The following is a 122,842-nucleotide window of genomic DNA, read 5'->3' as shown; positions in this document are numbered from 1 at the left end:
TTAAGGAAGTGTTTTTCTTCAATTGCTTTTCCTTGTGTTTTTAATTAATTTGGCTTTTGCAAGTACATATTTTTGTGGTTTAATTTTATTATTAAGATTAAGTACTCCATCATTAGGATATTTTAAACTTCCATTTCTTGTAGTATTAATACGATATTAAGATGTTTGTTATGTTATTATAATTTCCATTTCTACGATAAATAATAGTATTAAAATAGTAATAATTTGATAGTAAAATACGCGTGAGACACTAAAATATTCGGACAGTTGCAAACCGGGATGCACTATAACAAACTTATCTTATATGGAAAAATGTTATGCATTTAAATACACAAATTAGTATTCTTAATTGATAAAAATAAAAAATAAAAAAGTATCTTTAGATATTTTTTTAGTGATGCTGATAGTCTGGGATGCTTTGTGAACAAAATTATATAGTTGTAAGTTAAAATCTATTTATAATGTAACTCAACCTGAGAATCTCTTTTTTCATTTTTTAAATAAAAAAATCACAGAAACCATGAATGTTCTCTTTATTTGATTAATACAATGTCAAAGGTATAAAACTTCTGGGAAACTCAATTAGCTTTCAAGTTTTCATAAACTTGTAATAGGCAGCATGACTTTTGTAGAACTAATCAACTGTCCCATTCAATTAATTAAACTTTAATATAATTCATATGTTCCAACAAAAATTAGGTAGAAGTTGAACTTATTTATTCTTGGTTGATATTACATTTTTATACAAATGAACTAAAATACAAACCGAGGAAAAAGGTGGTCAATCATAATTAAAAAATGGGAAAAGCTATGTGGCCACATTATGGCTGGCCATAATAGGGCATTATGGTCATTATAGGCAAGAAATATATTTAATGTTTATGTACTTTTACTAAATTACCCTTTACCAATGATAGAATTCTTCAATGTACTTTTACAAAATGGAGATATAAAGTTAGTTTTAATTAAAGTTTTAATTTTATCATAATTTATTTATTTTAGATACTTTCATACCAACATTTAAAATAAAAAAATAACTTAAAATTAACTATTTATATATTACTGATATTCCCATCTCCCGACACTTCATTCCCTGCCACTATGCAACTTACCGTCTCCATCCCTCCAGCCATTACTCTTAATTGACGGCTACCACCACCATTATTAATCAAATCTCTTTTTTTCTTGAAATTAGATTTTTTATTTCTTGTCTTCAATTTTAAGTTGGCCACTTTTTGCTTTTTAGGAGAAAGGGAGGGGAGTTGAGAGTCACCGGAAATAAGGAGGAGAGCGAAGAGGAGGTAGGAGCCAGATCTGATCAATTTTCCGGCGAAGTCGGGAGAAGCAAACCGGAACTCTTGGTTGAACATAGATGTATTATTTCTGTTAAGACACGTTCACTAGAAGTAAATGCACAATAAAATACAAAAATGAAGTATTGGTGTTTCATAGATAATAAAAATTGCAGTAAAACTAAAGGGTATGATCGTTCAAAACATTTGATGACTTTTAGGTGACACAATTAATACTGAATCGGTTCGATTTTTTTTATAAATAAATCAGTTTATGGCCAGTCACATTATGACCATTTAACCTAATTGTTAAAAAAATATTCTCTCTTTTAATTTCTCTTCTCATTCCATTGGACACAGCATGTGTCAGTCAGAGCTACTGAATATTTACTCAATGATGAGTGGGCACATATCTTAGCCCCCTTGATGTGATTAGAGTCACCAATCAAAATTACATCACATTCACCAAAAAAATGAAATTTCAACTTATATTGAAATCGTACAAAATTAAGCTAATCAGCATTTTACAATGATGCACAATCGTGTTTGCAATTGCACGCAAATACATATGTGATCAAATCCATTGGAAATGCAATATCATTTACTTTTGAATCTACTCTTGCACTTAGCTTTACAATCTAAATATCTATTATCAATTTTAGTCATACATTTATATGTCTATTCATATCATTCCAATTTTATCGAATATTTCACATTCACTTCAACAAAGGCACCCAACACAACTACAAAACACATTTTATTATTTATCCAATAAAATATATTTAAAAAATTTCACTAGATTATATTTATATACTACCTGATACGAGAAGCAAGAGAAGTAGAAATAATTTGGCCATTTTACTTAATTCGATCTTTCTTCGTAAATTATATTGACCACCTCTAATATATAGTGCCTCAATCAATTACGGTATGCAAGAGTCGAAAAATATGCAACATTAATATGACAGTCAATTAGGGCTGGGTAAATATATACCGAAAAAACGGTATATCGATCGTATCGTACCGAAAAATATCGAAAAATATCGAATTTCTGGTATACCAAAATTTTCGGTACGATACAATACCGTATTGTAAGTTTTCGATACGATAACGATATGATATACCGCAGTATACCGTTTTATATCGAATATACGATATATATCGATATTATCGGTATACCGAAATATATCGAAAATTAATATATATTGAATTATTGATACATATTGTTTATACTGATTATAATAGTAATATAATTAATTTTTTTAAGGTTAAAAGTTAAAAATATATAAATAGATATCCATTTAATTTCGATATATCGTGAAGTATTGAATTATTGTAGATTTGTAGTTGACCCATTTCCGCATTATAAGTTGTAACCATTGACATTCTATTTAGAGAATGCCATAAATTTTGCCTTTTTCTAAAATTTTGTTTGCATTACCTAACTCTATGCATTTATCAAACATCGTCCCATCCTACAAATTGACCTTTTTTTATACCGAATAAAATATACTCCCTCCGTCCCATGTTACTTGTATTGTTCCATTTCGGCTCGTCACAATCTACTTACACTATTTCTAGTTGAAGTTAGAATTAATGTATTTAATTAATATGTTAGATTAAGTTAAGCGCTCCTTTATTAAGTGATATCTCGTTATACTTCAAATTCTAATTTAATTACACTAAAAATTCAATCCAAAATTTACGACCTAAAATTAAACGTGCAAGTAACATGGGATGGAGGAGTATTAATACTTTATAAATTATTGAGTATGCACAAATGACATGTGTTACCTCTAGACATCGTCGATGGTCATTTTTTATTGGATAAAAAACTCAAACCACAAAAGGTGGTAAATATTAAAAGAACAAAATTCAATCTAAAAAAACAAACAACAAGATCATTAACACAACGATATCTAAACAAAGTGGATATCTAGCCAAGAGTTAGACAAATGAGAAGCAAGCTACAAAACCAAGACCAACACCCCTTCCCCAAACATAAAAAAGCAACAAAAATGCCCTTATACTCCTTCGGAATATTTATGAATGATGTTATATTCTAGTATTAGGTAATTGATATGATATTTCATTTTTTATATATATTTGAACTTACTTTTTTCAATTTCTTTTCTCATTTCTACTAGAATTTTGAAAAAAAAAATCTGAGTAAAATGCAGAAAAAAAAATCCTAAATATAAAATTCAACATAATTAGAAGATTTATACGTCCACACGAGAAAATATTCAGTACTCCTTCCACACCACCATGGCACCATGAGGTGATGTATCCAACCAATTATTTATTGACAAATAGGAATTTAAAAGAGTAGACATGCAATTATTTAGGAAACACTCATTATACTACTTTTATGAAAAATTGCAATCTAAATATGGATTACCAATATATTTTCAGCTCCTATATATATTTCATATTTATATATGCGCATACTATAATAATAATATCCCATATCAACCGCAATAAAAATACAATCTTACAACATTTTGTTAGTACTATTATTTTATGTGTATGATTTTCTTTCTTTTTTATAACGAAAAATATGTGTATGTATATAACTAAAAATTTTACAACATAAATTAAAAAACGTATGACTATAATGTAATTTTTCTATCTTTTTTAGTGCATATAAACGGTTATATGTTCACTCAAATAGATCAATATGAAAATAAATTTAAATTACAGTCATGCTGTATATAATATATATATATATATAGGGAGATGATCAAAGTATAATTAATATTAAGTGTATAACTAGAGAACAAATCTTAGCCACACATTATCTTAATCTAATGACCAAAATAAGTAAATATTTTTAGTTAATAAAAACTGCATAGGGGTATTTTAGGAAATCAACGTTGTCCTCATATTTTCACATACACACACCATTCAAGCTCACACACAAACACACTATCTCCTTCTCTCACGAAAGAGATGGCGGAGCAGCTTGCACCTCCTCTCCAGCGACATCCTCCTCCGGCCTGCCTCACACGGCTGCCTCCCCACTATAGCCCCTCTCCTCCGCTTCCCCCCGCCGATCGCCCGCCTCGGAGCCGGAACCGCTCGACTCGCCGCCGATGCAGCGGAATTCCCCACCTCATCGTCATCGCCAAACCCTTGCTGAGCTACTACAACAACTAGCAAATTCTCAATATTCTCCTGCATCCTCATCAGAGCCGCCACTGTGTTCCGGAATATTCCATCCCCCGGCACCGCCACCACCTCCTCCTCCCTCTCCCACTGCGGGGACGCTGACTCGATGGTGCTCTCGCACTCCTTCACAAGCTTCGAGATCAAGTCCGTCGTGAAGAACGGCTGCTGCAGCACTTTCTGGATGAACGGTAGCCGCAGAACTCCGCCGGTTCTCTTGTCGTACTTCTTCAGGATCTTCGCCAGCCCTGCTCAATTTTTTTAAAAAATTGAAATTGTGATGAAGAATTGGGGATTTGGATTGAATGTATTTATATTTATAAACTTGTGTAGTTGATGTTGATGTAGTTCGTTAACAGAACCATTTCGCCGTGAAAATTGACGATGTCTTTCATGATTTTAGCCATTTGCTCTTTGAACTCCGTCTCTGATGCTTCACTGCCGTTAGGTCCCCATTTCTCCATCACTTTCTTTATTCTCTGAGGCAATTCTTGTTTTCATATTCATTAATTAGTAATTTCTACTACTATTTTATTGGATAAATAGTATTCAAAATTTGATTTAAAAAATCAGATAGAGTGATGGTCAATGCAGTTTCATGTTTAAATACATCCACAAGCAAAATTTGAAAAATAAAATATATTAATTGAGGAATATAAAATTTGAAAAAGAAACATCACTCTAACCTGAGAACACATCACTCTAAGCATGTTTTTACTTCACTGATGTGAACAAAATAGATCACTATAAGAAAATATCACAGACACTTCACTATAACCTTGGAACACATCACTTTAAGCATGTTAGAGTGATGTATTCCATGGTTAAAGTGATGTTTCTGTGATATTTTCGTATAGTGATGTATTTTGTTAACATCAGTGAAGTAAGTACATGCTTAGAGTGATGTGTCTCCATGCTAGAGTGAAGTCTCTGTGTTATTTTCGTATAGTGATGTATTTGTTAACATCAGTGAAGTAAGACATGCTTAGAGTGATGTGTTCCAATGCTAGAGTGAACTCTCTGTGTTATTTTTGTATAGTGATGTATTTTGTTAACATCAGTGAAGTAAGTACATGCTTAGAGTGATGTGTTCCAATGCTCGAGTGAAGTCTCCGTGTTATTTTCGTATAGTGATGTATTTTGTTAACATCAGTGAAGTAAGTACATGCTTAGAGTGATGTGTTCCAATGCTAGAGTGAATTCTCTGTGTTATTTTCTTATAGTGATGTATTTTGTTAACATTAGTGAAGTAAGTAAATGCCTAGAGTGATGTGTTCCAATGCTAGACTGAATTCTCTGTGTTATTTTCGTATAGTGATGTATTTTGTTAACATCAGTGAAGTAAGTAAATGCCTAGAGTGAAGTCTCTGTGATATTTTCTTATAGTAATGTATTTTGTTAACATTAGTAAAGTAATTATATGCTTAGAGTGATGTGTATTTAGAAATATGAAATCCGCATGAATTACTACTAGAACTGGAGAAATATATATATAACCCAATTGTTCCAATCAAAATACATCTATACTCACACAGTTAACACTAGACAGTCAGGACAAGGGTCAACATATTATGAAGATTTGACCAGACATGTAGAAATAATAAAATCCAAATTGATAATTCAAATTAGAGGAGAGAAGGAAATTACAATTACAAAATTTAAATAATCAGTAATAAACACTAAACACACAAACAAAAGTCGTCTCCCTCCACTGTGCGACGACTTTCCCAGTTTTTCTCTCTGGATCGCACCTTACAACACAGTCTCCATTTCATTTTAATCGAAAGGAAAATTATAGAGAAGTTGAATGGCGACTATTGGTTGATCGGGCTGTTCTAAATGGTTAAAATTACGGGAACAAAGTCGAAGGAAAGGCCAATTGGAGCTGCATCTCGAATTCCAAGCTGACGTTCAGCCCGAAGAGAGCGACGGCAGACGGCTATGGCGAAGGCGACGGCGAGTTGAATCGCGGTTTAATTTCGCAGAAGAGGGAAGAGGAAAAGAGGAGAAGATGCGAACGCGGTTTCTTTCAAATTAATTGAATTTGCAATGACGTAACCTAATTTTGGCTGTCAATGACCATTATACCTCCGCCTTGTTATTGTGAAGTAAATTTGTGATAGAGAGAAATAATTTCTCCTTTAAATTAGAAAATTACATGTATTAATACTAGCCATTAATTTTCTTGATCTTGTGGCTGTGATTTGTTCTCTAGTTATGTAGTTAATGAGCACTTGCTCTATATCACTACTATATATATATATATATATATATATATATATATATATATATATATATATATATATATATATATATGGGTGTGATAAACTACAAACCCTCTATAATACAGACTATACAAACTTTAATCCTACTCACTTAATACAATTAATCAACGGTTAATATAAGAGATTTTTCTAATGTCAACATTTCCTACAAATATGTACACTCCGTTGACATCGAACAATCAGAATTTGTACACTTTATTGACATAATTTGTACACCTTGTTGACATCAGCCCCCGTTGACAGAATTTGTACACTCCGTTGACATCAGCCCCCCGTTGACAGAATTTGTATACTCCGTTGACATCAGCCCCTGTTGACATCAGCCCCCGTTGACAGAATTTGTACACTCCGCTGACATCAGTTTGTATTATAGAGAGTTTGTATTTGATCACACCTCTATATATATATATATATATATCATATTTATTTATATACATAATCCATAAGAAAAAAAAGATAAAAGAATACCCGCAAGTGTTAGTAAGATTTTATTTTTTTATCAACGGTACATTTTAGTTATTATCACAATCAAGGAAGGCCCACTTCAAATGAGACTTAATGGACTTCGAAAAATTAAATACTACTAGTATAAAACTGTATCCTGGTTGGCCCAATTGTTTAGTATAATGCGGGCCCAATACATTATGGCCCAATGGGTGACGTAGAATTATGCTAACTTGTTATAGTTGAGTCATTTTTCTATTTTAAAAAGTTTCCTCATAGTTGAGTCATTTTCATATATAGTTACTTTTTTCTCTTTTTTACTTTACTCTCTTACTTTATTCTTTTTAACTTTATTCACTTTCTATTTTATTCTCTCTACTTTTTATCTCTCTTACTTTTTTTTATCTATTTATTTAACATACTCAACATCTATTTCTTAAATTTCGTGTCGAAAAGTTTTGCCTCAACTATGAGGGAACGGAGGGAGTATGTTTGAAGGTTTGCTCTTTTCTTAAACATCTAAAAACTCGAGGAAAGTGAATTTTAGTGATGGCATCTGCCATATATATACATGTTTTATATATTGATGTATTTAAAAAATAATACCTCAAATCATAATACTAAAAAGGGTACTGATATTTCATTAAAATTAAGATAGTTATGTAAGGTTTAAAATTATTCCATATTTTCATAATGCAATAAGAACTAAGAATCAATGTTATATGCTTTAGATTTTTTTAATCAAATGGCACCATTCATGTTATTTGGCAATTGATTAATATATTTTTTTAATTATTTTAATGTGAATGGGTATAATTGTCTATTAAAATTAAGGAGTTATCGTACATCTTAAAATTGTGTAATAAATGTGAATGAATATACTAATATTGTGTGTAAGATAGAATTATATTGTGTTTTTCCGCACGATTTTTGCATGTATTATATTGATTTAATTTAATTGAATATTGCATGATTTTATTTCTATCAAATGATCATTTCATTTTGGTCTTTATAAATAAAAGGACTTCCTAAAACGTCAAGATTGGAAGTACATACTACTAATTTGGAGTCGGAACTATGACCTTTACAAAGTTGGCGGTCAATCAAGTTCTTACACGACCAACTCGGCAGCCCGTTGGAACCATCCTTAGAATCAAGAATTGCTTCGAGTCCAAAACCAAGACAACAAACCACTAGCTTCGCAACACTGCCAACTCATCGGTCCGCTATAATTGTTCCGAGAGAACAAAACCCGCTCAGCGGACCACAGACTTCACCTTATACCAATCCAACAGTCCACTAGAATCGCTTGAAAAGTGGGATTTTTTGAATCCCGATCTCTTTCCAATTGTAGAAGGCCATCTAAGGTTCGTGTTGGGAGATACTGCCATTCCGCACAAGTCATAACTCATATTTTGAGTCACCAGTACATCTATATACCATCACGGAGCTATGTCATCGATCAAACAAAGCAAGACAACTATGTTTTCCATTGTTTTTTATACATAATTTATTTGCATATGTAGATTAGAATTCTAGGATTTGGAGAGTAGTTGATTTTAATATTTTATTTATTATTATTATCAATTAATTAGTTTTTCAATCTTAATTATTATGTACATCTATCACTACGAAAAAAAGTGCATAAATAATTCACAATAGCTAGGCCTAGTATCAGCGCACAAATTAGTAATGTTTGGTAATGACAAAAATTTAAATCTATAATCAATATTAGAATTGCTAGCATCAGCTAGCCCACAAATTAATCAATGTTTGTTAATGACAAAAAAATATACCAAATCAATGTTATAATGGAAAGAAACGTTCAAATAATCGAAAATAAAAGTAAATCAATAAGCTAATAACAAGCATCACATGATATATACCTACCAAATTATTAGATAATCACCAAAATAATAATTAAAATTAACATATCTAGCAACACTTATGTTGTCGAAAAAACATGAAAAAGATATCCAAATAATTTGCCTCTAACTATTGCCTTAACCCGAAAATTGTGGGTTGACCGTCGGCTGTTGTTGGTGCTGCTGGGCAAGGCCCAAAACCGTGCCCTAGCACGCACCGCACGCTGCAGGCGGCTGGTCAGGCATTGCTCGGCTGACCCAATTGCACGTGCTTATCAAAGGTGTGCACGTTATGACCATATGAAATTAAACAAACATAAACGCCAAATTTTTTATCTATCCTAACTGAAATGGTTTCTAGTCGAGTATAGGCAACTTTCCAATGCCAAATTTTGGAACTGCGCCATAATCAGACATCAATTTTAAATGCCAAATTTATGTTTATCCCTAATCAATAGCTAATAGATGTAGTCATGAAGACATGTAGTTTATAGATAATGATATCAGTGCAGTACAAAATTTATGAGTTAACTTGTATAGCTAACTAAATATTGATGATTAAAACTAATAATTTATGAGTTAACTTGTATAGGTAACTAAATATTGATGATTAAAACTAATAATTCTAAACTGATAAAACTACAACTTGATTAACTTGCCACCTGAATAGGGCTTAGTGAGGATCCCATAGGCTTGCCAGTAGATTGGACTCATATGTAAATATTGTCTATTCTCCTGTTTTTATAATATAAATAAGTATTAAAAAAGTTAACTTACTACTTTATATTTAATATATATATATATATATATATATATATATATATATATATATATATATATATATATATATATATATATATATATATATGTGTGTGTTAGATTCTATAAATATGAAAATAGATATATGAATTATGAGTAGTTAATTTAAATTCTGAAACATACTTTCAACTTTCTTGAAATATGTTTATGTTTTATTTTATTTATGCAAATCTTAAATTACCATTTCATATTTAATTGTTTTTGAGTTTAAGTATATATATTAAAATTACCATAATTGAAAACATATTTTACATTTTGTAATTAAAACTAGTTTTTATTATTATGTTTTGAATTGATCTATGCAATTTTATTGCTAGTAGTCTGATTAGCCCACTAGGCTAGCCCAAAACTCGAACATTTATATTAAGATTGACATTTATAACAAAAATTAGAATTTGAAAACATCATATGCATATTTTTTTAATAATCAACCGAAATTCAAAAAAATTCAAAACTATGGAATATGATTTTTAAATTGTGATTTCTTATTATAAAATTAACCATGATTGATTACTATGCAATAACAAAAAAAATATTATAATTAATTAATATATTAAAATAGTAAGTTATTAATGACACACAAAAGACTATAGAACGTACATATGTTCCATCCCCTATAAATACATCATTCACAAATAATCAAATTACACCATCTCATCAATTCCAATTTCAAAAAATATAAATCTCTTCTTAAGTTTGTAGTCCGCCCTACCTCATGGACTTCGACTTCTCCTTTATTCTGTTCCTTACTTCCACTTTCGTGTTCGTGTTCGTATTCGTATTCACATTCGCGCTTTTCAAAACAACTAAATATTCTAATAAGAATCTTCCGCCGGGCCCCCGCAAGTTGCCTTTTATAGGCAACTTGCATCTCCTCTCCGGCTCGGCCCCGCCCCACCACGTCCTAGCTAACCTAGCCACCAAACACGGACCCTTAATGCACCTAAAACTCGGCGAAATCTCCGCCCTAGTAGTCTCCACACCTGAAACCGCCGAACACTTCCTAAAAGCAAACGACGCCGTCTTCTCCTCCCGGCCGTCCCTCCTCGCCCCGGAGATCAACTGCTACGGAAACACCGACATCGCCTTCGCCCCATACGGCGACTACTGGCGACAGCTGCGCAAGATCTGCTCGCTGCAGCTCTTCACCGCGAAGCGCGTGGGGTCGTTCCGGCCGATCCGAAAGGAGGAAGTGTCGAATCTCTGCAAATCGGTGGCTATGCGCGCCGGAGAAGCGATCAATTTGACGGAAAAGATCGCCGCCGCGAATTTGAACATCATGGTTAAGGCTGCGTTTGGGAAGAAGAGCGATGGGGAAGTTTTTGAATTGAATTCGATCATCAAAGAGGCTCAGGAGTTTGTGACTTGCTTCAATGTTGTTGATGTTTATCCGTCGTGGAGATTGCTGAGGGTTTTCAGCGGGATGAGGAGGAAGATTGAGAGGCATCATGAGCTATTGGATAAGATATTGGAGAGCATTATTGAAGAGAGGAGAAATGCCAGGGGAAATGATGAAGGTGATGGTGATGGTGATGGTGATGGTGATGGTGATGGTAATCTGCTTGATGTTCTTCTTAGGTTACAAGGCGATGGATCGCTCCAAATTCCGTTGACAACTGACAATATCAAGTCTGTTTTAATGGTATGTTGTTTCCATCATTTAAGAATCTGGTAAGAACCTTCATTTAGTTTAGATATATTAGGGATTTACATATATTAGTCTTCTACGGGGGTGTTCGGTTGGCAAGATTAAATCTCATGATTAAATATATATTATGTTTGGTTCATAAGATTGAAGCCTTCAACTTAATCCTAGACGGATAGTCTCATGATAATTAGTCATAGCATCCCCCCTCCAACTAAAATAATCCCACAACTTAATCCTAGATGGATAGTCTCATGATATTAGTCATGGACAACCGAACGCCACCTACTATTATTATTTTGTTTAGATATTATAGGGATTTAGCATATCTTTTTTGTATCCACACATATTTATAATATGTGTGGAGTCTTCCATAATATTCATTCAACCAATTAATGAAATCAGTATTTCGCCCAACTTAGCTTGAATCACCAAACTCTAATTATCTATCGCTGCCGACGAGAACCTCTCTCGCGCCCAGCACCCCCTCTGTCGGACGTCTTCGCCGACCCAAACCTCTTGGGTGCTCGACGACCATGGCTTCGGTTTCTTGATTGTGTGGAATTCCAACGTTAAGGAGGACTATCCTTAACAACTGGTGCTTTCATCGTGAGCTCACCCTCCACAACACCGATCGAACCATAGCTACGTCGCTGCCCGACGGGAAACCACCGCCCACAACAACTAGCCACATCGATCGAGCCATATCTACGTGGCTGCCCGACGGGAATCCACCCGCGCACAGCAACTAGCCACACCGTTGCCCGACGGAATCATTCTGCACACCCTCCGCAACACCACCATCACCACCGCATCTCACCATCCATATTCTGTAATAATAAAAAAAGAAGATACCATCTTCACTAAAAATAAAGTACTACCGATCACTGTCGTGCTTCACTGCTACCATTCAACGTCATTATGTCACGCAACTACACCAGAGTTGGACGGAGGGTTCAAATCAGCGACCCGCCGCGCAACTTTCCGGGGACGAGCGAGATTTCCTCCGCCGGACTGGAGAAGATCATGGCCCGGTTCGACAAATTAGAGTTCAGGCTGGATTCGACGGATAGGCGGGTCGACAATCTGGAGGAGCCGCGCATCCCTGAGCCAAAACCACCCTACGTCTCACACCACTTGGATCCACCTGATCGTCGCCCACGACCGAGATACCAGCCCATCGGGTACCGCGATCGCTCGCAAGACGCTTGGCCCCGACACCGCGGTGGCTACGTCGAGAGGGGTGGCCACCTATCTGATCGTGGAGATCATCAGAACCAATTAGGGTTTGATCGCCACCCGAGAGCCACAACGCAGCGGCACCGCCCGATGTGCCAGGACCCACCGGCGCAACAGCAGGACCGCGGCTACCTGACCTTTGACCGGCCCCGACGCTCGGAGACGTGCTGGGACCGACCTCACCCTCAGGAGAAGGTGAGAGCGCTGCGAGTCCAGCCCACCTCCACCGGCCGCGCTACTCCACCGAACAGCCACCGCAGGACCTGTACAGTCAGCCCACGCGTGTGACCAATCAAACTCCGGACCAGCCTCCGCACTCACCTAACTGTTGGGATTCGCCGGAAGTGCTGCACGCGCAGCCTATGTACCAGCCACCACCGTGCGACCGATCGTTGGGTCACCGCACAACGACGTTAACTGTTGTTGCTCCCAGTCTCAAGGTTCGTTCGCCTTGCCCGGCCCAACTAGCTGCCGTAAGTGATTTCAACGAGAAATTGCGTATTTATAAATTGGAGCAAGCTGCCCTCCTCCCCCGGTTGAATTGCATATTTGAGGAGAATATTGATGATGAAAATCTAGTTGAAGACGTTCCCAACAATGCCGCTAACAATGGGGGCGCTAATCTTGATGTTCCAAACGAAGAGACCATGGAAGAGATCGTCAAGACTGACAATACGACGCTGCAAGGGCTCGTTGGGGTATATGATGAGAAGATTGGTGATGAGGAGGAGACATTGCTAGAAGATAAAGAGGAGGATGGTTCTATTGGTGAAGTGGAGAAGATAATTGCATCGTTCAATTTTGCTCAAATGTCATCAAAGGATGTTGCGAATTGTTAGTTTAAGAGAGGAAGTGCTTGCACTGGTGTAAGGATAACTGCCTATTTCTATGTGGATTTCTTTGATGGCGATGTTCCAAGTATTGTTCATCGTTCAACATCACTCTACGTCGATACACGATTCATCCCTCCGTGCAATGACATGCCATGGTTGAGCATTCTTGGAGGTGATAAAGGGAGACATTCAGATGTTCGGTATGCATTTGATCCAAGAGGAGAAGCCTCGCCAAAGTTGTTGCTTTCAACTGTCATCGTTGCTTCGTAGTTCCCACCTTGAGGACAAGATGGATTTTAACCGTGGGGGATTTGATACGAACCTTCCTTTAGTTTAGATATATTAGGGATTTGCATATATTAGTCTTCTACTATTATTATTTTGTTTAGATATTATAGGGATTTAGCATATCTTTTTTGTATCTTCCATAATATTCATTCAACCAATTAATGAAATCAGTATTTCGACCAACTTGGCTTGAATCACCAAACTCTAATTATCTATCGCTGCCGACGAGAACCTCTCTCGCGCCCAGAACCCCCTCTGCCGGACGTCTTCGCCGACCCAAACCTCTTGGGCACTCGACGACCACGGCTTCGGTTTCTTAATTGTGTGGAATTCCAACGTTAAGGAGGACTATCCTTAACAGAATCATACCTATGCAATAAACGAAATTGATGTAGCTTAGATTGTGCATAAGAACATGGTATTATAGTGTGTGAATAGGTTTATTTATGACATGAGATTTAGCTTTACGACCTAGCTTTCACTTTTTTTAAAGGCCATGTTACGCATAGTTCAAAAAAAACTACGAAGTTTGGTCGAATTATGATCAACCTCGTAAATTTTAAAATATGGTTGACTTTTTTCTAGCAAATAATGTTTTTTATTAATGGATAGACCACATTGTTTAGCTCGTCATCAGAAACATCCATGTATAAATTCTCGACTGCTAGTGTGACACTATCATAAATTTTAGTCACAAATTCAAATTTGATGGAGTAGTTTTTTGGCTAAATTTTTTTGAGTTGCGAATGCGTTAAACTTTATGATCTTTCGAGCAATTTGGTTGTACTTTAAAAATGAAATAAACTTTAATGTGCAGTAAATCCTAATTTTCAATAAACCCATTTTTTTTTATATAAATTGACAGGATGGCGCTGGAGTTGAGTCATCAACCACAGCTACAGACTGGGCAATGGCAGAGATGCTCAAGAACCCTAGGGTTCTCAAGAAGGCACAAGACGAGGTGAGAAGCGTCTTCGATGGAAAAAACCAAGTAGACGAAAGCCGCTTTCATGAGCTAAAATACCTCAAACTAGTCATCAAAGAGACTCTCCGGTTGCACCCACCCGGCCCTCTCTTGCTTCCCCGAGAAAGCAGAGAGCACTGCGTGATCGATAGATACCAAATTCCGGCTAAAACATGGGTACTAGTTAATGCTTGGGCGATCGGAAGAGACCCCAACCAATGGGAGGATCCAGAGAGCTTTAAACCGGAGAGGTTTCTTGAAAAACAAATCGATTTCAAGGCGAATAATACGTTCCAATACATTCCTTTTGGTGGTGGAAGGAGGATTTGCCCTGCAATAGGGTTTGGGATTGCGAATATAGAGATTCAAATGGCGATGCTTCTCTACCATTTTGATTGGATTCTGCCTCATGGAATTAAACCAGAAGATTTGGATATGAAGGAGTCATCTGGTTTGTCGGGGAAGAGGAAATGTGATCTTACTTTAATTCCTGTTGTTAAGAGGCCTTTGTTGCAGTAGTTAACAATATTTATTGTTTGATCATATGGTTTATAATAATTTATTATTGTGTATTAAGCAAACCCTACTGGTTTAACACTACAAAATAAACAGTGTTTACCAAGCACCAAAGTGCTCGGAAAATTGGGAAATACCGAGCACATAAATGGTGCTTGCCATTGTTGATAGATTGTCAGGCCGAGCACGTTGACCTTCTCGAAATTGGTCGCAATTAACACACCCGTTTCTGATATTGCCGAGCACCTTCATTTGCGCTCGGTATGTTGCCAAGCACAATTGAAGGTGCTCGCTATTTTCCGAGCACATTTAATTGTGCTTGGTAAATTTTTTGTAGTGTTATAATTTTGCTAATGTGAAACGTTTTTTATTTTTTACTATTAAAAAGTTGTTCATCTAAAAGTAATAAAGAAATCAATTATATGTGGTGGGACAGAGGGAGTATTTCTCTTCGGTCATTCAAAGGTAGTTGAACCATTTACTTCTGTAGAAATTTTTTTAATGCTTTTCTTTATCTTTTTTTCTTGTACTTTATTTTTCTCTTACATTATTCTCACAACTTAATTTTAACTATCAATTTCTTAGATTGCTGGCCCAAAATAAATGCTTGAATTATCCTGGGACACGGAGAGAGTATAAGAAAAATACAACTAAAAAAAAGACGAAATCTTCTTTCAAGGAATGAGGATGGAAATTCGATTAATGTCGATCACGCCGATTAACGTTCAATTTGATGGAATCATGGAGGGCGTTAGGCGTATGTAGCTTTGCCAGCTGGCCGACTGCAAGATTTAGCTACAGATTCAACTTCTCTTTTAACTTAACCCGAATTTACCTTCAAATTCTACTCTTTACGTCATTTGTAAAGAATCAACCAAGTATAAATAATTTCAACTTCTACCTATTTGTAATTACACTCCTATTTCATCATATTTCATTGCGTGCAAGTATAAATAATTTTGGAGAGTTAATTTGTATAGCAGAATTCATATAAGTCTTGATTATTTATTCAAATATAAATCAATCAAAAAATTACTCTATCACACGTGACAAAAGGATAAAAAGTTCAACAGTATTTGATGAACTTTTAAGGCCTAAAAAATCTTCAGTTAAAGCATTTGCACTTTTTTATGCAGCAAGGTAAAGCATAATTAATTGATCACCATTTCATAATTAATAGTTACCTTGAATCCAACTGTATCCTAAAAATGATTGAGATTGGATTTTTTTTATTTTTAATTAAAAATAAAAATAACTCAAGTAATTTATGACAATTCAAGTGAAATGTAACTCAAATAACTTGTGATCGAGAGTAACCACTATTATGATAAATCAATTAACTTATGAATATTTGTCGGTTAATTCCTCAACTTTCACTGAATTCCAACTATTGAACTCTAAAATTCTTCTAATTTTGCAATCACTTAGAGCATTCACAATGGAAGGGGGCGATCTTGAGGCCTTCCGATCGGCCTCGACCGACCCTCCATAGCCCACCCCATATGGTCGGTATATCGGCTTTGGCCGTTCCACAATGGCCGATGATCGGCCACCAAATTGCAGGGATTGGGTCGATCATCGGCCCCAACCCTTTTTTCTATTTTTTATTATATTTTAATTTTTTTTTATTTTTTATTCTATTTTTATCTACTATAGATACCCCAATCTCATTCTTTACATTTCTCACACCAACATCTTATCTTCTCTCATTTTTCTACACTTTCTCCGATATTGTAATACAACGAAGATTTGCGTGTTAATATTTTAACATTTAAATTTATTTAATTTGATGTCATATTAAATATAGAAGTGCAAAAAAAACAAAATAGTGATAATGTGGAAAAGAAATGGAAGTGGGATAGGCCATGTGGAATGGCCCTTCCATTGCAGGGAGATAGGCTTTTGAGTAAAATGCTTATGTGGAATGGAAGGGCCCTTCCTTCTATTGTGAATGCTCTTACAATTCCATTAATATGGATCCATATATATTGAGATTCATCAACCCAAGATTTATACCTTAGATGCTGAATGATCTTGTAAATGAACAAGAAAACACAAAAACCGCAAAAAAGGATAGGGTGGATCTAGCCTTCAAAAATTAGATCCAAAATGATTTGATGGGAGATAAGAAATGAAGAAGTGTGAATTTGATATTAACTAAATCCATTGATGGAGAAAATACTCTATCAATTTTTAACATACTAGATTCAACTAATGGCTCCACTACTCAAAGGAATTCACAAACCCTTGATGCATCACTATACTTAATCATACTTGATTGAATCAATCGATGATCAAACAACCTAGAAAATTGGGAATTGGATAAAAACTCTCACAATAGAGAAAATAATTCACACAAGATTCTAATTCAATATTCAACCCTCTCTAAAATGAGAAAATGTGTTATTTATAGCTTAGGCTCAAATTCCAAGAAAGGCCCACAAAAACTAGCATCTGTGTGAGCCACCCGGCCGGATGGACTAGGTAGCCTCGAAACACCCGTCCGGGTGGAATCCCCCTGGATCGTCGACACCGTAGTTTTGTCACCAGTCCGGGTGGCTTTTGGTGGTCGAAAGTCACCCGTCCGGGTGGAAACTTTTGACCCTGCCATGCTTTAGTTTTGTCATCCGTTCGGGTGGCTTTTGGTGGCTGAAAGTCATACGTCCAGGTGGCACTTTTCTGCACTGCGCAGCTTTCGTAAAATGGTCATAACTCCATCTACCAGACTCTGATTGAGGCGTGTAAGATACTCGCGCGAAGATCTTTTGAAGAAGAAGATATTGGTGGCTTTTTCAAAGCGTTTAGACATCATCTCGATAGGCTAATCACTGGTTGAATCCAGCTATATATGAAATAATTGATGCACGGCTTCCCTGATCATATCATCCTGACATTCCTTTTTCGTAAGATGACAATTACATGGCATATTCCACTGATGAGTGGCATTTTAATGAAATTGGGTGGAATTTATATAAAAATACATGGTATTTAGTTATAACAAACGTATACAAATATTTTTCTCAATGAATTCTGTAATAAGCTTAATATTGCTAAAATTGTTTCATCGACAAATTAATATGGTCTGGATCCTAAATTTACTGTTTGAATCTTTTCTACGCAAATTTAAATTTTGTGAGGACATTTGAATAAAATATCTAATGGAAAATATTTGGAAAATTTGGAATTTATAATCTAGAAAAAGCACTCCTATATGAGTCATTCATATTATATTAAAAAAATACTTCTAATCACATGTTACGATAGATCTTTTAATAATAAAATTGGTACTAATAATCGATCACTCAAACATAATGTAAACAATAAAATAGTACTCTCCTATCTTACTCAAGATATTCACATTTCCTTTTTAGTTTGTCACACTCCAAATGTTCATCTTTTTATATTTGAATATAAATCTCTTTCTTTTCTCTCTTCATTAAAATATTCAACTACTTTTTTTCTCTACTTACTCTATCTAACAAATCTTCATTAATCTCGTGTCATTTAACAATGTGTACATCTTGAGTGAGACATAAGTAGTACTTCTTATAAGATTACTATTGAACTATTTCCAATATATTATACCCCATGTCTTAATAAATATGAAATATTTTTTTTACACGAAATTTTATATAGTGTTATTTTGTAAGTTAATAAAGAGAGAGTAAAGTAAAAGGGAGAAGAAAGTAGATATGAGGTTGTTTCTATTATAAAAAAAATATTTTATTTTTAATGGGATAACTGAAAAAGGAAAATATTTTATTTTTTAATGGGACAAAGGGAAGAAGGAGTAGTACGTAATTGTGATATACTCTACTACAAATAAACAACTTACTGTAATCATTATTGGGGAAAAAAAATCTTTATTCATGTACTAGAATTTCAATTTTCGCAAATAATAAGAAGAAGAAAAAAAGATAAGGACTCCGAAACAGCAATATTCAAAATACAAGGAGCGGAAATGGACTCCGGGAAAGAAATGGGGCTGAAACGAGAATATGAAGAATTATTTCCCACCACTATTTCGGAGATTGAAGCGGCGATTCTCCCGTATCCCTCAATCCTTCCCTCACCGCTGCTCTCCTTTCCCTCTCTTCATCTCTCTCCAAATTTAAGCAATTTCTTCAGATCACATATAAATGGATATTTCGTTTTTATTCGACCTTAATCTCCTCCTCTTTTCAAGTCCCCAGATTGTTGTCCACAACAACCGCTTTAATCGCGAAAACCACAATCCATCACGATTAGAGCAAAAGGAGTTTCTTAAAACGACGTTTAATCCGACGAAATTGATTGTCGAATTATCATTTAGTAAGTTGATTAATTGGCGCAAGTTATTGAAGAGGTATGGGTTTTCACGTTAGATATTGCAATTTGTTAGGGATTGCGGTTTCAAATTGCATGAATAGAGGATCATAATCTGCTCATGTATAACTAACCAGAATAAATCGATTTTTTGGCTCTGTTTTTTGTTTTCAGATTTTTGTCCGTGCAAAGAAAGCTGCAGTATCCCTTGATCCCAAGGCGGAAACATGAATGAGGTTAGTATATACTCCACAATACATCTATTTTGATCATATAATGACTTTAGCTATGTTGAATTTTGAGGATTTGGAAAGAGATGAATGTATTTGATGTTTTTACTGTTTATTGTATACCTGATTTAAATTCATTTTTGGATGAAGCATATCTGCATATTAGATGGCTGGCAAAAACTGCATTTCAGTGTAGATTTGAATGATTTATGGTTGAATTGCAGACGAAACCCTCTGATGAAAAGACAGAGCATGATCCATCTGAGGGTTTGAAGACGAATTCAGAGCCCAAGGCGAAGAGAGGAGGCCATTCTGGCCGTGTTGTGCCCTGTGAATCCCTAACTTTGCCTCCAAGCTGTCACGGTCATGGTCATGGGAACCCAATGGCGGCCCCGGGCCCTGGGAATCAGTCTAGTACAATGGCGTTGTCGCCTAATTCAAAGTCGAGTATGAGCCAGGGATGGAACGCTAGTGCTCGAAGCGATAGTCTGGATGGTTCCTGTGCGCCTCTCAGGCCCCACACCGGTGGCGATGTTCGTTGGGATGCCATCTCTTCGTCATCCTCCAAAGACTCCCCGCTTGGTCTGACCAACTTTCGACTGCTCAAGAGACTTGGGTATGGAGACATTGGGAGTGTTTACCTTGTTGAACTGCGAGGGACGAGTTCCTTCTTTGCCATGAAGGTTATGGATAAAAGCTCTCTAGCTAGTAGAAACAAACTGCTTCGGGCTCAAACGGAGAGGGAGATTCTTGGCCTTCTCGACCACCCCTTTTTACCCACCTTGTATACGTACTTTGAGACGGAGAAGTTCTATTGCTTGGTGATGGAGTTCTGCAGTGGAGGCAACCTTCATTCTCTTAGGCAGAAGCAGCCCGCCAAGCATTTCACAGAGGATGCTGCTAGGTTGTGTTTCAACTTCCTACTTTATATGCTCTCTATCAAAATGTGTATTGGAAAATTAGTGTTTGTGCAGATTTTACGCATCAGAGGTGCTGTTGGCGCTCGAGTATCTGCATATGCTGGGAATCGTTTACAGGGATCTAAAGCCAGAGAATGTGCTTGTGAGAGAAGAGGGCCACATCATGCTATCCGACTTTGACCTCTCGCTCCGCTGCTCTGTCTCTCCCACTCTGGTGAAGTCCTCATCCACTCATGACGCGAGCACCGCAGATGCTGCTGCTAATGGCAGCATCTTGAACGATGAGAACGCTGTGCGTGGCAGTGCTCAGCCCTCGTCCTTCTTCCCGCGCCTCCTGCCTAAGAAGAACCGCAAATCAAAATCAGACTTTGGGCTGGGGAACAACATGAATGGACTCCCTGAGCTGATGGCAGAGCCAACGAACGTACGCTCCATGTCTTTTGTGGGGACGCACGAGTATCTAGCTCCGGAGATCATCCGGGGAGAGGGGCATGGGAGTGCAGTGGATTGGTGGACTTTTGGGATATTCTTGTATGAGCTCCTGCACGGGACAACGCCTTTCAAGGGGGATGGGAACCGCGCGACGCTGTTCAATGTGGTGGGGCAGGCGCTGAAGTTCCCGGATGGTTCGCAGGCGAGTGCAACAGCAAAGGACCTCATAAAGGGGCTGTTGGTGAAGGAACCGCAGAAGAGGATCGCGTACAAGAGGGGCGCCACCGAGATCAAGCAGCATCCTTTCTTCGAAGGGGTGAATTGGGCTCTGGTGAGAAGCGGAGCGCCACCGTATGTTCCGGACCCGGTGGACTTTGGGCAGTTTGCCAGTAAGGATGCAAAGCAATCTACAGACAAAAAGGCTCCGGAGATGGGACAGGACAAGAACAAAACAAGCTCTTCTGATTCTTCATATGTTGAGTTTGAGTACTTCTAAGTCTTATTGTTGTGTTACTCTCACTGAATTGGACAATGTTATTTATCTCAAATTAATTGAAAAATACGATTGTAACAATAGGAGATAGGAAGTAGAGTTTGATAATTGATCAAGCTTACCTTGAATTAGTGAGATGGGTAGGGAAATAGAGGATCTCATCTCCTCGAAATGACTTTCAGTTAATCAGTTTTGTTGCTAGGTTTTTAAGTTTTAACACAACCACTGTCTAAGCTGATGTAATAATAGTATATTCCAGCTTATGCATTTGTTCATCTTAATATTATCTTATTTCTCGGGGTGAAGGATATAGGCTATTCATAATCATATTTCTTAGACCTTTCATTCTATAACCTATTTAGAGGCCCTACAACACTTTTTACCTTAATTAATTCTTACTTGAGAAATAATACTATCTACTATCCACAGCATTGTTTCTATATGTGGAAACTTTCTTACCATCTTTTATTTTCTTCTACTATATCTATTTTTTCTCTAATATTTTACTAATTCATATTAAAATCCATGTCATCTACATATGTAACTATTTATGGACATAAGGAATATGAAAAGTGTTAATTTTGTAACAAACAAAATGACGGCATTATTTTAAATGTTGTGATAAGATACAAATATGTCAAAAATTTATACTTTAACCGTTGAATTATATTTCTATATCATATATACTATTTCAAAGATTTGATATCTCCACTAAAATCAATTAGCAATATTTTAGCTAATAAAAAAAAGCATCTTTATGCCTTCAAAAGAAAGTAATTAACTAGGCATCATCAGTCAGTATATATAATTCCATAGATACGAAAGACATGCATTAGACGATAAAAAACTGAGAATCATACTATCATTTATCAATCTAACACGCATCATCACAACATACGACAACGTTTGATCCAACAAATCCGCCTACTTGGGAAACTTGGAGAAATCGTGCTCGAGCCCGTGATAGGGAAACGAAACCCGGTGGCTCACCGGAACCATATCGGCCACGTGCCCAAAATGATGGGCTTTGCTAATGTGGTCCGTGTTGAGCAGCTTGTCCAGAAACGACCAGTCGCCGGGCTGCTGAATGAACGAAGGCCCGCCCGGCCCGGATGGTGCGAACGAGGAGGGAGCTGTGGCTTGTTCTGGGCTGAATAATTGGGGGAGATGCATTGAGTTGTTGAATGTGAGATTGTGGGTGTGTTGCTGCAAGGTACAACCATTTAATGCGTCCGAATGGAAAGGTACCATCGGCTCTTCGTGCTCGACCTGGTCCGGGTCCGGGTCCGGGTGGAACCCTCGGCCTCGGGTCAGGTTTTTCTTCTTGAAAACCCTACAGATCACCCATCCATCCTCCTGTCCTCCATAATGTACAATTAATTAATTATAACGTGTGCGTGTTGACAAATGAAACAAACAAATACTTATACTCTATTCTTCTCGCAAAATTTGTCAATTTTGACCTGACATGTGTTTTAAAAATTGTAATAGAAAATAGGTTGAAAAAAATTAGTGGAACATGATAAAATTCTAGGTGAAAATGCGTAAATGGAACGTGTGGCTCACTGCCAAAAAAGAGAAATGTGACAAATTCTATAAGATGGACAGAAATGGAATATGGGATGAACTTTCTGGGACAGAGCGAGCATGAACTATTGTACGGATCATCACTTGATTGATTTTAAGATGAAAGTTTTATGAATACGTACTTGGATTTGGTGAGGAGTGTTGTGGTCGTGTAGGCGGTATTCATGCATGATCCAATCGGTCTTGTGGCCGTGAGGGGCCCGGCCCGTGTAGAAGACTAGGGTTTTCCTCATCCCGACCGATCTAGCTGAGCTGGTCATGTGGATTGGCTTGTCTCTGCCGGTGGCCTTCCAGAAACCGGCGGCTGTGGCGCGGTTCGTACGTGTCCCGGTCGGGTACTTTTTGTCCTTGTGGCTGAACAAGTACCAATCGTTTTGTGGACCCGACCCGATCCTACATTTCTCTGCCAATCCATATATTTAAAATCAAGTTAATTTTTTGCACCCATATGCATATATTAACAAGGATATTTCCACTCAAATATCTATCTATTAAATATAAAAATTCATATCTATAATCAAGACTAGCCAACAAATTTTAAAGATTAATTTATAATTTGCTTAATGGAATTCATTGTTGTTGTAATTTTATAAACTCAGAAGTATAGTGCATCGCATATTCACAAGTGTCATAGGATGCTTTTGAGAAATTTTCAGTCAACATTTTCCTCAATAGATTCAAATTCTAAATCACATTAATCTTATGTAGTTTTAAGATATGATTAGTACTATACGAACTCCATGGAAATAAAATAATTGTGAGTTTATGGGATCCAGTGACTTTTTCCACTTTATTTTGCCATGGAAGTCATAAATTGATTTTGCTCCCTGTCTACTTTTATACATTCTAGGATTCATCAAGATCGTTTAGTAACTAATTAATCTGGCAAACTTAATTATTCTTGCTAATGTTCTTATTCTCCCAACGTGATTAATTAAAGCAATAAACATTAGAAATAAGTCCATGTTCAAGTTTAATTATTCTACATTTACATACTTTGACCAGCAAATCAAATCTATCAGAGAAAGCAAGGAAATACTATTCAATATTATCATCTATGATTAAACATGATATATGCAGAGAGTAAATGAATAAGTAAAGAAAGAAATGCTAACCTTTGAGGTCCCATGGCTCGAGTTTGTTGAGATCGACTTCTCGAATAACATCAAAGTCAATAGGTTCAAAGGAAACCTTCTTCTTGAGGTAATAAAACAGTAATTCTTCATCTGTTGGATGGAATCTGAATCCTGGTGGAACTGATAGAGCTCCATTTCCACCTCCCATCATATTCTGATACATCAAATAACATATGTAGCAAAATCAAATCACATGCACATTTATATACATATATAATCGTTATCCACTTCTTGTTGAATGATGAAGATTTTCTCGGTTTTGAATTCAAGATTTACATATTCTTTTCAAAGTTTTCAATCCTTTTATATCTTTTTGTGTGAGTGAAAAGTAGAACTCATACATGTTTCCAACAAAGAGAACCCTAGAAATTTAGGTGCTAAAAAAATCCAAATAAGGAAATTAAACTGACATGTGCTTTTTCAAGGAAACCCTAATGAAAAAGGCACCAAACTTTCATGAGCAAAGTGAAATTTTACATCTCTCTGCAGTTATGCAAGCAAGGAACACAAGTTCATGGTGGAGGGAAGAACATAAACATGAGATGAAACAAAAGAAGATAGTGATAACACCGAGAAGGAGAAGAAGAGAGGAAGCAAACCTTGTTTAGGGTTAGGAAATTGTGTTGAGTTGAGTGTTTGCAAAGAAAAAAAGAAGACAAATAGAAGAGGCAAAGTGAGGAAGCAGGTGGAAAGTTTTGCTCAAATTCTGCGGTTTGAGAGCACACAAATCGATGGTCGTTAAAAAGAGTGACTCAAAGGCCAAGGAAAGATCAACATTATTGAGAAGAAAATATATTCAAAATAAAAAAATCATAAATAGAAGAAATTTAATTAAATACAAGTAAGTACTAGTACTATAGTACTTTTTCCGTCTCATTAGTGTTGGAGCATTTCTTTTCAGTATGAAGATTAAGGAATATATAATTTAATGGGTTAAGTAGAGTGAGAATGAAATAGAGAAAAAATAAAGTAGAAGAGTTGTGATAGAATAAAGTAAGAGAGTATATAAAGTAGGAGAAATAAATTAGGACCACAAATAACTTGTAAGTATCTTTTAAGGACACAAAACTTGAAATGCAATTATTAGTGTTTGAATTTTTTTGAAAATAATCATAATTTAGTTAGGACACTAAAAATAATGATTCTTTATGAAGCATTAATGGTATAACTAGACGCACAAATTAGCGTCCTTAATAGCATTACAAAATGTCCTTAGCAGTTAGTTTGTTGTAGTGAGATAAAATGAGACAACCTAAAAAATTACTATCTGAAGGTAATGAGACTGAGGGAGTACATATATTTAAACATGGTAAAATTATTTGGTTAAACTAGCTAGATAAATAAATTGTAGGAGGTATAAATTATGTGAGTGCATGCAAAGAGGATTTGTGAACGTGTGAATAATGAAATTAGTGTAAATATAAGAGTGGGAAAATGTCGTTGAATGGGAAACCTTATCCCACGTTTAATTGATCAAAATCAGCGTTACTGTCAATTATTTCTTTTTCTCAGTCAAAACTATCATCTTCTGTCTCTTTCATTTTGTTATTACTACTATTTTGTATGAATGCAATATGTCCACATTATTCACTTTGCTTGTGGAGCCACCCGAGTCAAAATAAGAATGAATGAATTAAATTCCTTAATTTTCCATTACTCTCCAAAATCTTATGTGTACGTTGCAACTATAGATATATGTCTGAAAAAAGGGGTATGTGTTTTGTTCCTTTCTGGTCAAGAGAATTGAAATTGTGTTTAGTGTCGCTTATATATATATATATATATATATATATATATATATGGATGTATTCATTTCCTTTTTGTATCTTTTCTCCTATTTCCTTCTTAGTCTCAGCCCCACGATTTTGTCATCCGACGGTTAGATTGGTGTCACGTGTCATTTAATAATGCAGATTTTCAGTTAAATAATGCACACCGACTAATAATGCACCATTATAGTGTAATAATGCAGATTTTCAGTTGAATAATGCACACCGACTAATAATGCACCATTATAGTGTAATAATGCAGAGCATCTAGACCGTTGATGAATGAGATCTAACCGCTTATATATATATATATATATATATATATATATATAGAGGATTGTGAAAAAAAATATATATATATATGTTGAATGGTATAGACAACATATTTAGAGAAGAAAGCAATGGGAGAAGATTATTGTATTTTGATTGAATGATGAAATGGTACTCAACACCCATATATTTATAGGGATGTTGGTGACTTTTGAGATCCTACAATAAATGTATATTCATGGAACTACACTACTATTGGAACAATGCATGCATATCTTCAATGCTTCTTGGAACTCTATTCTTCTTTAATGCTTATTGATACTTCCCCTTTTCTCAACACTCCCCCTCAAATTGAGTGGTGGGATCTCCAAAACTCAATTTGGAAAGCACATCTTCAAAGCTCCTTGAGTTGACTGCTTTAGTTAGGATGTCGGCAAGTTGATCCTCAGAGCGAACAAAAGGGAGTTCGACAATCCCATTCTCAATGTTTTCTTTGATGAAGTGTCTGTCAACCTCCACATGCTTCGTTCGATCATGTTGTACTGGATTTTGTGAGATGCTTATAGCGGCTTTGTTATCACAATGCAACTGGCACTTGCTTGGAGGGAGATTAATCTCTTTCATCAATCTCCTTAACCATAAAATCTCGGTCAACCCACTTTTAATCCCACGAAATTCTGCTTCGGCACTCGAAAGAGCCACCACCTTCTGCTTCTTACTTCTCCATGTTACCAAATTACCTCCAACAAAGGTAAAGTAGCCTGCTGTAGACTTCCTATCGTTTGGGTTCCCTGCCCAGTCAGCATCTGTATAACCATGAATCTCAAGATGCCCATTTTTAGCGAACAACACTCCATGCCCTGGAGTTCCCTTCAAATACCGACAAATCCTAAGTGCTGCCTCCATGTGATCTGTCTGCGGCTTATGCATGAACTGACTTACGACCCCAACTGCATAGGCAATATCTGGCCTAGTGTGCGAGAGATATATGAGTTTTCCGACTAGTCGCTGATATCGACTACGGTCAGCCAACTTGGCTCCTTCTCTGATTTGTAATCCGTGATTAACCGCCAGAGGAGTGTCTGCTGGTTTACATTCCAGTAGGCCAGTCTCTGCTAGGATGTCCAAGATATACTTCCTTTGTCGCAGAAAAATTCCTTTGGTTGACCTTAGCACTTCAATCCCAAGAAAGTACTTGAGATTCCCCAAGTCCTTCATCTCAAATTCCTGAAAAAGATTTTTTCTTTAATTCCTCAATCTCTTCTAGGTCGTCACCTATAATAATCATGTCATCAACATATATGATTAAACATGTGATCTTGTCACCCTGCTTCTTAAAAAATAGCGTATGGTCTGAATTGCTCTGTGTATATCCATAGCTAATCATTGCCCCAGCAAACTTCCCAAACCATACTCTTGGAGATTGCTTCAATCCATACAAGGTCTTCCTCAATCGGCACCCTTCACCTGCTTTAAAATCTGTTGCAAAACCTGGGGGTGCCTCCATGTAAACTTCTTCTTCCTTCTTCAACTCTCCATGTAGGAAGGCATTCGTCACATCAAACTGGTGTAATGGCCAGTCCCTATTAGCAGCAATGGATAACAACACCCGAATTGTGTTCATCTTAGCTACTGGAGAGAAGGTCTCAGAATAGTCAACTCCATATGTCTGAGTATAGCCTTTTGCGACAAGTCGTGCCTTGTACCTTTCTATCGAGCCATCAGGTCTTCTTTTGATAGTGAAGACCCATCGACAACCCACTGGTCGTTTCCCTTCTGGTAGAGCACATTTCTCCCATGTGTGGTTTCGAATCAGTGCATCAATCTCTTTCTTCATTGCTTCCCTCCAATGCTTGAATTTCATAGCTTCTTCCCATGTCTGTGGTATTTCTTCTTCCTCATATAGTGCATTCTCGAAAGCCCGAGCCATCTCTGATAAATGGCCTTTGGCTAGGTTCACAACAGAGTACCGCTTTTTCTTGTCAATCCTCTCTGGCGTATACCTTTTGGGTGGAACTCCTCTGTTTGACCTTGGTGGAAGTATGTACCTCCCAGTGTCAGGGTCAACTCCTTCGACCTCGACTTCCTCAATTTCCCTTTCTTCGGCCTCAATTGAATTTTCTTCTGCACTTACAGTGTTAGCTAAACAATTATCTGTATCCACAGGATTACTTACATTGGATAACCTTAACGGAGAAATATTTGAGGCGATGCCACTTTCTACGATGGACTCTACCACATCAGAGACTTGCTCAGCGGAATTGCTTACTGTTTTCTCTGATAGATCCGCATCAGGATTGCTTGGCGTTGGCAGTGGCATTGAGATCCAACTTAGCGGGTCCGTATCATTGTTATCCCTAACATTACTCTCCCCCTGACCGCTAAGATGGGTAAAGAAGTACTCAGTTTCAAGAAAGTTGCAGTTCATTGTAACAAACATCCGGTTGGACTTTGGATCGAAACACCTATACCCCTTTTGATTTACCCCATATCCTACAAAAACGCATTTGATAGCGCAAGGGGATAGTTTAGTTCTTTCATGTTTAGGAATGTGGACAAAAACGGAGCATCCGAAGACACGAGGTTCAAGAGTCAAGGGCGGAGGAATTTTTGTGAAGGTAGACAAGACTTGTAGAGGAGTTTTGTGTTTGAGAATACTTGTGGGCAATCGGTTTAAGAGATAGGCTGAGGTGGCAATGGCTTCTGGCCAGAAGTGTTTCGGGGCTTTTGACTCTATAAGCATAGAACGAGTCATTTCGAGGAGAGATCGATTTTTCCTTTCAGCCACACCGTTTTGTTCGGGAGTATGAGCACATGTGGTTTGGTGTATAAGACCTTTGTTTTGGAAGAGTTGTTTCATGGTAGAATTAACGAACTCCCCCCCCATTATCTGACCGAAGGACCTGAATGGTTTTGTGAAACTGAGTTTGGATAAGGTTATAGAAATGGGTAAAGTGTGACAAAACTTCAGATTTTTGTTTCATGAAATATATCCAGGTCATGCGAGTGCAATCATCCACAAAAACTAAGAAATATCGAAAACCTTGCCCCCCAATAACTGGTGCGGGCCCCCAAACATCAGAGTGTACTAAGGCAAATGGGGTTTCAACACGAGTATTACTTAATGGGTAAGAGTTCCGATGACTTTTGGATAAAAGACAAGTTTCACAGTACATGTCATGCTTAGGAATAATACTAGGAAATAATAATTTTAAGTAACCGATAGATGGATGACCCAAGCGCCGATGCCAAAGCCAAGCTTTCCGGTCAGCTGATCCGTGAGTTAACATGGCAGTCCCTTTTTGAGCTATCTCATCCACATAGTAAAGCCCATCACGTTCAGTGCCACGTCCAATTATCTCTCCGGTTCGGATATCCTGCAACAGACAAAATTGTGGCTGCATTAGTAACGTACAATTCAATTCCTTTGTGACATGACTAATGGATAATAACTTATGAGACATCGAAGGAATATATAGACAATTTGATAACTGCAAAGTTGGGGAAATGTTAACGGTTCCAGCCCCCTCAACCACCGTAAATTCCCCATTGGCAGTTTGGATATGAGATTTTAGAGGTTTCTGAAGGTTGGTAAGGTCTGAGGCATCATATGTTATGGTATCGGTTGCCCCACAGTCAAAAATCCATTTATCATTTTTCTCATGGCCATTAGATACTGCACACACAACTCCAAGCTTCTCGAGAGGCTGAAATCGATTTTGGCAAGTGGTTTGGGAAATTATGGAATTTTCAGGAGATTTGGGGGCTAATTGTGACTGAGAATTTTGGTGGGGTAAAACCTGCAATTTCCCAAAGATTTGGGGGCTTCCAATAAAAGAGCCCCCTAACCCTAATCTACCTGAATCAGGCGCCGCCTCTCCCCTCATCAATTCTTCACTCCAATCGTGAATTACACTCCCACTTCCGCTGGCAACGAAGTTTGCTGCCCCGGTTGTGTTCGCCGGCTGAGCAGCTTCATTTCTGGTCCTTCCTCCTGGCTGGACAGCACCGGCGGTTTGCACGACCCCCTGCACGGCGTTGCCTCCGTCGCCTCCAACTGCTGCGGCGGCGTGCCCGCCACGGTTCCAGGGTGTTTGCGGTTGCGGCGGCTTGCCGTGCTTCTCTTCCCACCAATCTGGATATCCAACTAGTTCAAAGCATGAATCTTTTGTGTGTCTTTTCCGTTTGCAGTAGGAACACACCAATTTTGACTTGTCTTCTTCATCACTTCGCCGATTTCTATCATTGCCACTGCCGCGACCACCACTGTTGCTGCCGCGACCACCACCGTTGCTGCCGCGACCGCCACCCCGAGAGCCGCCGGTAGGGTTCTGCCACCCTCGGATGGCGAGGCCAGTTCCAATTCCATCCATGGCAGCTGCTCCGCCGGTGTTTGCCTGTTGTAACACTCGGAGTCGTGTCTCCTCCTGCTGAATCAGGTTGTACGCATAGTCGACGGAGGGAAGCGGGTCCATTTTCAGTATCTCCCTCTTAGTTGTTTCATATTTGCTATCAATTGCATAGAGAAACTGACATACTCTCTGATCTTGTATGAATTTGTTATGAATCTCCATATCCTCTGGACATTTCATTGGGTTCGTCTGTTTTTGGTCGATTGAAATCCAGATCTCTCCCAACCGGCTCCATATTTCTTCTAATGAACTGCTTCCTTGTCTCAGTGTGGTTGCTTTGAACTGAAGATCATACACCTGGATTTTATCTCTTCCGCTCCCATATGTGACGGCCAACGCATCCCATATATGCTTTGCCGTCGGATGTTGTGAAACTCGACTGACCAGTCGAGGCTCAATGTTTTGTACTAACCAAGTGATCACACAGTGATCGGCTTGTTCCCATTGTATGAAGGCTGGATCGGTTCGCGGTGGGGAATGAGGCACTCCGGTGACGTGAGATACCATTCCCCGACCGCTTATTGCCGTCTTCATCAATACGGACCAAAGGGCGTAATTTTCTCCATTCAACTTATTCCCACCAATGTGGAGGGGCTGCGTGTCAATTCTGAATGGCATGGCAGCTGTTTCTGGTGGATTTGGTTGGTTCATCGCAAAACTATTGCGCATAAAGTTGGCAAATTGCCGGGCAAATTCATCTGCCATAGATGAATCTGAGGTTTCGGTTACTATATAGTTGTCATTTGACATTTTGGCTTATGGTTATAGGTACAGCGGAAAAAGGAAAAACAAAAAAACGGGAAGGGGCCGAGAAAGGTATCAAGGACGATGATGATACCTTATCTGAGTCCAAACCCGCTCTGATACCATGTTGAATGGTATAGACAACATATTTAGAGAAGAAAGCAATGGGAGAAGATTATTGTATTTTGATTGAATGATGAAATGGTACTCAACACCCATATATTTATAGGGATGTTGGTGACTTTTGAGATCCTACAATAAATGTATATTCATGGAACTACACTACTATTGGAACAATGCATGCATATCTTCAATGCTTCTTGGAACTCTATTCTTCTTTAATGCTTATTGATACTTCCCCTTTTCTCAACAATATATAGGGTTTTGATCTATGCAAAACCATTCTTAATACAAAAATGCAGAACCAAGCATACAAAAGTCATTTTTTGGTCATTGTAAGCTTATTTTTACGTCATTATAGTAAGGATGACATGAAATGATCTTAACATGACCTCAAACCCAAAGTTTATAATATGACCTAAAACTGCTTTACAATGACCCTCCGTGTTTTTGTTTAATTATTGACCATTGGATTGTCAAATCTCATGGTCAGGATTTGGTCTGGATTTTGTATTGAGATCAAGTTTTGTATTGATCATTTTCCTATATATATGTATGTATTAAAAAGTGAAATCTCATGTTAAAAGGGGGGAGAAGTCAGTCTTCACATTGATCGCCGATTAAGTTATTATAATATTTGATTTAATACTTTAATAATAGTAATAATATCTTATATGTTGTATATTTAACAAGTGTGGCATGCGATATTATTTATTAAAAAGATGATGTGGGTTAATACAACAAAAACAGAAACAATTACTATAATTTTGCTTTTGAATCAAAGATATTTTTTAATCACTAAATCTAATCCAGCTTTTAGAATTCAAATCCTATAATTGTGCATTTAAAGTTTAATAATAATCGTATATTATGAGTATCGTTTGGATATGTAGAATTAAAAAGAAAATGAAAATGAGTCATATATGGCACGTGAGGGAAGCATGAAAATAGGAACGCAAACTCCGTGGACTTATATACTACGTTAACTTCAATTATTTATTTCCACTTAAATTACGCCACCCTACCTGCCTCTATCACCTTATACTACTATTTCACCATATCATCTCTTTACCATTCTTTCAACCACAAAAAAAAAACCTATTTCTTATTAGGGTAATAGCCGAAAAAATCATGAACTTTTGGACACTTTCATATATTTCAAAATAGTGAATTATATCACAAATATATGCGAGTTGTGTAATTTTCCTAACCCGACCCTGAGTTTTTCGGGTAAAATTGGGCTCATTTGAAAACACTACATATTTTTAATGTGTAATTATATTAGAGTAGTCATCCTTTGAAATTAAAATGGATTTAGGCAATCAAGAAAATAATAGTAGTGGTGCCGTCGCCTTCACGAACACTTGAAGATAATGAACAATGAATGTAACTAATAAATTGCATCTGAATCAGTGCATTGATTGGGAGATTCCATAATTAAGTTTGACGGGATGAGTGAAACTCCAGGTAATGAGAAACTTCTATTCTTCAACATTCAATATACTAATACCAACTTACACATATTTTCATACCCTCAAATATAATACTAATACACATGCATGGATCATTTCATTTCCCCCTACACCTTTTTTTTTAAATATGTGATTAATGATTTGTATGTGGGCATATATCACTGGCATAACTAGAAATGCAATTAAGGTCCCCATTTTAAATGAGGTTTTAATTGGGGCCTTGGGTTGTCATGTACTACTATCATACTTGATTGAGCTTCGTTTTACTTTTTGGAGTGATTGCTTACGGAGATAGACTTCCCCTACAACATATAGTAATTCCTTAATTAGATTAAGAGTTATGATCATTATGTTTTTTGCGTGATACATACATAATTAAGATGGAGTAATATGACATATATATTCTTTTGGTTAATAAGACCTCAATATAAAGGAAAGAGTTCATAGTTTATGAATTAGATCGTTGAAGTTGAATGAAATTTATTTAATTTCAAATATATCATACATACATTTTATAAACTACAGTAGTAACTTATTAATTTAATCAGTCAATAAATAAATATCCATTTTAGTCGATGGATTTTGAGCATCCCTGTGATTATGAATTTAATGGAGATTGTTCTATAGTGAACCACATAATGTTTAAAGAGTATAACAAAATGACCATAGTCCTCGCAACATTTCAAATGGGACTAGCGTTAGAGGGAATCCGGCAAGTATGAATTTAGAAATATTAATTACATCTGAAAGAGACCAAAGAAGAAAACTGTTATGTACCTCTTTGGCTTCATCGAGAGCACTAGTCGATTCATCCAATAAAACCAAATTTGGCTTCGAAAGCAACAATCGAGCATATGCTAGGCGTTGCTGCTCACCAATGGAGAGTACACTAGACCACTCATATGTACTGTCCAGATTAAATCGCGATAATATATAGCCAAGTCGAACATCTTCAAGAACTTGAATTAGATCATCAGTTGAAGGCATCTCTGCACTAGCATCCATGTTTCGGGCAAGCATCAGGAAAGGCGGCGAACCTGAAAGGATGCATCAGCAATGTTGCACAAGAACAAGTGCAAACATGTGTCTGTGTTATCATAATATCCTGGCTTAACCATAGTTTCCTGATTCATGCAATCCTTCTCTAGTTAAATATTCACACAGCTCTTTTCGTAGATACATACAATACTGGTCAATTTCTGCTACTGTCCACACAAAATTATGAGCATACATTATTTAGATAAGATTTTTAAGTTTTTTTTCTTAGTGCAACAGGAAAATTCTTCTTTTAAAGAGCTAATATGATTGGACCAGTTTTAGGTATAACTAATCTCATTTCATGGGCAGATCCATAATATAGGAAGCTTGAGATATCTGGCCACATGCTTACCTTGAAACAAGAAACTAGATTATTATAAGAAATTTCTCCTATCATGCTTAGCCAACAAGCCCTTAATGTATTCACCTCTGGTATTTCATACAAGCAATTATCATGGAGTGGTGACACAAAAGAAATTTTGTAACAGTTGAATTAGCACTGCCTGAATTGGGTGTTGTGGTTCACTCCAGGTAGGATAAAGCAATTGTTGATGAAGTGTTTCCAAGACCATATATGGCTTCTGAGGAAGGAAAAATACACTGCTTGCATCTCTCTTTTCAAGTATATTGCACTCAGGCTTAATCTTATCCACTATAGCTATATCAGAAGAAGCAACATCTTTACGAAGGCAACGTGAGGAATCCTTCGCATTGCTGTCATAGAATTTTATTGTTCCCTTCCCAAAGCTCCACAGACCAGCAATAGCTCTTAGTAGCGAAGTTTTACCACTTCCACTAGGCCCTGTAATCTGTTAGTGCAGCAATCAGACCATCCTCTAATTTTTACATCTTAAGACCGCAAATAATTACCAGAAGATGTTCTTTGTCGAAGATCTCCAGAGACAGGTCCCTAATAAGAGTAGCTTTACTTGGAGTCAAAAGAGTCAGATTCTCAAGCATTAGTAACTCCCGACCTCTTCCAGGGGGCATGGATGCATTATATACACAAGAATCATTTATATTGCAAAACTCACGAACAACTTCTTCAGTAGAGTCGGCCTCAGTTACAGTCTCACTCTTACTTAAAAGATCATCAAATTCACCTAATATATCAAAAGAATTAGCATAAATTCACAGGCATGAATGCCAACAGAAGTTGACAAGAACACCACAAAAAATGGTTTTCCAATAGGCGGAAGAGGAGATCCTAATTTAGCACTAACAATTTCTAAACCTGTATGGGTTTGATGATTGGAGTTGAATTAATCATGATACTTATATGATGGTAGGTTATTTCAGTTGCTCTTCATATTATAAGTGCCAACAGTTTGTCCCACTTTAAATAATCCAAATGGCAAAAAGAATCTGTACCTAGTCGATCTATGACAGCAGAAAAGGCACTGATAGCCTGAAATTGGTAGATTATAAGTGAAATATCTCCAAGTATGTTATTGAAAGCAGACACAGACTGATTTATGACTCCAAATTCAATTTTTCCAGAAAAATACATTGGTGCAACAACTGCTGCTGGAAGAATCTGGATCAAGTACCGGTAACCACTAGTGAAGAAGTCCAGATTTCTGGAAGATGACAATAATTTCTGTAAATTTAAAAAGGTAAAGATCAAAAAACTTGTAGTATGGTAACCAATTATGACATGCATCAAAGATGGGAAAGAAATCATATCAATGGTGTCTTAACGGTCAGCTAAGCTTGATAGTGCATTATGATACGTATTGATATTTGTGGTTATGGTGTAGTTTCTGCATTCAGCATCCATCCATTTGCTTCTTTACTACTCTCTGAAGAACCAGACAAACTCTAGCACTTTAAACACTAATTTATCTTATGTAGTCAATTTCAATTAAATAAGAATTTAGTTGTGTGCATTGGGAGGAGCTTTAGGAATTAAAATGTACTTTTGAAAGATTTCTGATGCCCTGGATATTGATATGACGGTTGAATTTATAGTTCAACGCAGGGAATGATCCAAGGTGCAATGGTATACTAATATGGCTGCATTTGCATATTCAGGATTATCTGTTTACTTGGTTTTCTATTGAAAACTATGCTACAGTCCAAGTCACCAGATTTTAATCTGTCCCTAACCCTTGAGAAGAAAATAAATAGGAGTGCTACCACAAACAAAGAATCCACATTGCAACAAGTGAGAAGGAAGAATGAAGAAGAAGCTACAGGTGCAATAACCCAAAAGGACACATAATTAATTGAAAACTTTCCATACACTTTGATTTTCAAATGCACTGCTAAATCGTTTCAGCAGTAATTGGATCTCATTTTCCTCGCAGCCATAAAAGGCAATGGACTCTGCATTTTCTCTAACCCGGACAAGTCCGTATATGAAATCTGCTTCTTTCTTTTCTTGCAGGAAGTTCAGAGTGACCAAGTCCTAACGAAAGACAGTTCTTAATGTTACGAAGAAAATTAAAGCACTGAAACTAAAAGGGCATAGGAATTATAAGGATGCAAGGGTAACAAATCAGTTCTGATAACTACTTGTGATTGAAGAGTAAAAATGAGAAAGTTACCCTCCCAAGGAACATACTAATAGCTGTTCCACCAAGCGAGTATGCAAGGAGTACAGCAAAAAGCGGTGGATAAATGCTGTACAAAATATTACTGAAAGATATCAAGTCCACGGTAGCACTGAACAGCGTCAAGGAAAATGCAAGAGCTGTCCCGGTGAAAGCACTTAAATCATCAGCAATCCGCTGGTCAGGATTATCAATTATTGACTGAGATTGTATTTTATAGAACGTTTGATTCTTCATATAGCGATCCATATAAAAACTTGTCATCCAAGACCTCCATCTCAAAGAAAGAGTGTCTTTTGCATAATCTCTCAAAACAAAAACCTGAAACAGTAGCAAATTTAATAGGGATGGCATAAACTAAACATAATTCCAACAGTATGACAGCTATACATAGCGAGGGATAACATCATAACAGAACTGAGGAAGCACTCCTGACTCAAAATACACTCCTTAGAGCTGGCAGCAACACACTGCCTTGCTTGTAGATAAATGGTAAACTCTCTCTGTGTGTGTGTGTGTGTGTGTTCAAATTCAAAGTACAGAAATGGTTCAACAGTTCTCTTAGTGGTGAGAAGTGCATATCATCATTATAGTAGTAGTTTACGTTCACCCAGCTGTTTCTCTATTGCCTTCCACACTACGATCGCACAACCAAATTCAAACAAAAGAATGTATATATGGGAAATTCACCTGCATGCCTTGACAAAAACTCATAATATTGTACTCAATTTGAAATATGTATGTTGACACTTATCTCAGACAAGAAAATGATGCAAACAGAACTCAGCATGTGGAAAAGACCTAAGAATTTCCAATACCTAAAAAAAGAAGAGCAGTGTGCTCACCGGAATTCCACCAGCAAATGCCGCCAGGTAGTACACTAACTGCTTGGTGAGCCGTTCCTGATCCTTGTCTTCCTCAAATCCAAAGTGTCGCTCTCATCACCAAATCAAACAACAACAAGCAGATAAAATAGAAAAAATCATACCGGCGAGGGCGTTAAAGAAGTCGCGACCGAGGAAATTGAAGCCGACGCTTATCGCAGAAGTTCCTAAGGTGAGAGCAAAAACGGTGGCGAGCCACCACCTGGCCGCGGCTCTATCGTCAGAGAACCAATACGGCGCAGCCATTCTCCAGAACCTTCTAGCTAAATTCTGCACATCTGGAGGCTTCCTCTGGAGATTGATTGTTGTAAGAATTCATGGATTTAAGACCAGCCTTGGTTAGCCATGTTAAAGTATGAACATAAATACTAGGAAATGATAGAAGAGTTTCAGATATGAGAAGATACGGATGATTTAATATTTTGCAGAAATTAATCAATTACATTACATATATACTATGCTAAACAAGAACGTGTTTCATGACTATTCTAACAGCTGCCACAATCTTCATTCATAACTATTTTAACTGTTCACGATCTTCATCCATTACTTTTCTAACTGCCAACTCATTTGCTGCATTGCCAGTCTGATCTTCCAACTCCTTCAAGACAGCAAGTCGTCCAACACTTCCCCTCAATTCGAGAGAAGACAGAGGACAAACTCCGAGTTTGTTCCTCAGCTTCGAGAAGAATTGGTAACTGAGAGGCTTTGTAAAAATATCAGCTATTTGATCATAAGTCGGAACATGACGAAGATCCAATTCCTTTCTTTGCACCATATCGCGAACAAAATGAATATCGATCTCTATATGTTTGGTCCTGGCGTGCAATATCGGATTAGAAGCCAATGCTATGGTACTCAAATTGTCAACCCATACAACTGGTACTCCAGAACATTGAACACCTAGCTCAGTGAGAAGGGACTTCACCCACGTCACATCCGAAGCAGTGTGGGTTAGACTTCGATACTCAGCTTCCGTACTAGAACGAGAAACTACAGACTATTTCTTTGAACACCAAGATATCAAATTTGAACCATAGTATACTCCATAACCTGAAATCGATTTTCTATCATCAAGATCACCTGCCCAATCCGAGTCGGAGAAGGCAGTCAGAGTGTTATTAGTTCGCTTGATGTGGAGACCATAATCTAGGGTACCAACAAGATACATAAGAATCATCTTCACTGCCTTCCAATGTGAATCAAGAGGGCATGACATGAATTGACTGACTTTATTAACACAAAAGCTGATCTCTGGTCTAGTTATGGTAGCATATTGTAGTGCTCCCACGGCACTACGATACATCTTTCCATCAACTGTTGGATTTCCTTCGGTCTTGCATAGCTTACAGTTTGAGAGCATAGGAGTGGGACACCCCTTAGCTCCCTGCATCTGGAGTTTCTCAAGAAGTTCCTTCAAATAATTAGTTTGAGAGAGGTGAAGACCATCCACTGTCTTAGTCACTTCAATGCCAAGGAAATGCCTCACTTCCCCTAAGTCCTTGAGCGAGAAATGAGAGCTAAGACTGTTGATAACATGTCAAATGGAGGATGGATCATTCCCTGTAATCAAAATGTCATCAACGTATATAAGCAAATAGATGGCCGCATTCTCCTGGACTCGAAAGAATAAAGAGGTGTCCGCCCGGGATTGAGAAAAGCCGAGAGAAGAAAGAACAATACAGACATTGGAAAACCATGATCGCGAAGCTTGCTTGAGACCGTATAAAGCCTTGTTGAGCTTGCAAACAAGGTTAGGAGCACCTTGATGGAAGCCAGGAGGTTGCTTCATATAAATCTCCTCTTAAAGGTTGCCATGGAGAAAGGCATAGCTGACGTCAAGGTGAGTAATTCCCCGACCTGAGGAGACTGCAATGCTGAGAATGACCCTGACCGTATTTGGCTTCACAACGGGGCTGAAGGTATTGTTGAAGTCAAAGCTAGGCTGTTGGGAAAAGCCTTGAGCAACAAGGCGCGCCTTGTAGTGAGCAATAAATCCATCAAAGTCCTTTTTTTATTTTGAAAACCCAAGTGCAACCAATGAGGTTGCGGCCGGGAGGTAGAATAGTGAGTGTCCAGGTATGATTACGAATGAGTGCTAAAAACTCTTCATACATCGCACGTTTCCAAATGGGAATGAGAAAAGCATCAGAAATGGAACGAGGAACACCTATGGGAGATGGGGAAACCAGATAAACTTTAGGTTTAAAGATACCCGCACGAGAACGAGTGACCATCTGATGTTTTGGAGTGGGAGGAGGTGAAGATGGTTCGGGAGAAGGAGATGATGATGATGATGGTAAAACAGGAGCAGTTTGTGTAGGAAAAGGAGTAGCTGTATCAAGAGAGTGAGCAGCTGAACCAGACGTAAGTGGACCAGATGATAAAGATGGAGATGGTGTATCTGTAGTGGGAGTGGAGATAGGACATGATGGAGCAGGAGAGAGCAGTGGAGGCGGCGATGAAAGTGTAGGAAGCAGAGGTGCAACTGATAAAGGTGTGAGGGCAGGAGGCTGGGGAGATGAAGAGGTATGATGTGAAGGATAAGAATGAGAGAGATGAGGGAATGAGGTTTCATCGAAGATAATATCTCTAGTGATGAGAACCTTACCACTAGGTAGTAGAGCCTTGTAGCCCTTGTGTGCATCACTATAACCCAGAAAAGTAGCTGCCTCAGAGCGGTATTGGAGTTTATGCTTATTGTAGGGACGAATATGAGGATAACAAAGACAGCCGAAGACCCTTAGCTCATGGTAGCTTAGCTTGCAGTTATGAAGCTTTTCAAATGGAGAGATGTTGAGAAGGACTTTGGATGGGATTCTGTTGATGAGAAAAGCTGCAGTCAGAAAGGCATCATCCCAATGCCGTTGTGGAAGACCAGACTGAGCGAGCAATGCCAAACCCATCTCGATAATATGACGGTGCTTTCTTTCGGCTAGCTCGTTTTGCTGTGGATTGTAAGGGCATGATACACGGCGGGTAATCCCAGAAGATTGAAGAAATGAACTGAGACCTTGATATTCTCCTCCCAAATCAGATTGAAGGATCTTTATTTTGTGATTGAACTGATTTTCCTCAGACGCTTTGAAGTTTTGAAAAATGACCCCAACTTCAGCCTTAGATTTCAGCAAATAAAGCCAAGTGAAACGAGTGAAGTGGTCAACAAATGTCACATAATAAGAATATCCATTCTTTGATATAATTGGTGATGGTCCCCACAAGTCACTATGTATAAGATGTAAAGGAATAGTATAAGAGGAAGTGAAAGAGGGGTAAGAGAGTCAATGGCTTTTTGCGATGCAACAAGGATGACACAACACACTTTTTCTCATTGAATCAAAAGGGATGTTACAGTGGGTGAGAGCTTTCTCAGTCATGTCAAAAGCAGAATGACCTAGCATCTTGTGCCATAAATCTATGCTAAAAGTATTAGAACTAGAAGAAGAAAAAGCAACAGGCAGAACATGCTCTAAAGAAGCTGGAGAAGCCGAAGGTGAGCTACTGCAACTTGGAGAACTTGGAGGAATTTGAGGAGACTTTAGAACTGACTGATGAGGTGTGTGGATGAGGAAATGGTAGAGACCACGATCAAGGGTTCTCTTGAGGATGATGGACTTGGTGATTTGATCCTTTACATAACAGAAATCTGGATGAAACTCAAAGAAAACATTGTTATCCTTTGTAAACTGAGACACACTAAGCAAATTCTTTTTTATTTGAGGAACATGTAAGAGATTATTAAGTAGCAGAGTTCTTGAGTGACTAGCATGACAAATCTTAACACCATAACCATCACCAAGTTTCAAACTTGTACTTCCAAAATATTCTGAGCATGAGTTCAAGTTTGAGAGATCACTCGAGACATGATTGGTAGCACCCGAGTCCGGGTACCAAGCTGTGGAGTGAGAGCCTTTATAGTTGCATTCAGAGAGTGTAGGGTAGCTGGAAGGACGAGAGTGAGATGAGGCGACGAAGCTGGGATTTCCACAAGCAAGCGCCATGTGAGCAGATGGATCGAAGTGGAATCCAGTCTGCTGAATATGTGGTTGGTATCCATGTGCTTGTTGAGTTGAATGGGCAGCTCTTTGAGAAGGTTGGGGAGAATAACCTTGTTCAAACCGATGCCAGCAATGATCAGCCGAGTGTCCAGGCTTTTGGCAGACTTGACACACCAACCGATTTCCAGTGCGGCCTCCTCGGCCGCCACGACCGCCTCTATTGCCTCTGCTTCCTTCCCCTCTGGAGGGATTATAGGAGTTCCTGTTGTGTTGGTTTCCATCCCTTCGTGGAGCACCAGAATGCATAAGATGAGTCGGTGGTTGAGAACCATCGAAGCTAGCAGACACGTGAGATTTGGCAGACTCAAGCCTTGACTCAAAACTGTGTAAGAGAGCACTCACATCTTGAATAGTCCATCCATCAGATCTGGAAGTTATGGTCGCCATGACTGGATCGTACTCTGCACAAAGCCCGGCTAAAATGTGTAGGATCTGATCTTCTTCAAGGATGCGACAACCAGCAGATCCAAGTAAACCACAGCATGTTTTAACTTTGTTGAGGTAGTCCCTCATACATAAATTTTCTTTCTTCAATGTCTGTAGTTGCAGCTTGTACTGCATTACTTTGGCTTTTGATTGGCTGGAGAAACTGGTCTCTAAAGCTCTCCAAATATCTCGACTAGTATCGAGACCGACCACGGAGATCATAATGCTTTCAGAAAATGATCCTTGGATCCATGCCGCGAGCAACTGGTCCTGGCGATGCCAAGATAGGTATTCAGGATTTTCCTTCTCGACGCTTGTTTGAGTGGAGGTGACAACTTTGGGAGGAATATCATAATCTCCCGTTAGAAAATGTTCGAGACCATACCCTCTCACAGTAGCAAGGACATGTTGTCTCCAGATAAGAAAGTTGGATTCAGATAGCTTGACTGAAATAAGATGATTATGCGGAAGAATGGGTATAGATGAATTTGAAGAAGAGAGTGAGGATGCATTTATGGCAAATCCAGAGTTCTCAGATTCAGCCATGACTTAGGGAGAAAGAAATAAGAAAAACAAGAAAACAAGGCTAGGATCATAACTTTGCGCTCTGATACCATGAAATAATTCATGGATTTAAGACAAGCCTTGGTTACAGCCATGTTAAAGTATGAACATAAATAATAGGAAATGATAGAAGAGTTTCTGATATGAGAAGATACGGATGATTAAATATTTTACAGAAGATAATCAATTAAATTACATGAATACACATATATATTATGCTAAACAAGAACGTGTTCCATGACTATTCTAACTGCTGCCACAATCTTCATCCATAACTATTTTTAATTGTTCACGATCTTCATGCATTACTTTTCTAACTGCCAACTCATTTGCTGCATTGCACGTCTGATCTTCCAACTCCTTCAAGACAGCAAGTCGTCCAACAATTGTAACACAAACAGTTCAATTTTCACTCAAACTAATGCGAACAATAATAGTAATCGTAATAAGTAGCTAAAGCAACCTCATTGGATCGCTGCGGCGGAACCGAAGACGAACTCGCGACGGGAACTGAAAACGACGTGCGGTTACGCTTTTTCCTTCGCGAATAGACGAGCATTGAAGTGTTAGGCATTAGTGCGAAATGGTGCAACTTCTTGTGTTTCAATTGGTAGCCATGGCAGCCGCTTCTAAATGCTGCTTTCACCGTGGAAATTTTTCACCGGCAGGTAGGTCGGAAAGTGAAGTCCGATCATTTTCCCGGCGCATCCCAGTTTTGTTACCGATGTTAATCTGGCCAACTCTTTTGTCGGGTTATTCGATTATTATGGCCAATCAGTTTTTAATTATAAACTTTCAATTTTTGCTTTTTGGACTTAACTCGTCGGACTGATCAGATTGTGGAATTTAAAATTTTAGTACTCCTATAATTTTTTAATTAATAGTAATATTAATAATTTTATAAACTTTCATAAATATTTCGTATTTAAACATTTTATTTTAATTCAAACTTTAAATGATAAATCAAATATATTTTCAGGTGTATTTAAAAAAATATTATTCACTTTTAAAAGTTTTAAAAAAGAATGAAATTGAAAATAAAATAATGGAATTAACTTATTTCGGTAAAGGGTTCGGGTTAACCCTATCGTGCTGGGAGGAGTATTTTGAAGTCCATTTGGATTGTGATTATTTTAGCGTTATGAATTTATTATTTTAAGGTAAATGAACCATTTCTTTTTTAGGCAAAAATCAATTCATATGTTTAAAAAAGAAATTTCTCAATTAATTTGGAGAGAGGGGCCTTACTCATGTTACATCTACAAAAATGTTGGAAAAAGAGTTTGATGAAACATTCAAACGACCAGCCTATAATCAATTTAGAGGTCATAGTAAAAGAATTTAATCTTGCAAACATAGCAGAATAAACAAGCTTCTGATTTAATAAAGGCTTGAAGAACATCAAGTTGTTACAGCTAATAGCCTAATACTACAATTCTTTAGGGAAGAAGAGGGGAGAGAAGTGGATTATGACTACTGATTTACACATCTCCATTTTGTTTTCCTTCACCAACTGCAGAAGCTGTCGCCATGGCCGCCGCCATCACCTCTCCAGGAGGCGGGTGGTCAAACTTGCACGTTGCCCCATACTTGCATGCTCCAGTCTTCATGTAATATGGGCAGTTGATAGCACCCTGCATACTTGTTTCTCTCACAATTACTATAAAGAAAACATAACTAGTTAACAACTAGAGAGGTGGAGTTCAAACTCATGATTCCTAGTGTTGCAAAAGGAATCAATGAACCTAAACAAACTAGAAGCTTGAACCATTTTAGATTAGCTAGCGCTTCAACGCTGATCCTTCAATGCTATTGTATCACCACTCCGCACAAAAAGAAAATTAATAAGCAACTTCAGCCTCCAGCAGAACAAATTACCTTAAGTGTCTTAATTATGACTCTTTCCCCAAAAAAGAAAGGGAACTAACCAGTATTTTTCATAATAATATGAAGTGGAACCAGGGTCTTTATGTCAAAATATACCTCTCTTCTTGGTAGGCCAGCAAGAGTTAGTTTCACATTTTGCTGTGGAGACCCTGTAGCTGATGCAGTGGGTGCTGACCGATCGATGGGATGGTGAAACTTGCAGTTATTCCCATACTTGCATATCCCTTTTTTCATGTAATACTTGAACAGAAAGAACAAGATTAATAAAACATTGCACAAAAGAGTGGAATATAACTTCGCAGTAACAAATGCTTGGCAAGGGTAAACCATATGCATTCAAATTTCAATTATAATAATGTAAAATTCATAACAGCAAAAATACAGTTAAAAGCTATTGGTGCAATTCATCAAGAACTTCCTACAGATACCCAAACAACTTGCAAGTGACAAATTTTGAAGTCTGATTATGTAAAGTAGGTACTTCATAATTAAATAAAGGCAAAATAGAGCACCAAGGTTCATATCAAACAACAGAACGTTACAGGGTCTGAAAGTCAAGTAAATAAGTAACGGAAATAAAACATACGTACATCACATTCCTGTTGTCCAGGTCGTTGAGGGAAAATAGTTGCAGTCAAACCAACCTGCAACCAGCAAAATTAAGGAATACTATGAAATCAGTTCCAAGTTAATAGTAATGACTATCAACTTATTGCCAGCATCAAGTTTCAATAAAACACCATTTCCTAGCAAATAATAAATGAAAGACATAAATAATAAAGAGGTATCTAAGACAACATTTAAGGAAAATTGTGACAATATTTATGAGTTTCTTATGCAAATTCTGTTACTACAGTCGGGCCAAGTTTTGACGAGCTCAAGATTGAACTGCTAGTAAACCAAGCTCAAGTTAAGTAAGGAAAGCTCTAGCTCCTAAATGACACTTTATGATAGCAGGGCCCACATAACTTACCAACTCACCACACATTTAAAGTGGTGCCCTTACTCCACTCACACATCACCAACCATTTTATTAAAACTCATGTCATCCACAATGTGACAATTTTTTTGTGGACAGAGGGAGTATCAAGTTCAAAGCCAGTGTATAATCTTCTATAAGTTATCCGCTAGCTTATAAGGAGTTGACAAACGAGCTCGTGAGCCGAGTACTACAAAGATTGATATCCGTTCATGAGCCTACGGGTTTTTAGTCAAATTCTGAGTAGTTCACAGTTGTCTCAGCTTGCTTACACCCCGAGATGCAATACATAATCTTAAATTTCCACATATGTTATGCACCTGAAAATCAGCATGATGTACAAAACTTCAACTTTACCATAGTTTGAGAGAGCCTTGGATCAAAATTTGGCAACAGAGATGCTGCCGGAGCAGCAACACCAAGACCGTAACGAGCTGAGGGTGAGGTAAGAAGAGAAGAAGCAATAGCAGCTTGTGGATTGATCACTGCATATCGTCACTCGTAAATAAAATGTAATTAAGCCGAAAAGGTGGCATAATATAGATACATCTCCATACCATATCTGTCCGGATGGCTGTAGCGGCATGTGGTTCCATACTTGCAGCTGATTGAGTGGAATGGAATATATTAGTATGTTGCCATTCTTGATATGTAATTACGTACACTAACTAAAGCTACATTACAAGCCCATTAATGACATATATTAGTAATTAAGTATTGACCTGCCAGTTCTCAAATAGAATGGGCAATCTTCTTCACCCTGTCAAATGAAACATAAAAGGACGTCGAAGGGGTTTAAACAGTCACCAAGAAAAAGTAAACGTTTGTCAGCCTCGAGCTTTCAATTTTTAATAGCTTTTGGGAAATTGGATTGGAAATCCAAAATTTTCTTGATGACATTCTCCTTATTAGTCAAATGAACAACAAACATCTGTGAGACACACACTTCATAACACATTCCCCACCCCCTAACCCAGCCTAATTCAGAAGGCATAAAGAAACATAAACAGCCAAGCACATATTGCAAAACAGAGAGGGAATTGAGAATGGAGGCAAAGGTGTCAATAAAAGGATGCTTCTGTGTTCATTTTCTTCATGTCATTGTGGACCAGGAAATGGACGACTACATGAGATACGAGATGAGACATCACGCATAATAAGCAGGAGCACACCAGAAACCATGACAACTACATAAAGCATTTCATTTATTAAACACAATTTGAAACAATGAGGGATTTTATTTCAGCAAATGATGAGCAAAATATTTTTTTCAAAGAAAATTTAAAGAAGAAATATAGAACATTTCAAAAGAGGTCAATTGAAAAAGCCATACAGGTCTGATTGGAAGGCCCTTGGAGTTGTGCAACAGAGCAGGGGCAAAAGATGTTTGCACTGCCTTGTTCTCTCCAAGCTGCCCATTAATATTCTCTTCCACAATTGATTGAATCTGAACTGAATTGGGGTGGTGAAATTTGCAGGTTGAACCAAATTTACATTTTCCAGTCTTCACAAAAAACTGCTTAAATTACAGAGAATTAGGTTTCTCTACAAATTCAAGAAAAAAGTAACGCACTTTCGTAAAGTATCTTACGGAACATGTAGGCTCTGACGGTCGCTCAGGCAAGGCAGAGACGTCACTGTCCTCAGGAGCACCCTGAAACTGAATCGACAAAAAACAGTTTGAAATTTTGACAGCATAAATATAAAAGACTATTCCAGGAGGACTTACAGCAGGCTGGATGCTATCTTTAGGGTGGTTGAATTTGCACCTAATACCAAACTTACATTTTTGGGTCTTCAAGAAGAACTGAAAATTTTTTAACAGGGAAATACAAATTTAGTTAGAAAATCATGGCTGCAGAAGGGCAAAATTATTTCCAATCCAACTTACAGGACAATCTGTTTCGCCAGGTCTACTGGGAAGGGCTTCACTAGGCACCAATGGGATCTGTATTGCAAATGAAAGATCATATAAATTAATTTATTATGACAAAATCATGGCAAGAAACATTTCCAGTATACCCGCCACAGAGAAGTAGTGCAACAACTTATGTAGAGAAACCAAAGCATAATTACATCTTCAAATAAAGGGTAGCGGTAAGCAATAGCATATATTTTGATCTAAACTCCTGATTTCATACAGCATAGAACTTTAATTCACTTGCAATAATTTTGTGTAAACTCTGGAGCTTTGCTTGTTAAAAATGAAACCAGAGTTGTGGGAGTGACATTTAAGAGTTACTCTCAAACATTTCAGTGCATGCATTGTCTAGGGAACTTAACATAGCGTGGCATGAAATAGTACATGAGTACCAACATTGATATGCGTTCTCCAGAGAAATACTTTCACCTTCCATCTTAGAAGCATTAGAGGAATAATATTAAGATTTACATTTTAGTAACCAGCTGTACTTATTACAGCCTAGTGAAACTGTGAAATTAGTGAACATAAAGGAGTAAAGGACATAACTATACAGTACAGCAGCTCTAAAGTTCCACTTTTTTTCTGGGAAGCAACCACTTTAAAGAAAGGTAGAAAAAAATGGGGAACAGAGATAGGAATTGGCCATTCACCATTCAGTGTGATACTAGGCAGCATCATTCAATTTCCCAAATGAACAGGCATAATAAAGCACTCCCAAGAGATGAACGGTATAAGGTAGATAATGTGACTGAAATCATGCTATCATGCTGCCAATGAGCTAACTGAAGGTTTAATCAGGAAGGGAGCAATATACCCGGTTCTACTGTTACCAACGTAGACATTCTAAATCATTAATAACATAACCATTGACAAACTACATTATCAACGAAGTAGAAGGTGAAATATAACATTTCCCATCAGATAAGTGCGATCAAAACATTATACAAGATCATAACCATATAATGATAATATAGATGCAGTATAATCAATTTTTGCACTACTTAAGAAATACTCCCTCCGTCCTACTTAAGATGACACGTTTTCCTTTTTAGTTTGTCCCAACTAAGATGACACATTTCCTTTTTTAGAAACTTTCTCTCTCCAATTAATACACCCAGCCATTTTTTCCCACTCCTATTAAAATATTCATCTCTCTTTCTCTCTCTATTTTAATACTTACACTCACCTTTTCTCTCTCAAATTAAACATATTAACCAATAACTCATAAAATCTCGTGCTGGCCAAGCAATGTGTCATCTTAGCCGGGACGGAGGGAGTAGCACTTAATAAACCGTGGCAAACGTAAAAATGTGATATCAGTACACATATGATGAAAAGTACGATTGTTATCAGACATCAGCAACGTTACTTATAAAGGGTATATTGTCAAGGACATCAGCAACGCTACTTAAAGTATAAGGATAATAGGATATATTGTCAAGGACACAACTGACAGCACCAGATCAAGTGATGTATTATACATAAGAAGTAGGATTTGATAATAATTGATTGCTACTCATAATAAAATAAAATAATTATATGACAACCACATTAGCCAGCTTGAACTCTGGGATATGATATAAGTAGAAAATAATTGAAGTAACTGAACTATGAAGTATTACTAAATAATAGAATAGCAAAAAAGAATCACCTCTTTCCAATCAGGGATTCCCCCTTCTGGGACCCAAACAGGATGGTCAAACTTGCAGCTCTCTCCAAATTTACAGGTTCTTGTTTGCATATAAAAGGCACAGTCCTTCTCACCGGGCCTCTGGGGGTATATGGGAAAATGGCCCGTACTCTCATATCTAGTGCGCTTGGCTAAAGGGTTTGATGAATACCAAGCATCAGTTTGCCCAATCTTGTTATACGCACCCAAAAGAGTCTGGTGATAGGGTGCTAGATGGATAGTAGACACGTATTACAAGAAAACCCGTAATATAAGTTATTACATAAATAGGATATTCTCTTATATATTTTGTAAGAAACCACAGAAAAAATTGCATTAACTGCTAAATGTTCTTAATATCATACTCGTATGCCTTCAGATTATTCATAAATTAGTATTGGTTCTGTAAGTAAATCACTAGTCAATAGTGTCACCATATCGCTGATGATGGCACATATAATGAAATAATGAATAGTACACTAGATAAAGTGAATAAAACTTTATGAAACATGGAAAATATACCAGATAATGACACGGTTATAAAAATTCCTTTCCATGCAAAGTTCTATGAGGAAGGATAAATGCTTCTTCAAATTACTTTCTTCACATAAGCACCCTCAAATATTCAAGTTATTGTAGCCTTTCCAAGGAAAGTTTTTCAGACGCACATATTCTCATCTCAACAAAGGACCTACATGTAAACCACTCAACGAATTGATAAAATATAATATCATTAGCTGTACAATGCATCCATAATCGCTTCAACTTCAGATAAGCAAGAAAAGTTTCAATGCATACTGATTACTAATTAAAAAGTAATTCCCGGCACTAAGAAAATAACCAATTGCAGACGCAACCAATCTGCCACCACCAATTTAGAAGAAAAGTTCGGCTGATGATATTGATACAGTACTCTAAAAACAGAAACATTTTTTTTTCTCTCAGTTGCTTCAGAGAACCCCTGAATAACAAATAAGTATAATCTGTAGTAACACACATATAGCGCTCGGCATTGTCATAAATTTAGTTCAATCTCATACACTACCAAGATTATTGGCACAACAATTAGCTGAAACTAGGACACTTCGACCAAATAAATGAAGGAATTGTCCAATTAGGTAAAAAATTAAAAAATAACACGAGGAAGAGCGAAGATAACTTACATTCAGCTGAAGTGCGCTTCACACCAGCATAAAGCGGGTCGGTGGGGACAGCTGCAGCAGCCAAATCGACACCGGGTGGTCTGTATGAGTACAAGGAGGTGGTGGAGGGGAGGGCGGGGATTCTAGAGTAGCTCTCGGGGTTGTAGAGCAGCGAAGAGGAGGAGAGGGAGGAAGAAGAGGAGAGTTGGTCAGCCGCCAAGTACCTAGAAGAAGTGGCGAGCAATGAGGTGTCGGAGGGGGTGTAGGCGTCGGCGGCAGATCGGGAGTTGCCGGCGCCACCGCCGTAAGTGGTGGAGATGTAGCCGTAGAGGTGGTTCGACATGACGATGGAAGTGTTACTGATTTAGTGAAGCCCTAAGCGGTAAGTAATAGCCAATTCAATTTGAGTGAGATAATAAATGTCTAATTTTGTACTATGCTCAATTCTTTAAAAATTCTTTTATTTATTAAAAAAATAGTAAAATACGAGTCATGATTTTATGTACTATCTCCATTCCAAAAAAAAGACTAATTTTCCATTTTGAAATATCCACTAAAATTAGATTAATTCTAAATATAGAAAGTAAATTGAGGAAGAAGAAAAAATGATTTCTTGTATTTACGAAAAAACAACAATATAAGTGTAGTTAGTATTGTCTCCATTCATTAGTATTGCTCATATGTCGTGCATGGAAAACAATGCATACACGCTTTTAAATATATGTCATTCATTTAATAATAGTACTATTATGGAAACAAAAATATGCCAAAGTTGATGAGATGCATGCACACACAAATAATTTTATCAACATTTCATGGAGTATCATTTAAAGTAAATTACTTCTAATAAATTGTTTAATTATTATGATCGTGTTTTGATACAATAATTTTGTGATATGCACATAATTCGCTTTCATGCACAATAACATCTATATACTTCCTTTGTTTCCAAAAAATTAGTCTAATATACCTCTAGATCATTGTAAAAATATAGTACTCTTCTGTTCCACTCAAGATGGACACATTCTTGAGTGACACGGAGTTTTAGGTGGAATAGTTGTTTGTGATAAAGTAGAGTGAAAAAAGTGATTGAATATTTTAATAAGGAGAGAGAAGAGATGGATCTTATTCTAAATATAGAAAGTGAACATATTAAATATGACAAACTAAAAAGTAATGTAACCGAGAAAGAGAGCATGTAATTATTCTTTTTTATATGTATACTGATTCTTTTCATCTATAACCAAGTGTCACCTCAAATATTAGGAAATTGCACGTTCTTTAATTTGAAGTGCACAATTCACTATTGGCATAGATCTTTAATCCCGAATTGTTTGTATAATAGCACAACACCTCATAATGAAATTTACTCAAACCTTCATTGGTTTCATCTAGTTTCCATATTCATACACGTAGGAGTACTAGTTTTCTATGCCAATGCCAAACTTCTTTCTTCGAACTTTTCATCCATTTCACCCACTTCCTTTTTTTTGCCTTGAAGCATCAAGCATGTATTGTAAATGTCTCTTTCCAAGTATTTGATTTAATGAATGACATTTTTAAAAAGTCCTGATTTAAATTTGGCTATAATGAGAGATACTATTGTGTTACGAGCTCGCCGGAGGCTGGAGTAATTGACGAGCATACTAGCGTCGACTTAGCTGAGCCGTCTCCAACTCAGCCTGCGTCAACGGGAGTAATTGACGAGCATACTAACGTCGACTTGGCTGAGCCGTCTCCGACTCAGCCTGCGTCAACGACAGAGACCGAAGAGGAGTCGCCAACCATGGAAGAATTGGAGGATCAGCCCGGAGAAGTCGCAAACCATGACTCGGAGAGGAAGTTGAGGCCGAGACGGGAAATCAAGCGGCCGGGACGCTACCAAGACTTCGTCGCCAAGTAGCGCCCCAGTTGTTCGACGAAAGGCGCGAATGTGCTGATGAAGACGTGTTTTTAATTTATTTTGTTTATTTCTTTAATTTCGTTTATTTTCTTTTTGTTTGCTCTTTTTCCTTATTTTCGAATTGTTATTGGGTCGAGCGTTTTAAAAGCTCCGTTGGGTTTTCTTTATTGGTTCTTTCCCGACGTATAGGATTAGGTCGAACCAACCCTAGGGTTTTAGTCTTATAAATAGGGCTAATTCATTAATTCCGAGCTTAATTAATGAAGAAGTATTTTGCCCACATACTTGTGCAATACGTCTAACAAACCGAAAGCTGCCGACGGAGGAGATCCTCCACGCCAGTAGGGAGTGAGCCGCCGACCTCAGAGATTGAGGCGCTGGATTGATTGTGTTGCTCGCGTATTCGACGAGATTTTCTTCGTTAAGAGAACAACGCTCTTAACAACTGGTGCTTTCACCTTGAACTCATGGATTTAATGGAGGATTCACAGCGATCACCATCGGCTCTAACCGGGGGAAACGCATAGAAACTGGTTCTCGGTTCGACACGACGACCGCCGCTAGGAAATCGCTGTGACATAGGTGGAACATCTCGTCCTCCACCCAGGGGGGATCAGCCGACTTTGAGCCGTCATGGGACAGATACGGGGGGTGTTGATCCGATTACTCAAGGTTTTGATCGGATTATGGCACGTTTTGATCAATTGGAAGTGCGTGTGGATAATCTGGAGTTGCCATAGTCTCGAGACGTCGATCTTGCGGAGGAGGATTTTGATTTGGATGATCGGGAGTATGCGGATTATAGGGATATGGATGCTATGCAGCTCGTTGCGAACCCTCGTCAACGCCTGTTAGGGTTTGGCGAGAGAAGGGGTGCGAGGGGCGGCAGACGTGGAGGCCTAAACCGCCGTGATGATGCGTGGAGAAGGATGGATTGGCAACAGGAGAGGGTTTTCGACACTCGTGCGGTCCCGTATCAGCCCCGTCGTCTATCCGGTTGGGACACACCAGCGGCTCGTCAACGGGGATGGCGTGATCAACGACGCCGAGCGTCCTGTTGGGACCCGCCAGGAGCAAGAGATCGAGCCCCATACCCATATCCTTAGGAAGGGCATCACGGAGTTAAAATGCGAGCCCCTCACTTCGACGGGTCAAATGCCACGAATTGGATCTCAAGAGTGGAGTATTATTTCGATCACATCATGATGCCAGAAGAGGATCGTCTCCACTACGTAGTCATGCTCTTCGACCCTCCAGCCGCAGAGTGGATTTTTAATTACAGAAACAACAACCGCTTTGTGACATGGCCTGATTTTTTGGAGGATGTCCGTCACAGGTTCGATCCACAGAGTTTTCGGAATTATATTGGCCCTTTGGCCAAACTGGTTCAAACCGGGTCCGTGGCGGAATATCACGACACGTTTGAAAAGTATTTGAACCGGGTTGAGGGAGTACCTGACTACATATTAATATCGGTGTTCATAGAGGGTCTGAAAATGCCCATTCAGGTGAAGGTGGAACTGCAACAGCCGCAGACGTTGGCTGAAGCGATGGCGCTGGCCTTGCGCTTGGCAGCAAATCAAGAGCACCGATATCAACAGACATCGTCAATGCAACGACGGCCATGGACTTCAAAGGACCCTCGACAGTCAACGTTGCCACTTACCGCACAGGCCGGCGGGCCTACTCAGGCGACGAAACCGAACCACTTACCTCAGGAGCCGGAACGGCTTCGTGCGGTCCCAATCCGAGTGTCTAATGCGAAGAAATCGGAACGCTCGCGGAAGGGATTATGTTGGCATTGCCCGGAAAAATATACCCCGGGCCACGTTTGTGCGACGTGATTATTGTGCTATGTAGGAGACGCCGAGTGGGAGGACGCGGGTCAGGGTCTGGACGACCCACCAACTGAGGAGGAACTGATCACGGAGGATATCTTTCATCTCCACTCACTCACAGGAGGGAATCGCTTTATTCCTTTCCAAGTCCTAGGGGAAATTGGACTCACTAAGGTCCGAATCTTGATTGACACGGGAAGTACTCATAATTTCCTCCACTCCAGCTTTGCGGAGAACTTACAACTCCAGATATCGCGTACTCGACCCTTCCGAGTGTATGTGGGGAACGGCGCCTCGCTCATATGTTCACACATTTCTAGACGAACCAAATTATCAATACAGGGGACCGACTTTCACACGGATTTACACATCCTGGATGTACATGGATGGGATGTCATACTCGGCATGGACTGGCTAGAGTCTTTGGGTCGTATTTCTGCTGATTTCGTGGGAAAGACGTTGGAATTTCAGAGGGATAACAAATCGGTGATATTACAGGGAAGCCGACCGGGACCCCAGCTGATCTCGATGCATTCGCTAGCCCTTTTGGCATCATCCTCCGCTGCTCATGAATTTTACGAGGTCATCGCGCTGGACCCGGCTGAGAAACACGCCATCCGGCTCGGTTGATGCACCTGATTTCCCTACAGACCTTCCGGCACAATTCCGCCAGGTGCTCGAGGCCAATAGAGCCGTGTTCGAAATCCCGACAGGCATGCCTCCGCCTCGACCTTTTGATCACAGAATACATTTGCTCCCGGGCACCAAGCCGATCAATGTTCGACCGTATCGTTACCCATACTTTCAGAAGAATGAAATTGAGCGGCAAGTCAAGGAAATGATGTCTCAGGGCATAATTCAACGGAGTCAGAGCCCGTTCTCATCGCCGGTGCTCTTGATTAGAAAAAAGGACGGTACCTTTCATTTTTGCATTGATTATCGTGCCCTGAATTTAGCAACGGTCCCGGACCAGTTCCCTATTCCCACCGCGGATGAATTGTTTGATGAATTGGGAAAGGCGAAATTCTTCACCAAACTCGATTTGCGCTCGGGATACCATCAGATCAGAATGCACGATACGGATATCTTTAAAATAGCCTTCCGGACCCATGACGGCATTTCGAGTTCTTGGTAATGCCATTCGGCCTTACGAATGCCCCGTCTACCTTTCAGGCAACAATGAACAATATCTTTCAGCCTCTTCTGCGACGGAGCGTCATTGTTTTCTTTGATGACATATTGGTGTACAGCCCCACATTGGATTCACATTGCGAGCACTTGACAGAGGTACTATCGCTCCTTCGTACGAATCAATTTTATGTTAAATTGTCTAAGTGTTCATTTTGCTGCACTACTGTTGAGTACCTGGGTCACCTGATTGCAGATGGTACGTTGAAAGCAGACCCCCGAAAAATTGAGGCGATGACTGCATGGCCATACCCCCGGAACGTGAAACAACTCCGTGGGTTCTTGGGTTTAACCGGATACTACAGGCGGTTTGTCGCCAACTACGCCGTGATCGCAGCACCATTGACTGATCTACTTAAGAAGGAGTCCTTTGCGTGGTCCCAAACGGCAACAGACGCATTCGAGGCCCTGAAATCAGCCATGTCGTCGACACCGGTCTTGCGGCTGCCCGATTTCAACAAGACTTTCTACGTGGAAACGGATGCCTCCGACACAGGGATAGGGGCTGTATTGATTCAGGAGGGGCACCCCATCGCCTATTTTAGCCGAAAATTGGGCCCGCGCGGTAGAGTCGCCTCGACTTACCATAAGGAACTTTATGCAATTGTGGAAGCCGTTCAAAAATGGCGTCTGTGTCTATTGGGCAGGGAGTTTGTTATCCGAAGCGATCAGAAGAGCTTAAAAGAGTTACTGCAACAAGTGGTCCAAACACCAGATCAACAACTTTATGTCCGGAAATTGATGGGTTACAAGTTCCGAATTGAGTACAAGAAGGGGGCTTTAAATAGGGCAGCAGACGCCCTGTCTAGGAGGGAGGACACGGATCTGTCGCATCTGTCGGATGATCCGGAGCAAGGGCGTGAGGCTGATCAGGCTGCCCAGGTGGCCGACGCGAAATGTTTAACCGCTGTCGCGCACCCGATCCCGAAGCTGCTAGACGCCATAGGCAAGGAAACGGAATCTCAGCCGGATTTGGTGGAACTCACGGCGCAGATCAGAGCAGGCACAGCACCACCCCAATTTGCCTTTGCCGACGGTTTGATATATTTTAACAAGAGGATATTGGTCAGCCACGACTCTAAATTAAAGAGGGTTTTGTTGGAGGAGCATCGTAGTTGATGTGTAATTTTCGAGCTTTTATATTAATGGATTATTAACACACAAGTTTAATAAAATAGCTCTAATATTACAATCTATCTGCAAGAGTACAGAGTCGACTGTAGTACTTCGAGTGTCGAACCACAGGGAGGCGTAGGTTATTTAACAAGAATTGACAAGATTAGAAAAACTAAATTTACAAACTAAGGAAGACTTTTCAAACAGGAAAAAGACGTCACTCCAAGTTGCTCACGAGGCTTGTATTATTCTACACCGATATTAAAAGCACATATTTGGGATTAACTAATCAACCTAATCGCGTGCACTGAACATGTCTACGACGTATAGTTCACAGTCAGCTGAACACTTGTTCCATGAACCAACTTTCAACGACATTTAATTCCTGCGGATGCGCGGGAACGAACGTCGTCTACTATAATCACTTACCTAATCCACTATCAATTTATCCCCTGAACAGTTCTAAATCGATAGCATACCAACAAACGATCAATCCTAAACTATGTTAAAGAGACGAAAGCAAAGGAATTAACATCACTACATCATTAGCCAAAAACATAGTGAATAAAATTAAGCACATTGTTGGACACAAACATATGAAATTAATGGTGTAAAAACATCCATACAAGCCTAGATTACAACTCGGAGCAACATAGAGAGCTTAGCCTAGAAACATGGTGAAATATGCAATGAAAACCGTAGGAAGCTTGCTCTCGATGAGTGGAATTGGGATTTGGAGTCGGATCGTCGGAGAGTAGGCCGGACCTTCCTTCTCCCTTTTTCCTCCTCTCTTTCTCTCCTTTTTCCTCTCTATGATTTCTCCCCCACAAAAACCGTCCAATCAATTCTCTCTCTCTTCTTCTTTAATCAATTTTCTGCCCAAAAACCGTCACATCCAATCTCTCTCTTCTCTCCTCTCTTTTTTTCCTCTCTTTTCATTCGTAACATCCCCTGACTCCTTTTTCTCCTTTTTCTACAGCCTTTTCTCTTTCTTTCTTTTCATCATGAACTGCCTCCTTTTCCAAACTGCTACCCGGCCGGGTAGAATTTTACAATTACAAAATCACCCGGCCGGGTGGCCAATTTCTTATACTTGCTGGAATTTTCGCACAACTTTTTCACCATCGAGTTTCATTCCTTATTTCACCATTCATTCATCTTCCTACACCACAAAACATACTTTTGCAAGCATCAAACTATATAAATCATGTAAAGTTAGGGGAATAAAAATGTACAATTTGATTCACATCAAATACCCCCAAACTTATTTACTTGCTCGTCCTCGAGCAAGATCACAATAAACACAAAACTTTAAAGCTCAGCTCACAAAAGTTTTTATAAGAGTGAATCACATATAGACATGAATGACAAAATTTAAACCTCCAACAATTCCAATCAAGAATTCCCACTCTCATGAACCATCACTTATCAACCTAGAACTTCAAGTCATAGTGCATTTCAAAGTAAGTCCAAACATGTGATCATACAACTCAAACCGTCATCATCGACTCATCAAGCATTACTTACCACATAGACTCGCGGATTTCAAATCAAACTTTTTTAACTCTACCAAGCTATTTACAAAACATCCACAAGCATCAACAACAAGGTCCAAGGTCTTAATTCAAGGTTGTAATGAGGCTAGAGATGAGGTAGGATAAATATGGATAGTGAGCTCAAAGGCTACACATTTGAGTGCCAAATTCTTCCCTCCTACAACTTCCTTCCAAAGATCAAACATCAAAATATTACAACCAACTCTCACTCCCCCAAACTTGAGATCATTCTAGACAATATTACATCTTAAAAAATAGAAGCTCTTACTTTATTTCATAACTTTTTTTTCTGTTTTTTTTTTTTGCAAAGACCTCGACTTTTGCGAATTTGAAGGTCGTCTCTTTTTTTTTTTTTTGAATTTTTCTAAGGACTTCATTCTTTTCACGTTACATCAAGTATAGAAGTGTCTACTCTTTACCATTCACCACCCACACTCAAACTCAACCACAAAGCTCAACTTGTATTTAGCACCCAAATAGTAGCAAGGTCTATTGATGAGGCTAGAATTAGGCTTATTTAAGTAGCTAAGTGATCGGCTAAGTGTTTACACAAAGAATAGGGAATTAAGCTCAAAGTGGCTTCTAGGGGATCATTTGTTGGACTAGGCTTGTGATTATTTGGCCATGGAGTTCATCCTAGTGCCTTATCCTCCCATATCATTAACACAAATGAATGCAAGCACGCAACTCGATAAAGCAAATCAATCCAAGATAATTTCCACAAGACATGTGACTTTCATACTCTCCTCAACTCAAGAAATCGGATGTAATCACAACATGCTCTTTCAAATAAATTCATGCACAAATTCCATTCATCCTAGGCTTCAAAGATCAAGTAAAATCAAATAAGATTTCCCAACCAGAAAGCCGAAGATAAAGCATGCACCCGTCAATTACATGATTCAAAACACTTTAGCATATAATACACCCAATAACATGCATCACAAATCATTCACAACCCCCCCCCCAAACTTAAATGCATCATTGTCCTCAATGCATGCAAAGAAGAACAAAAATAAAGTAAAGGGAAAGAGAGCTCCCCCAAACTTGGCATGATGTCCATAGTGCATTCGGGTGGGAGGGTGGGTGTATTTTCCTTTGTAGGTGTGATTCCTCCTAAGCTCCAATATGAGTCTCATCTCCATGTTGCTCCTACAAAAAGAAAAAAAAAACACAAAAAGAAAACAAAATACTCAATTCATAAAAATACATCGAAGGAAAGAATTGAGCGAACAAAACCCTCGATTTATTAAGAGAAAATAAAAAACTAAAAACTCATTGGGTTGCCTCCCAACTAGCGCCTTTGTTTAAAGTCGTTGGCTCGACTTAGCCTTCTAGCTACAACTCTGTAACAAGAAAATAAAATGTTAGAAAGCTATACAAAAATAAAAATAAAAAGAATCCTAAATTAAATAACCAGTTGCCTCCCCGGCAACGGCGCCAAAACTTGATGTGTAATTTTCGAGCTTTTATATTAATGGATTATTAACACACAAGTTTAATAAAATAGCTCTAATATTACAATCTATCTGCAAGAGTACAGAGTCGACTGTAGTACTTCGAGTGTCGAACCACAGGGAGGCGTAGGTTATTTAACAAGAATTGACAAGATTAAAAAAACTAAATTTACAAACTAAGGAAGACTTTTCAAACAGGAAAAAGACGTCACTCCAAGTTGCTCACGAGGCTAGTATTATTCTACACCGATATTAAAAGCACATATTTGGGATTAACTAATCAACCTAATCGCGTGCACTGAACATGTCTACGACATATAGTTCACAGTCAGCTGAACACTTGTTCCATGAACCAACTTTCAACGACATTTAATTCCTGCGGATGCGCGGGAACGAACGTCGTCTACTATAATCACTTACCTAATCCACTATCAATTTATCCCCTGAACAGTTCTAAATCGATAGCATACCAACAAACGATCAATCCTAAACTATGTTAAAGAGACGAAAGCAAAGGAATTAACATCACTACATCATTAGCCAAAAACATAGTGAATAAAATTAAGCACATTGTTGGACACAAACATATGAAATTAATGGTGTAAAAACATCCATACAAGCCTAGATTACAACTCGGAGCAACATAGAGAGCTTAGCCTAGAAACATGGTGAAATATGCAATGAAAACCGTAGGAAGCTTGCTCTCGATGAGTGGAATTGGGATTTGGAGTCGGATCGTCGGAGAGTAGGCCGGACCTTCCTTCTCCCTTTTTCCTCCTCTCTTTCTCTCCTTTTTCCTCTCTATGATTTCTCCCCCACAAAAACCGTCCAATCAACTCTCTCTCTCTTCTTCTTTAATCAATTTTCTGCCCAAAAACCGTCACATCCAATCTCTCTCTTCTCTCCTCTCTTTTTTTCCTCTCTTTTCATTCGTAACATCCCCTGACTCCTTTTTCTCCTTTTTCTACAGCCTTTTCTCTTTCTTTCTTTTCATCATGAACTGCCTCCTTTTCCAAACTGCTACCCGGCCGGGTAGAATTTTACAATTACAAAATCACCCGGCCGGGTGGCCAATTTCTTATACTTGCTGGAATTTTCGCACAACTTTTTCACCATCGAGTTTCATTCCTTATTTCACCATTCATTCATCTTCCTACACCACAAAACATACTTTTGCAAGCATCAAACTATATAAATCATGTAAAGTTAGGGGAATAAAAATGTACAATTTGATTCACATCAGTAGTACACCAATGGCGGGTCACCCGGGGCACGAGCGTACCTTCCGTTTGTTGGCGGCAGGATTTTACTGGCCTAGAATGAGAAAGGACGTTCGAGAATTTGTGGATGCTTGTGTGATATGTCAATCCACCAAGTATTCGACTCAGAAACCCGCAGGACTTCTACAACCTTTGCCGGTGCCTTCACAAGTATGGGACGACGTCTCAATGGACTTCATCACGGGACTACCCCAGTCTCGAGGATACACCACTATTATGGTGGTAGTTGATTGTCTATACGAGGCAAACCTACGAATTGCAAAATCATTTAATTCAAGAGTGAACTACAAAAAATGTCTCTAGACTATGGGTTTATCTCGTCTATAGCCCCTGGACTTTAAAAATATCTCAAACATCATGGACTAAGGATTTATCTCAAAAATGATCCTTTTGGCTTTTTTTGAACCGAAAATGCCCTTTTGGGGTGCTGGGCAATTTGATTTTTTTACACTTTTAACTTTTTAAATCTGATATTATTTCATTGATGTACCAAATCTGATATTATTTAAAAATTATCATTCTCTTCCCTTTTGCCATCCTCCACTTTGTTTCTTATTTCAATATTAGATTTTATTTTATAAAATTAAATTTTAAATTTAGATTTTTAAATATCAATAAAGTTTTGGTTAATTATTAAATAATAAAAATTAATAGTTTTAATCAATATTTGATAATGTCTAATATTTAATCAATAAGGTATGCTGACGCCAATTTAGTTTTAATCATAAATAGATATGCATCTAATATAAGTACTATGTAATTTTCGTTTATTTATTTGAACACAATCAAATATAACTAGAAAATTTAAACAAAAATACTCTTATATAAATACTTCAAATGGGTAAGTAGCAAGAAATAATGGATAGCGAGACACATACTTATTATAGTACGGATTATAATGTTTTGATAAAAAGGTTTTCAAAAAATATAAAAAATGAACTAATTTTGTGGAATGGACAAAAATGACAAAAAAAATACTGTTTTTGGAATGGATGGAGTATAATAGAATAAGAGTAGTATCAAATTTTTAGTCAACTTCATAATATTTAATCACAAGCAATTATAACAACTGAATGGAGGCTATGTAAAATAGCTCTTATTTTTCTATCATAATTCGTATTATTTTTTTGTACTTCTTCAATTCAACTGAATATTATATTAAATAATAAAAATTAATAGTGTTAATCAATATTTATAGTGTCCATGAATTAATAGTTTTAATAAAAAAAATTTATTGATATTTAAAAATCTAAATTTATAATTTAATTTTATAAAATTAAATCTAATATTGAAATAAAGAAGTAATAGTTATTTGCATATTTATTTAAAAATTTAACTAGTATTGACTATTGAGGACTAAAAGAAAAATTATTTCATTTATGTTGTGCCTTTCAAGGTATGAAGTATGCTTAACTTGTTGCATAATGTATGCTTAACCGTGATCAGTGTGCTAAATTGTATACTACTTACTTGACTTAGCAGAACTGAGACAACTGAAAACCCTTACATTCCTCTATCAATTTAAGTAAATTATTTTTCCTTTGGTAGACTTCAATATAACTTTAGGTTGATTACTTACTTCCCAAAGAAATTTAGGCATTTATTCTATCACATAAAATTCAATTATTTAAGCTAATGAATTTAAATTCTTTCTGAATCTGCAGGGGTTGGAGTTGGATTTACTTCTGCTTTTATATCCTTTCTTTAAATTCTTTATTATCATTCTAGCAACAGTATTATTTTAATGATTTTATAGCTTATAGTAACACACTTTGTGGAGGCTTAACATCCAGCACCTATTCAAGTATGCTGGTCTGGATATTGATAAGTAAGCATTTGGATATTGTACTGATATTTGCCATTAAGATCTAATATGCTAGAATTACTTATCAGTTATCACTTTCCTTCTTATTACATGTACAGTCTTCAGAACTTGGAGTGCTGCTTGTTTGTTCTATTCCCATATTTCTCGTAAGAAATTTTGAGCTGTTCTCTTTTGTTGTATGAACCTTTTATTTAATTTTTATGGGATATTTGACATAGCTTGTGCTTTCTCATCTTCAAATTGATCTACATACATACTAGCCGAAGGGCTTGGTCTATCGGTATCGTGTCAATATTATTCACTGGAATTGTTAGTTAAGCTATGACAATTTTTACATTTAAGTTGTTTTTTCATTTGATTTTAGAATGCAGCGAGACATTTTGGTGTTATTTTTTTGTGGTAGGTTATGAAGCACTACTCTTTCTCAAATTCTCAAATTTGTCAGACAAATCTCAGAAATTTGTATCTGCATTTTTCCATTTAATTGCATCATTGGCCGAGACTTTCATGTGAGTAGTCATTCATTAATTTATTTTAGTTGTTGTCTCTATTGTATCCTAAGTCGAAGTTCCTATGTTTTGATTGACTCTTGTCTGTCTGACAGATTTATATATATGGGATTTGACATTGCCATGGAACAGTACAGCTGGTCTCATATTGGTTCATCTTTTTTTCAATTGTATCCTTGAGTTTGCAAATGTATTCTCATGTGCTTATTTGATCAATATGGTTAGGCCTTCACATAGGAAAATATCAATGAAGCATCAGAAAGCACTTTGGTATAGTGGTAAGTGAACAAGGATAGTTGCTGGTCCTTATTCACTAAGGACTCACCCTCATCTGATGTAGACTCTTTGACATCCCTAACTTACATACAATATCAATCACAGGGCTTCGAGGGGCCATGGCATTTGCGCTTGCTCTGCAGTCGGTTCATGATCTTCCAGAGGGTCACGGTCAGACTATATTCGCTGCGACAACTGCAATTGTTGTTCTAACGGTGAGCAACCTTGAAGATCGACGACCTCTGATTGAATGTGGAACTATAAGTGCGTTCTCTAGTACGTCACAGCAAGATTGAATGTCAACAGTGTTCTATGTTCGTGAATTCCTGGTAGTAAAATAATGTTAATAAATACTTAATTGATCTCTACTTTATCAATCACCTCGTAGTAACATGAGTAGATTTGATGCATCATTATACAACTCTTTAATAGTAATACTTAACTGTATTTCTTATATTCTGGGGGATCTTAAGTTATGTTTTTATTATTTATTTCTCAAATAGTATCCTAGTTATTAGTCTATAATGCAGTAATGCACTTAATATGAGGCTCTAATTTGATTCTGATGATAAGTTTCTGAATTTTTTTTTGTTGTTGGCATCTTGTAGGTTAACTGCCTTACCCCATTTTTTACATATCCCAAAGTGGCGAAGATGATGACCACGGTAAGTTAACTGCTTATAATTCTAGAATTAATTTAAATTGCTGATCAATCATGGGGTACCACTTCAGCATGCTTCTCTTTTACCACTATACTATTTCTATATGCTATACTATGCGTGCTAAACATTCTACTGGTCTGTGTCATATCCTCTTGATGGTGAATCGAGCTTTTTTCATCTTTTTGTTCGAAACCCGTGCTACTCGTGGCTTGATGTAGGAACCATCCTTCACAAGGATATGGAGGATCACCTCATTTATTTACCATAATCTTTGTTCATATATACAGATGATATTTTCAGCGACAATGGGAGAGCAAGTTATCGATGATCACAGACACGAGGCTGATAATAGTAGGCAATTTTACTCATCGTCCATGACAGATCGACTTCAATAGTGGTTTATCGAGTTGTGACATGTGAAGATGGAGATCGGACTGCTTAATGACACACAAACATTGTATCTTTGTTAGAAGTATACTGCCATAGGATTGTAGATTAGTCACAAATTAGGGGTAGGACTGCTTCATCATTTGACGCCTTGTAATATCTGTATATGAAAATGATTCACTGAGAGGAGTTCCTGGTTTCACTTGCCATCCAATTATTTTGTTATTTCCGTCTTATTATGACATTACTTTTTTCTTTGTTCCCTATGAATATGATGTAATGTTTTAAACATAATATGTAGAGATGTATGTCACTTAGGCCCTAATAGTTGAGTTGGATTTGTCCAACCACAAAATTAATTGGGTCTAAATTACAGTTGGAGATAGAATTGTTTCATTTGCCAATACCCTTCTTCAAACGCTCTTATTTTTATTTCATTGGTCAACCGTCCTTTGTTGTTTTTTTTCATTCATTTACACTTCTCTCAAATTACTCTGATAGTATAATAGAAATTCACATGATTCAATAATAAAATCAATTGAAGATAAGAGGATTGGCAAATAAGACTTTATAGTAATTTCAGTTATCTCTTTACATCATCATTATAGTTATTTTTATTTTATTTGTCAATAAACTATAACAAAAGAGATCAACGGAAGGTGCTCTTGAAGAAGATGATCTGGATGAATATAAAGCACAAAAATTTAAATTTTAAAACGAAAAGATCAGTCGGAAGATGCCCTTGAAAAAGAGAAATATAAATGGATTTGAAGCACAACAAATTAAAATTTTGAACTTTGAAGGAAAAAGATAATCGGAAGATGCTCTTGAAGAATAGAATAAAGAAATTTACTTTTTGTTCCAATCAAATTAGTAAAAGTGTGATAGTCATTTGACTCATTCTAATCGTAATTATGTGTTTGGTAATGAAAATTTTCTCCTCATTATGAGACATTAATTATTTGCTAAATAAGAAATACAACCGTTTATATTTAGCAACGGCTAGTTTTTACTTAATCATCTCTTCTCTTTAGCATTAACAAAATCTCTCTTTTCGCTTCTTACAGTGAGGTTATCGTCTTCCTCTACTCCAATCATCGCCAAATCCTTCAACTTGCAGGTTTTCACGATTCAAAACGAAGATTAACAAAGGATTAAAAACAAAATTTGCGAGAGAATCATGGCAGACCTTACCGGCGGAGCCGCATCGTCGCCGACACAGCGCCGGCCAAGAGTGAGAGAAGTGAGCTCACGGTTCATGTCTCCTCTAGTCCAATCCAATTCGACTCCTCACCCTTCCGATTTTCCCCGCGCCAAATCCGCACACCGCCGCAATCCGTCCAAAAACGATGAGAATTTCAACCCGGAGCCAAACCGCGGCGGATTGGACAAATTTCCTGCGCCTATCTCAACCATACAGAGAAAACAGCACCAGCAACGGTTGAATTCGAAAGATCACCATCTCCGAGAGGTTAGGGTTTCGTCGAGACCAGACACGCCTATCGCAATAGAGAGAGAAAGAATTGTTCCGTCCCGATTCAGGCAAAGCGTCAGCCGTTCGAATTCGCTGAGCAGTAGCAGTGACGGATGCTCCGCCGTCACTGCGGCGGCGAGGCTGCTGCAGGAGGCGACGTCCGATGCAGAGAAGCGGTTTTCCAGGATTTCCACATCCAGCTTCGATGATTCGGCTTCCTGCACCACCGCCACCGCTTCGAATCAGGGGAGCTCCTCGTGCCCTAATTCGCCCCACTGTGCGCCGGTGACCAAGATGCGGAGCGCAACAACAGATGTGCGCTCTTCTGTGCCGGATATGGATCGGAATTTGGAGAATTCCGGCAAGGATTGTGCGCGATCACTGAATTTCTCGTCTCTCTCGAAGATCGGAGGAGGAGGCGTTTCACGGCCTCCGCATCCTTCGTCGTTGAATTCGAGGAAAGGAAGGAAGGTGTCTAATCATCTGGATGAAGTGCATTCCTTCAAAATGATGATTAACCACTTTCTGCAGTATCGATTTGCGAATGCAAAGGCAGAGGTTTCCCTTCAAGCCCAGAAGCAGGAAACAGAGGTTTGTTGCTTTCTCACGTTCTTCATCAGAAGATGTTGCATCAATTAATGTTTTTTTTTTCCTTTCAAATTCAGAGGAATTTCTGTTCACTTGGTGCCATGATATTGGATAAGCGCGATGAAGTGAAAAAGAAACGCATTGAATTTGCAGTCCTGCGAAGATTGAAGACTTTGAATACAGTAGTTGAAGCTCAAGTAAGCCTTCTTTCTTGATTATGCTTGAATTTTCCAAATTTCTTGTTCTTGTGTGTTATATTGTGAGTCTGTCATGTGTCATATTGCTAATGAATATAATGAAATGCATATGTTTTATGACTTTTGAGTTTTCATTAACACTTCCTTCGTAGCTTGATTGATCGTTTATACATGTGTATGCTTGTGTAACTCGTGATGATAGCATATATGCTTATGACTTCTGAGTTTTCGTTAACACTTCCTCCGGAGTTTGATTGATCGCTTAGAAAATAAAAGGGAAATATAAAGGCTATCTAAGTCCAATACATGTCTATGCTTGTGTAACTTATGATAATAACATATTAACATTTGTGTGTATTCACTGAAATAAGATTGAGACTATAAGTCTTTTTCATCTTCGTGTTTACTTTCTCTTCCCATTCTTGTTAGTTTCTGTAGATAGTGCTAACTAATGTTGTAAATATAAAACTCAAATTAGATGACTAGGCTAATATTTTTTATTTCCATTCCCTGATTCACTTTTATTTGCATCGGTAAACATTCTGTTTCAAATTATTAAAATAGTTACATTTTGCTTTAGATGCCATATCTGGAGGACTGGTCTAGTATGGAAGTGGATTACTCAAATTGTCTCTCAGGTGCAGCAAACGCGTTACTGAGCTCCTCAGTTAGACTTCCAGTTAGTGGCGATGTGCGGGTGAGATCTCGTCTGCCTACTATAACCCTCCCTTGATATACTTGACTATCTCGTGTCTTACTCGTGGGATAATCTTGTCCAGGCTGATGTCCGGGAGATAGAGGAAGCTCTAAGCTCAGCCTCGAAGGTGGTTGAGTCCATAAATTCTCAAATTCAGAGATTTGCCCACATGGTAAGATATTTTTCCACATACCTCAGATTAGGATCAGTAAATGTCACATGAATTAAGACATCTTCGGTTCGATGCAGGCTGAAGGAATTGAAAATTTGGTGTCTGAAGTATCTCGGATGGCAAATGGAGAGAAAGCTCTAACTGAGGAGTGTGGATATCTGCTCTCCAAAACTTACTCTTCTCAGGTAGATAAAACTCTATTGCATCGTTTCTTCGAGTTTTTCGATATTAGAAGGTTTTGTGATGTGACTGTTTGCATTTACCTATTTAAACAGGTGATCGATTGCAGTCTAAGGGGAGCTCTAATGCAGTTTAACGACAGCAACAATCATCCACCCCATAAGAGTGAAGAATGAGCTTCTTCTTCATATGAGTTCAGATCATCACTCAAATGTGTAGGAGTATTATTTTCTCTGAAAAAAGTGTAATTCTTTTTTATATTCTTTGTAAATGTACTCAAATCTTCATAGGATGTCGAAGGATTGAATTTTGCACACTTTGCAAAAATCATCATCAACTCTTTGTAAATGTATTCTTTTGGTTGAGAAAACTAAGAATCTAGTGTTTTCGCCATACCATAAACGATGTTAAGTCAATTTTTTGATGTGTAAATTTGCTTTCCCGTGGTATTTTATTGCGAAAAATTATGAATTTTGAGTGTTGGTATTTTGAACTATTAGTAGCATAAACACAACAAAATCACTAACGTTTGGTACACGGAATTAGAATTGAATTGGAATTAAAATTCTATGGAATTGAATTTTAAAAATTTGTGCTCACAAAATACACATACTATACACACACTTCACACAAAATACACATACTATACACACACTTCAAACACACCGCACAAACTGTAAACACTATACACACACTATACAAAAAAACGCACTCCATACATTGCACACCATACACACACACTATACCCAAAATAAACACACTACATACATTATACACAAAATACACATACTACAAACATTACACACAAAATACACACACTACGCACAGTATACCCAAAATACACACACTATTCACAAACTAAAAGTTCAAATTTGGTTCAGTTTAAACTTTTGAAAAATTTCAGTTTTTTTATTCAAATCGGAAAAAAATCTAAATGTGAAAAAAATTCCAAAAATCGGATGCTTAAAATGTGCAAAATGTGTGTATAGTGTGAAGTGTGTGAAATTTGTGTAGTGTGTGAAATGTGTGTAGTGTATGCAGTGTATGAAACTTGTGTCGTGTGTGATATGTGTGTAGTGTGTGAAACTTGTGTAGTGTGTGTAATGTGTGAAATGTGTATAGTGCAGGAAATGTGTGAAATTTATGTAGTGGGTGTAGTGTTATAGTGCGGGAAATGTGTGTAGTGTAGTGTATGAAATTTGTGTAATGCGGGAAATGTGTGAAATTTGTTAGTGTGTGAGTGTGTAGTGTGGGTAGTGTGTCAAATTTGTGTAGTGTGTGAAACGTGTGAATGTGTGTGTGTGTGTAGTGTGAGAAGTGTGTGAAATGTGTGTAGTGTATGTGAAGTGTGTGTAGTGGGTATATAGTGAAACTATTTAATTTTATAACTATTTAGAATTCTAATTTTCTACTTTTTGATATGGAATTGAAATCATAGAATTGAAAAACTTGGAATTATAATTCAATTCCAGTTCTATATATTTTTGTGATGCCAAAACAATGGAATTTGAATTAGAGCCTCCAATTCCAATTTCATAGCTCCAATTCCATGTTCTCAAACACACCCTAACATTTTTATTCATGACAACTCTAGTCATGTATGTACCAAGTGATTAACTTGTAAGAGGTAATTGACAGTTTGATTAAGCATTTCAGAATGATCAGAGCCAAAGAAATACATTCCATAAGAACAACATAAAAGTGAGAAAATACAGAATTAGTTTTTACTATTAGTAGCTAAAATCACAAACTTTGGTCAAAATTTAATATTTCCCATAAAATTAAAATTTGGTCGCAAAATCGTAAACTTATGCAGTGTATGAGTTTTCCACGACATGAAATTTCGATGAAATTTGGGCGAAGTTTTAAAAACTCAAGCAACGCACAGAATAATATTGTTTACACTTATTAAAAGAGACATCTATGTCGTTTTTTGACCGCTTTTTAAAACTACATAATCCAATGTGTTATGCTAAATTTAATTTCTGGAAAAATCAAACTTACAAAAATATGATACTCCCTCATTCCATAAAAATTAGTCTCATTTGTGACGTCGTGTTGTTTTAATAAGAAATTGATAAAGTAAGAGAGAATGAGAAAAAGTAGGTAATGTAAGAGATATGGAGAAAAAGTAAATATAGTATGAAAGAGATAAAAAAATGTAGAAAAAGCATGAAAGAGAAATTTTCCATTTTCAGAAATATGGACGGATGAAATAATCATACTATCTATGTTCCAATTTAACCGTATCATTTTATTTGGCACAAGAATTTAACTTAATAAGTTAAATTGAGATATAATAAAGTAAAGAAATGAAATAAAGTATTAAAGTATTAAAGATAAGAAAGAATAGACTACATAAAAGATATAAAAGAAAAAAAGAAAAAAAGAAAAAAAATAAAGTAATAAGATAATAGTATAAAAGTTAATTAATTTTTTAAAATAGAAATGAATCATTTAACATGGGACATTTTAAAAAGAAATATGGATAGAACAACAATAGTATTTTTTGAAACTCTTTTTCTTGTAGAGAGTATTTTAAATTCTATGGAGAGAAATACTTCAAAAGTTGACTAAGAAAGAAGAAAAGAGTGAAACTAACATAGAAAAACGAGATAGAGATCTCTATACCACAACGGTATTTTGAATTATTAGCTAATGTCAATCATCATACACATCCAATTTTGTTTTATTTGTCAAAGTCTACAAGATTTGTTGTATGCATGTAAAATAAATGATAAAAGGGACATTTTTTTAATTGAAAGCGTGAAGGGATAAAAGATTTAAACAAGTAAGAAGGTTATTTACTTATATTTTCTTTCATTAAAATGAAAAGTTAGTATTTTAGTGTAGTTCAACAATAATTTAATCTAACATTTGAACAGTTTAGACCTTTCTATAATCAACCATTATATTATAATATTGTATTTTATTTAATTAAAAATGATTTATTAATTAATGTAGATAAACGAATACTAGTTTATGGACCCGAGACAAGCGGAACAATTAATACTATACATTTACTTAATGTAGAAAAATAAATGAACGGTTTAGATCGATTTCAATTTGAGAGTGTGATAACATTAATTTATTTTTGTCAAATAAATATGCACAATTCAATATGAATTTCCTGCCTTTCTCTGTCAACAAATGGTGGCTAATGAACTATTTGTTTGTCGCATACACCTAAATACCAAAACGACTCACCTGCAGATCTGATCAAACGCTAGAAAAAAAATAACGAAATAAATATTTTTATCGTTTGTGTTTAATATTTCAACATACAATCTTGAATCCTCAATTCCGAATCTAGATCTTGTTCTTGTCGGTATTTTCCGCACTATATTATTACATGACAATAATAATTGACTAGATATTCAATCTAGGAGCTATAAGGATAATTAAATTAGAAAAAGACCTTGCATGCAATCGAGCAAAAACGAAAGCGATCCGGGTTAGTGAGCTTCCTTTTACAATTAGACTAGTGAACCCGACCGGTTATGTGGCAGTGGAGTCAACGACACAACCCATTTCTTGTTGCATTTGTAGGGCTTCAAATATATACATATATAATTACAAATAATTTTATTGATCCAAAATATTATTGAAAAAATGAATAAAGTTATACCTGAATTTTGTGACAGTCAATGTAATCTTTCATCTCACTTAGAGGCAGGGACGGAGATAGCATATGCCAAGCCGCCGCTTCAGCGGGGGCTTGGCCGGCCGTCCTCCTTAATTCATCTATAATGTTTGGATTTTGTTTTATAAAGAGAGATACAGTGGGGAGAAGATAAGAAGGAAGAAAGGGAAAAGAGGAATATAGAAGGAGGGTTATAATTATGACCTAGGGAAAAGAGGAATATAGAAGGAGGGTTATAATTATGACCTAGGGAATAGAAACCACTCATTTATGTCCCTCTCTTGTTTTGTGTGATTAGGAGTAGTTGATAGTACTCCCTCCGTCCCGCACTACTCACACATTTCTTTTTGGACACGGAGATTAAGGAATGAGTGATAGACAAAGTCAGCAATTACGGCTGTAGGTATAAATTGTTACTAAAAATGGAAAGAGTGCAAATAACTTGGGACGCCCAGAAAGGAAATAAGTGCAAGTAGTGCGGGACGGAGGGAGTATTTCATTTCTTATTTATTATTATTAGTTTAGAAATATACTAGGGGTACCATCTGGTTCTTCTATTTTTAAAAAATATTTTAAGAATCAAATACTACTCGTATTATTTAAAATTTTACGTATCAATTAATTTATTAATTTTTTGTCTACGATATTTCATTACATATTTTCTTACTCTTACTTTTCCCTCTTATAACTTTTTTTAGTTAAAGGTAACACAATTCCTCACTCTTATTTTCCCTCTCTCCTAGTACTTTATTATCTCTATTTTTTTTCATTTCTCCTACTTTATTATTATTTTTATTTAATAGTATATTTTTTTTCTTAATCTTCATGACGGAAAGAAATACACTCACTACTATGGAACGAGAAAATATTAGAGGAGGCAAGCCGCTACGGGAGATTATAGGAGCATCACACGTCCTGTCACATTTATTGTAAAATTTCAGCATCAGCTCATTTTAAGTTCTGGTTCCGTCCCTGCTTAGAGGGACAACATTTTGGTAAACAAGCCTGTAAATAGTGAGAATACTGTGGTTGTAGTGCTCCCCACTTATGATGCAATACCTGCACATTGGTGCATCGCAATTTATGCAATATCTATTCAGTTCATTCCTCTGCATATCATCATGGCACTCACATCTCTCAAAAAATATTCTTTCCAGAAAGGAATCCACCCAATTTTGGACTTTGCCTTCCTCTTCCTACACATTCAAAAATAGTCCTCCCTCCGTCCCAGAAAGATTAGAAAGATTGTCTAAATTCATTTTTTGCACTCATTTTGCAAAAATAATAATAAATAGGTAGTTGAAAGAGAGTAAAATAAGAGAAAGAATAATGTAGATAAGACTATTATCTATATTACTTTACTCTCTCTCTACTTTAACTATTTATTATTGCAAAACGAATGTGAAAAAAGAAATGAGATAATCTTTCTGGGACGGAGGGAGTATCAATTAATTCAATTCAAATTCCTCGCCCACAATTTATATAAAACTAGTGTTATCACTCGTGCTACGCACGGGACATAAGATTTTCAAATAATGAAAATAAATTGTAAGGTAAGTAGATTAAAATAAAAAAAGAGGATAAAATAATATAATGATGTTTATAGTTAAGAATATCTGTTAGTTAAACTAAGTATTCATAACATTATAAAAAATTAAAAACATTATAAAAAAAAAAGAGAAATGTGCTTCTCCCAATCCACTCTAAATAAAATATTTCATATTCGACGAACAATTTTATACAAGAGAAATGTGCTTAGGAACTGAGAAGTCCTTTTGTCGGGGTACTTGTGACAGATAGGGATAATCTATATCAGTGGTCTGTTTCTTGGAACAGCCTATTAAGTATATTCACATTGAACACACTTCTTACAACATGTGTGTGTATTGTCATGAATCTCGTGCAGGGTTGCCTAATGTGGTAACTTTACTGTTAGTTGGGTTGCTTCACTAAGTAATAATTGTGTGCACAGTTTGGGATGAATATCTATAAGTTTGTGCTTAGTTTAGACTGATAACTATAAGGTTGTGTCCTGAAAACTGTCATTCTAGAAAGCTTGCAAAATATGTATTCCTATTTTGCTGATATCCAGTAGTTTGTGTTGCAGCTAAATACATTATGCATATTTTATGGTTTAAAATTTAGGTTACATCATATTCTAAATTATATAAACACTATGTCAAGTTTTGATATTGTATCAAAGGACTTAAATGAGAACATGCAGAATTGGAACTTAATATCAGTGACTTCAACCATTTCTGTTTTAGCAACCATTGTGATGCAACTGACCTTGATGATAGAGTTGGTAACTTTACGTAGAAGATTTTCAATCAAGGTAATGAATGGTGCTATTGCTTGAGATACTGACATACTATGCCTTCTGGTATTGAAAAGAAGTATTCAAAAATCAGTGACTAATGTAAAGAATATATGTCGTTCTTGAAAAAACTGTCTATTTTGTGCAGGAAATGATCCCAATAGATTGCAAACAGAAGTGACAGAAAAGGCAAATTATTGATCAGAAACTGTAAAATGAGGTCAGTGCCTTTTTATGAGAATAAAACCGATTACTTAAATTGGATAAGACTTTGTATTAAGTTCAGAAACAGGAACAAATAATTTCATTCATTAGTTGCAGGAACTTCGTGAACCAAAATATGAATGTGAGGTAGCACTCAACATTTCACAAATGAGGTGCATCACAACAATAGAAAATACATGTTAGAAAACTACTTTTAGCGGGTAGTAACTTTGCTGTATACATGCCTGTTTGGGCCGCCTTGTATTTACTTTGATAACTTTTCAGGAGGTTGAGCAACTCTGAACTGCTATAGAAAAAGAAGTTTTCAAGATTGAGGTATTGCACATTATACTCCATAATTTAGAAATTTGGATCGTAATAAAGTTTCTCGTACATGATTTTGTTAGCCACCATGAAGCTACTGTTACTAATGTTAATGCACTTAACTCTACAGAGTACACATGTATTCTCTCTAAGATAGTTTTCATTGGGATCCTTCATGGTAGAGTGATTTGATGTTGGAATAAAATATAAATAAGAGTGACGAATAAATTAGATGGTGGAATAAAATATGAGTGATTTGATGTTTTGTTTTTTGTTAAAAAAGAAATGACTCGTCTTAATTGGGATATCCTAAAAAGGAATACGACTCAACTTAGTTGGGACAGAGAGAGTCTATTACTCTTTTACCCTAAAATTTTACTGTACAACAAATTCGCTACGTGTCTATGTACTAGGTGCCTATGTATGTTTGCTTGTTTTTTTTTTAATTTCTGAATGTTACTATTAATAAAAGAAATTTAAGCGATTCCCAATTTAGAGCATCTCCAGTAACGGCGTCAAAATCGCGACGCCGATTTTTCGCCGACGCTGGTTCTGACGCCGAACCATTGGAACCGGCGTCAGCAAAATCGGCGTCAAAATCGGCGTGACCATGCCGATTCGCGCGATGACGCCGGTTCCGACGCCGAACCTCACGGCGCCATTGTGGGTCCCGGATGGGCGTCAAACCGGCGTTAGATTTTATTTTTTATTTTTTTTCTTTTGAAAACACTATATATACGCGCTTTGAACGTCATTTTCATTCGCACCACTTGTTTTAACGAGTACTCTCTCTCTACCTTACTTTTTGTTCAAGATCAATTTAAGAAATGAGTAATGCCGGTGGTAGTGGTGGGGATGCGGATGAGTACGAGCGTATGATGAACGAAGAGCTAGATGCCTATACGAGCCGTGAGGTTGATCGATGGATGCAGAGTTATATGCAGCTGACGGCACCTCGCCCACGACCAGTTGTCCACCGTCGACAAGTGGTTGATCGTGATCATGAAGCTGCACATCAACGCCTGTTCACAGATTACTTCGCAGAGGAGCCGCGTTTTAACGCCAACCATTTCAGGCGTCGTTTTAGGATGAGGCGGGACTTGTTTATGCGTATTGTTAACGCTTTGGAGCAGCAATATCTGTATTTCCGCTTCAGGCACGATGCGGTTGGCAGACCCGGCCACACCCCTATTCAAAAGTGCACTGCGGCAATCAGGCAGTTGGCATACGGCACCGCGGCAGACATGTGGGACGAATACCTCCACATCGGTGAGACGACTGCCATCGAATGTATGAAGTATTTCTGTCAGGGCGTGATCGAAGTATTCGGTGATCAGTATCTTCGAAAGCCTACCCCCGAAGATTGCCGGAATCTGCTGCGGATGCACGGGGATCAGCATGGGTTCCCGGGAATGTTAGGCAGCATAGATTGTATGCATTGGGAGTGGAAGAACTGTCCCGCTGCCTGGAAGGGGTTTTACACGACCGGCTACAAGGGAAAAAATCCCACGATGATCCTCGAGGCCGTAGCTGATTACCGGTTGTGGATTTGGCATGCGTATTTTGGGATAGCCGGTTCGAACAATGACCTAAACGTCCTCAACTCGTCGCCCCTTTTCAACGAGCAGTGCCAGGGCGTCGGTCCGGCCATCAGTTTTGTCGCCAACGGCAACCAGCATGATATGGACTACTACTTGGCGGATGGGATATACCCTAGGTGGCCCGTCTTTGTGAAGACGATCCGGTGCGCATCAGATGCGAAGAAAGCCTACTTTGCGACGCGGCAGGAGTCGGCGCGAAAGGACGTGGAGCGCGCATTTGGTGTGCTTCAGGCTCGATGGGCTGCAGTTAAGGGACCAACGCGTTTGTGGAATGTCGACTGCATTGCTGATATAATGTACGCCTGTATTATTATGCACAACATGATTGTCGAAGATGAAGGTGTACAACTGACTGATGAGCCAACGACGATAATGAGGCCGGTCCAAGCCACGGCTTCGCCACCGCCAACGTATGAGGTGGGGTACCTCACGATGAAGAAGCCCTTCTCCAAGCACATGCCGACATGCGTCAGACGGAGGCTCATATTCGACTCCAAAAGGATTTAGTTGAAGAGTTGTGGGCGCGGAGGATTGCAAGGCGTTAGTTTTTATGTAAATTTATGTAATTTTTTTTAAATGTAATTTTTTTAAATGTATTTTTTTTAATTATTGTACTTTTTGAAATTTTAATATTATTATTCGAATTTTCCGTATTTGTCTCGTAAATTAAATTCTGTATGTTGATACGAGTGTAAATTAAATTATATAATTGTTATTAGTGATGTGGATAGGTAGTGTGAATGCTATGTGAGGGCTATTTGATGTCCAGTTGATGTGGCAAGCTGATGTGGCAGGAGAATTGTAGTGCTGATGATGTGGCAGTGTGAAGACTATGTGAGGGCTATTTGACGTCCAGTCTTACTGGAGATGCTCTTATAAGATAGCCGACTGAGGTGACCATTGCGCCTTCTTCCAATATGTGGTATCCCGTAGAGGAAAATCACAATAAAAATTAAATTTAGCTACAAACTATTTTGATATTAATTTATATTTTTTATTTTTATGATTAATATATTTATGAATATTATAGTATTTTTTATTTTAATTTTTCACTTTATAAAGTTTATGAGTAAAATGATTTGACATAAAATGATTGAAAAAGTGAAATGAAAAATATTATTTTAGGTACTCAAATTATAAAAAAAAAAAGAAATATCATATCCAATTGCTAGATATGAAAGTATGAAAATACCCTTCATGCCTTGGTGCATTTTGGTGCTAAATTGTGTGAATAGTGAAAAAGTATCATGAATGTTATTACATTTTAGTTCAGGGACTACCAATGATATTTTTAAAGTCCAGGTACTGTTTGCGTGCGAAACGCATTGTTCAGGGACAATTTGCGTAGTTCGTTCAATAAATAAAGTAAGAAAGGTATGAAGAAAAAATAGGTAAAGTATATGAGAGAGGAGAGCATCTCCAATAGCTTAGGACGTCAAATAGCCCTCAAATAGCCTTCACACTGCCACATCATCAGCACTACAATTCTCCTGCCACATCAACTGGACATCAAATAGCACTCACATAGCCTTCACACTACCTATCCACACCACTAATAACAATTATATAATTTAATTTACAATCGTAGCAACATACGGAATTTAATTTACGAGACAAATACGGGAAAATTGAATAATACTATTAAAATTTTTTCATTTCGTTTTTAAATCAACGGAATTGAAATAATTATAATCAATACTCTTAATTAATTCAAAAGGGTATCAGCCCAACCCTTCTGGCCGAAAACAAATAATTAAGATTGGCTCAATTGCTTTAAAACAACATTCAGCCCCAACTCCTTTAAAAAAATCCTTCCATTCTCGGTCAACTCCTTCTTCAACTCCTTCTTCTCCACATTTCCACTTCCATTCTCCATTAAAAAAAGTCGAAAAATTAAAAAAAAATAAAATAAAATCGGACGCCGTCGGCGTGGGCACGCCGATTGTGACGCCTATTTAGCTGACGCCGATTTCGCCGACGCCCAATGGTTCGGCGTCAGACCGGCGTCGGTGAAAAATCGGCGTCGCGGTGGTGACGCCGGTTATTGGAGATGCTCTAAAATATGAGAGAGAAACTTTCTATTTTTAGAAATCAGACTATTTTTTGTAAACATCTCAAAATGATAAAATAAGACTATTTTTCGAGAACGAAGAAAGTATATATTCCCCCGTCTCATCTCAAGTGATTGAAAGCTTTTCGGCACATGTTTGAGCAAAATGATAGTAATAAATAGTTAAAGTTGTGATAAAAAAAATAATAATATAAATACGACTCTCTTCTATATTATTTTCTCTTACTTCTATATTATTTTCTCTTACTTTATCTTCAATTTAACTATTTATTATCATATTCACAAAATAACGGTAAAAAATAAATCGATCACCTGGACAAAGGGGTATAAGATATTACCCCAAATTTTTACTGTGCAACAAATTCGCTATGTGCCTATGTATGTTCGCTTTTGTTTTTGTTTTTGTTTTTTGTTTTTTTTTTCTGAAATTTCTGAATGTTACTATTAATAAAAGAAATTTAAGCGATTCCCAATTTATAAGATAGCCGACAATCTGTGGCATCCCATCGAGGAATTCACCATTCCGCCGCCGAACTCTGCTCTACGATCGACATAACATCGAATAACGATGGCGCTCAAGTTTCTGAACAAGAAGGGATGGCACACGGGCAGCCTCCGCAACATCGAGAATGTCTGGAAAGCCGAGCAAAAGCACGAAGCCGAGCAGAGAAAGCTCGAGGAACTCCGCAAGCAGATCCACGAGGAGCGCGACCGCGCCGAGTTCCGCCAGCTTCAGGAACAAGCCGGCCTTATTTCGTAATTTCTCCTTCCCCTCAATTGATTTCTGTTTTTAGGGAATTTTACAATTAGGGCTTAAGGTTTCCTTTTTTAAGAAATTTCAAATTGACATTATTGCGTTGAATTTCGGCAGGGGCCAGGAGCGTTTGGAGTTTCTGTACGATTCTGGATTAGCTGTGGGTAAGGGTTCTGGATTCAAGGCTCTGGAATCGTTGCCCAAGGCAGAGCCAGGGCCCGCTGCATCGTCTTCTACTTCTGCGAAGGAGGTTACTGTCTGTGTTTGAATTGAAATTGAGTCTTCCCCCTTTCTTTATCTAGTATGATTGAAAAATTTTGAATTAGGGTGCTTTAAGTTTACATTGGATGGTGATTGTTATTGCAGCCGCAGCCAGCTTCACTGGGAGCTTTGTTTGAGGATAAGCCACAGTCAGCCAATGATTCGTGGAGGAAGCTTACTTTCGATCCCCTGCTTTCGATCCGTCGGAGTGAACAAGAATCTCTTGCGCGAATCAAGAAGAACCCCATCCAGATGGACATGATCCGCAAATCAGTAAGTTTTCTGTAGCCCGTTGGATCCTTAGTTCGTTATGTTGGCTAAAAAAATAAGTAGAAAACTAGAAGTAGATTGGAAAATTCTCCATTTTGTTGAAGATTATTGCCATTGTTAGCAAGAGTGATTTTTTTTTCATGGAATGTGACAGAGTTTTACAGTAGTAAAGTACAATCACCATTTTAATTGCAGAGCTAATAGTGGTATTCTTGGATAAAAGCAACTGATATGTTTTGAAGCTCCATTGCCTGCCATAGCCAGCCAAGATGATATCTTAATTATTTTATGCATTCAGGTGTCTGTTAGAGATATTTTTATATTCCCATCACCTCATTTTTTTCTAGTTTTTTTCCTTTGCTCTCATGTCCGAGCTGTGTAGGATTTCTCATTAGGACTCGTTAAATATTTGGTGAAGGGTCTACCAGCATCAATTTCATTACTGATTATCTGCTAGTTTCAAACCTTTGTTGATCAAACTGATAATACTATAACCATGTAATTATATGAAATATACCATCCTTCGTGTTGGTTTGGTGACTGAGCTTTCGAGTATATTTGTGTTCTTCCAGTAGCCAAGGATTTTATAGACCTTATTTTCTTATTGTTGTTTAATTACCATCCTTGACATTTTGTTCATGTCAGACTGAAATTAAACCTTGAAGTCCTTGACATTGTCTTCATGTAAGGCAGAAATTTATGCATGTTGTAGGATGTGCTAAAAGTATCACCTGATCATGACATGTTCTATATTCGACTAGGTCCTAGTAATAGGGAAATCATAACCAAATAGTTCCACCACAAATCCCCTTCTCTCCAAAAATATTGTTCTTCCTGGGAAATCAATTAAGTCCATAACTTGTTTCTGATTAACGTTGCATTTAGGATGTGTTTTAGTCACCCTAATCTGTTATTAGTTATGCATGCAATGGTTTAATAATTTCCATGTAGGTGTGTGGTGTGGGAGCATATTGAATGTTCTACTGTCATGTACCCTTGATCTGAGCGTAACCGTGACTTATCATAGCCAATTGTTGATTTCAGGTAGAAGCACAGAAGAACAAAGACAAGGATGGAAAGAAACACAAGAAAAAACATCACAAAAAGAAGCCCAGACACAACACAAATTTGTCGTCGGATAATGACTCTGAGGATGACCTGGAAAAGCACAAGGAGAGTCGCCACAAGGGCTCCAGATCCGAAAAGCATTCAAGTAAGAGAATCCATACTTCTGATGATGAATTGAGTGAAGGAGATGGTAGAAGAAAGAAATATTATGATGAGTCCAAAGATCGGAGGCCAAGTGGCTCTCAGGATGCCTCTTTGACAGTGGAGAAACACAGAGAGAGTCGCCACAAAGGATCCAGATTGGAAAAGCATTCGAGTAAGAGAGTCCATACATCTGATGATGAATTGAGTGAAAGAGATAGTAAAAGAAAGAAATACCACGATGAGCACAAAGATAGGAGGCCAAACGATGAGCACAAGGATAGGAGGCCAAACGATGAGCACAAGGATAGGAGGCCAAACGATGAGCACAGAGATCGGAGGCCAAATGATGAGCACAAAGATCGGAGGCCAAGTGGCAGTCCTAATCGCAAAAACGGCAGAGTTGGTGATGATCAACATAGAAGTAGGAGTCATTATGATACCAATAAGCAACGTTCTTCAGAACAGCAGCATGAACCTCGTCATGAGAAGAGCAGTTATTCTTATTCAAGCACCTCTGTTAAGCCACCAAGGCCTGAGTCAAACGACAGGCACCGTAAATCTGGTAAACTATCAGAAGAAGAGAGAGCTGCTAAACTGAAGGAGATGGAAATGGATGCTCAACGGCACGAGGAACAAAGATGGACACGTATAAAGAAAGCAGAAGACGCTGAAGCAAAGGAAGCCATTCTTGATCATGCCACTTCTGGTAGAAACTTCCTGGATGCTACTCAGAAAAGCGTTTATGGAGCTGAGAAAGGCGGAAGCTCAACAATTGAGGAGAGTGTGCGTCGCCGTGCATATTATTCACAGCGGCGATCCGACGGTGAGAGCAATGCTTTCCGCAGAGCCTAATTTGGCGACAGAGATCCAGACTTTTTCTGGTAAAACATGTAACCATAAATACAGAATTCCTTTACCTGGTTTGTAATTCTGTGTGGTTTTCGCTTAAATATTTTCAGTTTCATTAATTTTATTTGAGCTACAAATTCTCCACATGCAGTCGTATTCACAGGCGCAAATTAATTTATAATAGTAAAACATCGTAATTTTCTCTCTTGCTTAAAAATATATTTGAATGAATCATTGTTCAATTAATGTTAAAGCCAAAATTTCTCAAGAGGTACCTGACATATGAGCTACCATCTGGTTTCTTTTTCTTAAGTTGCATGATGAATAGCAAGGGAGCTGGATTTAGTTATTACTAGACGTGGGCGTTTTAACCGTATTGCCGGTTAACTTTTGGTTCAGAATTGGAACCGGCATCCGAGGGTTCAACCCGACCCGTGCTATCAGTTTTGGCAGTCCAGTTCCTGATTCGGACAGGAGCTGCCAAAAGTGCTTCACGGGCCGGTGACGGTTCCACATTTTTCTGAATTGGAATCGATGGTTCTGAACTAGAACCGTGGGCACTTCTAGTTATTACAGGTGGCGGATTCTTGATTCCTCAATCAGCAGCCAAAAAAGCAAAGGACATGGGCCCCTAAAACTTAGACACAATAGATGTCTCAACCACATGTTTCCTCATCTTGGTTGAGAGGACCTCACAAGTCAGTGTAACACGTCCCTCCCAACCTCGACCTCTCAACTGATTGTTTAACAATCTTAATGCTATTGCTATAAATCCCCCAGCTTTGAGGGTGAAAACAAATTGTAGAAATGGAGCTTCTCTTGTCTTCTTTTCTTCTTCTTCACTTGGTCATTGGAACATCTGCCATTAGACTCAACCAAGGCATGTTTGATGTTTCCTTTTTACAAGCATTGCATAAGTATATGTTGTCTACTTTACTGACATATTGATTCTTGCAGAACTTGGCCAGCTGAAGCTGCCTCTTGATCACGTCCCCAGCTCACTCTCCTTCTCGGATGTCCTTGCTCAGGACAACGCCCGCATCAAGTTTCTCAATTCACGACTCGAAAAGAACTTGACAGCACTAGCTGTTTTTCCCGGTGGATTGCTAGATGGTTCTTTCGTTAGCGCCCCCTTGAATCCAGGTTTTTCGCTCGGTGTAGGGAATTACTACACCAAAATAGGGGTTGGGAGCCCAGCTACTTACTATCCGGTCGTTGTGGACACCGGGAGCTCCCTCTCGTGGATTCAGTGCCAACCCTGTTTGGCCTATTGCCATCCACAAGCTGCTCCTTTCTTCAACCCTTCGTCTTCGAACACGTATAAAACTCTATCGTGCGAAGCAAGTGAGTGCTCTTCGTTGAAATCTGCCACACTCAACAGCCCTATGTGCACAAAATCAGATAAATGTGTGTACACAGCAACATATGGTGATCAATCCCTTTCTCAGGGCTTCTTGAGCAAAGACACACTCACCTTTGGCTCTGAGACGCTCCCTGGTTTCGTCTACGGGTGTGGTCAGAACAACGATGGCCTATTCGGGAAGTCAGCAGGTATAGTTGGCTTCGCGAAGAGCTCTCTGTCCATGCTGTCCCAGCTCTCAACGAAGTACGGGAAGGCCTTTTCTTACTGTCTCCCAACCGCCTCTGGCTCGGGAGGCTATCTCTCCGTTGGATCTCATTCGACTTCCTCTCCACCGAGCTTCACTCCTCTGATATCCGACTCCCGGGATCCTTCCTTGTACTTTGTAAAGCTCACGGCCATAACGGTCTTTGGGCGGGCGTTGGCCGTGCCAGCATCTGACTATAGTATCCCGACCATCATCGACTCTGGCACCATCATATCGCGGCTGGCAGGGCCGGTGTACAAGGCCCTGAGGGAGGCGATGGTGAGGGTCATATCTCCGAGGTTTAAGTTGGTTGAGGCGTATTCCATTTTGGACGCGTGCTTTGCTGGGACAGCGGGCGCGATAGCCTCGATTGTGCCTGCAGTTGAGATGAGGTTCCAGGGAGGGGCAGCGCTGAAGCTGGCGCCGCACAATCTTCTGTTGGAGGTGGAGAAGGGGACGACGTGCCTGTCGTTGGCCGAGAACTCGGATATACGAGACAGCATCGGCATCATCGGGAACCAGCAGCAGCAGACTACACAAGTTGTGTATGATGTAGGTAATTCAAGAATTGGATTTGCTGCTGGTGGCTGTCACTAGTTTGATGCATATTTGTTGTGTAAGATTTATGTTGTCTAAAATGTTGATATCAATCATTGTGTATAGTTATTCTACTTCAATTTGTATGCAGTAGTAATATTTATAAACGCATCATGTCTTCCTTTGTATTCAAATGTATCAAATTTCCTTTGAAAATGCATCAAATTTATAAACTTTGAATGATTTAAACGTATAACTTGTCACGATCTTGTCCAGCTAAATAAGATCAAAACTTAGATAATTGTTTTTAACTTAGCATTGTTAATTTATCTAATAGTATGACAAAATTAGAAGGTTTTATACGGCAACCATAGTAACAGTAATCATTGTCATTATCATTATTGTTATTAATTACTCCCTCCGTCCCAAGAAAGTTGAGTCGTATTCCTTTTTAGTCCGTCCCAACAATATTGAGTCATTTCCTTTTTTAACTAAAGACAAAATATCTAATGAGTCTTACTTTATTCCATCATTTACTTTACTATCTCTTATTTTTCCTACTTTTTCCATCTCTCCTATTTATTTAATATAAATTCTTAATCTCCGTGTCCAAAAGTTTTGTCTCAACTTTCTTGAGACGGAGGGAGTATTATTTTCATTATCTATATCATTATCATTATTAAAGTGATTATAATTGCATAATAAAGTGATTTTCCATCAAATTTAACTGGCTACACGGTAGTAAATACTAGTAGTATTTAATTGATATATCATCTAGCATAGTTATAAATTTGAAGTCTACATATGGTTTTGATCAAATTTTAGGCTTAGATTTTTTTTGGAAATTAGTAATAAGAGATCAATCAAAGTACTATGAAATTACAAAAAACATGTGCTCCCAATGAAGAGGTGGGCTCGCAAATTGTCGTGACCAAGAGAATAATTGAGGTAACTATTTGTTTCACAAATTATCACATTCATACATCAATATATAATACTGACGTCGACACAATCCTTGGTTTTTTCTATGAATAATAAGTGTGACAACAAAAAAGAACAGTATATACAGTTAAAGATTGAAAGCAACAAAAGACTTCATTTTTCATACTACTTAAATAAATTAAACGAATTAGTGATTGATTGGTGACAATCATATGTTGGGCCCAAATATGTATAGTAGTATTTGAATTTGGCTGAGATATAAATATGTGAAGAAGGCCTGTTTTTTGACTTATGAGGCCTGCTGATACTAACAAGTCTGATTTTCTTTGTCTTCAATCATAACTCCATCCGCTCTACTACTATAGTTCAATTGCTTCCTTTGAGTATAGAAATTCAAAAAAATGGTTTAGTTAGTTCAATAAAGTGAAAATGAAATAAAAAGGATAATATAATAAAAAAAATTAATAAAAGGATAAAATAGAAGAGAATAAAACATATAATTAAAAACAAAGTAAAGGAGAGAGAATAACGTTACAAGACCAAGTATTTTGTTTTGCTAAATTCTTTTTCTATAAATATGACAAGTATCTGCTTTTTATTTAATGAATCTAGTCATATCTTAATTGACATTAATGCATGAATAGAAGCGTCCAAAATAATGCTTAATTAGATTTAACAATTGACAGCTACTCCCTCCGTCCCACAAGAATATGTCGTCTTTCTTTTTTAGTCCGTCCCACAAGAATATGCACTTTCTAATTTCGGGAAGTCTTTTCTCTCTAATGAGGTGGGACCCAATCTTCATTAACAACACTTTAATTACTTTTTTTCTCTACATTTCTCTTACTTTACCAATTTAACATTAAAACTCGTGTCGTCCCTAAAGTGCATATTCTTTGGGGACGAATGAAGTTTTTTTTTTGTAATTACCAAGGGTATCCACCGGCGGACCCGGTGACTATTCCATGCGCTGATTTGTATGCACTTCAAAGGGTGTGTGATGGGGTACGAACTAAACCCTAATGGCAAGCCCAATAACAGTGACGGCCCATCAGCCCAGAGCCCAAGAAAGAGTACCTGTTCGGCACCAAAGAGTTCGGCACGACCAAAGAGTTCGGACTCAGCCTACAGCTCGGTAAAAGCCGACCAGTCAAGCTCTCCTCTCAGATCGGCAAGAGCTGATCGGTAAAGTCCAGCAGTTCGGTCTCAGCATTCGACCGAACTAGGAGTTAGTGGACTCATGAAAGGCCTCCACGACCTCCGCTATACCCACGATCTATTTAGTGGTACGAAGCAGTTATTGAGCAGTTATTGCTCACCCACGATCTTGTTAGTGGGGCTGCAAACCACGACCTTAGTTCAATGTATAAATAGAACTTAGATCAGATAGAAAAGGGTTAGAATCTCTCTAGAGAAAAAATCATATAGCAAGTCTGTGTTGTAAGCTGTAATTCGCAGATCAAGCAATACAAACATGCCCCCATTTCTCCCCGTGGACGTAGATTTACCTCAGTAAATCGAACCACGTAAAATTTCCGTGTCGTAATTTATTTTTACGAGCATTCATCATCCTCAAAAATTCGCGGATTCATCACTGGCGCCGTCTGTGGGAACCGTAGAACAAAATTTGTGATAAAGCGAATTTTTGATCCATTTTTTCCACCCAAAAAATGCATACCAGATCGCAGAGTACCCGTATTCCTGCCCGTGAGAACCAGGAGGAAGCCAATCCATCCCACAGGTCTGGAAAACAGCCTAGGGATAAATCCACCACCAGTTCTCATGGCGAAGGAACAAGCCGCTCCAAAAATCATCCCACTGAGTCTTCCCAGCAGCCCGATTTGAATGAGGCTGTCAAGCAGTTTTTGGAGGCGAAGCAGGAGGAATTCTTAACCTTCCTGCGAAAAAGCCAAAAGCAGCCGGAGACGAAAACGGCGGATTCTCCTTCTCCCTCCGCACAAGAAAGTCACTACCGCAGTAGTGTCGCATCTCCCAGGAGAAAGAATCCCCGTCCCCCACATATTCCAGTTCCTCCTCGGTACCGGAATCACAGGAGAACTCAATCTCCTCCATACCGACGAGATATCGGATTCGCCGTGTACGGAGCACTGAAGACTCCGTTCTCGGACGACATCACCCGAACTCCCCTACCACAGAACTACCGAACTCCGTCGATGACTTACGACGGGCTCGTGGACCTCACGATTTCTTGGGGCGCTATCAATATAACATGGCGAACCAGGGTCTCAACGAGGTCCACATGTGCAAGCTGTTTCCCGAGCTGCTCATCGGGAACGCGAGAAGGTGGTTCGATAGCCTCCCCCAGGGCAGCATCAGATCTTACCGAGATCTAATGGATGCCTTCCACAGGAGGTTCTTTCAGAAAGCGGAAGCCCGAATCACTTCGGCTCAGCTGCTTTCCATTCGTCAAGGTCGCGACGAAAAAATCAGCGACTTTATGACAAGATTCCACAAGGAATGCCTGCAAGTAGACGATCTCAACGATCTGCTTGTCATCTCGGCATTCCAAAATGGAATCCTGCCCGGAGCTCTCTACAGGAAGCTCGTTGAGTGCGGTCCGCAGACAGCTCAGGAAATGTGGGACATTGCGGACCAGTACTCCCGGGCCGATGAGGCAGACCGTCGCAAACGGTCGTTAGACAGCTCATCGACCCGAGGAGACAGAAGGAAGCCCGATCATAGCGATCAGGGGCATCCTCGTCGTCGGAATCACAGGAGAACTCAATCTCCTCCATACCGACGAGATATCGGATTCGCCGTGTACGGAGCACTGAAGACTCCGTTCTCGGACGACATCACCCGAACTCCCCTACCACAGAACTACCGAACTCCGTCGATGACTTACGACGGGCTCGTGGACCCTCACGATTTCTTGGGGCGCTATCAATATAACATGGCGAACCAGGGTCTCAACGAGGTCCACATGTGCAAGCTGTTTCCCGAGCTGCTCATCGGGAACGCGAGAAGGTGGTTCGATAGCCTCCCCCAGGGCAGCATCAGATCTTACCGAGATCTAATGGATGCCTTCCACAGGAGGTTCTTTCAGAAAGCGGAAGCCCGAATCACTTCGGCTCAGCTGCTTTCCATTCGTCAAGGTCGCGACGAAAAAATCAGCGACTTTATGACAAGATTCCACAAGGAATGCCTGCAAGTAGACGATCTCAACGATCTGCTTGTCATCTCGGCATTCCAAAATGGAATCCTGCCCGGAGCTCTCTACAGGAAGCTCGTTGAGTGCGGTCCGCAGACAGCTCAGGAAATGTGGGACATTGCGGACCAGTACTCCCGGGCCGATGAGGCAGACCGTCGCAAACGGTCGTTAGACAGCTCATCGACCCGAGGAGACAGAAGGAAGCCCGATCATAGCGATCAGGGGCATCCTCGCCGGACTCCATTTGAAAGAATTCAAAGGGCTCCGGTGCAAGACAGATTGGGACCTCGTCTCAATCCCGAGAAGCCACCCGCTCAGTTCGTACCGCTGAACAAGCCGAGAGCGGAAATTTTCGAACTGCACTCTGACCTATTCGAAAAGCCAAAGCGGATGACGAAATCAGCCGCGCGCCGACCACAGGATAGCTACTGCTCCTACCATCAAGACCACGGTCACGATACTGAGGAGTGCAGAAACTTGGCTGCCGGTATCGATGTTCTTGTGAAGGCAGGGACATTGAAAAAATACCGAAGCAAGCAGCCAAAGAAGAATAAAAAGCAGAGTGGTGCGAACTGCGCTCCTCAGGATCCGAAAAGGCAGCCGGATCCCGAAGACGATGACGAGCCGCAATATGATGGAGTAATCCAGACTATTGACGCGCTCCCTGCCGGGAAGACCAAGTCGTCCCTAAAGTCAGAACGCAGAGGCTCCAATCGAGAGGAGCCAACGCATAAAAGGCTGAAGCAGGACGAAGTGATTACGTTCTCGGCTGCTGATCCCGTCCCGGCCATCTCTCCTCACCAAGACGCCATTGTCATCCAAGCCGGAGTGGCAAACAAACTGATCCACAGGGTGTTTGTGGATACAGGAGCGTCGGTTAGCATTCTTTTTAAAGAGTGCTTCGACAAACTAGAAGTGGACCCAGCTCGGCTCAGTCCGGCTCCGCTTCCCCTGAAGAGCTTCGCCCAGGAGGACACCCGCCCTGAAGGTATTATCAGCCTTCCGATCACGGTGGGGAAAGCGCCTACTAGCTCCAGTACGATGATTGAGTTTTTCGTGGTGAAAGCTCGGTCCCCGTACAACGTCATCCTGGGAAGAGACTGGCTCAACACAGTTCGGGCCGTTTGCTCCACCTATCACCTCACCATCAAGATCCCTACTAAAGGAGGGATAGCGGTCATCCGAGGTGACCAAAAGAGAGCAAAGGAATGTCTGCAAATTGCGCTTAGAAGTGCCGAGCAGTCAGATCGGCACCACCAAGCATAGCAATCACAGCAGCCGGAGTCAGAGGCGATGACCGAAGTCATACCGGAGCCGAACTCGATGACAGTTCAGCTGTACGAAGACGATCCATCCAGAACGGTTAAGATCGGCTTCGCGGGAACGCCCCTACTTCGGGAAAAAAACCATCCAGCTCCTCAAGGAGTATAAAGACGTCTTTGCATGGTCTCCGTTGGACATGACCGGAGTGCCCCCCGAGGTAATCACTCATCGGTTAAATATTGATCCTTCAGTCCGGCCGATAAAACAGAAGCAAAGACTCTTTGCGGCAGAACGAAGTCAAGTCATCCATGACGAAGTCCGTCAATTATTGAAGGCGGATGTGTTATTCGAAGTGAAGTATCCTTCGTGGGTGGCCAATCCTGTCATGATCAAGAAAAAGGAAGGAGGATGGCGGATGTGCATAGATTTCACCGATCTAAATAAGCACTGTCCCAAAGATTGCTATCCCCTTCCGAACATAGATAAAAAAGTAGAAGCTTTGATAGGCTTTGAAATTTTTTGTTTTCTTGATCTGTACAAAGGATACCATCAAGTTTTAATGGATGAGATTGACGCTTCAAAAACGGCCTTCATTACTGATTTCGGCATTTTCGCTTATAAAAAGATGCCATTCGGTTTAAAGAATGCCGGAGCCACTTATCAAAGGATGGTAGACAAGCTTTTTCGGCACCTGATTGGAAAGGAGGTCGAAGTGTATGTTGACGATATAGTCGTCAAAAGCAAAAGCACTTCGGAGTACGAGCACAACCTCAAGTCCACTCTCAACGTGCTCAAGAAAGCCAACCTCAAACTTAATCCCCAAAAGTGTACCTTTTTGGTAGATTCGGGAAAGTTTTTGGGTTGTTGGGTTTCAAAGGACGGACTCAAGGCAAACCCCTCAAAAGTTCAAATCGTTCAGAACATGGCAATGCCGAAGTCCATACATGACGTGCAAAGGCTAACCGGATGTCTAGCCGCACTGAATCGATTCCTTTCCCAAGCAGCCGAAAAGCAACTGCCGTTCTTCAAGGTGTTGAAAAAGGCACCAAAGTTCGAGTGGGGAGCCGAGCAGAAAAAGGCCTTTGACGAGCTCAAAAGTTATCTAGCCGAGCTTCCTCTTCTCTCTGCTCCAACCGAAGCCGAAGTAATATTCTTATACTTAGCGGCATCGGATCAAACCATCAGCGCGGTGCTTGTACGAGAAGAAGGCCTAAAGCAGCTTCCCATCTATTTTACAAGCCGAGCATTAAGAGGTCCAGAAACCAGGTATCAACCTCTGGAAAAGATTGCTCTGGCATTAGTAAATGCAGCAAGGAGACTGCGGCCATACTTCTATGCTCACAAGGTATGCGTCTTAACTGATCTGCCACTTCGGCAAGTGTTGACCAAACCAGAAGCATCAGGCAGAATCGCCAAGTGGGCTATAGAGTTGGGAGAGCACACAATTGAATATCTACCTCGGAAAGCCATCAAGGGACAAGCCTTGGCAGATTTTCTTGCAGAAGCAAAGTTCGATCAAGCAATTCCTGTTATTGCCGAACAGAAGAATTCTGCCAATGCCGAACTGGCACAGCCCTTGGAATCCGAAGTAGAGCCGCCGGACTGCTGGAGCGGATTCGTAGATGGAGCTTCAAACAAGATGGGAAGTGGAGCTGGTATTTTACTTGTCGCTCCCGACGGACACGAGGTAACCTACTCACTTCGGTTCCTATTCCCCACTACTAATAATGAAGCCGAGTACGAAGCCCTCCTGGCCGGACTCCAGTTAGCGCAAAGTCTGCTCGTCAAATCTCTCAAAGTCCATTGTGATTCACAAGTCATAGTAAATCACATGTTGGGTACAAGTGAAGCTCGTGACGAGAGAATGAAGAAGTATTTGGACAAAGCGCAAAGCATCAGCCGAAGTTTCTCCTATTTTCGGATAATCCGCATTCCCAGAGCGGAAAATAGCCGAGCAGATACCTTAAGTAAGTTGGCCTCAGATCCGAACTCAAAGGCGGAAGAATTAATGCATCGAAGCATTGATGAAGCCGAGGTACATTCAGTATCCAGCTCGCCGAACTGGATGACGCCGATCTTGCAGTATCTGGATCAAGGACAATTGCCCGAGGATAAGAGAGAAGCTCGGAAGATCACATGCCGAGCACTTCGGTACGAACTTCATGAAGGAGTCCTCTTTAGAAAGTCTTACCTCCAGCCGTTATTGCGGTGCGTAGGACCAGAAGAGACGGACTACATCCTCAGAGAAGTTCATGAAGGATCGTGCGGTAGCCACATCGGAGCCAGAGCTTTAGCTAAAAAAGTTCTGAGATGGGGATATTATTGGCCAACCATGGTACAAGAGGCAGTGCAGCTCGTCAAGAAGTGTACGAAGTGCCAAATTCATGCAAATGTCCCAAGGATGCCGCAGACCGATCTATACACTATGCAAAGCCCTTGGCCTTTCATGCAATGGGGCATAGACATAGTGGGACCACTTCCTCAAGCTCCTCGGCAAATGAAATTCCTTATCGTTGCCGTGGACTACTTCACGAAGTGGGTGGAGGCTGAACCATTAGCTACGATAACGAGCTCAAAGGCATTGGACTTCGTCTGGAAGAACATAGTGTGCCGATTTGGCATACCCCACATCCTCATCTCGGATAATGGGACTCAGTTCACCGACAAGACGTTCAAGAATTGGTGCCAAGAGCTGAACATTCAACAGCGGTTCACTTCGGTCTCCCATCCCCAAGCAAACGGACAAACGGAAGTAACGAACCGGATTCTGGTGAAAGGGTTAAAAGCTCGGTTAGAACAAGCCAAAGGACAATGGGTAGAAAATCTCCCTCAAGTCCTATGGTCCTACCGAACTACGCCCAAAACCTCCAACGGTGAAACTCCGTATAGTCTGGTGTACGGCACTGAAGCCGTAATTCCGGTGGAGATCGGCGTACCCAGTCCCCGAACTCTAAATTTCTCCTCAGAAATGAATGACGACGGACTGAGAGCAGAACTAGATCTCGCCGAAGAAAGAAGAGAATTGGCGTGCATAAAAGCAGCCAAGTATAAGGAGCAAGTAGCCCGGTATTATAACCAAAGGGTGAAAAAGCTTCAATTTCAAGTGGGAGATCTCGTCTTGAGAAACAACGAAGTAAGTCGAGCAGAAAAGCTGGGCAAACTCGAGCCCACATGGGAGGGTCCGTATCGGGTGTCAGAAGTCCTCGGCAAGGGGTCTTATAAATTGACTCACATGTCAGGAGAACAAGTACCCCGAACATGGCACGTCTCCAACCTCAAGAAGTTCCACTTGTAAGAGACAAGGTCCGGTCAGTCTGTCTTGTGTCTAGTTCGGTCATAGGGGTACATGTTTTTATTTGTTTGTTTTTTACTTGTACCTTTTACTTGTCGTTTTATAAAAAGTTTAAAGTTTTTTCTTTCGTCTTTTTCATTTTTTCTCTATGTGTTTTGTCTCTATGTGCTTGTCGTCTCTTACAAATGGTACCAAGGTATATCGTTCTTTAAAGACTGATCCCCTTTTTAGATCGATTATTAAAGACTATTGTGAGTCCAAGCTTCTAAGGAGGATATAAGACCACAATTCAGCTTAACAAGCAGTCCGTCTGAAACGAACTGCAATAAGCCAACGATTGTGAGTCCAAGCTTCTCAGGAAGATACAAGACCACAATTCGGCTTAAGAAATAAGCACTTCGTCTGAAACGAACTGCAATAAGGGAAAGTCCGATCCACGCGATAAACCTCGCCGAATTAGGACGACCAAGTTCGGTCAAAGAAGTTTACCTCATAAGACCGGGGACGACCACGTCTAGTCAAAGAGGTTTACTGCATAAGACCACTTCGGTTAACTGGGAAAGTCCGATCCACGCGATAAAACTCGCCGAATTAGGACAAGGGAAAGTTCGATCCCGGCGACAAAAATCGCCAAATTAGAACACAAAGACGAGTCCGGTCAAAGATGTTTATTTCATCAGACCAAAGACGAGTCCGGTCAAAGATGTTTATTTCATCAGACCAAAGACGAGTCCGGTCAAAGATGTTTATTTCATCGGACCAAAGACGAGTCCGGTCAAAGATGTTTATTTCATCAGACCAAAGACGAGTCCGGTCAAAGATGTTTATTTCGTCAGACCAAAGACGAGTCCGGTCAAAGATGTTTATTTCATCAGACCAAAGACGAGTCCGGTCAAAGATGTTTATTTCATCGGACCAAAGACGAGTCCGGTCAAAGATGTTTATTTCATCAGACCAAAGACGAGTCCGGTCAAAGATGTTTATTTCATCAGACCAAAGACGAGTCCGGTCAAAGATGTTTATTTCATCAGACCAAAGACGAGTCCGGTCAAAGAAGTCTACTTCATAAGACCAAGGACCAAGTCCGGTCAAAGAAGTTTACTTCATAAGACCGAGGACAAGTACGATGAAATTTTTTCGCTAAGCTGTAAATACAGTGTTAGAAGCGAAAACAAAATTTCATTTTTCAAATCTTGTTCGGCATACAACTCCGCTACCCTACAAAATGGCGTTACGCTATTACAAAGGACTATTCTACTGTCCAGGGTTGCTGAAGTTAAGCCACCTATCTGCAAAATCCTCTGGAAGCCGAGTTCGGTTGTTCCGAACAGATGAAGAATAAGCAGGTCGACGAGATGCTATCCTCGACCCAACGCCTCTTCCCCGAGCCCGAGAAGTCCTAACACCTCGGCGATGAAGAGTCTCTGCAATAATCATCTGCTGATCTTGCTCGCTCATAGTCACAACTCCTCGGCGAATTTCAGTCCGTCCCTGTCTTGACGATTCCGGTTGCTCCTGAGCCCGTTCTCGTCTTGACGTTTCCGGCTGTTCCGGAGTTCGTTGTTGACTGGAAGTAGGATTTTGAACAAGGGAACCAGAGGCTTGATCTGGAGTGCGAGCATCTGTTGGCACGATATGCCGAAGGAATCTTTCTATGGAGGGGCGCCGAGAAAGAACAATGTCGTACCGAGAAGCCCAGCGCCGTAATGATTTCACAACTTGTTGGCAAGCCGAGCTCTCCAGCGCATTGTTCCTCCGGAGTACATGATATTCCTCCCACAGTTCGTCAACTCGACTCTGAACATCTGATATGGTCAAGCCCCCGCGCACACGGATGTAATCCTCGTACGCAGTCCTCTCAGCAATGGTCGTATTCAGCTCGGCCTCCAGATCCTTCTTATCGGACTCTAAGTCCTTATTATCGGCCTCCAGCTTCACTAAACGAGCCAGAAGCTCGTCATTCTTCGTCTGATCGGCTATAGCTCTTTTCTCAGCTTCGTCTAAAGCCGAAGAGTACAGCCGTTTCCAGTGAAGTATCTCCATCTCCTTGAGTACAAAGCAGCTATATTAGTTCGGCAGCTGTACCGAGCAGATAGTAAAATACAACAGGAATAAAGGCAAGTACGAAAAGCTATACGAAGACAAGTGTAGAGAATTTTTCATTCACAAGGAAAATTTTTTACACTAGGAGGGCTTCAAGGCCATTTTACAAGGAAGAAACTAGACTAAGAGAAGGGAGACGAAATCATACTCCACCAGCTTCGTCTCCGGCTCCTTGGTCCGGTTCAGCTTCTTTCTCCTGAGCTACCTCAGCCTCGGCCTCGCCTCCTGCCGGCCTCGCCTCCGCCTCCTGATCGGCTTCCTTCTCCGGATGCCCGGCCCGCTCGATTTCGGCCTCCAGCTCCAGCGGCTCGGCCTCACCCTCTCCGTTGTAAGTCGAAGCGGGTGAAACGGGTCCCACGGAGGCAAAGATAGCCTCCAGGTTCTCGTCCCGATCAGCTCGACAACTCCGGACTCGGTCTGCAGAAAGCAGGACCGAGGATGAAGCGAGCTCCTCAAGGAGCGGCAGATTCTGAAGCCGAGCTGCTATCTCTCGGCTGTACAGAGGCAGCACGACGTCGGCCCCCTGCTCGCCCTTATCGGCAATTAGCCTTACCAGACTACCGACAAAGGCCGAGAACTGGCTGCTCAGAAAGAGTTTCTCCGTGTAAACACGGAGAGCCTCCCCCTGGGCAGCCACGGCGGCAGCATCCCTCCGTTTCGTCTGCTCTCGCTGGATGACGAGCTGGTTTTTGGCAAACTGAGCTTCATCCTGGGCCGAAATCCTAGCAGCTCTGGCTTTCTCAAAGTTAGCCTCAGCCTGTTCGGCCCGATGACAAGCAGCCGCCAACTTCCTCTGCATCTCAGCATAGTCATTGGACGCTTTGGAGAGTTCGACGGCGACGAGCTTGGAGAGCATATCGTTCCTCTGAAAATGGATTAAGAAAAAAGTCAACAAAGGGGCCACAAAAAATACAGGAAAAAAGCAAGGCCAGAAAATCAAGAAGAGAATTCACCTCGGCGAAGTCCGTGGGCCATAAAAACGGCTCACAGATATGTTCCGAAGGAGGCGCCAAGACCACATCTTTCTCTGGCGCTCTCGGGGGCTTCTGGGCCTTCCCCTTCCCCTTTGCCGAAGTCGACTCCGGCTTCTTCGGATCCGAAGAGGTTTTTTGCCTTTTCGGAGTCCTCTCGGCATCAGACGCCGAGCTGGTGGTTTTCGGCCTCTCCGGCTCCTTGGGCTCCGAAGATTTGCGGCTAGCCTTACTCAGCATGTACACTGCCAAAAAGCAAGAAAGCAAAGTCAGGTTTTCTTCGTTAAAGCAGTAGAGCATAAAGATAAAGAGAAATCCTCACCCTCGGCCTCTTCGTCCGAAGACGAGATGTCGAACACGACGTCGCCCTTGACGAGCTCAGACTCCGTGTATTGTTTCCTAACTATGGGAATCTTGTTGAGCTCGCCATCGAGCTCGTCCAACGGTTCAGGCCGAGGATGACGGATAACGGACTCCGGCCCTCTCCAGGGAAAACTAGGAGCCGCGGTCCTATCATAGTAGAAGAAGCGATTTTGCCACTTCGGCCACTTCGTTTTACAAAAGGCCCTAAAGGGCTGAAAAGGGATCAAGTAAAACCAAGACCCCTTCCTCTTAAATTGAAAGAATTTAAGGATCGCCTTCAAAGACAAATCCCTTCCTAACCTACGGAGTTCGGCAGCGAAGGCCGACAAGTGCCTCCAAGAGTTCGGAGTCACTTGGCCTAAAGGAAGCTGAAAAAAATCTAGTAAATCTATAAAGGCAGAAGGGAGGGGGAAACGAAGCCCGCATTCTAAGCAGGCCTCGTACACGGTGGCGTACCCCTCCGGCGGGGAGTCAGCCCTATGATCACCGTCAGGTACCACCGCCTTCCCCCCAGGAAAAAAGTATTTTTCGGGTAGGGATATCACAGTATCCTTACTCAAAATACTATGGAAATACTCTACGGTCTTCTCCCCGGACTCTTTCCGGCCAGAAGACCCCTTATCCCCTTTCCTACCGCTACCCGACTCCGAAGAAGAAGAAGACATTTTTCTTACTTTTTGAAGGTGAAGAAAGTCTGAAGAAGCTCTTGAAAGAGGAAGAAAATTTCTCGAGAAAGAGAGAGTATAGAAGACGCAACAGCAAAGGTGTTCAAATGAGGAAGAAAGAGCATATTTATCAGATTCGGGAAAGATTTCGAGATCGTTGCGCCGTTTCGAATCCCACCTTTTCAGGATTCAACGGCCGGATTTTTCTGTCGCATTTAATGCAGGCACGCGCAAGGCACGTCCCCTGACGTCAGCCTCCCCCTTACCATTATCCAGAATGCCGAAGTGACTCACCTCGCCGAAGTGATTCACTTCGCTTTTAGGGGGGGGTAGTGATGGGGTACGAACTAAACCCTAATGGCAAGCCCAATAACAGTGACGGCCCATCAGCCCAGAGCCCAAGAAAGAGTACCTGTTCGGCACCAAAGAGTTCGGCACGACCAAAGAGTTCGGACTCAGCCTACAGCTCGGTAAAAGCCGACCAGTCAAGCTCTCCTCTCAGATCGGCAAGAGCTGATCGGTAAAGTCCAGCAGTTCGGTCTCAGCATTCGACCGAACTAGGAGTTAGTGGACTCATGAAAGGCCTCCACGACCTCCGCTATACCCACGATCTATTTAGTGGTACGAAGCAGTTATTGAGCAGTTATTGCTCACCCACGATCTTGTTAGTGGGGCTGCAAACCACGACCTTAGTTCAATGTATAAATAGAACTTAGATCAGATAGAAAAGGGTTAGAATCTCTCTAGAGAAAAAATCATATAGCAAGTCTGTGTTGTAAGCTGTAATTCGCAGATCAAGCAATACAAACCTGCCCCCATTTCTCCCCGTGGACGTAGATTTACCTCAGTAAATCGAACCACGTAAAATTTCCGTGTCGTAATTTATTTTTACGAGCATTCATCATCCTCAAAAATTCGCGGATTCATCAGTGTGACAGCTGACCCAAGGATTAAAGCTGTTCCATACCAAAGACAGGATTGATGGAGGGAGTATTTTTCAGTTAGTAAGAATTTAGTTAAATATAAATTAAAGTAATCAAATTGTTAACTGTAGAGATAAGTTTTGTGAGTAGTGTTTCACCAACGTGGCGGCCGCAACGGGATTAGGTTTGAAAAAAAATTATCAAAATCAGTAAGGTGGCCCACAAATTTAAAACCTAACCCTTAATCATGACTTTATAATTATTCAAATCACAGCCGATTGAATTATTGAATCTCAAATATTTTCAAAGAGACCGACAACTACTTGTGAACACACACAAGCATCCAAATTATTTTCTACGCCAAAGTTTTAAATCCAATAATGTTTAAAACAAGTGTTTATATATAATTTAAAATTAAATTTTTAGTATAGTGATGGATTAAGTGGAGCATTGTAACCACCACGTTCCTCATTCTCTGCCACTGATAATAGCAAGTACTCCTCCGCCCCTTTTGCATGTAACATAAAAAAATTTCTTTATTTATTCTATATTCATGATATAAAAATAAGAAGAGATAAACATTTGTGTAATTGTGATTAGCTAGACACAGCATTCCATCATGTGTCAATATATTCAGATCACTGAATTTTTATGGTCGAACATGATCCAAATTTAGTTTATATTGAGTATAGTTCAAAGTTATGACAGTTGTGGCACACCATATCTTCAAATTTGAAATATATAAGTAAATGGAGAAACAAAGGAACAATAAATATTGTAAAAGGAAAGTCTACAAACATAGGCTTAGTGAATAATCAATAGACACAATTATAGAGAATAAAGTAGTAGAGAGAGCACACCTCCGTCTTCACAGCTCTGCTTGTGTTCTCACTTCTTCTCCCCACAAATATCTCACCATTTTCTCAGCTCAGATCGCCACAATTCTCATCGTCTCAAGGTACATGTTCTAATCGATTCTCTCTCTCATCACTTCATCAATTTTTTCGTTTTTTTTATCACACGATCATCTATTCGCTGTTCATCATCAACAAATTAAATACTAATTGTTGGTTGCTCGAGAAAAGTTGCTAAAGATAATCAGTCATGAAATTTGAATTCATAAACAATGCGCAGTTACTAAAATGATAAAATCAACGCCCTAATTTAGTGCGGTTGAAGCTTAGTTCCTTTAATTTTGATGTTGCCGAAGCAGAAATCGTTGTGTGGTTGAAGAAATGGGATGCATAACTTCGAAGGCGATAACGCGATCGATGAGTATTAGGGAAGAGCTGAGGCATGGCTTCCAAAGCAGATCCGCAGCTTGGGATGAATTACTAGCATCACACATCGCCAACACCAACACCGCCACTTCCACTCCACCATCAATTGATGTTGCAGATCATCCTCCCCCTACCAATGCAGATCCGTGCCTCTTCACACGCTCCAAAAGCTGCCATACGCTGCGAGAGGACATGCCAGATTTCAAAGACGGGAAGAGGAGCCTAAGCTTCCACACGGTGGAGGAGTATGACGCGTTGCTTGAGCAAATTCGAGCTCAAGATAGCTCCCCATGGGATGATGTCGAGTTGCAAGGTTTACCTGAGGATGAGGATGGGAAGTGCGATGTTGATTTTGCTGAGGTGGAAACAGGGTGGAAACGGAAGGCGGTTGCGAGAGGGCTTACATCGCTGGATGTGTCGTCCGGAGAAGTCCCAGCAGTTGCGAGGCTGAGACGGAAAATGGTTGAGCAAGCCCAGATTTACTCTCCTGGGAGTTATGTTACACCTAAATTTGGGAGCTACAATGCTCCTGCCACTGCCTTGCCACGAGACGACACGAAACAAGATGCGGACGTGTTCAGTCCCGAGCTGCTTGCTGCTTTCGAAGATTGTATGCAGCAGCTGCAGGTGGAGGAAGACACCATTCTCAAACAAATATTGGTTGATCATTCATTTGAGAATGAAATCAAACATGTACAACACAATCCACTTGTAGAGTCCTAGATTCAAATTTTGATACTCGAGAGTTGAACATATTCAAATTACCAGAATTTCACATTCACATCATATTCCAACATTGCGTTGCTCTCAACCTTATGTCAAATGTAACAGAACTCGATCTCGATGCAATCATAATTGTGATTAATATATCCTAAATGAGATGAACAAGTGTGATAACAATTTCAATTAGGGCAGATGCACCGATCATCCGCCTTACAAAGGCCAATGGACTGTTTGGCGATGCAACCGCATCCGCCTTAGGCATTTTCCCAAAGGAATGGCCGTTTATTAAGGCTTCCCTTTCATATAAGGTAAGTAACATATAAAAACAATGAAGTCTAATCGCAGACAGTCAGTACTTTTTTACTCCAAAAAGAAAAAAAAAAGAAGTTAAATGGTACAAATTGAATATTTCATATACACATCACCAGATGACATTTTCAGACAAGCCTAGCCTTGATTCAACTTGAAGCAGCATCACAATGCATTCAAGGCACCTTATATAACCTGCCCCGTCACCGGATGGTGTTATTTGATGACACAACAGTTGGTCCAAGATACAGCACACACTAACCCATCTTCAGACCAGACCTCTTCCAGGTGGCCAGAGAGATGCTACCATTGTTTCTCCTCAACAATGGACCAAGGAATTCAAGATTTTCACATTAAGGAGTCGAGGTATGAATGGTTTCTACAGCGGTTGTATTGAAGAAGGCTACCATACGTGCGATCCCATACCCCAATGAACAGGGATTCAGTATCAGGGCTGAAAGAAACTCCAGATATCTCACCAAAAAAGTCTATCTCTTGCTCTTTCTCAAAACCATTTTGTACATCATACACGTGAACAAAGTCAGCTGGTTCGGCCATGGCCATGAACTGGCCATCAGATGTGAAACGGATTGATCGGATGGCACCCAGATTTCCTTTCAGTGCAGCAACTGATTTAGATAGGTTTCGAGCATCCCAGACTCGGCATGTCTTGTCCTGGTTTCCCGTAGCAAACGTGTAGCCATTTGGATGCCAAGCAGAGGCAAAGGAGAAGTCCAAATGCCCATGAAGAGACCCGATGGTCTACAAAGAAAAAAAGGTATAGCACCAAAATATAATATTATTAAATAAAAGCACAACCTCACCCCTCAGCCAGTAAACAATCCAGACATTCTGCAGTATGGTTGCCTATGTTCTTAGTGGCCAAAAGAAATTAATGCAAAAAACAAAATATGCTACCTTCCCAGTTTGTGAATCAACGAGCATCCCAACAGGATTGTCGCCAACAATAGCAATAATCTTGTTATCCGGACTTAGAGAAGTGTGCTGTAAAGAAAATCATCAAGTCGTCATTGTCCTTATATATGCCACAGCAACACCTCACATGCACAAACACATGGGAGGCAGACTCTAAATAAAAGAGCATGTACACACACAGATACAATACAATGTTTCACACATAAATCCCATGATTATAACATTTTGTTAATCAAAGTATATCGTCCACAATCTTCTTTGTGCTAAAACCTCTCAAAAATGTCCAAGATAGCAACTTCACAAGTTCTAACAATTTAAAAATAAAATATTAATGCGTGGAACTTATATCCAACTATATCACATTTATAAGCTATAACAAAGTGAACTTACATTTACAGGAAACGGATAGGAGAAATGTCTAACAAGCTGATATTTTTCCAAATCAAAATCCCGCACTCCACAATCATTATTTGATGCTGTGAAATGAACAGCACCACTGAAAGCAATTCAAACCAATTAGTTCCAGATTATGGATGGGTGAATGTAAAACATTGTAGAATATGACTCCCTGGTCCAGAGGCTATCGAGGGTAGTATTATAAAGTTGAGAATGAAGCTAACCTCGGACCATCATAGATCTCAATTGCATTGGTGATAGCATTGTCATCATGAGTTGTCCTTGTGCAAAAGCTAACACCAGGTCTATCTAGATACTGCATCAGAAAGGGACATCCTTTCAACAATCAAGAGACAAAAGAAAGATCCCAAACTTAAATAAAGTATGCATAGTCAGTATAAAAGCATCTGATCATTCATATGATCTGTTAACCAGTGAATATACTTAATTCGCACAGATTGAGCAGCGCCTCAAAATATCTCGACTGGAACTAAGGTTTGAGAAAGAACAATAATCAAGGTTATATTATAACAGCCAATAACACAACTATTAGTAGTAAATTGCATAATACGAAAATTTTATCCGAGCAGAAGGCAAAGCCGCAAAATAATAAAGCTTTCATGGACGAGAATTACCTTGCAAATGAGCTCACCCTGGAATCCCCCAGCAATCAACAAATTGTCACGGACGGCCAGAGTACTAACTTGAGTTTGAGTAAATCCTTCTAGTAGGCTTCCAGGGTGTTTCTATAAAGAGAGAAACACAAGTCAGCAAAATTAACTACAAAGGAAGCATTAAGCCCAATACTTTAATTACACAACAAATCATCATTTAGGAAGAGATGTACCTCAGACGGAGCCACATGGCCAGAGACATTAAGAACTTCAGTCTTTTTGGAACTTAATGAAGACCAGTGAATAATTGAGTAATGCGACACGAGGTAAACATCATGCTTTGATGTTGACCAAACAAGGTTCCTCAACTGCAATAACATTTACAGGCAGAAACTCAGAAAACATGTATGCAACATAAATATAACCAACAAAGATGCTCAATATATGAATCTCTAAAAAGAAAAACACTGATGCTCAATACACATTTTTAAAATATTCATGATAATGCATAGCATTAGCATGTTCTATGCATCTAACTGAACCTCATTGCGAAACTGCTATTGGCAGTGGGAATCTATTTAACATTACATTTCACAAATTGACTTTTTCGATGTGCTGTAACAAATCAGGACGCACATCCAAATACATCTAACGAGAGAAAACTCAGCATTGAAGCAGAAGATCATTACATCATTGCACATTTGTACACTTCACATTTCACAATAAAACCTCCTTAATTTAGCCGAAAAGAACGCGTTGTTATCCTTTAATTACTCTCATCCCAAACAGAGAGCACATATAAAGAAGTGAGTTAGCAAAAGAAAAGAAAATCAAAGACATAATGTTCAATCCAATTATTTTAGCTGGTAACAAGCACTTACGGACATTAGAAAGATCAGCAAACAGCAAACAGCAAACATCAAAGAGGAACAGAACCAATTACCTGAAAATGAAGAATGGTTGATTTTACTGATCTGGTATTCTGCCAGAATTCATAATACGCTCCACCTTTCCTAGTTACTTTGCATTCCTAACAAATCCAGAAGAGAAAACCACAAAATTTATATCAACTTTTAGAACCAATAAAACAGTAGTTTATACATTTTCTAGAAGCGCAAAAGCAATCTAACTCGGTTCAGCTACCATATAAGACTAATTATTACCTTTTCTGATTCCTCACCGGAGTGGAGTACATTCTCATAATTCTTGTACTGTTCTAGTCTAGTCTGTCTATACTTCTCCCTAGTTATGCTTAGCCTCTCCCATGGAATTCCTTGGATATCCTTCCCTCTCCGTGCCTCAGCAGCCGATGTATCAGTGATCTTATTGTCCTAATCCAACATTCAAGTTATCACATATCACCAATAATAAAACCAACAGGAAATAACAATTGAAAAGATTATAGTGATATTAACAATCATAAAATTTGAAGGTGCTGTTGAACTAACCAAATTATCATGTTCATCCTCATCCTCAGATTCTGTGTCCCCTCCCATTATTCGACCAGCAAAATACATATCTTCTTCTACTTCTCCCATCTCATAGTCAGCAGGCGCATAATCCATTTCTTCCCCTTGATATGACATTTATATCCAACTTCAGTTACCAGGTAACTACAAGGAAAGTAACTCAATAATATAATTAGATTGCATGTACAATCTTCAACCACCCCAGAAACTGAAAAATACCTACGAAACTAAACATTAACATAACTACCCAAAAGAAAGCAGCAATTCAACATTGAAATCATGACCAATAACTTTAAAGACCGAAAACCAAAAAAACATTTTTCTTATTGAAAATTCAAGTATACTTGAAATAAAGTAGGAATTTGAAACCAATTACAAAATTGAAGGGTTACAAGAAGCCAATTCAAAGTGAGCATTCACTACCGAACCCTAAGCAGCAAAGAAAGTCAAAATATAAACAAATTAAACCTATAATCTACAAATCAACATCACAACGCAGAAAATTGAACTGTACTCACATTAAAAAAAGCGGAATTAAAACGAAACGTGAAATCCTCGCCTCCAACTCGTCCAATTTCCGATATTTCCACGGGAGAAAGATCGAATCCTCGAAGATAATTGCGCAACAATCAGAGCCGCGGGGACTCCGATGGAGAGGATTACAGAGAGATCTCTGCGGCTTCGATCAAAAAGCGCATGCGATCTGGAGCTGGCTCAATTTTCCAAAAGCACTTCAATTATGATATACGACTCGTTGAGGCGGTTAATTTCTTAGTTTCATTGCGGTAAAAGAGAAAAACGAAGTTAAAATGAAGGAATGATAAATCGATAATGGAGAATGAATGAAGATATTTTCGTAAAAATGGGAAATGGAGAGGGTAAATTTGAGAAGAAACAAAATTCTAGTGGATTTAGGCTTACGATTTACTGCAACGGAGATTTGCATCTGTTTTGCGATGGAAATCAATGAATTTGGCCCACCACAAGATAAGAAAGGTTTTCCTTCAATTTTTTTTGGCTGACACGTGGGATTATACCATTGAAGGATTATTTTTTATTCCGAATTGTTCGATTTGGAAGATTGTATCTCCAGATTACATATGTAGTCTGTTCATGAAATTAAATCTCACAATCCAATCCTAGATGGATAATCATGTGAGAATATTCTTCAGTCCTTAGTCTGACAAACACACTCAACATTAGATAATCCATAATTATTAATATTGAGATTTACATTAGATGCTCGTGACAATATAAATGATCTAGGTGAAAAACAATCATATTTTTCGTGGCAACTATACCTCACGTTCAAATTAACGGGATGATTGTTGATATCTTATTTTTCATAGTTTGATTGAATTTTGATTTACGTTGATAACCGATATATTAATATTAATATCATTTTCATGGTTTGATTAGTGATATATTAATGTTAATAAATTTTGATTTGATGTCAGCGTTAGTCTGATATCAAGAATAGATACGTACATCTATCTAATTTGTCACTTCGAAAGTAGAAGCTCATGGATGAGCATTAGGTAGTACTAATATTTTATAGAATTACAGTTCAATTTGATTTTTAATAATATAAAATATACGTTTATATTAAAGTAAACCGATGTAGTCATTTTCTATGACATTTCCAGAATAAAAATACATTTATCGTATAAAATATTACTAAAGGTTGGTAGTATTTTTTTTGAAACAGACATATAACTATATAAATCATGACACAAATTATGAAAAAAGAGCAACAAATATGGTAATTTGCAATTTATTCCTTTGGCTATTCTGGGAAATTGGATTAATGTGAAGAAACTAGGCACATGCAAACGAACCGACATACCATAACAAATTAATGGATTAGGCGTTACGCCCACCAGATACCGTGCACCACTCTTATTCAGTTATCTCACCATTTTAATTTATAAACAACTTACAAAACTCAATTAACTAAGGAGGGTTATTAGGTCAATTTGATATCAACTCAATCTAAAATAAGGCTAAACTATAATTCAATATGAAATTATCGGTTTTTTATCATGTCTCAACCTAATAACTTTATGGGTGTCCGTGCAGATTATCGTGTAATGCAAAAATTGCCAGCCCTATGGTTAATGATAGTAAGTTACTATACAATTTAGCTTAACACAACACGATAAAATCCTAACGCCATAGATTTTGGTTCTGATATGAATTCAAGTGAATGTTCAATACTCCCTCTGTTTTTTAAAAATAGAAACATTTGAAACGGCCCGAGTTTTAATGCACAATTTGGTAAAGTAAGAAAGAAGGAGAAAAAAATTGATAAAGTAAGAGAGAATGAGAGAAAAAAGTAATGGAATTAATGTTAGTGATTATGGGATCCACTTTATTAGTGGTATAAGTGGTAAATAAATTGGTCTATATGGGTGTAAAGATTTCCTAAATTAGAAAGTTTGAAAGTTGTTATTTTTAAGAAACGGACTAAAATGAAAAGAGTTGCTATTTTTTTAAATCGAGGGCAGTACAAAATAGTGTCCATTATTTTGCGGAGATCATTAATTTAGAATTCACAAGGTAGATCATTACTGGATGCACAAATTAGCAATAGTAGTACTATAAGATAAAATAATCATAACAATGCTTAGTAAGTAATGGATTCATATTTCATACCATTGTTGATCTTTGTCAATTGCTTGCGTATTACCTCCACGTGTGGATTCCTTTGGTTAATTCGATTTTCTAACTTATACCCGATGTAGTATTTTGAATTTTGTGTGTGGCAAATTCTATCAAAATAAAGCTAAGAGAAAATTCAGATTTTCCATAAGAAATGTGCCAATAATATAAACTTTGGAATATTTTTCGAACTGGTATAATTTTCTTGTAAAATATTTCTCTCTCTTTTCATTTAGATACAATAAAATACTACCACGATCCAAAAATAATAGATTAAGTTGTAAATGACATGAATTTTAATGGACATGAATTTTAATGCATAATTGGTAATAGTATTTAATTGTTTAAAAATTTCTATATTTAAAAATTGATCTAATTTTGGTGGACATCCAAAACAGATTAATTTTGATGGACATCCAAAATAGTAAAACTAGCTTATTTTTTTATGGACATCCAAAATAGACTAATTTTGTCCTTAACTAGATTAAGTTAAGGACAAAAGGAGCTTGAGCCTATCATCAAGCTAAATATTGATTAAATCACTTGAGCCTATCATCAAACTAAATATTGATTAAATCAAAAGTTTCAATTTCACATTTGCTCAAACAAATAGTAAGTATTAGTTTGTATTACTATCGAAGTTAATATTGATCGCACAGTCAAATTGTGGACTATACACGAAAATAACTTTGTCATTTACATATGAACCTCAAATTAAGCATTTTTCATGAATTTCAGTTTGATGTGCATATGAATTGGTTTGTAGTCTAAAATGATATATATATATATATATGGGTTGTGATCAATGTCGAACCAATTTTAAAGATCGAACTAGAGATCAAATCTGGGCCATTAGATCTAGTTTATTTGATGAGATGTGCTGCTGTGTAAATTTTTCGGTCTTTATTACAAGTCCATTTTACTTCATTGTATAGGTTTATTACTTCATTCCGTACGTAATACCTTGAAACTACAACATGTTTTTACTTTCTTCCGGTAGGTTTTGAAATGATTCAACATTTGTTTCATTTGAATTCATTGACCTGAGTTTTTACTTTATTTACATTAAAAAATGCAATTTATTCAAGTGTGTTTATTACTTCATTCAGAAACGTTATTACTTCATTGGATAAGGTTTTTACTTCATTCCAGTAGGACTTCAAATGCTTCTACACATAATTCATTCCAATAATTTATTACATCATTCCATGTGTTTATTACACCATATCAGCGTTGTGACGGTGGTGATAGATATTGTAGAGAGAAAGAACGGCACGCGACGGCGAAACCGCATTTACGTACTGAAATGAAGTAATAATCCTACTGGAATGAAGTAAAAACCTACTGAAATGAAGTTAAATCTTCGTAACATGTTAGTATGACTTATTTACCTTCGCTTGAATTAAAATAGGCTCGTGATGAAGGCAAAAATAATTGATAAATTTGTGTCTTTCATCCATAAAAAACTAGATCTAAAAACCCTAATTTGGTATGGTTCGGTGGTTCGGTCTTTAAGAGTGGATTTGTGAATAATGAGACTATATATATATATATATATATATATATATATATATATATATATATATATTTTTTTCAGAAAAATGAGGCAGATAGTAGCGCTTTTAAACAAAACATAAAATCAAGAACCAAAAACATTAGTTAAAGAAACGCTAAAAAGTTTTATCAATATCAATATTGATAACAATGTATTCACCTATAGTTCTATAAAACCGATATTTCTATCCTTCATCTACATTTATTCATTTGAAAACTGTAAAAAGACCACTAATATGCAGTGTGCTCAGACCTTATTCAAGCTAGGCTAACTTTATCAGCTCACTGATCCCAGCCAATGCGAGCTCTAGAAATAACGACTTATCAAAAGGAGTGTTGAAGTTGACCATATTCAACGCAGGTCCATTAGGTGGCATGAACGCAGATCCCTGCCTATTCACACGCTCCGAAAGCTGCCATACGCTGGGAGAGGACGTGCCGGATTTCAAAGACGGGAAGAGGAGTATGACGCGTTGCTCGAGAGAATTCGAGCTCAAGATGGCTCTGCATGGGATGATGTCGAGTTGCAGGATGAGAGGTGTGATGTGGATTTTCCTGAGGCAGAACCAGGTGGAAACGGAAGGCTGTCGCGAGAGGGCTTAAATAGCTGGATGTGTCGTCGGGAGAAGTCCCAGCCGTTGCAAGGTCGAGCAAGCCCAGATATACTCTCCTGGGAGTTATGTTACACCTAAATTTGGGAGCTACAATGCTCCTAGTCCTACCATTGCCATGCCACGAGACAACGCGAAACAAGATGTGGCCGTGTTCAGTCCCGAGCTGCTCTAAGATTGTATGCAGCAGCTGCAGGTGGAAGAAGACACCATGCTCAAACAAATATTGGTTGATCACTCATTTGAGAATGAAATCAAACATGTACAACACAATCCACTTTAGAGTCCTAGATTCAAATTTTGACACTTAAGAGTTGAACCAATACAAATTATCAGAATTTTACATTCATACTATTATATTCGGACTTTGCATTGTTCTGGTATCATACTCCAACCCATACAAGAAATGTATATCAGGATCTCGATGCATCCACCCTAATTACATCATAATTGTGATTAATATACCCTAAATGAGATGAACAAGTGTGAATGAATTCAATTAGGGCAGATGCACCGATCATCCGGCCAACAAGGGCCAACAGAGTGTTAAGCAATGCATCCGCCTCCGCCTGAGGCTTTTTCCCGAAGGAATGGCCGTATATTAAGGCTTCACATTCATGTAAGGTAACAGGTAAAAACAATGAACACTAATCGCAGACAGTCAGCATTCTTTACTCCAAAAAAAAATGGTTAAATGGTACAAATTGTATTTTTCATATACACATCACCAAATGACATTTCCAGACAGGACTAGCCTTGATTCAACTTGAGGCAGCATCATAAAGCATTCAAGGCACCTTATATATACTGCTCCGTCACTGGTTGGTGTTATTTGATGGCACAACAGTTGGTCCAAGATACAGCACACACTGACCCATCTTCAGACCAGACCTCTTCCAGGTGGCCAGAGAGATGCTACCATTGTTTCTCCTCAACAATCGACCAAGGAATTCAAGATTTTCACATTAAGGAGTCGAGATATGAATGGTTTCTACACCGGTTGTATTGAAGAAGGCTACCGTAGGTGCGATCCCATACCCCAATGAATAGGGATTCAGTATCAGGGCTGAAAGAAACTCCAGATATCTCACCAAAAAAGTCTATCTCTTGCTCTTTCTCAATACCATTTTGCACATCATACACGTGAACAAAGTCAGCTGGTTCGGCCATGGCCATGAAATGGCCATCGGATGTGAAGCGGATGGATCGAATGGCCCCCAGATTTCCTTTCAGTACAGCAACTGACTTTGATAGGTTTCGAGCATCCCAGACTCGGCATGTTTTGTCCTGGTTCCCCGTAGCAAACATGTAGCCATTTGGATGCCAAGCAGAGGCAAAGGAGAAGTCCAAATGCCCATGAAGAGACCCGATGGTCTACAAAAAAAAGGTACAACACCAAAATATAATATCATTAAATCAAAGCACGACCTCATCCTTCAGCAAAAAAACAACCCAAACATTCTGCATTATGATTGACTATGTTCTTAGTGGCTAAAAAAATTGATGCAAGAAGTAAAATATGCTACCTTCCCAGTTTGCGAATCAACGAGCATCCCAACAGGATTGTCGCCAACAATAGCAATAATCTTGTTATCTGGACTTAGAGAAGTGTGCTGTAAAGAAAATCACCGAGTCATCCTTATGCATATATATACCACAGCAACATCTCGCATGCACAAACACATGGGAGGCAGACTAAATAAAAGAGCATGTACACGCACAGATACAATACAATGTTAAACACATAAATCTTATAATTATAGCATTTTGTTAATCAAAGTACTTCTTCCATAATCTTCTACATGCTAAAACCTCGTGAATATATGTCCAAGATAGCAACATCATAAGAGGAATGTATCTTCTACAGCATATGAAACTATGGCCATACATCTAACACACCACAGCTAATGTGAACTTGACACAAGAACAATATATCACAGAAGTTAACTGCGGAGAAGTAACTTTACGGTAAGTTAACCAATCTTCAAAAGTTAACCATTCAAACTTTCAGGGAATCAAATAGGTTCCCTAGACGATATAACTGTATTTTTATAATAACTCTGGCAAGTTTTGTGAAGTAGCTAGTCAGTTTTTTCCGTATTGTCCGCAAAAGATATCACAAGTTATAACAATTTGAAAATAAAATGTCAATGCGTGGAACTTTTATCCAATTATATCATATTTATAAACTATAACAAACTGAACTTACATTTACAGGAAACGGGTAAGAGAAATGTCTAACAAGCTGAAATTTTTCCAAATCGAAATCCCGCACTCCACAATCATTATTTGATGCTGTGAAATGAACAGCGCCACTAAAAGCATTTCAAACGAATTAGTTCCAGAGTATGATTGGTGAATGTAAAACATCCTAGAATACATAAATTCCTGGTCCAGAGGCTAATAAAGCATTATATAAGTTGAGAATAAAGCTAACCTTGGACCGTCATAGATCTCAATTGCATTTGTGATAGCATTATCATCATAAGTTGTCCTTGTGCAAAAGCTAACACCAGGTCTATTTAGATACTGCATCACAAAGGAACATTCGTTCAACAACAAAGAGACAAAAGAAAGATTCTAAACATGAACATAGTATGCATCGTCAGTATACTAGCATCTCAGCATGCATATGATCTGTAAATCAGTGGAAGATACTTAATTAGTACAGATTGAGCAGCGCCTCAAAATATCTCGACATGAACTAAGGTTTGAGAAAAAAACAACAATCAAGGTTATATTATAACAGCCAATAACAGAAATATTAGTAGTAAATTGCATAATATGAAAATTTAATCCGAGCAGAAGGCAAAGCCGCAAAATAATAAAGCTTTCATGGGAGAGAATTACCTTGCAAATGAGCTCACCCTGGAATCCCCCAGCAATCAACAAATTGTCACGGACAGCCAGAGTACTTACTTGAGTTTGAGTAAATCCTTCAAGTAGGCTTCCAGGGTGTTTCTATAAAGACAGATACAAAAGTCGGAAAAACTAACTACAAAGGAAGCATTAAGCCCAATACTTTAATTACTCAACAAATCATCATTTAGGAAGAGATGTACCTCTGACGGAGCCACATGCCCAGAGACATTAAGAACTTCAGTCTTTTTGGAACTTAATGAAGACCAATGAATAATTGAGTAATGCGACATGAGGTAAACATCATGCTTTGATGTTGACCAAACAAGGTTCCTCAACTACAATAACAGTTACAGGCGAAACTCAGAAAACACTTATTCAACATAAATATAACCAACAATGATGCTCAATATATGGTATCTCCAAAAAGAAAAGCAACGATGCTCAACAGACATTTTTAAAATATTCACGATTATGCATATCATGTTCTTATGCATCTAATTGAATCTCATTGTGAAACTGGATTTACAAGAAAAGTGGAGAAACATAGTATGGTGCCAGTGGCAGTGGCCATCTATTTAGCATTACATTTAACATTTTAACTTTGTCAATGTTCTGTAACAAATCAGGACGCACATCCAAACACATCTAACATGAGAAAACTCGCCATGGAGGCAGAAGATCATTACATCATTGTACATTTGTACACTTCAAAATATAACTTCCTTCATTTAGCCGATAAGTACATTGTAATCCTTCAATTTTAATCTAATTCCGAACACAGAGAGCACACAAAAATTCGAGTTAGCAAAAGAAAAGAAGTTCAAAGACATAATGTTTAATCAAATTATTTAGCTGGTACCATGCACTTATGGTCATTAGAAAGAACAGCAAACATCAAAGAGGAACGCACCAATTACCTGAAAATGAAGAATGGTTGATTTTACTGATCTGGTGTTCTGCCAAAATTCATAATATGCTCCACCTTTCTTAGTTACTTTGCATTCCTAACAAATCCACAAAAAGTTATACTACCACTTTTACAATCAATAAAAAAATAGTTTATACATTTTCTAGAAGCACAAAAGCAATCTAACTCTGTTCAGCTACCATATAAGACTAATTATTACCTTTTCTGATTCCTCACCGGAGTGGAGTACATTCTCATAATTCTTGTACTGTTCTAGTCTAGTCTGTCTATACTTCTCCCTAGTTATGCTTAGCCTCTCCCATGGAATTCCTTGGATATCCTTCCCTCTCCGTGCCTCAGCAGCCGATGTATCAGTGATCTTATTGTCCTAATCCAACATTCAAGTTATCACATATCACCAATAATAAAACCAACAGGCAATAACAATTGAAAAGATTATAGTGATATCAACAATCATAAAGTTTGAAGGTATTACTGAAAACTAACCAAATTATCATGTTCATCCTCATCCTCAGATTCTGTGTCCCCTCCCATCATTCGACCAGCAAAATACATATCTTCTTCTACTTCTCCCATCTCATAGTCAGCAGGCGCATAATCCATTTCTTCCACTTGATATGACATTTATATCCAACTTCAGTAACCAGGTAACTACAAGGAAAGAACTCAATAATATAATTAGATTGCATTTACAATCTCCAACCACCCCAGAAACTGAAAAATACCTACGAAACTAACATTTTACATAATCACCTCAAAAGAACGCATCATTTCAAACATTAAAGTCTTGACCAATAAAAGTCCGAAAACAAAAACAACAACAAAAAAACATTTTTCGAATTGAAAATTCAAGTATACTTGAAATAAAGTAGGAATTTGAAACCAATTACAAAATTGAAGGGTTACAAGAAGCCAATTCAAAGTGAGCATTCACTTCCGAACCCTAAGCAGCAAAGAAAGTCAAAATATAGACAAATTAAACCTATAATCTACAAATCAACATCACAACGCAGAAAATTGAACTGTACTCACATTAAAAAAAAGCGGAATTAAAACGAAACGTGTAATCCTCGCCTCCCACTCGTCCAATTTCCCATTTTTCCACGGGAGAAAGATCGAATCCTCGAAGATAATTGCGCAACAATCAGAGCCGCGGGGACTCCGATGGAGAGGATTACAGAGAGATCTCTGCGGGTTCGATCAAAAAGCGCATGCGATCTGGAGCTGGCTCAATTTTCCAAAAGCACTTAAATTATGATATACTCCTACAACTCGAGGGGGCGGTGAATTTCTTAGTTTGATTGCGGTAAAAGAGAAAACGAAAAAGGAAGTTAAAATGAAGGTCGATGACTTTAGGCTTGCGAATTACTACAATGGAGAATTGCAGCTCTTTTGCGATGGAAATCAATGTATTTGGCCCACCACGAGATAGATAAGAAGGGTTTTCTAGCAATTTTTTTGGGCTGACACGTGTGATTATACCAGGGTTGACTTTTGCATTTTTTTGGTTCCACTCTCGAGATATCCACATTCCTAATTGACACAAAAATAGTTATTGGACGGAATAAACGGAGAAAAAAAATTAAAATATTTTAATAAGAAGAGAGATATATTTATTTTTAAATATACAAAGTACACATCTTGAACATGACAAACTAAAATGGAAAGGTAAATATTTTGAATGGGTAGGAGGAAGTATAATTCTTGCAACTCTGCACGTGAGGAACTAATCGTGCTGCACGCACCTACGGGGTCATATGTTCCGGTGAAATTAAATTAAGGATGATTTTTATAATGAATAGGGTTATGGTTATGAAAGGCATCCACAATCCTTCACGCCATTATTCTCCTCATTTTCTGCGTCAGACCATAATTCCCACAACCTTCCAGACCCTATTCAGAACATAGATATTAAATTGCATTATACACAACTTCAAACTATTTTACTCATAAAATTGAAAACGTTGAACAATTATATTTCAAAAAATTCATTATTCATTCGAGAAATAATAGTAATTACAAACCCTAGAAATTAAAAAAAAAATTACAAACCCTATAAATTAAAAACTACAAGTCCTAAAAATTCAAATGTTACAATTCCTAAAAATTAAAAACGTTGAACAATTAAATTTCAAAAATTCATAAGAATATAGAAGGAATGAAAATGTTGTAGAGTTTAAATAGGAAAAAAAATTAAAAACAAAATTCATTTTTTTATAAAAAAAGGAGTTGGGTGTCCGTCCCGTGCCCCCGCAATGGGCGGCAACCGGGCACGGCCAAAGCGCCAACAACGTCGGGACGGGCTACAGCTATGCGCGGCCCCGGGCCTCTCCACCGTCCCGAGTGTGGTCCAGGACGGGTTTGATTGAATTTTAATTTACGTTGATTAATGATATATTAACATTAATTTTATTTTTATGGTTTGATTGAATTTTTATTTGTTGTCTAACTTTAGGTCGAGTCCGATGTCAAGATACATGCATCTAATTTGTCACTTTTAAAGTAGAAGTATATTGATGAGCTTATTAGGTAGTACTAATATTTTATAAAATTAAAATCCAATTTGATTTTTAATAGTAGTAATTTAAAATGATGTATACATTTACTCTAATATTATTTTTTTTTACCAATCGCATTTAAAGATATTACTAAAGGTTGGTAAAAAATTTTGTTGGAAAGAGACATATAAGGGTATTAGCAATGGGGCGCCATATAGGATGCCCTATAGGGCGCCCTATGCACCGCCACATCATTATTTTATTCTCATACCCTTCCACCTGCAGTGGGGCGCTCTATAAGCCGCTCTATATGTTTCACTATTGTTTTGTTAATTAATTTAACTGTTTTCAAATATATCAATGTAAAATAATTAAAAAACACCACGATTAATTAAAAATGGCAATCCTACATTGATTAAAAAAAAGTTACACGTGTTAGAAATGAAAAAAAAAATTGACTACTCTACAAAAGTCCCAACTTGCGGCGCAACTCATCGATCATCCCCAAACATCGGACTATTCGAACTTGGGTATTCACCAGAATCCATTTTATAGTGTAATTTGAGAGTGAAAACGTGAATGAAATTGTTAAAAATGTGAATGTGGGGTAGGAGGTATTTATTTAAATATAATTTTCGAATTTAAAAAAAAAACGCGTTGCATCATCCGCGCCATCGTCCGCGTCGCCCACAGTGGGCGGACGATGGCGCGGACGACGCCCTATCGTCCGCGAATGATCTATAGGGCGCGGACGATGCATCGGACATCGTCCGCACACCCATAGTGGATCGTCCGCCCCATTGCGGATGCCCTAAGTCATGACACAAATTATGAAAAAAGAGCAACAAAAATGGTACTAGTAATTTGTGATTTATTCTCTCTCGTCGACAGGTAGAATATCCTCTGGTGCTGTAGCACAAACTCCTTCAGCTTCATCCTAAAATGGGCTATCCTCTCCAACGTCATATTCTTCTCCACCGTCAACGTCAGCAGCTCGTGGACCATCGCCACCGCCCTCTTCTCCATCCTCCGCTGCGCCTCCAGTGACCGCAGATCATACCCCGACACATCCTCGTAAGGCGACCAATGTTGGTGGAATGATTGGAATTACAAGAGATAAACAAAACTGGGCGTAATACAACCCAAGAAGAAAGAACAAAAACTGAAAATACAATGAAAACAATGAAATCAAAGTTAGCCGAGTCGAGGAAAGTCCTCTTTCCGCAAGACGAGATACGCCCCGGTAGTGCTCTCGGTTTGGCGTGTCGTCTCCAAAGATAAAACGGCAACGTCTCTGGTGAAGCAGCACCGCTATCAGCAGAGCTCTGACGAACTGGAAGGAGAGGACAGAGCTTCATGAAGAAAAGACTATGCAGAGAGAGTATGATGTTTTGTTTTTAAGTATTATGTCGATGCAAGAAATGACTAGCCTATTTATAGGCCTAGTCCACTGCAGGGGTCAATGCAGCCTTGATGACTGTCATCATGGCTCATCATGGCTTGGCTGTAACGGCTGGCCGTTACGGATTTGAAAGCTGGAGAGGTTGGCGATGAATCTAGACGCGATACATGCCCAATTCATTCGTCACACGTGGACTTCGTTACGTGGCAGCCTCGTAGACTTTGACTGCGTCATAGTTGACGATGTGTCATGCCACTGGTCTCGCTAACTAAGCATTGGTCCAAAACATTAAGTTTGGGCCCAAGCACCAAGCCCAGAGAGAGTATGATGCTTTGTTTTTAAGTATTATGTTGATGCAAGAAATGACTAGCCTATTTATATGCCTAGTCCACTGCAGGGGTCAATGCAGCCTTAATGGCTGTCATCATGGCTCATCATGGCATGGCTGTAACGGCTGGCCGTTACGGATTTGAAAGCTGGAGAGGTTGGCGATGAATCTAGACGCGATACATGCCCAATTCATCCGTCACACGTGGACTTCATTACGTGGCAGCCTCGTAGACTTTGACTGCGTCATAGTTGACGATGTGTCATGCCACTGGTCTCGCTGACTAAGCGTTGGTCCAAAACATTAAGTTTGGGCCCAAGCACCAAGTCCAAGGGAACGGGCGCGGCTCGGCGCGCGTGTGGGCTTCTTCAACCCATCTTAGTCCACTATAATTATTAAGTGTAGTAAAGTCAGTTAATAAATACACATTAAAAGATGTGTCTAATCTCCTATGTGGAATCATTAACCAAAGTTAATTACTCCATAAGCTTTAATCTCATAGCTTTATTAAAAGCTACAATGTGACCACCTTTATTCCACTTTTTCTCACTCACCGGGAATCGGATTTGAGAAAGTGAATATATTACGGTCATCTACGCGGAACGTAGATCGACGCTATATCATTTAATTTCCAAAAATTAAATGTCTCGTCACATTTATTATTGGTCAAACTTCGTTGACCGAACATCTTAAATTCAAGATTCCAATAACCAGTACGGCAGCCTCTGCCATTTCTACACGAACGAGAACCGGATTTCCTCGGCGTCCACCCCCCTCTCTCGATACTCTCTTTCCCTCGCTCGCTCAATTTCACTTTCACTTTCACAAACACCTAGAGTGCATTCCCTCTCCACCATCTCAACTTACTTACTCCTCGCCTCATCAGCATCGAACAACCGGAAAAATTGGGGGTGATTCAGAATAACCGACGATTCAAAATCATCCGGCAGCCCAAACTCCTTGAGCGAAATGCGAATGTGCTCCAGCCTGTTTTCGACAGCATCAGCAGCTTCCTTATCCGGGTGACTGCCTCCGGTATCTGGCGGCGGAGGGATGCTTTTTCGTGCTCGATCTGCGCTAGGGCTTTTCGGGTGTGGCGGCAGTAGAGGATCCGCTGGACCGGGTGCTCGAATACCTCGAAGACGTCGGGGAATTTGAGCACGAAGCGGCCGGATTCGAACTGCTTGAATCCGATTCGGCGGGAGATGCTGTAGAGGCGCGATACGGAGAGGATGTGGCTGGGCTGCGAGAGAATGGTCTTGGAATTTGAGGACTTTGCGAACTTTTTTCTCGATCTCCATGTAGGCATCGTAGGCGTGGTCACGAACTCGCACTTGTTTTTTGGGGATGGAGGTCGACTGCGACATCCATCGGGACGACGTCGTTTTATGCCAAATCATGGATCGCATTTTAGGGATTAAAATTCCAACTCCTTTAACCATTTCTTACACTGCTGAGCTCCTGTTCTGTCTGCGACGAGGAGAGATGAACAAAGATGTTATGACGAATGATACGGAAACGGAGAAAAGAGGGAAGAAAGGGAACAGAGGTGAGGGTGTAGTCAGCCCGGCGGCGGCGGTGGCGGCGGCGAACACAGTCGCGGCTGAGAGATGGCCGAGAATGGTGAGGGAGAGGACTTTTCCCTCTAAAACCAACGGAAAAGAGAAAACCTAAGTCACAAATTTTCATTTCTTTTTTTAATCCCGTTTTATTATTTCCTTGACCTATTATTTAATTTATTTTATTAATTGGACTTCGAACTTGAGATAATAGTTGGGCTCCACATTTATAACTGTTTTTCTCCAAAATAAGCCTAGAAACTATATTCTTTATTCTTAGATCATTTGGTCTTTTAAGTAGTAATTCTAATTAACTAAATTAATATATTTGCAAAATTACAAGGTACATTGACCATTTTAATGGATATCGCGTTATAGCACGATTGAATATTGATCATTGATGGTGAAATTTTGAACAGTCATAATATTAGGGAGTATGAATACACTATTAATTTTACTCCACTTAATATCTTCTGATCTAAAATCGTAGTGACAATTAATGTCAAGAGGGCTTGAACTCGGCACCTCTTACAATAATGTCTAAGCTCATTACCGCTAGAACAAAGGCTCTGGACCACCCAATTACTATAGTTGCAAAAGCCAACATTTATCAAATACATATTCTATAACATTGTAGACTATGGTTTGATTATATCATAACTTTGTACATTATGCATTTATTTACATGCAAAATGATAAAAAGGAGAAGATTGTCAAAATGCGTCAGTCCCAACCTTGATATACGTAGAGTTTGTATCTCACATCAATCAAAACATCATTGATATTCAGTATTCTACTCATGAAAAGTATTATTGGTTTATGTGAGCCACAATTAATTATACAGGGAAAAATATTTTCTTATATGGTGGTCTCAGACAAAACATTTTCTCGTAAAATATTTCCTAACTCCTTTAATTTAACTATAAAATATAATTAGGCTAAGTCAATGAAAAAAATGAATTTGAGCTTGGGCTTATCATCGATCTAATTACTGATAAATCAAGTCTCGATTACACATTTGTTCAACTACTAACTTATGTTACTACTGAAGTTAATGTTAATCTCACATTTATACGATAATAACTTTGTCATTAACATAAATCAATCTCCAATCATGCATTTTTTTTCATTGCTTTCAATTTTATGTGAATATTGAAAATTTATCACTATTCCAAATTTCTCGATTTTTTTAAAACAAAACAAAATAGAGAATGATTATTTAAAAAAAACGAGAATGGGTCAACCGTCAACGATCTAAGCCACAAAGAACTCTTGAACAAGTTTTTACCGCTAGAAGTGACGAGAAATTTCTTCTCTGGCAATCCATATGGCGGAGGGTTAGAGCTCGGCGACGGCCACCGGAATCCGCCGTCTACTTTTCAAGGTTTTCTCTCTCGAGTGAGAGGCACTCGGTTAGTCGATCGGTTGTGTGTATAAGTTTAATTTATTAGTGGTGTGAGTCACGACTACTATTCGATGCACAGCAATGTGGGGATACACAGAGAGTGAGAGAGAGGTTTCCTAATAATTGCAAATACTTTTCCTATCAATCAACAAATCTGGAATGCGATCATTCAATTGGATGAACAAATGATCTCAGTGTTGCTTTCACTTTTTATTCGTTGCTCCTCTGTAGCGACGCGATTTAATTTTGCAGAATCTGAAACACTCGCAGCGTGAGTTCTGCTGATTAAAACAATTTCTTCTGCACTCAGTTTTTTGAGTGACGCGAATCGCATTGTAGTTGTAAGTCTAAATCAATTTCCAGCTGTTGATTATTGATATATAGCCTTTTAATTAGCATCAGAGAAAATCTCTGGGTCAGTTTTAGCGAATTTAATCTCAATTTATGAGGAAGCTCGCTTCAGTGTTTCAATTTCCTCCAGAAATCTGAGTAATTGTAGTGAGAAGAGAGAACTATGGATGAAATAATGAAATTCAATTATTATATGCAGTGGCAGTGATGAAATACCTCTCGAGCTTGCTCATCTGTCCCCTTCACTGCAGAAAAAGGGTGTAATGTTGTAGCAAGGGTTGCTCATACTTACAAATCACCTTCAATTGAATTGACTTCGCAATCTCCACTTTGCTTTACGTCAAGGGAAACTGCATGCCCCTTCACTACCCACAATCATTGCTACTATTTCAAAATTATAAAGGTACGTTGCAATGTGTACTTAATACTAGGAAATCAGTAAAGTTACATACAAATAAATCAACAATATTCCTGCTCTATATTAAAGTATGTTTGCCACTTTGTCTTTACTTTTGTTTTTACATGCTCAGCGTCAAATGATTGGGATCATTAGCAAGATATTAGTAATACACATGATTGTGAAACCTCTTGCCACTAGCCGCTAGCTTTGTATATATTAAAGTATGTTTGCCACTTTGTCTTTACTTTTGTTTTTACATGCTCAGCGTCAAATGATTGGGATCATTAGCAAGATATTAGTAATACACATGATTGTGAAACCTCTTGCCACTAGCCGCTAGCTTTGTATCTAATATCTGGTGTGGTCTCTTCCTTCTTCTTAAATATCCATTTACAAGTAACAATTTTTCTCTCCTTTGGCAGTGGAACCAATTCCCAAGTCAGGTTCTTCAAAAGTGATTCTATCTCTTTTTCCATTGCAGCGAGCCACTTAGCACGCTCAGTGCCTGAAATAGCTTCCTTGTAGGTAGGTGGTTCATCTGCCGATGGCTCATCTTCGACCTCATTGGCAACCTGCAGTGCATATGCCATCATATCCTCAAAACCATACCTCAACGGAGGCTTCACGCCTGTCCTCCTAGCTCTGTCAATAGCGATGCTTGTCTGACGAGCTTGTGGATGAACATCCGAACTAGTAGTATCGATAGCTTCAGCAGTAGTGTGTTGATCTTCTCCACCTTGGAGTTGTGATTCATTCTCATCGTGAGTGACTTGCAGCTCCACCTGTTTATTAACACCATCCAAATCCTCTGCAGCAATAGACTTCACAGTAGAGTTAAGCATAGAATTTCATCAAACACCACATTCCGCCTGAGAATAATTCTATCCTCTGAAGACGACCAGATTCTGTATCCCTTAACTCCATTCCCATAACCAACAAATATACCATTCTTAGCTCTCGGTTCTAGTTTACCCTCACTGACATGATAATAAACAGTACAACCAAAAACTCTAAGCGAAGAATAATCTGCAGGCACATCATTAGACCATACCTCGTAAGGTGTCTTACAGTCAATGCAAGTGTGATGACCACGGTTGATCAGGTAACACGCCGTGTTTACTGTCTCTGCCCAAAACTTCCTAGTCAAACCAGCATGAAAGAACATGCATCTTACTCTCTCCAACAATGTTTGATTCATGCATTCTGCCATACCATTCTGCTGTGGTGTATGTCTAACGGTGTGATGTCGAACGATCCCTTCACTCCTGCAAAACTCATTGAACTCAGACGAACAAAATTCTAGACCGTTATTTGTTCTCAATCGCTTGATCTTCTTCCCTGTCTGGTTTTCAATAAGAGTCTTCCACTCTTTGAACTTCTTGAATGCTTCACCTTTATGTTTCATCATAATCACCCAAGTCATTCTCAAGTAGTCATCAATCATCGACACAAAATACTTGTGTCCTCCAACAGATTCAACACATGAGGGACCCCAACAATCCATATGAATGTAGTCAAGTATCCCCTTCGTTCGATGAACCCCCTTCTTTGGAAACTTGCTGCGATGAAGCTTCCCAAATACACAATGTTCGCAGAAATCAAGTTTCTGCACTTTATGCCCAGAAAGAAAATCACGATTCGACATGATTCTCATGCCACGTTCTCCCATATGACCGAGCCTCATATGCCACAGCTTGGTCATATCCTTGGTTGCAACCTCGGATGATGCAATATCAGCAGAATCTGCCATGATGGAACCTCTCAGAACATACAAGGTACCCCATTTCAGAGCTGTCAGAACCACCTTTGAACCTTTCAGAATACGCATTACTCCACCTTCACCTTTGAAAATGAAACCCCTACTGTCAAAAGTACTCAGAGATATAAGATTCTTCGTCATCTGTGGAACATGCCTAACATCGTTCAAGGTGCAGAAGACCCCATCATGCGTCCTAATCCTGATTGAGCCGATGCCAACCACCTTGCAGACAACACTGTTGGCCATGGTAACATTGCCTCTGTCTATCTGCTCATAAGTGGTGAAATACTCCCTGTGAGGACAGAGATGATACGATGCTCCTGAATCCAAAATCCACACATCATTACAGTGTGGCTGTTCATTAGCAACCAAGGCCAGTTCTTCTTCCAAATTTGCGTCATCAGCTTCTGCCACAGTCGCAGAACCGTTAGCATCCTCCTTCTTGCCCAATTTCTTCTTTATCTTTGGACAATCAGCCTTCCAATGCCCTGGTTCTTTAAAATATCTGCAGATGTCATCTGACTTAGGGCCTTTAGGACCTTTTGAACCTTTGGAGTTCTGCTTCTTCTGTCCGAATTTCTTCTGTCCTTTATCCGTAACAGATAATCCTGATGCCAGATTTTCTGTGGCTGAACTCGTTGCCTGTTGACGATCCTCTCTGATGTGAAGAGCATATCGAACATCCTCCAACGGCAGAGTTTCCTTGCCAGTCATGAAAGACTCGACAAAATTTTTGTAAGATTCAGGCAAAGAAACAAGCAAAATTAAAGCAGCATCCTCGTCTTCTACTTTAACATCAACATTACGCAAATCCAGCAAATTTTGTTCAAGTTTTCTAGATGATCCCGAAGGGGCATACCTTCATGCATGCGTAATCGAAACAAACGTTGCTTTAGGAGCAACCTGTTGGTTAAAGACTTCGTCATGTATGGACTCTCCAACTTCGTCCAAAGGTCAGCAGCAGTCTCCTGATCAGCAACTTCGATGATAACATCGTCAGACAGGCACAACATGATGGTCGAGTGGGCCTTTTCGTCTAGGGTTGTTCACTCCTCATCATCCTCCATTGCCTTCTTTGTTTTGAGCGACGCCCACAAACCCTGCTGCTTCAGCAGAGATCGCATCTTGATCTGCCATAAGCCAAAACTATTCCTCCCGGTGAATTTGTCAACCTTCACGTTCAGAGCATACATCTTTGATCGATTTACCAGAAAACCCTAGCAGCAAAATTCAAAACCCTAGTTCGAAAACTAGACTCTAGATACCACTTTGTTATGACAAATAGGACAATTGTGTATCGATAAACGAAATAACGTAAAGAGACACAGAATTTACGTGGTTCGCCAACGTTGTGTTGGCTACGTCCACGGGCAAGAACGAAGAACAAATTGTATTATGACTGCGGTTACAAATGCATAGTTATTGTGCCCTACTTCTATATAAATAGGTACAAGAGACGAACTGGGCCTAATACAATAATTAAGGCCCAAAACAGAAACATATCACAACGAGACCCCCGTTTGGCTAGCGGCAAACAGTAATGATTCAAGACATCCTAACACATTATAAGCATCCGCAATGGGGCGGACGATAGGCCGCCCGATGCATCGGGCATCGTCCGCGGACGATAGGGCATCGTCCGCCCACTGTGGGCGACGCGAACAATGGCGTAGACGATGCAACACGTTTTTGTTTTTTTTTTAATTCCGAAAAATTTATTTATATAAATACCCCCTACCCCACCTTCATTTGTAACCTTTCCATTCACTTTTCC

At 38.8% G+C, this 122,842-nt stretch overlaps 12 protein-coding genes, 1 long non-coding RNA gene and 2 pseudogenes across 16 annotated transcripts; 7 read left to right on the top strand and 8 right to left on the bottom strand.

Annotated features, from left to right (window-relative positions):
* Positions 1-4,220: 4,220 nt before the first annotated feature.
* LOC121776620 (SPX domain-containing protein 3-like) lies at positions 4,221-9,300 on the bottom strand. The gene is made up of 3 exons (XM_042173812.1): positions 9,273-9,300; positions 4,786-4,950; positions 4,221-4,708 (listed from the first exon to the last, which is right to left on the bottom strand). The coding sequence occupies exons 1-3, from the start codon at positions 9,298-9,300 to the stop codon at positions 4,221-4,223; spliced, it is 681 nt and encodes a 226-aa protein (XP_042029746.1).
* A 1,228-nt stretch (positions 9,301-10,528) lies between these two features.
* On the top strand, positions 10,529-15,418 carry LOC121776179 (salviol synthase-like). The gene is made up of 2 exons (XM_042173326.1): positions 10,529-11,515; positions 14,744-15,418. The coding sequence occupies exons 1-2, from the start codon at positions 10,589-10,591 to the stop codon at positions 15,359-15,361; spliced, it is 1,545 nt and encodes a 514-aa protein (XP_042029260.1). The 5' UTR covers positions 10,529-10,588; the 3' UTR covers positions 15,362-15,418.
* Positions 15,419-19,386: 3,968 nt separating this feature from the next.
* Positions 19,387-21,819, top strand: LOC121777300 (serine/threonine-protein kinase AGC1-7-like). The gene is made up of 4 exons (XM_042174501.1): positions 19,387-19,703; positions 19,838-19,899; positions 20,118-20,797; positions 20,868-21,819. The coding sequence occupies exons 2-4, from the start codon at positions 19,891-19,893 to the stop codon at positions 21,739-21,741; spliced, it is 1,563 nt and encodes a 520-aa protein (XP_042030435.1). The 5' UTR covers positions 19,387-19,703; positions 19,838-19,890; the 3' UTR covers positions 21,742-21,819.
* Positions 21,820-22,662: 843 nt separating this feature from the next.
* LOC121777023 (protein SOMBRERO-like) lies at positions 22,663-24,609 on the bottom strand. The gene is made up of 3 exons (XM_042174155.1): positions 24,441-24,609; positions 23,448-23,728; positions 22,663-23,094 (listed from the first exon to the last, which is right to left on the bottom strand). Exons 1-3 carry the CDS (start codon positions 24,607-24,609, stop codon positions 22,663-22,665), a joined length of 882 nt encoding a protein of 293 aa, XP_042030089.1.
* A 17,488-nt stretch (positions 24,610-42,097) lies between these two features.
* On the bottom strand, positions 42,098-42,233 carry LOC121778036 (annotated as a pseudogene).
* A 1,896-nt stretch (positions 42,234-44,129) lies between these two features.
* On the bottom strand, positions 44,130-50,776 carry LOC121777504 (zinc finger CCCH domain-containing protein 37-like). Of its 2 annotated transcripts, none has more exons than XM_042174777.1 (12): positions 50,396-50,776; positions 49,215-49,462; positions 47,531-47,587; positions 47,369-47,446; positions 47,231-47,299; positions 46,973-47,155; positions 46,362-46,399; positions 46,197-46,243; positions 45,997-46,124; positions 45,251-45,304; positions 44,757-44,900; positions 44,130-44,407 (listed from the first exon to the last, which is right to left on the bottom strand). In XM_042174777.1, exons 1-12 carry the CDS (start codon positions 50,715-50,717, stop codon positions 44,255-44,257), a joined length of 1,521 nt encoding a protein of 506 aa, XP_042030711.1. In that variant the 5' UTR covers positions 50,718-50,776; the 3' UTR covers positions 44,130-44,254. The 2 variants fall into 2 exon arrangements, with proteins under 2 accessions (XP_042030711.1, XP_042030712.1); XM_042174778.1 differs by having other exon boundaries at positions 49,215-49,384; positions 50,396-50,775.
* An 11,619-nt stretch (positions 50,777-62,395) lies between these two features.
* LOC121776595 (sodium/hydrogen exchanger 6-like) lies at positions 62,396-64,521 on the top strand. Its single transcript, XM_042173792.1, has 8 exons — positions 62,396-62,540; positions 62,636-62,683; positions 62,941-63,046; positions 63,142-63,186; positions 63,272-63,324; positions 63,428-63,537; positions 63,931-63,987; positions 64,272-64,521. The coding sequence occupies exons 1-8, from the start codon at positions 62,519-62,521 to the stop codon at positions 64,377-64,379; spliced, it is 549 nt and encodes a 182-aa protein (XP_042029726.1). The 5' UTR covers positions 62,396-62,518; the 3' UTR covers positions 64,380-64,521.
* An 896-nt stretch (positions 64,522-65,417) lies between these two features.
* On the top strand, positions 65,418-68,128 carry LOC121776042 (QWRF motif-containing protein 6-like). Its single transcript, XM_042173159.1, has 6 exons — positions 65,418-66,436; positions 66,511-66,630; positions 67,211-67,327; positions 67,410-67,499; positions 67,577-67,684; positions 67,775-68,128. The coding sequence occupies exons 1-6, from the start codon at positions 65,552-65,554 to the stop codon at positions 67,853-67,855; spliced, it is 1,401 nt and encodes a 466-aa protein (XP_042029093.1). The 5' UTR covers positions 65,418-65,551; the 3' UTR covers positions 67,856-68,128.
* A 2,789-nt stretch (positions 68,129-70,917) lies between these two features.
* LOC121776566 lies at positions 70,918-71,541 on the bottom strand. Its single transcript, XR_006045327.1, has 2 exons — positions 71,308-71,541; positions 70,918-71,230 (listed from the first exon to the last, which is right to left on the bottom strand). It is a non-coding gene; the product is annotated as an uncharacterized LOC121776566 (long non-coding RNA).
* Positions 71,542-78,301: 6,760 nt separating this feature from the next.
* Positions 78,302-81,318, top strand: LOC121777237 (pre-mRNA-splicing factor CWC25 homolog). 2 transcript variants are annotated; one of them, XM_042174424.1, is made up of 4 exons: positions 78,302-78,595; positions 78,711-78,849; positions 78,960-79,127; positions 80,169-81,318. In XM_042174424.1, the coding sequence occupies exons 1-4, from the start codon at positions 78,408-78,410 to the stop codon at positions 81,186-81,188; spliced, it is 1,515 nt and encodes a 504-aa protein (XP_042030358.1). In that variant the 5' UTR covers positions 78,302-78,407; the 3' UTR covers positions 81,189-81,318. The 2 variants fall into 2 exon arrangements, with proteins under 2 accessions (XP_042030358.1, XP_042030359.1); XM_042174425.1 differs by having other exon boundaries at positions 78,303-78,595; positions 78,711-78,843.
* A 141-nt stretch (positions 81,319-81,459) lies between these two features.
* Positions 81,460-83,578, top strand: LOC121777239 (aspartyl protease family protein At5g10770-like). The gene is made up of 2 exons (XM_042174426.1): positions 81,460-82,065; positions 82,143-83,578. The coding sequence occupies exons 1-2, from the start codon at positions 81,993-81,995 to the stop codon at positions 83,387-83,389; spliced, it is 1,320 nt and encodes a 439-aa protein (XP_042030360.1). The 5' UTR covers positions 81,460-81,992; the 3' UTR covers positions 83,390-83,578.
* A 14,133-nt stretch (positions 83,579-97,711) lies between these two features.
* Positions 97,712-99,084, top strand: LOC121777671. Its single transcript, XM_042175009.1, has 2 exons — positions 97,712-97,981; positions 98,237-99,084. The coding sequence occupies exon 2, from the start codon at positions 98,259-98,261 to the stop codon at positions 99,024-99,026; it is 768 nt and encodes a 255-aa protein (XP_042030943.1). The 5' UTR covers positions 97,712-97,981; positions 98,237-98,258; the 3' UTR covers positions 99,027-99,084.
* A 278-nt stretch (positions 99,085-99,362) lies between these two features.
* LOC121777669 (uncharacterized WD repeat-containing protein C2A9.03-like) lies at positions 99,363-103,609 on the bottom strand. 2 transcript variants are annotated; one of them, XM_042175007.1, is made up of 10 exons: positions 103,269-103,609; positions 102,730-102,854; positions 102,445-102,612; positions 102,225-102,311; positions 101,515-101,649; positions 101,303-101,413; positions 100,892-100,983; positions 100,662-100,767; positions 100,254-100,340; positions 99,363-100,097 (listed from the first exon to the last, which is right to left on the bottom strand). In XM_042175007.1, the coding sequence occupies exons 2-10, from the start codon at positions 102,844-102,846 to the stop codon at positions 99,684-99,686; spliced, it is 1,317 nt and encodes a 438-aa protein (XP_042030941.1). In that variant the 5' UTR covers positions 102,847-102,854; positions 103,269-103,609; the 3' UTR covers positions 99,363-99,683. The 2 variants fall into 2 exon arrangements, with proteins under 2 accessions (XP_042030941.1, XP_042030940.1); XM_042175006.1 differs by having other exon boundaries at positions 102,730-102,894; positions 103,269-103,608.
* Positions 103,610-108,224: 4,615 nt separating this feature from the next.
* On the bottom strand, positions 108,225-112,757 carry LOC121777670 (uncharacterized WD repeat-containing protein C2A9.03-like). Its single transcript, XM_042175008.1, has 10 exons — positions 112,399-112,757; positions 111,853-112,017; positions 111,566-111,733; positions 111,356-111,442; positions 110,639-110,773; positions 110,427-110,537; positions 110,014-110,105; positions 109,786-109,891; positions 109,103-109,189; positions 108,225-108,950 (listed from the first exon to the last, which is right to left on the bottom strand). The coding sequence occupies exons 2-10, from the start codon at positions 111,988-111,990 to the stop codon at positions 108,537-108,539; spliced, it is 1,338 nt and encodes a 445-aa protein (XP_042030942.1). The 5' UTR covers positions 111,991-112,017; positions 112,399-112,757; the 3' UTR covers positions 108,225-108,536.
* Positions 112,758-116,219: 3,462 nt separating this feature from the next.
* Positions 116,220-117,630, bottom strand: LOC121776514 (annotated as a pseudogene).
* Between the last annotated feature and the right edge of the window lie 5,212 nt (positions 117,631-122,842).

Source organism: Salvia splendens, chromosome 18 (genome assembly GCF_004379255.2).
Source record: "Salvia splendens isolate huo1 chromosome 18, SspV2, whole genome shotgun sequence".
In the NCBI taxonomy this organism is placed as follows: domain Eukaryota; kingdom Viridiplantae; phylum Streptophyta; class Magnoliopsida; order Lamiales; family Lamiaceae; genus Salvia; species Salvia splendens.
The sequence above is the reverse complement of the archived record's forward strand: the minus strand, read 5'-3'. Positions and strand labels throughout refer to the sequence as shown.

Coding starts and splice junctions, on each gene's coding strand:
- LOC121776620 (XM_042173812.1), bottom strand. CDS start 9,300: ATGCCTGACCAGCCGCCTGCAGCGTGCG. Junction 4,951..9,272: donor CCAGCCGCCTGCAGCGTGCG/GTGCGTGCTAGG, acceptor TATGAAAACAAG/AATTGCCTCAGAGAATAAAG. Junction 4,709..4,785: donor CATCAACATCAACTACACAA/GTTTATAAATAT, acceptor AAAATTGAGCAG/GGCTGGCGAAGATCCTGAAG.
- LOC121776179 (XM_042173326.1), top strand. CDS start 10,589: ATGGACTTCGACTTCTCCTTTATTCTGTTCCTTACTTCCACTTTCGTG. Junction 11,516..14,743: donor ATATCAAGTCTGTTTTAATG/GTATGTTGTTTC, acceptor ATAAATTGACAG/GATGGCGCTGGAGTTGAGTC.
- LOC121777300 (XM_042174501.1), top strand. Junction 20,798..20,867: donor TTCACAGAGGATGCTGCTAG/GTTGTGTTTCAA, acceptor GTGTTTGTGCAG/ATTTTACGCATCAGAGGTGC.
- LOC121777023 (XM_042174155.1), bottom strand. CDS start 24,609: ATGGGAGGTGGAAATGGAGCTCTATCAGTTCCACCAGGATTCAGATTC. Junction 23,729..24,440: donor CGAGCCATGGGACCTCAAAG/GTTAGCATTTCT, acceptor ATGGATTGGCAG/AGAAATGTAGGATCGGGTCG. Junction 23,095..23,447: donor ACACTCCTCACCAAATCCAA/GTACGTATTCAT, acceptor TATGGAGGACAG/GAGGATGGATGGGTGATCTG.
- LOC121777504 (XM_042174777.1), bottom strand. CDS start 50,717: ATGTCGAACCACCTCTACGGCTACATCTCCACCACTTACGGCGGTGGC. Junction 47,300..47,368: donor AAGATAGCATCCAGCCTGCT/GTAAGTCCTCCT, acceptor TTGTCGATTCAG/TTTCAGGGTGCTCCTGAGGA. Junction 44,408..44,756: donor CTGGCCTACCAAGAAGAGAG/GTATATTTTGAC, acceptor ACAAGTATGCAG/GGTGCTATCAACTGCCCATA.
- LOC121776595 (XM_042173792.1), top strand. CDS start 62,519: ATGCTGGTCTGGATATTGATAA. Junction 62,541..62,635: donor GCTGGTCTGGATATTGATAA/GTAAGCATTTGG, acceptor TTACATGTACAG/TCTTCAGAACTTGGAGTGCT. Junction 63,047..63,141: donor TCATTGGCCGAGACTTTCAT/GTGAGTAGTCAT, acceptor TCTGTCTGACAG/ATTTATATATATGGGATTTG.
- LOC121776042 (XM_042173159.1), top strand. CDS start 65,552: ATGGCAGACCTTACCGGCGGAGCCGCATCGTCGCCGACACAGCGCCGG. Junction 66,631..67,210: donor ATACAGTAGTTGAAGCTCAA/GTAAGCCTTCTT, acceptor ATTTTGCTTTAG/ATGCCATATCTGGAGGACTG. Junction 67,328..67,409: donor CAGTTAGTGGCGATGTGCGG/GTGAGATCTCGT, acceptor AATCTTGTCCAG/GCTGATGTCCGGGAGATAGA.
- LOC121777237 (XM_042174424.1), top strand. CDS start 78,408: ATGGCGCTCAAGTTTCTGAACAAGAAGGGATGGCACACGGGCAGCCTC. Junction 78,596..78,710: donor GAACAAGCCGGCCTTATTTC/GTAATTTCTCCT, acceptor GAATTTCGGCAG/GGGCCAGGAGCGTTTGGAGT. Junction 79,128..80,168: donor TGGACATGATCCGCAAATCA/GTAAGTTTTCTG, acceptor TGTTGATTTCAG/GTAGAAGCACAGAAGAACAA.
- LOC121777239 (XM_042174426.1), top strand. CDS start 81,993: ATGGAGCTTCTCTTGTCTTCTTTTCTTCTTCTTCACTTGGTCATTGGA. Junction 82,066..82,142: donor TGCCATTAGACTCAACCAAG/GCATGTTTGATG, acceptor TGATTCTTGCAG/AACTTGGCCAGCTGAAGCTG.
- LOC121777671 (XM_042175009.1), top strand. CDS start 98,259: ATGGGATGCATAACTTCGAAGGCGATAACGCGATCGATGAGTATTAGG.
- LOC121777669 (XM_042175006.1), bottom strand. CDS start 102,867: ATGTCATATCAAGGGGAAGAAATGGATTATGCGCCTGCTGACTATGAG. Junction 102,613..102,729: donor AGGATGAACATGATAATTTG/GTTAGTTCAACA, acceptor ATGTTGGATTAG/GACAATAAGATCACTGATAC. Junction 101,650..102,224: donor CAACCATTCTTCATTTTCAG/GTAATTGGTTCT, acceptor ATGTTATTGCAG/TTGAGGAACCTTGTTTGGTC.
- LOC121777670 (XM_042175008.1), bottom strand. CDS start 111,990: ATGTCATATCAAGTGGAAGAAATGGATTATGCGCCTGCTGACTATGAG. Junction 110,538..110,638: donor GGCATGTGGCTCCGTCAGAG/GTACATCTCTTC, acceptor CTGTCTTTATAG/AAACACCCTGGAAGCCTACT. Junction 109,190..109,785: donor CTTACCCGTTTCCTGTAAAT/GTAAGTTCAGTT, acceptor TTTTCTTTACAG/CACACTTCTCTAAGTCCAGA.